At 46.0% G+C, this 134,694-nt stretch overlaps 12 protein-coding genes, 2 long non-coding RNA genes and 8 other non-coding genes across 30 annotated transcripts; 6 read left to right on the plus strand and 16 right to left on the minus strand.

Annotated features, from left to right (window-relative positions):
* Nucleotides 1–1,383: 1,383 nt before the first annotated feature.
* On the minus strand, nt 1,384–13,298 carry Hnrnpul2 (heterogeneous nuclear ribonucleoprotein U like 2). 2 transcript variants are annotated; one of them, XM_032891558.1, is made up of 14 exons: nt 12,418–13,289; nt 10,349–10,484; nt 9,981–10,057; nt 9,471–9,610; nt 8,862–8,952; nt 8,653–8,765; nt 7,996–8,259; nt 7,599–7,721; nt 7,133–7,261; nt 6,381–6,549; nt 3,063–3,263; nt 2,075–2,148; nt 1,702–1,809; nt 1,384–1,580 (listed from the first exon to the last, which is right to left on the minus strand). In XM_032891558.1, the coding sequence occupies exons 1-14, from the start codon at nt 12,947–12,949 to the stop codon at nt 1,500–1,502; spliced, it is 2,238 nt and encodes a 745-aa protein (XP_032747449.1). In that variant the 5' UTR covers nt 12,950–13,289; the 3' UTR covers nt 1,384–1,499. The 2 variants fall into 2 exon arrangements, with proteins under 2 accessions (XP_032747449.1, XP_032747450.1); XM_032891559.1 differs by lacking the exons at nt 1,384–1,580; nt 2,075–2,148 and having other exon boundaries at nt 12,418–13,298.
* Nucleotides 13,299–13,983: 685 nt separating this feature from the next.
* On the plus strand, nt 13,984–23,030 carry Ttc9c (tetratricopeptide repeat domain 9C). 3 transcript variants are annotated; one of them, XM_032891561.1, is made up of 5 exons: nt 13,984–14,158; nt 14,334–14,430; nt 14,515–14,763; nt 17,859–18,041; nt 22,462–23,030. In XM_032891561.1, exons 3-5 carry the CDS (start codon nt 14,526–14,528, stop codon nt 22,554–22,556), a joined length of 516 nt encoding a protein of 171 aa, XP_032747452.1. In that variant the 5' UTR covers nt 13,984–14,158; nt 14,334–14,430; nt 14,515–14,525; the 3' UTR covers nt 22,557–23,030. The 3 variants fall into 3 exon arrangements, with proteins under 3 accessions (XP_032747452.1, XP_032747454.1, XP_032747453.1); XM_032891563.1 differs by having other exon boundaries at nt 13,984–14,093; XM_032891562.1 differs by lacking the exon at nt 14,334–14,430.
* A 5,316-nt stretch (nt 23,031–28,346) lies between these two features.
* Nucleotides 28,347–30,713, minus strand: Zbtb3 (zinc finger and BTB domain containing 3). 2 transcript variants are annotated; one of them, XM_032891564.1, is made up of 2 exons: nt 30,518–30,713; nt 28,347–30,227 (listed from the first exon to the last, which is right to left on the minus strand). In XM_032891564.1, exon 2 carries the CDS (start codon nt 30,174–30,176, stop codon nt 28,623–28,625), a length of 1,554 nt encoding a protein of 517 aa, XP_032747455.1. In that variant the 5' UTR covers nt 30,177–30,227; nt 30,518–30,713; the 3' UTR covers nt 28,347–28,622. The 2 variants fall into 2 exon arrangements, with proteins under 2 accessions (XP_032747455.1, XP_032747456.1); XM_032891565.1 differs by having other exon boundaries at nt 28,354–30,227; nt 30,672–30,698.
* Nucleotides 30,714–34,282: 3,569 nt separating this feature from the next.
* Nucleotides 34,283–37,815, plus strand: Polr2g (RNA polymerase II subunit G). The gene is made up of 8 exons (XM_032891566.1): nt 34,283–34,510; nt 34,626–34,735; nt 35,340–35,499; nt 36,422–36,472; nt 36,581–36,646; nt 36,730–36,801; nt 37,185–37,218; nt 37,530–37,815. Exons 1-8 carry the CDS (start codon nt 34,499–34,501, stop codon nt 37,541–37,543), a joined length of 519 nt encoding a protein of 172 aa, XP_032747457.1. The 5' UTR covers nt 34,283–34,498; the 3' UTR covers nt 37,544–37,815.
* A 4,215-nt stretch (nt 37,816–42,030) lies between these two features.
* On the plus strand, nt 42,031–54,908 carry Taf6l (TATA-box binding protein associated factor 6 like). Of its 3 annotated transcripts, none has more exons than XM_032891568.1 (12): nt 42,031–42,531; nt 43,268–43,324; nt 44,348–44,507; nt 44,907–44,993; nt 45,573–45,723; nt 45,861–45,911; nt 46,420–46,514; nt 49,529–49,603; nt 49,724–49,944; nt 50,239–50,371; nt 53,895–54,023; nt 54,110–54,908. In XM_032891568.1, exons 2-12 carry the CDS (start codon nt 43,317–43,319, stop codon nt 54,869–54,871), a joined length of 1,872 nt encoding a protein of 623 aa, XP_032747459.1. In that variant the 5' UTR covers nt 42,031–42,531; nt 43,268–43,316; the 3' UTR covers nt 54,872–54,908. The 3 variants fall into 3 exon arrangements, with proteins under 3 accessions (XP_032747459.1, XP_032747458.1, XP_032747461.1); XM_032891567.1 differs by having other exon boundaries at nt 42,031–42,278; XM_032891570.1 differs by having other exon boundaries at nt 42,031–42,221.
* On the plus strand, nt 54,583–56,939 carry Tmem179b (transmembrane protein 179B). The gene is made up of 5 exons (XM_032891572.1): nt 54,583–55,065; nt 55,742–55,929; nt 56,008–56,142; nt 56,313–56,391; nt 56,587–56,939. The coding sequence occupies exons 1-5, from the start codon at nt 54,970–54,972 to the stop codon at nt 56,746–56,748; spliced, it is 660 nt and encodes a 219-aa protein (XP_032747463.1). The 5' UTR covers nt 54,583–54,969; the 3' UTR covers nt 56,749–56,939.
* A 54-nt stretch (nt 56,940–56,993) lies between these two features.
* Tmem223 (transmembrane protein 223) lies at nt 56,994–58,405 on the minus strand. The gene is made up of 2 exons (XM_032891573.1): nt 58,084–58,405; nt 56,994–57,420 (listed from the first exon to the last, which is right to left on the minus strand). The coding sequence occupies exons 1-2, from the start codon at nt 58,388–58,390 to the stop codon at nt 57,128–57,130; spliced, it is 600 nt and encodes a 199-aa protein (XP_032747464.1). The 5' UTR covers nt 58,391–58,405; the 3' UTR covers nt 56,994–57,127.
* A 71-nt stretch (nt 58,406–58,476) lies between these two features.
* Nucleotides 58,477–71,479, minus strand: Nxf1 (nuclear RNA export factor 1). The gene is made up of 21 exons (XM_032891571.1): nt 71,322–71,479; nt 66,912–67,095; nt 66,568–66,721; nt 65,779–65,862; nt 65,594–65,698; nt 65,392–65,472; nt 65,242–65,311; nt 65,042–65,130; nt 64,828–64,935; nt 64,381–64,490; nt 62,587–62,623; nt 62,276–62,344; nt 62,141–62,196; nt 61,916–62,023; nt 61,758–61,816; nt 61,549–61,664; nt 61,383–61,425; nt 60,557–60,629; nt 60,103–60,285; nt 59,060–59,120; nt 58,477–58,824 (listed from the first exon to the last, which is right to left on the minus strand). The coding sequence occupies exons 1-21, from the start codon at nt 71,347–71,349 to the stop codon at nt 58,786–58,788; spliced, it is 1,857 nt and encodes a 618-aa protein (XP_032747462.1). The 5' UTR covers nt 71,350–71,479; the 3' UTR covers nt 58,477–58,785.
* Nucleotides 71,480–73,264: 1,785 nt separating this feature from the next.
* Nucleotides 73,265–88,565, minus strand: Stx5 (syntaxin 5). Of its 2 annotated transcripts, XM_032891574.1 has the most exons (11): nt 88,414–88,565; nt 87,500–87,743; nt 87,061–87,131; nt 86,892–86,947; nt 86,617–86,687; nt 81,273–81,389; nt 81,126–81,182; nt 80,949–81,030; nt 80,159–80,268; nt 79,904–80,025; nt 73,265–74,000 (listed from the first exon to the last, which is right to left on the minus strand). In XM_032891574.1, the coding sequence occupies exons 2-11, from the start codon at nt 87,722–87,724 to the stop codon at nt 73,841–73,843; spliced, it is 1,071 nt and encodes a 356-aa protein (XP_032747465.1). In that variant the 5' UTR covers nt 87,725–87,743; nt 88,414–88,565; the 3' UTR covers nt 73,265–73,840. The 2 variants fall into 2 exon arrangements, with proteins under 2 accessions (XP_032747465.1, XP_032747466.1); XM_032891575.1 differs by lacking the exon at nt 88,414–88,565 and having other exon boundaries at nt 87,500–88,387.
* Nucleotides 88,566–88,752: 187 nt separating this feature from the next.
* Nucleotides 88,753–89,248, minus strand: LOC116890935 (testis-expressed protein 54-like). The gene is made up of 2 exons (XM_032891578.1): nt 89,121–89,248; nt 88,753–89,004 (listed from the first exon to the last, which is right to left on the minus strand). The coding sequence occupies exons 1-2, from the start codon at nt 89,191–89,193 to the stop codon at nt 88,823–88,825; spliced, it is 255 nt and encodes an 84-aa protein (XP_032747469.1). The 5' UTR covers nt 89,194–89,248; the 3' UTR covers nt 88,753–88,822.
* A 91-nt stretch (nt 89,249–89,339) lies between these two features.
* On the minus strand, nt 89,340–94,026 carry Wdr74 (WD repeat domain 74). Of its 2 annotated transcripts, none has more exons than XM_032891576.1 (11): nt 93,935–94,026; nt 93,751–93,857; nt 93,544–93,668; nt 92,300–92,375; nt 92,034–92,180; nt 91,797–91,898; nt 90,567–90,667; nt 90,431–90,486; nt 90,011–90,156; nt 89,823–89,879; nt 89,340–89,562 (listed from the first exon to the last, which is right to left on the minus strand). In XM_032891576.1, exons 1-11 carry the CDS (start codon nt 93,996–93,998, stop codon nt 89,386–89,388), a joined length of 1,158 nt encoding a protein of 385 aa, XP_032747467.1. In that variant the 5' UTR covers nt 93,999–94,026; the 3' UTR covers nt 89,340–89,385. The 2 variants fall into 2 exon arrangements, with proteins under 2 accessions (XP_032747467.1, XP_032747468.1); XM_032891577.1 differs by having other exon boundaries at nt 92,166–92,180; nt 93,935–94,012.
* On the plus strand, nt 91,631–94,461 carry LOC116890936. Its single transcript, XR_004386795.1, has 2 exons — nt 91,631–91,802; nt 93,489–94,461. It is a non-coding gene; the product is annotated as an uncharacterized LOC116890936 (long non-coding RNA).
* Nucleotides 94,462–96,739: 2,278 nt separating this feature from the next.
* On the minus strand, nt 96,740–96,939 carry LOC116895105. The gene has a single exon (XR_004387262.1). It is a non-coding gene; the product is annotated as a U2 spliceosomal RNA (small nuclear RNA).
* A 3,761-nt stretch (nt 96,940–100,700) lies between these two features.
* LOC116890937 lies at nt 100,701–101,822 on the minus strand. Its single transcript, XR_004386796.1, has 4 exons — nt 101,615–101,822; nt 101,409–101,444; nt 101,165–101,201; nt 100,701–100,923 (listed from the first exon to the last, which is right to left on the minus strand). It is a non-coding gene; the product is annotated as an uncharacterized LOC116890937 (long non-coding RNA).
* Nucleotides 100,715–100,840, minus strand: LOC116894928. Its single transcript, XR_004387127.1, has one exon. It is a non-coding gene; the product is annotated as a small nucleolar RNA SNORD22 (small nucleolar RNA).
* LOC116894927 lies at nt 101,031–101,097 on the minus strand. Its single transcript, XR_004387126.1, has one exon. It is a non-coding gene; the product is annotated as a small nucleolar RNA SNORD31 (small nucleolar RNA).
* LOC116894926 lies at nt 101,271–101,339 on the minus strand. The gene has a single exon (XR_004387125.1). It is a non-coding gene; the product is annotated as a small nucleolar RNA SNORD30 (small nucleolar RNA).
* Nucleotides 101,510–101,573, minus strand: LOC116894922. The gene has a single exon (XR_004387121.1). It is a non-coding gene; the product is annotated as a small nucleolar RNA SNORD29 (small nucleolar RNA).
* A 260-nt stretch (nt 101,823–102,082) lies between the features above and the next one.
* On the minus strand, nt 102,083–102,157 carry LOC116894923. Its single transcript, XR_004387122.1, has one exon. It is a non-coding gene; the product is annotated as a small nucleolar RNA SNORD28 (small nucleolar RNA).
* Nucleotides 102,158–102,411: 254 nt separating this feature from the next.
* LOC116894924 lies at nt 102,412–102,485 on the minus strand. The gene has a single exon (XR_004387123.1). It is a non-coding gene; the product is annotated as a small nucleolar RNA SNORD27 (small nucleolar RNA).
* Nucleotides 102,486–102,685: 200 nt separating this feature from the next.
* On the minus strand, nt 102,686–102,760 carry LOC116894925. The gene has a single exon (XR_004387124.1). It is a non-coding gene; the product is annotated as a small nucleolar RNA SNORD26 (small nucleolar RNA).
* Nucleotides 102,761–103,616: 856 nt separating this feature from the next.
* On the plus strand, nt 103,617–117,779 carry Slc3a2 (solute carrier family 3 member 2). Its single transcript, XM_032891580.1, has 10 exons — nt 103,617–103,861; nt 111,814–112,224; nt 112,678–112,851; nt 113,672–113,766; nt 115,612–115,680; nt 115,787–115,845; nt 115,963–116,143; nt 116,228–116,371; nt 117,064–117,147; nt 117,243–117,779. The coding sequence occupies exons 1-10, from the start codon at nt 103,750–103,752 to the stop codon at nt 117,612–117,614; spliced, it is 1,701 nt and encodes a 566-aa protein (XP_032747471.1). The 5' UTR covers nt 103,617–103,749; the 3' UTR covers nt 117,615–117,779.
* The last annotated feature ends 16,915 nt before the right edge of the window (nt 117,780–134,694 follow it).

Raw genomic sequence — 134,694 nt, forward strand, 5'->3', positions numbered from 1 at the left:
GAAGTGGAAGTGAAGTATGTCCTAGTAACTCAGCCCCGAGGTTTTCTCACCAGGAAGTGCTGTAGGATGCTGTTGCTGAGTAAGCTTTTAGCTAAGCAAGATAATGATTTAAATTGAAGATCAATATTGAAAGAGCAGTGCTATATCCAGCCCACATTCTTGAACCCAGCGACCTGTAGCTGTTCTGTCAAGAACTGGGAGGGTGCTGTTAAAGTTTACAAACTATATGATCCCAAATGAAGTCTCTTTAGGAGAGGCCTCTCTAGGGACTTGAAGGGAAGCACCCTTGAAGGAATCCTGTTTCAACAAGTTGGGAAAAGGTGTTTCCTTGCACACACCCATACACACATTCACATAGTCTTCCCAAGTTCCTGCAGCCTACTGGAGCTGCCTCCTATCCCCAACCCCTTTCTACTCACTCTCTGCATATCAAAACAAAAACAAAAACAGCAGCAGGGCAGAGCCCCCCACATTGTATAAAATAGTTGCAATTCTCAGCACCTGGGCCTGATAGCCCACACCACAGGATTCACCTATATACATATCCTGATGCAGTAAACAATGTCTTGCTGCATTTCTGTGAGCTGAAACCCTGAGAATCATTCCTTCCCTCACACTTGTAAGAGGCAGGCAATATTAGTAAATGATTCCAGAGATCTCTTGCCTCTATCAACTCCAAAGACAAGAGACTAGGGACTGGCAAATCACCATCTTCAGACTAAGGGCTCTGTTCCCACCCTCCTCCAGACTTTATAGGAATTTACTGAATATAATATGGACAGGGACAAAGTATTCTGCTCTCCAGTGCCCGAGAGCTCCCGTGCCCCCTTGGCCTGGGAATCCTATATAATAGAACCACCCAACTAGCAGTCTCTGTGCCTAAGGCACAACAAAGTGGACAATCTATTGATTCGATAGCCCAAGAGGGAAAGGTTGGTAAAGAAAATACAAGCAGTTAGTTGGTGCAAGTCAATGATAACAGCCAATTGTTTATTTCCACTGCCCTGGTCATAGGCACTCCCTCTGCCCCTGCTCCTGTTGCCTCTGTTCCCATTCCTGACTGCTAGCAGAATTCCCTCATGCTGTTCCCCTTCTCCCCACACCACTCTCCCTTACTGGGCTACCAATCCAGCTGTCTTTGAATGCTGGAGGGTGTCATTTTTAGTTCTTTTCCTATCCAGCTACAGGGTACAGAATAGGCAGCTCTAAGTGCTGCTTTCTGTGCAAATGTTTTTTTGATTACAAATAACCTAACTAGGTTTGAAATGTTTTATAGAATAAGACAATATTTTTTTCAACAAACTTTAAAAAAAATGTACAGTTTTGTTTCCACTCCTCCCTCCCCCACCCCTGCTTGCACACCCTCCCCCCAACCACCCCTCCCTGGCAGCTCAGCCCCACCCCGACAGCCCCTGTTTTCCTTGGTTGTGTTTTGGGGGGTGCCTGGCACCCCCCCAGAGACTCAGCTTCATGGCTGACAGGCGAAAACAGCAGGGGCTTCACCGATACCCTTGGTAACCGTAGTAATTCCTGTAGTATCGGTCTCTGTCCTGTTGGTGGTGGTAGTAGTAATTCTGCCACTAGAAGAGAGGGAAACCCCATCACTTAGAGCCAGAGCTGGCTGAGGATGAAGAGTACTCTTCCACTCATCCAGCTGGTCCCGTCCCCTTCACCCTCAATCTACTCCAAGATAATACTCACATCCCGGTTGTATTGTCTGTAATAGTCTCTGTATCTGTTGTATTCATAATCTCGACTGTAGAATCGTTCATAGTCACCCCTGTATCGATCATAGAAATTACGGTAGCCCTGAGGAAGGAGAGAGAGAGGAGTGGTGACGTATATAGGTCTTCAGAAGCACAACCCCAGTTTCCCACTACTGAACAAGACATATTTCATCTAGACACTATAAGCAGGGTAAATTCTTTTCCCGGGTTAAATTTTTCCAGATGAACATAGTAAGTGGGCAAAACCCTAAAGCCCTAAGAAAACAGCCCAAACCCCTCTGCTCCCCCAAGTCAATAGGAATGGCTTCACAGCCCAGAGGGAGGAGCAGAAGGAGAGCTGCACTCACCCCTCTGTTTCCAGACTGCCCCCAGTACTGCTGCCCGTAGGCCCGGTTGTCGTAGCCTCGGCGCTGCCCGCCCACTGGAAGAGAAATGGAGAGGGCGCTCAGACAGCTGGCATGGGGTCCTGGCTCCACATCTGAGTGGAAATCAAAAAGCTGGAGCCAAAGGCAATACTAGGGGAGGAGGGGCTTGCTCTGGCCAGGCTCACACCCTGTTAATTAAAGTACCAGCCAGGATCCTTTATTAAAAGAGTCTGAGAGGGGAGGGCACAAGAATAGACACAAGAAAACAAAGCCACCCTGCTTCTGAAGCTCCCAAAATCCTGTAAAAACATTTTAGATGATAAAAGGATACATGGCAGAGTTAGAAATATGAATAAAAACTGCCATTCACAAGATTAGACTCTCAGCCCAGAAAGGGATCTGAGGTGTCATATAGCCTATACCCATCACTGTACAGAAAGAAAACAAAATCTGCATTACTCAAAGCTAGCAACCAGTTATTCCTGGTGTCTAAGACACAGCTAGCACTAACCACCCACTGACTTACAGTTGCACACACATAAACACATACTTTAAAAAAAAGAAACAATTATAAATATACACTGGGAATTTAACTAACTAGACAATCTCAGGGAAAATTAATTCCACTAGAAACTAATACTCTAAAATGAGGGAAGAATACATTCACTTTTGTTTGCCCAATTGGATTGATTTGATAAAGCATCAAGAGATCTTAAGATGAGACTTAGACCTCACTGTGCATCATTAAGACTGTACTGAAGTAGGGAATCAACGTGCTGGCTGGCATGGAAGCTAGGCACATGATGAGGCACAGTACTGTTTCAAGGAAACATATTTCTGCCCCACCGTAACTGTCTTCTGGCTGAAAGATTATGGGGAAAGCATACGAAGCAGGGGGTAAGGGCACAAGAAGAAGTAAACTTCACCAGGGAGGCTGCTCACTGTGGGCAGCCAGGTGTCTAGGACTCACCATAGCCTTGGCCTCGGCTTCGGTTCTGCCGGTTTCTCTTGTTGCGGTTGTTCCGGCGGTTTGTCCGCTTCTCAGAGGGGGGCAGCAGCTTCCTTGCTTCCTCCTTGTATTTAGTAACAATGGGCTGAGCTTCCTCTTTTTCCAGCTCCCCATATGTCACCTCATCCATATAGTCGCATTTCTCAGGCAGAGAGAAGTTGGCTATAAGAATAAGAGAGAAGCTTGTGGGCCTAGAAAGTGCACAGACAGGGTAAGAATGCATGAAAATCTACCAGAGGAAGTATACTTTAGTTCTTGGTGGTTTGGGGGATCGCATCAGGGCTTTGTAAATAAATGTCCATCAAGTGAAGTGCTCTCTCACTGAGCTATATCCCATTTTGACACTTAGTTGTAAGGCTAGCTAGCTTTAATTGCCTTAGCTTCTTGCTCCTTCAGGAACAGCATTACAGTTATGAGCCAACACTCACAGTTATTATTTATTTCCTGGGACAGGAGCTTTCTACTGTCTCACTATGTACATCTGGTTTCGAATTCAGGAATAAAAGATGCACCATGCCCACCTTATAATAGTTATTAATAGCATATGTAAATCACACTATTCCTTCCCAGAATCTAGAGTTCACCATTCTTCTGCTGGCACCCTGCTCAGTGTGGGATTTCAGAAGCACACAGGGTTCCTGCCTTGCTATCTGGGTTTGTGAGTATTGGGATCGAAACTCCAGGCTTCATACTTAAGAAGCCCTTGTGAAGGGCTGAGCCAGGTAGCCATTGTGTTTTTTGTAGCCATTGTGTTTTTTGGATATAAGGTCTCATGCATCTCAGGGTGAGTAATGGCCCTTTCTGCTTCTTGCCTTCTGCAAAGTGGGATTACAATTATAGCTGCTGCTACCATACTTTGCTTCTCTATTCAGCCCCGCCTCTGTTATAATAGTTTTAGTATGTATAACTCAGGCTGGACTTTTGCTTGCAAAATTGTGCCCACTTCAAACTCAAGATCCTCCTGCCTTACCCTCCCCACAAGTAATAGAACAACAGGTCTGTTCATCACAGCAACCCAAGCCTAACACTTTCAAATCTTAACTTAGTAATGCTCTGTCTAAAATGTGCTAGGTTCATACCAGCTCACCCTCAAATAATCAAACTAACTGCTTTTTTGGGACATAGTCTCTTGTAAGTCAGGCTGGCCTGGAACTCCCTTATACACTTGAGGATGATCTTGATCCTCCTGCTCCCAATCTCATAAGCACTGAGATTACAGGCAAGTGTCACCATGACTTTTCCTCTTTTGTAAAGGCAGGATCTGTTTATTTAGCCCAGGATGACCTAGACTAGAACTCGCAACAATCTTCTTGCTTCAGCCTTCTGAGTGCTAGACAAGTGCTACTATGCCTAAACACAAACTTCCTTTTCCCTAAATTCATCAGCACAAGATGTGTGAACTAGAGTTACAAGTTCTTAAGTAAGCCATAATAAATTTGCAGTGATTACCAGGACTGAAGGAACACAGGTTAAATGTAACTGAGAGTTTTAGTGTTACTTAGATAAAAACTTAAGTCTCGGGAGAGATAACTCAGTAGTTAAAAGCATCTTCTTGTTCTTGTAGAAGACCCAGGTTCAGTTCCCAGCACCCATACGGTGGCTCATAATCATCTCTAAATGGAGTTCAGAGGCTCTGATGCCGTCGTCCGATTTCCAAGGGTACCACCATGCACACATTTAATACATATACATATATGTAGGCAAAATACAGAAATAAAATAAGTAAACCTAAAGAGAGGGGGGCGAGGGAGAAGAATGTGGTCCTATGTAGCCTGCCTGACCTATAACTTCCTGTCTAGACCAGGGTGATTTCAAGTTCACAAAGACATAACTGTCTCTTCCTCTGCTGGGATCAAAGGCAAGCACCACCCACGCCAGGCCAAGAAGTAACATGATTAGGGTTTCAAGCTGGGGCCGAGGGTATAGGTGGGGGATCACACTTGCCTTGCATGTACAAGGCCAAGTGTACATGTACAATTCCCAGCAAAACCCACTCCATATACACAGATAGTTACCCAAAGAGGCTAAAAGCATCTACTTGCCAGTAAAGGTCTCTTGTTTATCAGTTATACACGATGGCCAAGTACCTCATCTGCCTGTCTCTGGACTGCAAGTTCATAGACTATGCCATAGTGAATTTTATCTCAATTATGACTCTCAGATGAATCCAGTTATCGCTAGTTTACAAAACTGCACTAAATTCCTCCAAGTGCCTGACTATTTGCCAGGGGATGGTATAATTAATTCTATATAAATTCAGATGCTCCAGATCATAGATGTGGGAATTGAGTTTCCAGAGCCAGCAGCAGTTCACAGGGTAAGTGGAGTGCCACAAGCTAAAGATAACATGATGAAAAATGATCTAAGGAGAAGGACACAAAGCAAGACCATCAACATAGTTAACACTGTCTTGAAAGGACAGTACACTCAGGCAAATACCAAATCAAGAAATTAAAGCAAAAATGAGGGGTTGGGGATTTAGGCCTAGTGGTTAGAGCGCTTGCCTAGGAAGTGCAAGGCCTTGGGTTCGGGTCCCCAGCTCCGAAAAAAAAAAAAAAAAAAAAAAAAGAAAAAAAAAAAAAAAAAAAAAAAAAGCAAAAATGAAAACAAAACATAAACCTATTAGCATACCAGAAATCAAGGCATGGGAGAAAGACAACTTCTATCACTACTGCAATTTAATTTGAACCCTAACAATAATCTTTGCCATTTTCATGGAATATCAATCTTAATTTTAACATTTTAGTTATGAGAGTGGTTTCATTCCATATGCTGATATTTCCCAATGACTAGGCAGTGCTGGACAAATAAGTATTTACTTAATAAATAACTGATTCAAGTTCTTCCTTCATTTCAAATATCTTGTTTGGATTTAAACATCTCATTTGTCATCCTTCCATTTTGAGATAGCATCTCATTTAGCTCAGTCGAGCCTCCAACTCCATATCCTCCTGCCTTCATCTCCCAAGTACTGAGATTAGAGGCATGTATCACCCTGCTTTTTTTCCCACCCACGATATGGTGCTACTGTGCCATCCAGGCTGGTCTCTCCTAATTCATAATCTTCTTTCCTGAAAATGTCTCAAGTGCTGGGATTACGAGCATGTACCAGGAACTGATATTTATACCCTTTCATTAGTTTATCCAGTGGTTGAATCCATTAAACTGCTCTTAAATGTCATTTTAGATGTGGAGAGTCAACCTCTTGGTGATAAGAGGTTCTAGCAGGGTTGCACTAACCAAGGAATGGATTCTCTAATCCATGAAATTTTAGCCCACCTTTCATCTCCAGCATTATAGACTCAGGCACATCATCTCCCTCCACTTCTTTCCTCAACTCCAGCCTTTTCTTCCAGTCTTCCTCATTAGGAACAACTACCACCACTTTCCTGGAGAAGGTCTTGAACAGCAATAACTTCCTTCGTTGGCCAGAGTTGTACACATTACACTAGTAATAGGAGTAATAATGTGTTTAAGGATAAAGGTCATAACTCAACTTACAATAGAATACTTTATCTTCTATAACTGAAGCATCGAATTAGAAGTCAATACACAATTTCCTTTAATAATAATCACTCAGTATCATTGCTTTGTGGTAATCAGGATCAAACCTAGGGCTCTGCATATGCTAGAGACTGCTCTACCACTGAGCTATAATCCCAGCTCTCCCTTGATTTTTGAGATACTACTTGGCAAATATCATTTCACATATCAGGAAAACTGAAGTTAGAGAGGTAAAAGTCTTGGCCAAGATTGAAAATATAAGTAAGCCAGGATTGAGGAATTCAATGAAATAAATGAATGAATCCAAATCTCCTTCCCTCCCCCTATCATCTGAGTCCAGACACTTTCAGTAAACCATGTAAGTTCAAATACATTACATAACTCACAAGCAGACAGTCATTAGGTAACCTGAGTCTATTCCATAAATCAGTTCTACATGTGTATCCCAGTCTGACTCTAAAAGAGATACAAAATTTTCATCTCTGGAACTCCTTTAAAACCAGATTCCTCTTGAAATGTCTGCATACCTGATCGAGAATAAAGTTCCTCTTTGACCGTGAAGCAATCTGGACCAGCTTACTAAGGCACTGGGAGGCTTGCTGAACTAAGAGGTCTCGACTCTTGGGGTCCATCTCTGGCTCCTCAAGCCCCTTCATCTGATGAGTGAGAAATACAAAGAGTTACACAGCAAGTTCAGGCATCTAAGTCAACTGTTCAAATTCTACAAGGGTCACATGAACTCATCACATTGTCAATTTCCTGTATCAGTCACTTCCAAAAAACCTGGATTTATTCCAGATTGCATGTTTGCAGAAATTTGACAATCCAGGAAGGGTGGGGCATATCTTAACACACTGGCAGTGTGTGGCGTCTTTGTTCTCACACACTTCAAAGACACCCTCCATCCCTAAGAAAAGGCTATCAGAGATTTGCAGTCTCTACGGCAGACACCACAGCGGACTAACCATCCCTCACTACTCCTCAGCAACTGACCCTCATTTGTGTGAGCACAGTCTCAGCTCCCAGGACGTTGTATCTTTTCTCAGGGTTCTCTTTTGCATATTTCAGTGCCCACTGGGTCTTTCCAGATCCAGGAAGTCCCACCATCAGAATCACCTGCAAGTAAAAGAAACAGAAATAAAATAAAAAATTGATTTTATAAAACCCAATTTTCTTTTTTTTTTTTTTCTTTTTTCTTTTTTTCAGAGCTGGGGACCGAACCCAGGGCCTTGCCAGCAAGCGCTCTGCCACTGAGCTAAATCCCCAACCCCAAAACCCAATTTTCTTTAGAAAATAATTTCCCTATCTAAGTTTGACAGTAATTTTAAAATACACTTGAAAGCACATATCCACCACTCTTCTAAAGCATGAACCCTATACATCTGCATACCTCACACTCCTCTATGGTCTTGGGAGGGACTGCAGTCCGCACACGCTCCTCGACAGGCACAGCATGGATGAACACAAACTCTTCTGGTGGTGGGAAAAAGGGCTCCTCCTTCTGACCAAAGTTTAATTCTATGACACAATTTTTGCAAAGGACATGGGGTAGAAGGGCTCGATCTCCTAGAGATTCCTTGCTGATTCGGAATGCCACACCCAGGTCTTCTCCATTTTTAGAGAAAGAAAGTTCAACTTCTCCTGTCTCAAAATTCTACAAGGACAAAAAGCACAAGAGCACTTACAGGTTGACAGGTTTTAAGGACAATGAAGTCTTACTGCTTTTTTTAATGTTGGGAGGATGGACAGATGGGTCAGGGAGTAAAGACACTTGTCACCATGTATGATATCATAAATTTAGTCCCTAGAGCCCACAAAGTAGGAGAAAACTGTTCTGACCTCCACACATACACTTTGATATGCACCCTTCCCCACAAATAAATGTAGAAATAAGCAAATAAGTGAATGCTGGGGCTATTGCACATCTCAAATAAGCAAGCAACGCATCAAATACATAAAAGACAGCAGTTGGTACGAAGCATAGCTGAATACTCTTAGTCTTTTATCTACCCTTTGCTACAAATCCACAATTTTCAGGAACACTTACAGCAAAACAGCCAATAACATCATTTTCCCCAAAGGTCTGGCCAAATTCCTCAAATTGCCCATTCTCTGCCTTGAGTCCTCTCCCATCAAAACCATAGGAGAATTCATCTTCACCTAGAAGAGGCAACAATCAATTACCAATCTGCAAAGTTTCCACAGAGTAAGCAACATGGTAACAAACACAAACAAGAAGTTACAAAATAACCTTACCAAGCTGAGAACAGGAGAAATCAACAGACCACCCAACTCGAAGGAGGGAGACTTCTGTGCAGCCTTCTTTCATTGGGAGATTCTGCGTTACCTGGTCAAGTCAAAAAATGAACTCTTAGGTTTAAATTCTATAATAAATGCAAGTACAAAGTCTGAGTTACAGAGATAAGATTTGTATACAAAGTGGAAAAGAAAAACAAACAAACAAACAAAAACCAACCACCCACCTCAGCTCAATACTAGAAAAAGAACTTTTACCAAACTTAAACCAAAGTTGTGGGCCTGGGAATATAGCGCAGAGGTACAAGCGCCTAACTGTACAAGGCACCGATCCATTAGATAAAACACATAAAACACACAATAAAACAAAGTCAAAAGGGCCGATTTGTTCAGTGTTAAGGGTGTGTTCAAGCAGGGTACCCTTTTCTGAACTAATGAAATGCTGATAGGAGTCTAATACACAGTTTAAATACATGGTTTTCAAGAATGACTTACCGGGGTTGGGGATTTAGCTCAGTGGTAGAGCACTTGCCTAGCAAGCGCAAGGCCCTGGGTTCAGTCCCCAGCTCCGAAAAAAAGAAAAAAAAAAAAAAAAGAAGAATGACTTACCTTGGCCTCAAAGCATACTTTTCCCTTTGTTACTCCATAAGTACTTCTTGCCCCAGACCAAAGGGTAGGGAATTTTTCTGAGAAAAGTGGCTGGCCTCCATATCGGTCTTTGCTTATTTGAAAATGGAGATCCGAGGTATCTGTTAGGAAAGAAAGATGCAGGGCTGGAGAGATGGCTCAGTGGTTAAGAGCACTGACTGCTCTTCCAGAGGTCCTGAGTTCAAATCCCAGCAACCACATGGTGGCTCACAGTCATCTATTAAAAAAATAAATCTTAAAAAAAAAAAAAAAAAGAAAGATGCAGCTGATTTACTACAATGTTCAATTCTGAAAAGTGCTGAGCAAATGGATACATATACTGTCCAAGTACCCAAGCTATGAAGTTTTACTGTCAAAAATCATTTCTAGATCACTCCAGAGTTAATGCAGGAGGATCACAAGTTGGAAGCCAGCCTGACATACACAACAAAGCCCTAGCTCAGAAACCACAGCAATCTGCTTCATACATACACGTGTCCAGGTTCACAAGCGTCTGATCCTCCTCTTCGTCTTTTGCTTCTTCTTCTGGAGGTGGTGGGGACTTTGAGCTACAGGTAGAGGAGAGTAAATGCAATATAACCAAAGCTACCTTCTCTTTGAGTTATTTGTGTGGCACTGTCCTTTTAAACTATCAGTGAATTATCAAATTCCAGCAGACAGTTTCTTTCAGTCAATGAGAAAAGGGAATAGGATTTTCCATCATAGATTTATTTACTCTAAAACTTATGCCTATAAAGACCTAGTCCAGTCTTCAATCCACCCCTCCTTCCACACTGTAATCAACAACAGGGATACCAAAAGCAGAGCAGACACTCCCATCAAGGGAGTGTTTCCCTCACCGGCTGTGGTAAGCCTCCTCTCGGAATTCATAGTAAGCTCGGCCATGTTCATCCTTCTCATCCCGCTGTCTCTTTACCCCCCGCCGCACACCATCTGAGCCTGCTGGTTTTGACTTTTCACTATCTTGGTCATCTCCTACAAAAGGGAGGGAAAGAAAATCAGTAGTTTTTATTTTGGAGCATAGAATGAGCTCAGAACTAAGAGACTCTGAGTAAACTTAAGGAAAATGAGGCTATATGATTGAGACAGTGTTCCTATTATACCCATGTTTTATTTCCAAAATTATTGGTTAAGATGGGCGGGGGGTGGGGTGGGTGGGATGGAGGGAAGACCACCATGGGCTAATTAAATTGGGCAATTTTTAGATTCTATATTTATCTACTCCAATAGGTGAATTTCAATTCTCATGGCAAGTACTTAAGGACTATTTTCTAGCACTTTTCAGCAGCTACGTGACACAGAACCCTCACATTTTCTTTAAGAGACTACCTTTTCTACGTTAAAATGCACGGCTTTACAATGACAGGTGTATTTTTAATAGGAACTTGAACCCAGAGAAACTCTTAAGTCACAAGCAACCCATAAATAACACTGCATCTTTACTGCATGGAGTTTGGGGCAGGAAGGTGGTGTTGTATATTTAGTAACATTCTTTTTTTTGCTGCTGTTGTTTTTTTTCTAGACAGGGTCTCACCATGTAGTTTCTGCTTGTCCTAAAACTCACTATTTAGATCAGACTGGCCTAAAACAGAGATCTGCCTGCCTCTGCCTTCAAGTGCTGGCATTGAAGGCCTGTGACACCAAACTTGGCAGCAACACTCTTTACAAGGAAACACATGGAGTTTTTTCTTAGGCTTTAATGTTTTGTAGGTTTAAGTGTTTGTAACAATTCCACTAAAACTCTCCCTTATCCTTCAATGCTTTTTATCTGCTATTTGGGATAACACAAATTAAGAGTTACGTAATAGGATTTCGGTCCCAGGACATCAGACACAACAAAAACTCCAAACGTTATACTTTGTGAATACATTTCGACTTTATAGTACTAACAGCCAAAACAAAAAACAAGAAACAACAAAACAGTACAAAAAGCCCTAAGGCAAAACAAACAAACAAACAAATCCCCCTATTTGAAAGTAGACTCAGAAGCAGCTCTCCTTCCTCTGAAAGACACTCTATAGATTAGCTCTAACCATGCACACATTTCAAAAGGATAAAGGTCATTAACTCCTGGGGGAAGTCTCCACAAATCTTGTACCACAAGCATCCCTCAATCATTTCAGCTCAGGAAGTTAGGAGCCTTAAAGGCTCCAGTGTAGAATATGCTTATTTACAGACTGGGTAGGACAATTAAAATAAAAACACAACAGGGATAAAGTAAAAAGCCCCAGTCAAGTAACTAACATGTTACTAAAAATGTTACCAGCCTAAGAGTTTCTCTTTGCTAGTTAATGATTAAACCCAAGAGACTCACACACACACACAGTCTCCTACCGCTTAAGCAGGAAGGGACAAGGTTAGATATACAGAGTCTCTTTGAGGACTAACGTAGGTTTGACAGAGCAGCATTTCACGGACTGTTTATTGCTTAACATTTTTAAGGTAAGGAACGAACTGTCAGGTAGACTGAAGGCTGAGGTCCCTTGTAGATCGCCAAATTTTCCAGCATATTTTCGGCAAAAGGTATTCAGCCAAAGGGGGGGTGGGCACCAGAAGATTGATCTACAGGTAGTCCGAAAGCAATACACCAATACACACCACACACACACACACACACACACACACACACACACACACACACACCCCCACCCACCCATCCACTAACACCAAGGAACCACGTTAGGCAGGAACCTCCCTCCTGCAAACAGCGGAGAGACAAGACGTCCAAACCCTCAAAAAGATGGGCAGTGGATGAAAGCCACCTTCCCGGGAGAATCCCATCAGCCACTAGAACAGTGCACTTTCGGGCAAGTGCAAACAAGGAATCAGATAGCGCGGTGCAGGGTGGGGTGCTAGATCGGAGACGCACCCGGCAGGTTGGAGCCGGGCTCTGCTGCCAGTTCCTCACCTTGTTCCTCTATGGCCTTGTCACCCGGTGCCTCGGATCCGGGAGTCTCGTCTCCGCTCCGTTCCTCCGGCCCGTCTTCCTCCCCCTTGCCGTTGTCATGCTCTTCGCCACCATTTACCCCACCTGACCCGGCCGTGGCCTCCGCCGGTATGTCGGAAGCTTCGGGCTCGGCCTCCATGGCTGACGTCTCCGGGGGTTCCGGAGGCGGCGGCGCGGCCTGGCCCAAAGCCTGAGCAGGTGGTGGCTCCTCGTCTTCGTCCTCAAGCAGCGCCTCCTCGTCCTCCTCCTCCTCCTCGTCGTCCTCCTCCTCGTCCCCGCCCGGGCCTCCGCCCGACGCGGCCACAGGCCGAGGCTCCGCCTTGCAGGCCCCGCCGGGCCCGGCCCCACCAACGCCGGCCTCGTCCTCCAACATCTCAGCATCCAGTGCCTCCTGAAGCCGCTGCGCCAGATCCATTTTGAGGCCGCGCGAATCCAGGCCCCGCCGCTGAAGCTCCGACCGCAGCTCGGTCACTTTCAGCCGCTTCACCTCCATCGCCGCCGCCGCCTCCTCCGCCTCCCGCCGCCTCCTCCCCTGCGAACTGTCGACCGAGCCCGACCGCGCAGGCGCCGCCGCCCGCCTCCGCCTCCCGCGCCAGCACTGAGCCCGCGCTAGCAAGCGCACGCACACAGAGGCAGAGACCGCGCTGTTTTCGCGGCGTGTTTGTGTCGCCTTCCTCCTGCCCTGCCCCTTTCGGCTCACTGAGCCCAAAACAAGACAGCGAGGAGCAGCTTCCGAGACATTCAGTACTCCACTGCCCGGTAGTGCGCGCCGAGGACGACAGAGTTCCTTCACTCCTCCTCCCTCCTCTTAGAGATCCGGGCCAATCAGCGAAGGCGACATAACCGCGCAGCCGCACAGAGGCCTGAGGCTGGCTGTGGCTCAAGTGCCTCGTAGCACGGAAGCGTGCGCGCGCTCCTCTTTCCGTACTTCAGTTGTAGGCTCTGCGCAGTCGCGCCAGGGCCCCGCCCTCCTCACGTCTCTTACTTCCTGCCTGCTCCCAATTGCCGGAGCACCTTAGGTCTTACTCGATGTCCTCCTTTACTTATTCTTTGACTGCTACTTCTGAGACTAGTAACCGAAGACAAGCTGGAGGGATGGGTAGTGCAGGGTTTTCGTAGCTAGTCAGTAAAGACCTTTTCAGCACCGAGGGAGAGAGAGCAATGCCGGGACCTCTTTCTGTGCTTAAACATCTACCCAGCAACAGAGGCGCCAACCTCACCCTTTCCCTCTCTCATTGGCCAGCTTGAATCGTAGTCTGTTGCTCTGATTGGCCATCCGATATCGTGCGGCTTTTTTTCCTATTGGAGAAGTAGCCGGGAATTTTTTTTTTTCCGGGTTGGTCCGCTGGGGAGGCGGGGCCGGTTCTGCGGGATTACTTTTCTAGACTCCTTTCTGATTGGGTGGTATGACGCAATGCGCGCGCCCCATTAGATGCTAAACTGCTGGCCAGTCTGCTCTTTTTCCTCTCAGTGCTCCTGCACTTGGGCCGAATTCCTGGAGGAGTCTTCGGGCTTGGGCCTCTTACGGCCTGTTTTTCTTCACCTGTGGACTGGAGACTCAGGCCTCACTCACTTCGGTTCCTCAATTAACAGCAGAACCATCAGCAAATGTTTGTTGGATAAGGACAAATAAAAAGGTTGGAAAGGAGCGAAGCCTTTTTGACTTGTTTCAGTTGTTCCCGCCTACTCCATCTTCTTCCAGGTCAGGGGGTGTGCCTCAGAGAAAGAAGGAAATGAATTTTGCGGGCGGTCACACAATTCGAACGTTTAGTCCGGGCCTTTGAATATTCCTAGAGTCTGTAATCACGCCGGGATCTCTTCTAATGGAACTCATTTGCTCTATGGCTTCACTACCCTCACATCATTCCTTTTTTTAGTTTGCGGAACTTCTGGAAACTGAAAACTACCACCGTAAGATAGATGGGACTAGTAAAAACAGCAAAGCTCAAATCCTTGCGAGCCTCTTGAAGGAGGGTAATTTTCTGCTTACAAAATCGATGCCCTAATCAAATAATTTGGTCCCAACACTATTCCCTCAGTTTCTCTTTCATTTAACAGTCCCAACAGTCATGGAGAAGCGCCTTCAGGAGGCTCAGCTATACAAGGAGGAAGGAAACCAGCGCTACCGGGAAGGGAAGTACCGAGATGCTGTGAGTAGGTACCATCGAGCTCTTCTTCAGCTGCGGGGTCTGGACCCAAGTCTGCCTTCCCCTATACCCAATCTGGGACCTCAGGGCCCAGCGCTTACACCGGAGCAGGAGAACATACTGCACACCATCCAGACCGACTGCTACAACAACCTAGCTGGTACGTGTGGGACTGGAGGGTGGGCAGAGCATCAGGACAATATCACAATGGTGGCGCTTGCCTTTAATCTCGGTACTCAGGAGGTAGAGGCAGTTCTATTCAGAGCGAGTTCCAGGACAGTCAGGGCTACACAGAGAAACCCTGCCTCAAAAAGCAAAACCAACAAAGAAGATAGAATCGGGAAACCCTGCGAACATCGGAAGATGTTCTTTTTCCGATGCCACCTGGTTATTTAGCAATGAGTTGAAACCTGTTTCCAATCTGTAGAGTACTCTTAAAGCAGGCAGGATTTCTCAAATCTCACCTGGAGAGTTTGTGAAATTACTACTTGCTGGGCTCTAAACCCCAGATGTCTGGATTTAGAGGACCTAAAGGGCGGGGAGGCGGGGGGGGGGGGGGAAGACTACCAGTGGGTTTATCTAGAGAAACGTTGCTAACACCTGGAATTTCAGCACTGGGAAAGTCCAGGTAGAAAAATGGCTTCAAGTTTGAGATCCAGACTAGCCTGTGATGTGTGGTGGTGATACCCTATCTTAAACAAGTAAGAATAAATTGAAAAGTGGAAATAGTCATAGTCCTGGGGATGTTCCATTTAAGAAAGGATGGTTACACAGGACTCGTAGATGTGCCATTTATGACATAGAATGTCAGGTGTTTAGGTCACTACCCAATGATCTAAGTGTCAACAGTTCTTTCAGACTAGTCTAAGGAAACTGTCAATATCTAATAACAAGTAGATTTAAGATTACACCCAAACAGTCTTAATTCCCAGAGCTTCAATGTTTATTGCAAGATTCTGTGCCCTTTAAAAAACAGAAAATGTGGGGTTGGGGATTTAGCTCAGTAGTGGAGCGCTTGCCTAGCAAGCACAAGGCCCTGGGTTCGGTCCCCAGCTCCGAAAAAAAGAAAAGAAAACAAAAACAAAAACAAAAAAACAAACCAGAAAATGTACTAAGGAATTTGCCAAAGATCAACTTTCTTAGAGAAGTCTTCAGTAATCAAGCAACAGTTTAATCTTACTTACTCTGGAGCAGTTATATTTTCTTCACAGTGTAATTTACAATTTCGTTAGTTTGTGTATACTTCCCACTTTGTGGTGCCATGGCCATATTTAATCATTGCTTGATCTCAGTTGCTCGTCAATAGAAATCAGTGAAGCCTTATATCCTAGAGTACTTTCCCTAAGCTGGTAAAATCCTGCCTCAAAGCTGGGGCCCAAAGGTAGGGTAGGACAATAGGATTGAGTGCATTACATCTTATCTAGTGTCATCACTAAGCTGTTAAACCAGATCCCTCCTCTCTAAGCTCAAAGACCTCTTCCTTGTAATGTCAGTGAAAAGAATCTCCTTTGTTTCGTGGGTTGTTGCTGGCTTTCCTACCTCAACCAACACACTGCCCCCTCTAATGGGAGGCATCACTGAGAGATATTTCTCATGAAATTTATCTCAACACGTGACGAGATGTCCCATCAAGCCCTCGCAGACCTTGGATGCTTTAGCAGAGGATCAGAGTTCAATTCCCAGCACCCGCATGGTGACCTACAACTATCTGTAACTTGAGCCCCAAGAGATATGATCCCCCCGCCCCATCCCTTTTTATCTCCTCAGGCTCTAGGCACACATAGTTCACATGCAAAAAGAGAGGCAAAACACTCATACATATATGAGTGAGAGAGAGAGAAAGAGTGAGTGTGCGTGCGTGCATGCGTGTGTGTGTGTGTGTGTGTACAAACATAAAATCAAGATTCCTGCCTTGTTCTCTTTACTCTTTGCTCCTACTTTAGTATCTGATCATACTCTGTGCTTGGTAAACTAGTTATCAGTTGAAATATTGAAGCTAAAGTGCTGGATTAATTGATCTGTGGAGAATCCCCATGTAAAGCCTACTTGGTTAGGGGTGTTGTAGCAGGGATGGAAACATATTTCAGGCTTGTTAATGACTTTGTTATACCTGAATCTCTGCCACCTGTACATGATTTTGTTGTGTCCTTTTGTAAGTGTCTCTGGGTATGTGCACTTGTCAAGGCAGATGCCTATGATGTCCAGAAGAGGGCATCAAATTCCCTGGAGCCACTGTTACAGCAGCCATCCAATGTGGGTGCTAGAGAGCAAACTTGGGTCCTCTGTGAGAGGACCACTGAGTCATCATTGCATCCCCTTTACTTTTATTTTTGGTGGTTGTGGGGATTGAACTCAGAGCTTAAATATGCCAGGCAGTCAGTCTACTGAGTCACAACCCTTCTTTTTAAGGCAGAACATTGTCTTGAATGTTGCTTCCTCCAAGTCCATCCCCAGTGACACACTTCCTCCAACGAGGCACCACGCCTCCTGATCTATCTCAAGTAGGGTTACTCTCTGATGACTAAGAATTCAAACATATGAACCTTGAAGGGCCATTCTCATTCAAACCACCATACCGAGGAGAACCTTGAATTCTTAATCCCCCTGCCTCTACCTCTTAAGAGTTTGGATTATAGGTATGTACCACTGTGCCATGTTAGAGTTTAAAATAATAATAATAATAATAATAATAATAATAATAATAATAATAATGATAATGATAATAGTGAAGTATGGGAACTGCAGAGATGGCTACCAGTTACAGAGTCCTTACTGCTCTTGCGGGGCACTTGAGTCTGATTCAGCACCCACACGGCAGCTCATAGTCATCTGTAACTCCAGTTCCAGGACCCGACACCTGTCATGACCACTTTTGGCTCCTGCGTGCATATGACCCACATTTATATACAGACACACAAAATGAAATAAATAAACTTTGTGTTTATTGTGTATACACACATACTCAAGCATGACATGTTACACACGTTGTGAATGTCAAAAGAAAACTTGTATGAGTCACTTCTCTTTCTCAGGAATCAAATGCAAGTCATCAACCTTGGTAGCAAGAGGCTTTACCCACTGAGCCAGCTTGCCAGCCAAAACTTTTATATCTCTAGTTTCTAGATGAGGGTATGGATATGGGAGACACTTAAGCATTGGTTGAATAAATGAATATTGGGGAATGCCTTGAGCTGGGCAGTGGAACCTCCTATGTAATAAGCCCTCCTTATCTCTCCTTTTACCTTGGCCCATTAGCCTGTCTCCTCCAGATGGAGCCAGTGAACTATGAACGAGTGAGGGAATACAGTCAGAAAGTCTTAGAGCGACAACCCGAGAATGCCAAGGCCTTGTATCGGGCTGGAGTAGCCTTCTTCCATCTGCAAGACTATGACCAGGCTCGACACTACCTGCTGGCTGCTGTCAATAGGCAACCTAAAGGTGAGTGAGTGAAAGGGACGTTAAGGAGATGAGCATATATAAAATTGTCAGTGCAAAGAAGTGATCAGTGATTAAAATGACAGTGCTAATTGCTGTGGTCTGACATTACACACTGTACTCTTGTGTCGCTATATTCACATACCTATCACTACAGCTATTGCAAATCAACAGAAGGGGTCGGGATGGATGGAGATTGTATGTATGTATGTGTGTGTGTACATTTCAATCCTCGGTGTGCATTGCATAAGAAGCAGATGTCGTGGTGTGCACGCCTGTGATCTCAGCAGCACTTGGGAGGTAGAGGCAAGAGGATCAGTGTCCTTTCCTTATACAGGGAGTCTGAAGGTGACCCTGTCTCAAAACAAAACTTTCTCATTCTGGGTAGTGGTGGCATATGTCTTTAATCCCAGCACGTAGAAGGCAGAGGCAGGCAGATCTCTTGAGATTTAGGCCAGCCTGGTCTACAGAGTGAGTTTCAGGACAGCCAGGGCTACACAGAAAAACCCTGTCCCGACAAAACAAAGCAAACCAGAAAAACCTATTGAGGTAGTAGCCCATAAAATGGCAGCTTTAGTTTAACTTTTTCAGTTTATTGGGTTTTCTTTCTTTTTTTAAGACCTATTTTTAAGTATACCAGTGTTTCACCACCTATGTACTCTTTACCGTTTTGTTGGTGGTGTGGACCTGGAAGAGTGGGACCTAAAAACGAGGTCACTGAAATTTCACTCAGTAGCTACCTTCACTAAGAGTGTTAAACAATTTATACTCTGAGGGCTAAGAAGAATCACATGAGTAAGGTGTTCAATTACAAGGACGAGCCACACGTGGCAGAAACCCATGTATTTTCCACTGAGGCACATAAACACAGTAATAGCCTGCTGTAGTGAGTGATTTAAAGTAAACGCTCTCCTGTCCACCAGCCTAGGAGGGTGCAAAAGCACATTCCAAGAGCAATTCCTTGTTTTTGAAGAAACTGAGATCACAATACTCGTCTTATTTTCTTGGAGTTTTCTCACAGCACTCAGAATTCCTCCCCTCACACTTCATTCTTGGACTGTGTTCCAACACTATAGCTGTGCACCATATGTGTGCCTGGTGCCTTTGGGCCGAAAAGGCAGTCATGTAATCTTCTGAAACTGTAATGAGACACCATATGGGTGCCAGAACTGAACCTAGGTCCTCTGTAAGAGCAGCAAGTGTTCTTAATAGCTGAGCCATCTCTCATGCCCTAGTTTTTGTTTGTTTGTTTTGTTGTTGTTATTGTTTTTTAAAAGAATTATTTATATATATGAGTATGCAGTCACTGTCTCCAGACACACCAGAAGAGGATGCCAAATCCCATTACAGATGGTTGAGAGCCACCATGTGGTGCTGGGAATTGAACTCAGGATCTCTAGAAGAGCAGTCAGTGCTCTTCACTGCTGAGCCATCGCTCCAGCCCTCCTGCCCTAGTTTTTAACTGTTTTTAAGATAGATCATAAGTCCCAGGAAGGAGCAGGAAAGGTGGTCGTGAAACTCTCAGCTGAGGAGCTCTTGGCCCTTGATAGCTGTTAGAAGAGGGAGAGTTAGTTTTCCATAGTGAGGTGATCAGCCACACTCCAGGACAGGCCCCATACCCAAGAGTGGTTGGTCAACTCAAACTTGGGAGTAGTTGGAGTTGAGGAAGAAGAAAACTCAAACTTGTATGGGGAGGGTGTCAGGGAGGGTGGAGTCAGCCAGATAGATCTGGGATGAGTTGGAGATTGGGGGCGGGGGGAGGGGCATGGATTAAAATGCATTGTGTAGGGGTTGGGGATTTGGCTCAGTGGTAGAGCGCTTGCCTAGGAAGCGCAAGGTCCTGGGTTCGGTCCCCAGCCCCGGAAGAAAAAAAAAAAAAAAAAATGCATTGTGTAGGGCTGGAGAGATGGCTCAGAGGTTAAGAGCACTGTCTGCTCTTCCAGAGGTCCTGAGTTCAATTCCCAGCAACCACATGATGGCTCACAACCATCTATAATCAGGTCTGGTGCCCTCTTCTGGCCTGCAAGCATACATGCAGGCAGAAAGCTGTATGATGTATACATAATAAATAAATGTTAAAAATAATTCTATAAAAATGCATTGTGTAAAATTCTCAGAATTAATACATTATTTTAAAATTATATTTCCTTTTAAATATATTATTTAGCATTTAGCTCAGTGGTAGAGGCTTGCCTACATAAATTTGGGTCCCAGCTCCGAAAAAAAAAAAAAAAAAAAAAAAAAAAAAAAGAAAATTTAGGTACATAAAGGTGTGCACATGAACAAGTCTTTCGGGGTTGGGGATTTAGCTCAGGAGTTGGGGATTTAGCTCAGTGGTAGAGTGCTTGCCTAGCAAGCGCAAGGCCCTGGGTTCGGTCCCCAGCTCCAGGGGAAAAAAAAAAAAAAAAAAAAAAAAAAAAAAAAGACAAGTCTTTCACTTCTGTGGGAATTTTGAGGGTTTTTTTTTGGTGGTTGTTGTTTTTTACTTACTTTGTATGTGGTGGAGGCTGAGGTGGTCACAGACCACAGCACATGTGGAGGCCAGAGGACAGCCTGTAGGAATTGCTTCTCTCCTTACACTATGTGGGTTCTGGACTCCCTCTGCTCGTAAGCCTGGCTGGACAGCAAATGCCTTTGCATACTGAGACATTTTGCTAGTCCGTGGTTTTGTTGAGACAGGGTTCTCCCTTCGTTGCCCAGGCTAGCCTGCAACTGCATCCCTAGTGCCAGCCTCCCTGAGGAGTGCTAGCTTTACAGGAGTTTATTACCTCATACAGAATACTCCTGTGTTCTTGTTTTCACAGGAAAGCAACTATTAGTCCTGTCTATATCCTTAAGAATATTTAAGTTTAAACAGGCATATTCATTAATATTCCCGGTACCAGCTCTATAGGTCAATGGTTTATATATACACAAGCCTGTTTCTGTTCATTTTGCTGTGTTATAGATCACACTTAGGCCTGGCCTGCAAATATTCTACCCCTGTGACACCCCAGCCGGTTTATTCTGCTTGTGTAAAATATCCACTACCACCCTACCCCCTTTTCTGTTTTGCTGCTGGGAACTATACTCAGAACATTACACTTAGCAGGTACTGCATCCATGTCCTTTTAAGTTAAATTAACTAGTTATCTATTTTGGAGTTTTGTGGGACAGAATTTCACCATACTGCCCAGGCCAGCCTGGAGCCCTATTTATTGCTCAAGCTGGATTGAACTTAGCTGTCTGAGTACTGGAATTGTGTTACTATAATGGGGATTTTAGGAACTTTTCTTTTTGTTCTGTCTGTCTGTCTGTCTGTGTGTGTGTGTGTGTGTGTGTGTCTTTGGAAACAGGATTTCCTGTAACTTGGGCTCATCTCAAATTCAGTTTGTAGCACAGGCCTTGAACGTTTGGTCCTCTTCCCTTCTACTTCCGGGTGCTAGAGTACAGATATGTACCACTATACCACTTAGGAGTTTGCTTTTAAAGCCCCTGCCTTTTCCAGAGTGGGTTAATGGAACCCTGTAAATGAACTTGGTCATCGTGGCTCAGCGTGCTCTCCAGACAGGAGCTGGCCTTTGCTTTAGATAGTTTATCATTTAGACAGGAGCTGGCCTTTGCTTTAGATAGTTTATCATTTAGCTCAGCTAGCTCCAGGTGTGCCCTGAAAAGAGAAGCTCCCGATTGGGAGAATGTCAGATTTGGCACTCAGTTTTCAGTACAGAAAGGAAACTGAAGCAGATGGTAAGATCATTTCTGTGTTGTTGGTTTAACACTGAATATCATATCGTTCTTGCCTGGATCCCATCACTGAATAAAGCCAAGCATGCTCTTGTGTGCCTGTAATTCCAGCACTTGGAGGTAGAAGTTAGTAGACCATGAATTTGAGACCAGGTACAAACAAACCAACCCTAACCCTATACAGGTTTTGTTTGCTTGCTTTTTAAAGATTTATTTACTTATTTTATGTTTGTGAGTACACTGTAGCTGTCTTCAGACAAACCAGAAGAGGGCATCAGATCCCATTACAAATTGTGAGCCACCATGTGGTTGCTGGGAATTGAACTCAGGACCTCTGGAAGAGCAGTCCATGGTCTTAACTGCTGAGCCATCTCTCCAGCCCCTTGTTTGTTTAAGTCACAGTTTTAAGCTGGGTCTGGTGGTAGAAGCAAAAGAATCAAGTGTTCAAGGCCATTTTCTAGTACAGATCAAAATAAAAGCCAACAAGGAAGGGCTACAGGAGTCTCTCAATAAATAAATAAATAAATAAATAAATAAATAATGATAACAACTCACAGTGGCATTGAAAATAGAGTTTACTATTGTATATGATACATTTCGGGTTTAGAGAACTAAAATAACTAGGAGTGTTAACAGTGCTCTCTGGTACATTCTGGTCATTATGGTCTGTCTGTAAATGTCTTCTCCATTGTCTTTGAAGATGCCAATGTCCGGCGGTACCTCCAGTTGACACAGTCAGAACTCAGCAGCTACCATAGGAAAGAGAAACAGCTGTACCTGGGCATGTTTGGTTAGTGAAGAAAAAGGATGCTTCTCAACTTGAACTCAAGTGGACAAGTAAAGACCCCTCCAGGGAATCTGAGCCTCGGCAAGAGAAATTCACTGTTTACCTCTGACCCAGGTGGATTTGCATTGTTTCCTGTTCTGCACAGCTCTTTGCTACTTAGACCATCTGCATCGTTTATTGTCTGTCCCCTAGTATATTTGAATGGCTTTCAATCCATGTGTGCCTGGAGAAGTAGACTAGAGAGCATTCATCAACTTTGGGTGGAATCGACTCTATTTGTGGCGTAGACTTACTGAGATGTTAGACGCTTTCAGACACAGAGCAGAGGCCAGTGAAGGATGCGACAGCAAGGATTGGCAGAAGGAATCTTCTGCTGTTTCCTCAGATGCCTTTGCTTTTCCTACTGGGATATGGATATATGTAAACAAGATAATTATACATTGAGCCCGAGTATATTTATATTAAAGATTTGCAATTAATAATTTTAGGGCTAAGAGTGTAGCTCAGTGTTAGATGGCTTGCCTAGCATATATAAGGCCCTGGGTTTGATTCCCTAGTGCTGCAAAACTAACCAACTAACAAGAAAAAAAAGAATCAAACTTTTGTTATTTAAATTAATCTCTTATACTCCTTTAATATTTCAGACACATTCCGGTTTTTCCCCCCATAAAAGTATCTTCTTTCTAGGCAGGCATGATGGTACATGCCTGCAGTTCAAGCACTAGGAGTCTGGGACAGTCACAAATTCAAGGCCAGCCAGATCTTGTTTAATTCCCCTTTCTGTTTTTTGGTTTGGGGGTTGGGGATTTAGCTCAGTGGTAGGGCGCTTGCCTAGCGAGGGCAAGGCCCTGGGTTCAGTCCCCAGCTCCGGAAAAAAAAAAAAAAAAAAAAAAAAAAAGGCCCAGGGTAAATCCTAGCCAGTGGCTGTTTTTTGGTTTGCTTTGTTCCCTCGTAATTTCTAGTTCTTGCTGTTACTTGAACTCAGATCATGGACATAGTACAACTTGTTTGTCATTAATTTATTCTCTCTTTTTTTTTAAACTTCTGGAATGAATGTCTGGGATACATGAAACCCTGTTTTTAGCACTTCAGTAGTTAAGACTATTTACTAACTCTGTCCTTGTGCCAAGAAGGAACCCCAGTGTTGGTGAGTTTTCCCTGGGTGTGTGTTTATATATGGTGCTGGAGTTTAAACCCACCTTGCACATACTAGGCAAGCATCCTGTCATCAAGCTACACAGCTAGTCCCACAGTATTTGCTTTGTATTTCAGAAAGTATTTCTCTGTGTAGCACTGGCTAGCCATGTCTTAATAGTTACTAGATACATTTCTAAAGTGTGTTCACTTTTCTGAAAGGCATTCCTTTGTCTTCTTGAAAGTGTACCGTAATAAAGCATGGTAGAACTGTTTCCTTCTCGGCTGTCACTCTGTCTTGTAGGAGCTCAGGGCCTCACAGAGGAAAGACATTACAAGGGAAGTTATTACTTAGTGTTTTGGAAGCACCTGATAGAACCCTTGAAGAAGCTGTGTCACTTATGGGTACAAATCTAGGGTTGTCCTGCCTCTGGCATTTCATCTACTGGTGGCTGCTTTGTCATTCTGTTTACTCTGGATTGTGTTTATGTCATGGATGCCAATTAGTAGCTAAGACCACATAATAGGCCTCTACCTTTATAAGTAGAGATAATAAGCATGTGTCTCTAGCCATCATATAATCATAAGCCAAATAAGTTCTTGGGATGGGATCAACTAGTTATTAATAACACCTGAAACACTCCTAATACTCTACACTTCTTTGTTCCTCCCCATAATTTAAATAATACATCCAACAAGATAAAAGGTTTTCTACCAAATCTAAAAAAAAAAATCCAAGGACAGAACTAAGTAAAGTAGACTATTTTATCTTCCAAATGTCTTAAACTGCTAAGGTTAGCATATGTCTGTGATCTCAGCACTCAGGAGGCTGAGGCAGGAGGATTGCCTGGCCAGTCTGGGCTATATACTGAATTCCAGACTAGCCAGAGTTATCTAACAAGATCATGTCTTAAAAACTCAGATGGATTGTGAATCCTGTCACATTGTTAGAAACCCATTTGAAGTTTCTACTCAGTAATTTTCCATGTATAATCTCAACACTACCCCTTGATTATAAATATCCACTCATCTAGCCGAAGTCAATTAGGTCCGCTCTCTGCCCCACTGGACAACCTGGTTGCTGAGGTTCCTGTGCCATGACTGCCTGAATGGTCTGTTTCCCATGCTTTGAAAAATTAGTTAAAATCATTGTCTTCTTGCATGCTTCACTTCTTCAAAGCTGGTTTTGCTTCCTGGTTGTTGTGTAAAAATTTGATGTTAAAGGAAGCTATCCACTACATCATTGAGAAAAAAATAAAGCTGATATTCATAAATGCATCTTAGAAATGTATTTTGTTGATCAATTTCTCAGCCTTCCTCAGAGGTAGCACAGTGTCAGACTTATTTGGCAGCTCTTATTATGAAGCTCAGTTTCCAACAGACACTTTAAGGCACAGAACAATAAAACTAAACCTGACAAAGGTCTTGAAGAGGTCTGATGAGCTTGACATTGTGAATTGGCCTCAGAGGATCCCTAAATATCTATGTTCAGAAGTTTGTGGAGGGAACAGGGTCCTAGCTTTACCAGGCTTTAAGCATTTCCAACAAGATTTGAAAATTTTGAGGGAAGAGAAATTCTATGTGAAGGGACACACATAAAGGGCAGTTTGAGGCCATATTTCCCAAATGAGACCCACTCCCTTCATAGTTTCACCTCAAGTTCTAGATACATATTATCTGTGTTAGTGTTTAGTCAATGTGAGGGTTGGTACAGATTAGCTTTGCAGTAGAGCTAAGCTAACTCTTCTGTTGCCTAACTCGCCCAAAAATTATTTTAATATAAATTTCAGTTTTTAATGTCTCTGTAGTCTTGCCTGCCCTTGATCTCATAGCAGTCCTCCTGTACTGGCCTAGGTGCTAGGATTATAAGCACAAACCTGCACACAAGCTATCTTTTATTTGTGTGCATTAGTGTTTTGTCTGCTTGTGGTATGTCAGTGTGTGAGGGTGTCAGACCTTGGAGTTACAGACAATTGTGAGCTGCCATGTGGGTGCTGCAAATTGAAACTGGGTCCCATGGAAGGAGCAGTCAGTGCTTTTAATCTGCTGAACCATCGCTCCAGCCCCACTAGGCTATCTTTACACACTGGTTCTTCCTAAGTTGCCCAGGCTAGCCCAATCTGTTGAGCTCAAGTGAATCAGCCTGAGCCTTCCAAGAAACTAAAACTACTGGCAAGTTCCAGTCACCTGCCTTTAAAAATGAAGGTGTATTTACTTATTCATGGGTTCCTTTTCTTTCTCCTTCTGTGCTAGGGCCTTATGAATGCTAGGCAAGTACTCTCCCACTGAGTTAGACTCTGGCCCTCTGACTTGTCAACTAAGTACTGGCCAAAGGCTATGACCTGAGTAACCCAGTAGTGACTATTACTCAGGCTGTCTAGAGAAACTACATCCTTTGCATAAGGACACTGCTCTTTACTTTGAGGAAATGATATTCTAAAGACAGCATATTCTTTTCAACCCCACCCTCCACCTTTTAAGTGAGAAATCAATAACTGTAAAGCCTACCCTTTTGAAGGCAGCCGATTCTAACAGGCATTTTGATAATTACTGTAGGAAAGATGGAAAGATGGTGTTGCGCTTGCCTAGAACAGCTTTTACTATTTATACCTATACTTTGCCGTCTTGGGAGGAATTAAGGCAGTAACTCGTTTGCATAAACAAGATTGGAAGATGGTTAATATAAGGAATGTGAGCTGGCCTTGGTTGTCTATCCTGTAGTCACAGTACTGATAAGGCTAAGGCAGATCTTGGGTTTCAGGCTAGCCTGGTGTACATAGTAAGACCCTGTCTCAAAGGACAGGGCCCAAGGAGGTAGGCATAGTAGTATATGCCTAAACTACCAGAACTTGGGGATTTAAAAGCAAATGGATCAGGAAGCAGGGCAGGGTAATCTCAGCTACTTACCAAGTTCAGGACCAGACTGCTCTACACAAGACCTTGTCTCCAGAACCAGAAGGAAGCGGAGAAGGAGTGTTACTGGTATACAGTTCATTTTTCATTCTGGAGAAGATGGGGGTCTTCCTTTTTGCTGCCTCCAACTGCCAAGTAGCTGGGACTAAGGAGGGGCTGCCATTGGACTTGTTTTCGACTTAAGAGTATTCTTAGCAGCAAAACAACAGAAAATACACACAAAAACCCCAAAACCTCTTGCTTCCCACAAGGGAGCTTTCTTTGGCCAAATCCTCGCTGTTCAGCTCAGTCCCCTTCTATGTCAGAAACAGCAGTAGCTCAGTAGCTCTGAGTATGACACCTCCAGAGGAGGGGAAGAGACAGAGGAAGTTTGTCTTACTCTGACCTTTTTGGTTTCCCTTCCTGTCTGATCTGCATTGTGTGCAAGAGAGGACACTGGCTTCTCTATTCTACAGCTCCACCCTTCACAGACTGGAAAGTTGCTTCCATTACACTGAGCTCTTTCCCCTCATCCCATCTCAACACTTCACAAACTCCAGTTTTTGGGTGTTTTTCACTCTCTATTGCCAACAACTGCCTGTATAACTTTACTGAGTTCTTTATGCTTTCTAGGCTGCTGTTATCACACTATTAACTTCCTTTTCTGGAGTACTAGGGACTAAACCTAGGGTCTCAGGCTAGGTAATCAGTCATCTCCAGCCCTGCACATTAGAAGTAAAGGCCTAAGATTAGATGACTGTAAGATCCTTATGGGGTTTCCTGCCTTTGCTTTCTCAAGTAACTGTCATTTCAGTACCTCCACAGGTTCTTCGCTCCTGTCAAAGTCCCTCCCTACAGGATATATTGTTTTCTCTCACCGGTTTCTATCTTCAGATAACTCAATTCAATTCACAAATAAGCAAAAAGTTCTAGTTACCAATACTTGGCACTTTTTGTGACAACAGTGTCTGTTGTCAAAACAGCCAACCAAAGATCTTTCTAGGTGCAATGTAGAGGTGACAAGGTAAGAGAACAAAGCCATACACTCAAGAGATTAAGAACACTACTTGTGGGACTGGAGAAGTCTGATTCCCTCCTGTCCTTCAAGAGGATCCAGGTTCAATCCTCAGCATCTACATGGTGATTAACAACCATCCATAACCTCAGGCCTAGAGGAGTCCATGCCCTCTTCCTGCCTCAGATCACAGGGATGCATGTGGCATACAGACAGGCATGCAGCCAAAGACCCATACACAAAATAAGAATACAAACTGGGCGGAGGCAGGTGGATCATTGTGAGTTCAAGGCCAGCCTGGTCTACAGATCCAAGTTCCAGGACAGCCAGGGGTACACACAGAGAAACCCTGCCTTGAAAAAAAAAAAAACAGCTTCTACCTCCCTTGGATCTTGCTATGGACCAGCATGACAGATATACTGTCTGGAGTCACAAGCCAAGTGCAAATCCTAGTTTTCTCCTTAACCAGCTCTATGACCCTGAAGAAATAAATGAGTCCCAAATCTCAAGTTTTTTTTTTTAAAGGGAGGTGGGGCTAATACTACCCCCATGAAGATGTCAAAAGATTAGAGCATATGGTGCCCAATCCAGCCCAGAATAAAAGTGCAGCTACAGCAGCCCATGTGTAAGATTCCCTCTTTGTACTCTTTCCCTAAGCAATTAGACCCACACGCTTACCCAATACAGGTGTCAGATAAAAGACCTAGAGGGCAGAATGAAGGCATGCAGACTTGAAGAAACCAGCCAACACCAGTTCAAAGGGATAATTTCACTGCCAGTTTTATGTTCCAGAAAGTAGAACGAGAAGCAGTTACACCTCAGGAAAATTCTCAGTGCCCTTGGAGAATTTGGCTGACCTGCTCTGCCCTATAATGTCCTGTTTATCTGGCTGGACAGAGAAAAGGGTAGACACCTTTAGCTTGGGAAGAACCTTCATTCTGCCACTCAGGAGTGATGAGGTGCCTCCAACCTTCTCTGTAGCCATCTAACAATGGTTAGAGCAAGCCTGGCATCAGTTCATGCTCACCAGAGGTTAATTTTTGGGACCAAGTACAAAATCTTTGGGTGGACCTCCACCACCACTATGTCTCTCTGTTGTTTGGGAGCCAGAGAGGGGCTGCACCCCTAAAACGGTGCTAGCCTCTGGGTCTGGTTTGCTGCGTTTGGCCAGGTCCTCATTGTGAGCCTTGCGGATGTGGCGGTAGAGGTCCCCTGACTGTGTGTAACTTCGTAGGCAATAGCGACACTCATAGGGGCGCTCACGTGTGTGTACTGTGGCATGTCGCCGTAGTGTATAAGAACATGAGAAAGTCTTTCCACATGTCTTACAGGTGGGAACATCCTCTGTAAAGCTCCCAAAGCTCCCTTGGGCTGCTTCATACTCAGAAGGAGGGTAAAGTGGTTCATGCAGGGCTGGCGGTGCAGGCAGGGGTGAGGTCACCAGTCCTCGATGATACTGCCCTGGACCTGGCAGCAGATGATACGGTAGATGAGGTTCTGGAGGCAGGAAGTGGTCACTTGGCCCCACCTCTTCTAGTCCTGTTGCCCCTGGCTCCTCAAAAGCCTCTGCCTGTGAAGGCTGTCCCCCATACATTGCTCCTCCAGATGGGAACAGTCCTTCAGATCCCTGAGGCTGTTCCTCTGACAAGTCAGTCTCCTCATCAGAGATCACGATAGCTTCTACTTTTACCTGGACCAGTTCAGCTTCAACTGGGGCTGGAGCCTGGGACAGGACTGGGGCTGGCGCGGGGGGTGGGGCTGGAGCTGGGGGATAGAAGCCTTGCAATGGTCCTCCAGTATCCCTTGGTTCCACCACCCTCAGACTCTCAGGAACCACATCAAGAGGAGTCAAGGGCTCCACTGAAACTGTTGGAAGGCCAGAAGAGAAATAGTTTACAGGAATGGTCTCTGTAGAGCTACTGGGGCTGGCAAGAGAGACAGAGACGTCAGCCACTGATGGAGGAGGTGCCCGAAGATGTGATGAGTCAACTTCCATGCTTGGTTGTGTAGTGTCAGCCCCACCAGAAACTGGTGGCCCATCAGCAGGATGAGCAATGGGTAAGGGAGTGGCTGGACCCTTCCATTCCTCTTTGCTCCAGCGGACTGATGGTTCAACAGATGCCAGTAAAGGCTGTGGGCCTCGAGAACTCCCCGACAAAAACTCCAAACTAGCAGGATTGGTTTCCTCTTCTTTCTTGGTACTGTCTGCCTCTGCCAGAGCTCGTGCTTGCAAGCGTTGCTTACAAACCTTAACAATGTCATTCATGTGCAAGTAGCTGGCAGCTGCCAGCACATCTTCTAGAGGAGTATCTCCCCTAAGGGCCAGCTGGCCAGCATACATAAAGTCCAAAAGCAACCCAAAGGCTGGGGCGGTGACAATCTCATTGTGAATACACACCAGATCCCTCTTGTCCAATTCCCGTTCCTTGTAGAATAGCTGAAAGAATGGGCTGCAGGAGGCCAGCACAGCCCTATGGGCCAAGAACTGGATACTACCAACCATCACAGTGCAGTCACAAAGGAAACCCTGGGACCGTTGCTCCCGCAGGCTCTGAAGCAGCTGCTGACTGTGTTCTGGGAACTCCATAGCACCCCAAGGAGGGAAGGGTGCCCAAGAAAGTTCCCTACCACTGGCTCCCTGGAAGAAAGGACACTGAGTTAGGACAGGTAACTTCCACAGCAACATCCACATCAGGGCTTAAATAGAAGTGGCCACCCAAGGCCTCTGCAACATGCTGACCCCCACCCCCAACCATGTTTCAGTTAACTGCCCTTCTTTTTCCACTATCCCATCCAAAGACCTGTTGGCTCCGCCCCCTAAACCCAACCTTAGGAATCGTCCCCGCCCCTATTCGAAAAAAGCCCTGCCCCCGGAAGTCCCGCCCCATAACCAGCCTGCGCTTCCTGGATGCTCAGCCGGTTCCTTACAGTGAGTCCTCCAACTACGACTGTCTTTTGCGCCCAGGCTTTCTCGGGCGATGCCTTCACGCCCCAGTCTCGGAACTTTCTGCGATCCTCCCTCTCGCATTCCAAGGCTAAGAACTCCCAACGTAGGAACTAGCAGAGAAAGCTGAGCCCTCACCCACGACCTAGCAGCTACCAGAAGAGCTCCGCCCCTTCCCACCTCCGCCGTCTTAATTGGCTCAAGCTTGCCCTCTCTAGTTGTGGATTGGTTCACTGTGTGCTACCAACCCTTCGGTAACCAGCGTTTCCAAATGGGCAGTTCGTGCCATCGCTCAGGCGTCGAGGCTCACGATTGGTTGTTGCTCCTGTCCTAAACTTTTTCTCCTCATCCCGCCTTCTTTCCCCCAGAGACTTCAGGATTGGCTGAACTTCACCTGTTTCCCGTAGGGAAATTACCCGCCTGGGTGGGGCGAGGTTGGCACATGCGCAGTGCATTTGGGAGTAAATCTGTCGCGGAGTGTCAAGGAGAAATATAATAAAATGGTGTGATAGCCTGTAGGCCCGTGTCTAGACCAAGCCCTGCCGAAACAGTGGGCAGTAAGCCACACCTCCCAAAAGTGCATTTCACTCTTGCAGATCCCGTCCTCAAAAATTACAGGGTGCCCCAACTTGTTCGAGGCTCAGTAGTGGTGTTAGGAACTACCTGTAAGTCTTCCAATGAAGACGATGGACTGTTCTGTAGGCAAGTCCTAGTAAGGACAGGAGTGGGACAGAGTCTAATAATATCTTTGTTGTTAAATCTCTTCCCTAAGGGGACTAGGAGGGGGGCTGCGATCGGGATGTAAAGTGAATAGAGGGGGGAAAAAATCTCTTCCTTTAGGGCCCAATGATAAACCAAGGTACTATGTCTCTAAATTTCACCTTTGGGCCCCAGAGAATTTATTGAGCGTACTTACAGAGCCTAAGTGAGGGAAAAAGCTGAAGAAACCTTTTTTTTTTTTTTTTTTTGGTTTTTTTTTTTGGGGCTGGGGACCGAACCCAGGGCCTTGCCCTTCCTAGGCAAGCGCTCTACCGCTGAGCTAAATCCCCAACCCCCCGCCCCCTTTTTTTTTTTTTTGAGATAGGCCTCACTTAGCACCGGTTGTTCTTGTAGCCAAAGATGACCTTACACTCCTGATTTTCTGTCTACTATCTGAGCCCTGGGATTCTGGGTGTTCATCAACAGGAACAACCTGAATAAAATTTTCAGTCTGTAAATGCCCAGAGGAAAGGGTGTAAAGTATAGTGATACCTGTCTCTTATCTACCCTAATTAAATGTAAATTATACAAGGTTTTCAGGAGTGTGTAGGTACCCTGTCACTCCACACCAAACACCACTTCATGACAGTAGTCCCAGTTGTAACTTTACTTTTTTAAAATACATGTTTAACGATGATTCTTAAACACTTTAATCTCCCTTGTAGCCCACCACCCATCAGTAGTACTGGAAAAGAAAAGATATATGGGAAGTGGACCTGTTTAGAAAGTTTCTCTGGAGCAACTCTTGTCTCTGTTGTCTGGAAATAAGCAGTTCAGTCCACAGGTTAGCGGCGGCAGCTGGATCCACTCCCAAGCTCACCAATGCACCAGCAGTCCAGTGTGGAGAGTCAGGAGAGTAAATATGAATCAGCAGCAGTGACGCTGCCTAGCAGAGACAGCCAGGCCTCAACCTCCACATGAGTCAGTAGGAGGGACCAGGAGGAACACCAGAAGTTCTAGGGCTGTGCTTCTCTCAGGGAAGAGATCAGCAGACTTGAGACCCACAAGCAGTGCATAGCTGGCTCTATAAGCAAGCCTAGCTCAGCATCCATCACTGTCCATGGAGTCCTATTTATACGCTCTCCAAACACCACATGTCCTCCACAGGTCTTGCCTCAGCACGTGCATCTGTCTCAGTTGACATCACTCTGCCAATCAGCCTGAGTCCGTGGAAGCAGCAAGAAACTGCAGCACACTACCGAAAGGCTTTTGGTGTGTCTCTTTCTATGGAGTCCTGACAAGTGGAGCTCAACTGTGCAACATTAGGCAGACCAATGCATGCATGCCATTAGCAAAGAATCCTTCATCGCATGTCTTTTCACGTGCTTGCTTTAGCAGAACAGCCTTGCTCCTGTGTCTGCTTCAGCTAAATGTTCCTTCATGAGTCTGCTTAGTCTTTCTCCTGTGTCCACTTCAGGAACACACCGCTTCATGTGTTTGCCCCAGCAAAACAGCATCTGACAACCCCTAAATTTCCACTTTGCCCAGGACTTCAACAGCAAAGGCAAGAGAATTGTTAAAAGTTCAAGGCAGGGGTTGAGGATTTAGCTCAGTGGTAGAGCGCTTGCCTAGCAAGCGCAAGGCCCTGGGTTAGGTCCTCAGCTCCGGGGGAAAAAAAAGTTCAGGGCAAGCTTACTCTACAAAGCAAATCTCAGGTCATCCATGGTCACATAATAAAACCCTGTCCCTCAAATAGAAAAGAAAGTAAGCCTAGTGCATGCCCACATACGTGATCTTTTTGCTTGTTTGTTGTCTTTTTGTTTTGTTTAACAAGACACTTTCATTTTTTTTTCGGAGCTGGGGACCGAACCCAGGGCCTTGCGCTCGCTAGGCAAGCGCTCTACCGCTGAGCTAAATCCCCAACCCCGACACTTTCATTTTTAATGTATCCCTGGCTGTTCTGGAACTCATGCTGTAGACCAGGTTGGCCTTGAACTTGGAGACCCTCCTGCCTTTGGTTCCTGAATATTGGGATTTAAGGCGTGTGCCACACTTCCAAGTGATTTCTTCTTAATTAGGTGTACTCAATGATGTCTGTTATCTGTGTGTGAGTACAAGCCCACAAGTGCTGGTACCTCCTGAGGCTATGAGAAAGTTTCAGATCGGGGTTGAGGATTTGGCCCTAGCAAGCGCAAGGCCCTGGGTTGGGGGCCCAGCTCCAAATTAAAAAAAAAAAAAAAAAAAAAAAAAAAAAAAGGGGAAGGAGAAAGTTTCAGATCCCCTTAGAGCTGGAGTTGTGAGACCTCGGGTACAGTGTTAGTAATTGAACTCAGGTCCTCTTCGAGAGCTTTATTTTTATTTTATGTGTAAAAACCTTTATTTTTATTTTATATGTATGAATGTTCTGGCTGTATCTATGCCTGTTCACCACAAGGGAGAAGTGTCCACGGAGGCCCCAGATGGCACTGGATCCCCTAGGATTGAAATATAGCTAGTTGAGTTACCATGTTTGTTCTAGGAATCAAACCTGGATCCTTCGGAGGAGCAACCATTGATTTTAACTGTTGAGCAATCTCCCCAGCTACCTCATCTTTATTTTATTTTATTTTTTTTCCCTTTTCTTTTTTTCGGAGCTGGGGACCGAACCCAGGGCCTTGCGCTTCCTAGGTAAGCGCTCTACCACTGAGCCAAATCCCCAACCCCTATTTTTATTTTACAAGCATTGGTGTTCTGCCTGCATTATGTCTGTGTACCACTAGCATGCAGTGCTGAATGAAGCCAGAAGAGGGTGTCAGTTCTCTCTGAACTGTAGTTACAGATAAGATTGTGAGCTATCCTGTGGGGGCTGGCAAGTGCTCTTAAGGACTGAGCTAATTCTTCAGCCCCTAAAATAAAATTTAAAAACAAATTTTTTTATAGGGTTTGTATACACAGTCTTGGTTATCCTGGAACTCACTTTGTAGATGTGGCTTAGCCTTGAATTAGCCACGGCTGGGATTAAAGGCATGTGGCGACAAGCCAGACCTCTTAACCATTTTTTTTTTTTTAAGGTTTTTCGAGACCGGGTTTTTCTGTGTAATCCTGGCTGTACTAATGAGCGCTGATGGGAAGGCCTGAGGGGCGGGGCTTCACGTATCCCCGCCCATGGCGTTAAGACTCAAATCTGCGGAAGCGACTGCGGAGACTTGGTGGGACTTCTGCAAGTGCTTCCGGCGAGGTCCCTTCCTGGGGAGTTCTGGCCTCTGCGGTCCAAGCTTCTGCAGAAGATGTTTTATCATGTGAGCTGGACGCGGGGTAGCGGTGAGGGCAGGGACAGGAGGAGCCTGGAGGGCCGACGGGTCGCCTCCTGTTCTCAGTGTGGCTGGCGGAGTCTTCATCTTCCTTTCTCTGCAGATTTCCCTGGAGCACGAGATCCTACTGCACCCACGCTACTTTGGTCCCAACTTGCTCAACACGGTGAAGCAGAAGCTGTTCACCGAGGTGGAGGGGACCTGCACTGGGAAGTAAGTGTCTGATTCACAGTGTCGTCTGCTGAATGCAGGCACAATGACGCTACTCTGTAACCTCTACTTCACTCCTTCAGTCAGGGCTTGTTTACTTACTCTGAGGAACTCTTCACCCTTCCAGGCATCCGAAGCAGCCAGTTTTTGCCTATTTTGGGCCTTCTAAAAGGTTGCTAAACCAAATTTTCTTCGCTTATGCGAGATCAGACCGTTATTATGCAAATGTTTTGGGTTTCGAGATGGCCTCACTATGTGGACCAAGCTGTCCTCTAATTCAGAGAACTGCCTACCACTGAGTGCTGGGATTAAAGGTTTTCGTCACAATTTTCTGTCTGATTTGTGGTTTTCGAAAGACTTGTCTCACCACTGACCTGGCAAGTCCTGGTACTGAGAGAATAGGTGTATGTCAGCATATCTGTGCCTTCTTGGGCATTTACTGTACAACTGTGAGAGCACCATTTAATATTTCAGGTGCTAATCTGAGTCCTGTCTCTTCTTGGTCATCGAGCTGTTCGAGCGGAGGTTCCACCACACACAGACTATTACTGGTGGCCTTTTAGAGGCTCTTCACATACAGTAGCTGTCTTTTTTCATCTTCCTGCAGATATGGCTTTGTGATTGCTGTCACCACCATCGACAATATTGGTGCTGGTGTGATCCAGCCGGGCCGAGGTTTTGTTCTTTATCCAGTGAAATACAAAGCTATTGTTTTTCGGCCCTTTAAAGGGGAAGTGGTGGATGCTGTGGTCACTCAGGTCAACAAGGTAAGAGTATTATTTATAGAAAGGTTATGGGGTTGGGGATTTGGCTCAGTGGTAGAGTGCTTAAGGTCCTGGGTTCGGTCCTCAGCTCTGAAAAAAAAGAAAAAAAAAAGAAAGAAAGGTTATGGGGTATTTCCTAAGGTGAGAGTTCAATTCCCAGTCCACTTACTAGTTGCCTTAAGCCTTTTGTGGTTGTTAAGATCTTATTTTATTTTATCTTAGTTTTGGGTTTTCTTTTTTTTTTTTTTTTTTTTTTTTTTTTTTTTTTTTTTTTTGGAGCTGGGGACCAACCAGGGGCCTTGCGCTTTGCCTAGGCAAGCGCTCTACCACTGAGCTAAATCCCCAACCCAGGTTTTCTTTATTTTTTTAAGGTTTGTTTGTTTATTTTTATTTATATGAGTACACTGTTATTGTCTTCAGACACACCAGAAGAGGGCATCAGATCCCATTACAGATGGTTGTGAGCCACCTTGTGGTTGCTGGGAATTGAACTCAGGACCCATGGAAGAGCAGTCAGTGCTCTTAACCACTGAGCCATCTCTCCAGCCTCAGAAATTAAGTTTCTTAAAGGCTAAGGGGTCTATAGCTCAGTGGTTTAGAGCACCTACTGGTTCTATAAGACCTGGGTTTGACTCCCAGCACCCAGCCAATGGCTCACAATAATCTGTAACTCCTAATTCCGCAGGGTCCCAACACCCTTTTCTGGCTTCCATGGGCACTGCAGGTACATGGTGCACAGGCACATGTGAGGTCAGAATATTCTTACACATAAAAATAATGAAGAACAAAAATGTAAAGAAATGAAAGACTACACAGAAATTAAAACAAATGCTCCAATTTAAACTGTTAAGAAACATGACTAATATGCCTAGAAATTAGATAAAGATGCTTCGGAGCCTTTGAAGCATGGTCATATTCCTTCTAGGTTGGACTTTTCACAGAAATTGGGCCCATGTCTTGCTTCATCTCTCGACACGTAAGTCTGGGCGTGCTGGGTGAGACCGAGGAGGAGAAACCAGCCCCTGACTCTCATCCTTTGATGCAGCTATTTGAAGTGCTAACCTTTGTGTCAATTTCCTTCTAGTCCATCCCTTCAGAGATGGAGTTTGATCCAAATTCGAACCCCCCTTGTTACAAGACCATGGATGAGGTGAGCGAATGAGGAGGAGTTGGTGAGAGGGATGAGGACCAGGCCTGAGTTTGCTTGATGACCCTGCTCTCTCCTTTCCACAGGACATTGTAATTCAGCAGGACGATGAGATACGCTTGAAGATTGTAGGGACACGTGTAGACAAGAATGACATTGTGAGTCTCTTGCTTGACTGGCCTGCCTTAGCCTCCTGGGTAGTAGGATTATAAATAATCCAAGTCATCATTCACAGCTGACAGCTGTGGGCTTCTCGTTTCTTTTGTAGAACATATTTATGTGGATGTGTGGGCATACACACTCGCCACAGTGTGACATTTAGACCGCCTTCAGGTCATCGCATGCTGCTGTGGATTTTGGGGGTGGAGGTCAGGTCATCAGGGTTGGAGCAAGCTCTTTCCCCATCTGCGCTGTTGACCTCTTGCCATCCACAGTTGTTGGGGGCTCTGTGCTCTGTGTCCATGAGCAGGGAATAGATGACAGAAGGCTCGGAATGGGGTGGGGCCCCACCTCACCATCCTTTCTCCCTTTCCTCTCGCAGTTTGCTATTGGCTCTCTGATGGACGACTACTTGGGTGAGTGCCTGACATGGGTGCTAGGACCATTCCCTGGAGAAAGGATGTGCTGGAGAGGGGATGGCTGTAGGATTTAAATGCCAGTCAGAGACATAAATTCTCATTGTGAGGTTGGGGATTTAGCTCAGCGGTAGAGCTTGCTTAGCACGCGCAAGGCCCTGGGTTCGGTCCCCAGCTCCGAAAAAAAAAAAAAAATCTCATTCTGTTCCCTTGGAAGTCCAAGATACCTTGTCTTTGGTGGTGGGAAATCTTTGGTTTTTGGCTGCCTGGGAACTCCGTGTCTAACTGATATTTTTTTCCTGATTTCACAGGACTCGTGAGCTGAGTGAGGGAGCCTCCAGCTTGCTTTGATCCTGATTTAGAAAGTGTGACTTTCCAACTTGAGCTCAGCACCAACTTGACTGTCGTACCAGAGGTTCAATCTGGCCACTGTTACGGGGCCAGGGAAGGCTCCTTGTCCCCAGAACACTTTGACTGTTTCTTCCAGCTGAGCTGTGCTCTTATTCTCTTCTGTGTTCTAACCATAAACATGTTGTCCTTAGTTCTCAAGGAAATGTGTCTTCTCTTGGTAGGAATAAAAGCTGTTTATTTATTTTACTTTTGGTTTGGCTTTGTGCTTTTTTTTTTTAAGATTTATTTATTGGGTTGGAGGGATGGCTTGCAGGCATATAGGCAGGCAGAACATTGTGCACATTATTATTATTTTTAGATTTATTTCATGTATATAAGTACACTGTAGCTGTCTTCAGACACACAGAAGAGGGCATCAGATCTCATTACAGATGGTTGTGAGCCACCATGTGGTTGCTGGGATTTGAACTCAGGACTCTGGAAGAGCAGTCAGTGCTCTTAACCACTGAGCCATCTCTCCAGCCTCACGTTTTGAGACAGGGCTTCTCTGTCCATCCCTGGCTGTTTTGGGGATCTGATCTCTAGACGAGGCTGGCCTTGAACCCAGTGTTCAAGGTCTGCCTCTTCCTCCACAATGTATCACCACCTCCCAGCTGAAACAAGTACTTTATTATCGTTGTTTGCTTTGAGACAGATGCTGGCCTTCAACTACTGGTACTCTAGGCCGGCTTCGAATTCCTGCTCCTCCTGGATCCACCTTCCAAGTGTAAAGATTGAAGGTGTGTGCCACCATTCGTGCCTGTTTTTGGTTTGTTTGGTTCTGGATTTTTTTTCTTTTAGGGCTGTGTGGCCAGTTGCTCGAGGATTAATTACATCGTACATAATATGGCCCCAGTGTTAACGTGTTGACATTCAGAAACTCTTAAAAGCTGATGCTGCTTGGTGAGATGATTCATATATGTCTTCAAGCTTAGCTCGAGGGAGGCAGAAACAATTGGATAAGTTCTGTGAGACCCTGCCTCGGTAGCTAGTGACAGAGACAATAATCTATCAATAATAATAACACAATTTTGAAAAGTAAGTAACAAATGAACAGCTGACACTGAGGCATCCATAATGGTGTCTGGGAAATGAGAGAAGAAACTGACTTGCTTTTCCACCTCCGCTTCTGAGAGCCGAGCTGTGCACTGCCACTGGAAGTGTTGACATCAACACTGCTCTACAAGAGGTGCTGAAGACCGCCCTCATCTACGATAGCCCAGTACGTTGGCAAACACAAAGCTCCCGAAGCCTTAGACAAGCGCCAAGCCCATCTGTGTGCTCGCATCCGACTGTGATGAGCTCGTGTGTGTCGAGCTGGAGGAGGCGCTTTGTGCTGAGCACCAGATCAATCTGATTATACTTGATCATGAGAAACGAGGGGAGTGGGCGTGCCCGTGTAAAAGTCATCAAGAGGGATGTCACAGAAAACAGTTGGTTGCAGTTGGGTAGTGGTTAAGAACTACGTATGGCAAAGAATCTCAGGCTTAGGATGCCACCAAGGAGTACTTCAAATGCAAGACATGAATAAATGAAACTTTTTTGGCTCAAAAGAGAAAAAGAAATGGACTCTACTATGGTTCCATTCCCCTTATCCACACTCCTGGACAAAGGTTATGTCGTTTCTCATCAGCCTCCCTGTTGGATTTTTCTATTTAAAATGTTCTTTTTTATTTAAATGAGGACACTGTAGCTGTCTTCAGACACAAGAGAAGAGGGCATCAGGCCTCATTACAGATGGTTGTGAGCCATCATGTGGTTGCTGGGAATTGAACTTAGGACCTTGGGAAGAGTGGCCAGTGCTCTTAACAGCTGAGCCATCTCTCCAGCCCTTAAAATGTTCTTAATTGGAACTGGGTGTAAGCCCACTCTACATAGTGAGATTCTGCCTCAAAAACAAAACAAAACAAAACATAATGTTCTTAATTGAAATTTTGATAAACTTGTAGGTTCAGGTTACCGCCATGCCTCCCACCTCCATTTGTTAGACAGGGTCTCAACTGTGTGGTGCTAAGTAGCCTGGGAATCACATAGATCTTTCTGGCTTCTGCCTTCCGACCTCGGCCTGTGCTATCGTGCGTGGCTTTGATCTTTTAAAGTCGGTAGTAGGGAAGTCTGGAAGTGAGGATGCTAATTGGAGAGAAAGGGAGGGAAGATATGCTCTTTACCAGGTAAAGTGGAAATTTCTTGGGTGAGCTCTTATTGGTTGCCTAGGTGATATGACATATGCTGAGGACTGACTTCAGTGTGGGAGGCCTGTCCTTGAGCCTGGCCATCTGCCTCAGGCGTGTGCAATCAAGGATCAGACTTCTGAACGTGTAAGTCGGCTCACTTTTTTTAAAGTCTGCTCATTAAAGAGTAGAATTCTTTGTATGTAACAGAATGCCTTAAGATAAAGTGTAGATAGGGCTTGTTAAGGTTACCTGGTTCTACTCACAGGCAGCAGGGCCCTTACCCCTGAGCTCAGGACACTTTAACGATATGGTAGCTTTGTTCTGAGGGTGGGGTGGCTCAGCAGTGATCCATCCCAGAAGGCATCCACAGTAGTCACTTTATTTCCTGTGGTAAGGTCGATCTCGTTACTGCCTTCCTGAGCACCTGCCTCTGCTCCAGTTGGGAGTAAATAAACCCCAGACAGATTATATACAGCTTCACTAGATCCGATAGTACCCAGCCAGGTCTGGGCCTTCCTCCATCCTCTTCTACCTCCTGGCCAATGGTTGTCCAGACATAAATGTAAGCAGTCCAAATGCTACTGACAGAGCAGATAAATTAAGACCTCTGGGAACGGCCTCTCTTTCATAGGTGGACAGACACTTCCGTGTTCAAGCATGGAAACCACACCAAATGTCAACATAACTGGGAGAGACAGCAGGGTCAGTATCCTCAGATGGTGTTGCCATGGCAACCGCAGTTCCATCCATCTGGCTCTTCTAGCTTAGTCCTAGAGGATTTTCTTTTCCAAGCAGCAGGAGCAGCAGCACTATCAAAACCTCAAAGAAAGAGGGGTGGATGTATACGGCCATGTTCTCTTGCAGGAAGCTCCTTTTTGGTATTAAAAAAATGGAGGGGGGGTTGGGCTGGAGAGATGGCTCAGTTGTTAAGAATGCTGACTGCTCTTCTAGAGGTCCTGAGTTCAATTCCCAGCAACCACATGGTGGCTCACAACCATCTGTAATGGTGATCTGATACCCGATGCCCTCTTCTGGTGTGTCTTAAGACAACTACAGTGTACTCCACATACATAAAATAAATAATTAGATCTTAAAAAATAATAAAGGGTTAAGAGCTCTTGTTGCTCTTGCATAGGACCTGAGTTCAATTACCCTCACAACAACCTGTTGTTACTCCATTTTCAGGAGTTCCGGCCACTCTGGCTTCCTTGACTGCTTTTCCAGAGGTCCTGAGTTCAATTCTCAGCAACCACATGGTGGCTCACAACAATGTTTAAAAAAAAATTTATAAAAAAAAAGATAATAAAGAACACTGAGGATGTAGCTTAGTGGTTGAACATTTGTCTATCATATGCAAAGCTGTTGGTTTGATCACCTAAAGCACAGTAAATAAATTTTACTTTCTTAGGGTTTCCTATATCCCAGGTTAGCCTTAAACTTGTTAAGTAGCCGAGGATAATATTGAACTTCTGATCCTCCCGTTTTCACCCAAGTGCTTGCTAGTTTATGTCCTGCAAGTACTAGACAAGCATGTTACAACGTGAGCTGTATGCAGCTTTACACAGGACTGGTGGGCTGGCGAAGACAAGTAAAAGAGCTTGTTGCATAAGTCGGACAACCTGAGTTCAACTGTTGGTCCCTACACGGTAGAACAAGAGTATCAGCTCCTCAAAGTTGTCCTCTTCTTTGCAAGCTCACACTCACACACACACACACACACACACACACACACACACACACACACACACATACACACACGCAATTAAACTTTTTTTTTAAAGACTTATTTATTTCATGTATGTGAGTAGCTGTCTTCACACACCAGAAGAGGGCATCAGATCTCATTACAGATGGTTGTGAGCCACCATGTGGTTGCTGGGACTTGAACTCAGGATCTCTGGAAGAGCAGTCAGTGCTCTTAACCACTGAGCCATCTCTCCAGCCCAGAATTAAACTTTTAAAATCAGAAACTGGAAAGCGGTGTGGTAGCACACACCTTTGATCCCAGCACTCTGGAAGCAGAGGAAGGCCTGAGTTTCATGGCCAGCTTGTTTTATGCGGTGACACACCTGTTAGCTCACCAACAAGAGCTGTTGCTTTAAGAAGCGCCACTCACGTGACCAACGACGCCTTGGTGCCCTTACCGCACATTCACACTGACCAATCTTGAGGTGGAACGCCTCTTTGGTGGGCGGAGAACTCAGTAGACGGCCTCCGATTGGCTCCGCGTATGGAGGGCGGAGCCTGAGCGCGGAGAGAGGGAATTACCGTGAGCCGGTGAGTGGAAGCAACCTTCTCCTCCCCGGCAGGCGCCTTCCCAACGCCGGAGTCCGTAGGTGAGCAGGTCCCGCCCGGACCCAGGGATCGCTTCTCACGGTGGGCTGCTCACCAGCCCCGGAGCCCACGGGGGCCCGCCCCCTCATCGAGCACGTGACACAAGTTCCGTAACCCCTGACCTCCCCACTCGACCCCACGCCCTCTGGATCTGGGTTGGAGGTAGGTGGGTGGGAGGAATGCGCAACCTAGAAGCCCTTGGAAGTCGGTTCCCACGCCTCCTGGTCAGGAGGACTTGGAACTGAGGATGTGCAGGACAGGAGTCTAAAGGAGTGGGAGACCTTGGTCACAGAGTGGATTTTGTGAGGTCTCAGCAGGGGAACATAATAGAGAAACTCCCTTCTGACTTTCCACTTAAGCAAGACTGAATGCTACCATTTTACAGATGGGAAAACTGAAGCATACTCATTCAGTGGTGAGTCTGGTGGTGGGACTTCAAATCTTTGGGCTACAAAGCCAGGCCTAGTTCAAACACAAACCTACCGCTCATGAATATATTACCCTGAGTTGAATTACAGCCAGGGTTTGAGTCCCTGCAATCTAATTACCCAGTGCTTACTGTTTGGTCTTGACAGTTCGGGTAACCTCTCTGAGCTGAAACTTCCTGGACTTTGTGAAATGGACAATTGTATACAACTATACATCTCCGTGTTAGTGAGGGTAGGATGAGGTCATAGAGTGTTACTAGCTGGAAGCCACGGGCTTTTATGTGTTTAGAAAAATAGCTGGGGGGTTGGGGATTTAGCTCAGTGGTAGCAAGCGCAAGGCCCTGGGTTCGGTCCCCAGCTCTGAAAAAAGAAAAAAAAATAGCTGGGCTGGAGAGATGGCTGAGCAGTTGGCTACTCTTCTGGAGGACCCAGGTTCGGTTCTCAGCACCGACATGGCAGGTCACAACTGTCTGTAACTCCAGTTCCAGGGGAAATGGCATCCTTACACAGACATATACGTGCAGGCAGAACACCAGTGCACATAATAGTGAATAAATGTTTAAAAAACAAAGCTGTTCATGGCCAGGAGTCCTGACCTATGTCCATAATTCTAGCACTCGGTGGTGGGGTGGGGGGCAGGGGGCAGAGAGATCTCTGTGAGTTGGAGGTCAGCCTGGTCTAGACGCTGTCTCAGAAACAACAACTATCCTTTCTTTTTTTCAGCAAGTGTGAATGGGGGCATAGTGAGTGCTGATCCTGCTGGAGGCTTGGGATGCACAGGTGAGCATACGGACTGTGGTCTCTGCTGCTGTACAACTTTCAGTCAACTGTGGAACTGCGTGCGCATCCCCCGGTACCCCCTTAAAAAAGAGTGGGGTTGGTTGTAAAGAGCTGTGCTGTGAAGTTACAGACTCTTTGAACCTAAGGCAGCATACCTGTTAAGAAAGCTCTCTGCCGCTGAGCGGTATCTCCAGATTGTTTTTTCTTTCTTTCAGGATAGGGTTTCTCTGTGTATCCCAGGCTGTCCTGGAACTCACTCTGTAGACCGGGCTAGCCTCGAACTCAGAGATCCACCTGTCTTTGCATCCTGAGTTCTGAGATTAAAATGTGAGCCACCACTGCCTAGCTCCAGCCTTCTTTTTACATTTTATCTTGAGATAGTCTGAGTTGTTAGGGTAACCTTCAACTCACTTCATAGTTCAGGTGGACTTTGAACTGTTATCCATCCTCCTGCCTCATAACTGAAGACAGATGACAGGGACAGTCAGTACCATCTGGGAAGACCTCCTTGACATTCGAACAGGGATCTGAAGGATGGAGTAGGTGATGGGTCACCGAGTCTAAGAGATTCGGGGAGGAGAACAAAGGAAGGGCAGTGTCAGACAGAAGGAGCACTGTGGCCTGAAGTAAGGGAATAAAGGTGGCAGTAAGTGTGGGTCTAGAACACAAGACGAGAAACAGTAAGGTTTTGTAGACAGATGCTGGCAAGGCACATGCATAGCCTTCCCCGCATGGACTGGTATCTTTCTGTATTACAACGGCAACCACTGGGAGGATGGCTGTGTGGACGACGTAGGGTGCACATTGGTCCTGGAGATGAAGAGTGATGAACCCTTGCTGGGTCCTGGGAGCATTCCTGGGTGGGTCATCCTGGACCTGGGCTGTGCTGAGTCTTCAGCTCCCTCTTTGTGGCTTATAAGACAAGACGAGCAGATATGGTTGGAATGGTCTTGCTTGCCTCACGCTTGGGGGAAATCTCAGAGATACTGGGCAGCTTTTTCAACCTTCTTTTTCCATTTGCAGTTCCACTGGGGCCATGTCAGAAAGAGAAGAGAGGCGGTTTGTGGAGATCCCTCGGGAGTCAGTCCGGCTCATGGCAGAGAGCACCGGGCTGGAGCTGAGTGACGAAGTGGCCGCTCTGCTCGCTGAAGATGTGTGCTACCGTCTCAGAGAGGCCACCCAGGTGTGCTGCTCTCACTTCCCCTCACTCCTGCTCCCTTTGTCCTTCCCACTGACATCCTCAGCAAACGTATGCCAGGTGTATTGTGCTTTGAGGTCAGAATCTTTCTAGCCAGTTACACATCTAGAAAAGAACACACTTGCTGGGCACTCTCTCATGACACTTTCTCACAGTGCCCTGCTACCTCGGCAGAAGAGATGGATAGTGAGACTGTACACCAGGCACTGAGGCACACCTGGGGACATGGCGTGCGGAAGGTGTGCAAAAGCTGAGCTGGAAATGCAGGCTCTCTGACTGCTGGTGTGGAGTTCTCTTTGTCTTTTCAGTCTAGCCCATTTCCTTTGGGGGTTCCCATATTTGCTCCCTGTCCCCTGATTCTGGATTCTCTCCCTCCCCTCCCAGAACAGCTCTCAGTTCATGAAACACACCAAACGAAGGAAGCTGACAGTGGAGGACTTCAACAGGGCTCTCAGGTGGAGCAGTGTGGAGGTTAGTGGAGTGTGGCCATAGAGGGCCCAGGGGATGCCCAGCCACCTCTCCTGTTCAGATCAGGGATGGCAGGGGTAAGACCTGGGGACAAACACACAATGTAGCAGACCAGGTGCTGGGCCTAAAGAATGGGAAGGCCCATGAGTTCTGGAGGTTGGGGAAGGCCTCACAGAAGAGGTAGAGCTTGAGCCAGGCCTTACTGAGGAACATGAGCTTGAAGAAATAAAGAGGGATGCTGGGTAAGGAAACAGCCCGAAGAAACATGGGGATGCTAACCTGTCTTGGTATAGCTCTGGGGCCGGGAGTTGTGGGAGGAAGGTAATACGTTTTGAGAATCGTTTGGGTGTGAACAGGAGAGACTGGCTCCTTAGCAGTGGGGCACAGAACCCTTACAGTTATGCAAGGAGAGACAACATATGATCTTGACCCAGCGAACCACAGACAGCTCTGATCTCCAGGCACCTTGCTTCTGGGGACGTGTGGCCTACCCTCCAGCGTAGGCTTCCTGCCCCGGTCAGGAGAGCCTGGCTCCTGTTCCTTCCCTGAATTCACCCTGCTTGTCAACTTCTTTCTCCTCAGGCTGTGTGTGGCTATGGGTCCCAGGAGGTGTTGCCCTTGCGCCCCGCAAGGGAGGGGGAACTCTACTTTCCAGAGGATCGAGAAGTGAACCTGGTGGAGCTGGCACTGGCCACTAACATCCCCAAGGGCTGTGCAGAGACAGCCGTCAGAGGTGGCTGCTAGGGTCCTTCTTGGGGTTAGGACACGAACCGGATGGTCTGAGTGGTGCTGATGGGCCAGCTTGGAGGTAGGGCAGAATTTGGAGGGGTAAAATCCCAACTGACATCCATCTGTGTCTCCTGATTCTAGTCCATGTCTCCTATCTGGATGGCAAGGGAAATCTGGCACCTCAGGGATCAGGTAAGGCAGTGTGGAGGATGGGCTGTCTGGAAGAGCTCTATAGGAGTGGGGGCCTCTGTGCCTTTTGGTCTGCATCTCACAAGCATGTGTGGGTGCCTGCTGTGTTCTAAAGGGACACAGGTCCGTGTCCAGAAGGCTTATGGTTACAGTTAGAACCCTGACCTGTTACCGTTCAGTATGTTGGAGGTCAAGACAGAAGTCTGGGTTGCATGCTGAGGTCCCCGAGAAGTGTCTTACCTCCAGGGTATGCTGAGTAGAGCTTGAAGAGCCTGAGGCTTGTCCACTGGAAGCTTGAGAACTGAGCAGGAAACTGTGGGGCAGAGGGTAGGGGGGAGTAGATAGAACCGAGACCCGTGGAACCTACCTGATCAGAGTGCAGCCGGAGCCTGTGCCTGCTTGTTCCGCTTGAATGGGTTCCTTGTGCATGGGGGTAGTGCTGGTTGGAGGGCAGCAGCCTCCGGAAGGTTATCTCTCTATCGGTGACCACTTCCTTCCTATCTCCTCACAGTGCCCAGTGCAGTGTCTTCACTGACAGATGACCTGCTCAAATACTACCAGCAAGTGACACGGGCTGTGCTGGGCGATGATCCACAGCTGATGAAGGTGAAAGACTGAGCCTGACTAGGCCTAAAGTCAAAGCTTTAAATCTTGGGGTATTTTCAGCCATCTAATTCCTATTCTCCGTAGGTGAACTAGTTACTGTGGTGGAACCTGTTCTCCAGTGGTGTGTGTGTTCTGAGTGGTCTCCTACTGTGCAAGTCCTGGCTCCTTTGTGCCTGAGTAGAACCCCTTCTTCCTTGGCAATGGGCAGCACCACAGGTGCTTCTACTGATTGTGTTCCCACACCTTCATTTGGGTTCCCTTTTCTTTTTGGGTATCCATTGATCTGGAACCAATTGAGGCATTAATTTATCTGGACTTGGCAAGGAAAGGAAAAGAAATAGAGATCCAGGTCAGGTCCCCCTAGGTGCCCAGCCTGGCATGCTCTACAGACTGGGCTGGTTCTCTAGCTCCTGGGCTGGTAGCTGCTATTGGTTTAACCTCTGGACACCACCCATGGCCAGATGAAGACTGTGGTTTGCTTAATCATATTACCTTTCTGTGTGCAGTTAGATCCTCCATCTTCACATGTCTAGCTGCTGCTTTTGTGCTTATAAACTAGGAACATTGCCAGCATCCGTTTCTGTCCCCAGAACTTGGCTGGTAGGCTACCCTGCATTGACTAGCATGTGCAGAAGCCTGGATTGGAGTCCCAACACTCAGAGGCAGGCACAGTGGCATGGGCCTGTAATATCAGCACTGGTTGGAAGATGGCAAGTTTGAGGCTGGACTGTGGGCTTCTTTGTAAGACCCTGTCACTGTAGACAACAAAAGCCAAGGAAACAGAAACTTAGCTCTTGTTTCTCTTCTTAGTCACCTGTAGCTAGCAGCTGTGAGGCTGGGAGCTAGGCCCTTCTTCACTCTCACCTCCTTGTCTAGAGGGCTTGGATGGCCCCAAGTTTATGGATGAGGTGGGTTTCTTTGGGTGGTTATGTTTTTTGAGACAGGGTCTTTCTATGTAGGTTGGCCCAATGACCATGAACTCAGTAGATCTGCCTACCTCCTTCCCTGTAGCTCTAGGATTAAAAGGCACCCTGCCCACCTCTTAGCTGTTTTCCAGACGCTGTTTGTTTGTTTGTTTCTTGTTTGTATCTCTGTAGACCATGCTGACTTTGAACTCACAGAGATCCTCCCACCTCTGCCTCCTGAGTGCTGGGATTGATGGCATGTGCCACCGCCACCTAGCTGCTTTTTAATCTTTTTTTTTTTTTTTTTTTTTTTCCTTTTTCTTTTTTTCGGAGCTGGGGACCGAACCCAGGGCCTTGCGTTTGCTAGGCAAGCGTTCTACCACTGAGCTAAATCCCCAACCCCTGCTTTTTAATCTTTTTAAAGAACTGTTCGCTTTTTATTTGCTGTGTATGAGTGTTTTGCCTGCATGCACGAAAGTGCATCGTCTTTGCTCAGTGTCCATGGAGATCAGAAGAGGCTGTGTGTCCCCTACAATGGAGTTACAGAGTTGTAAACTGTTCCGTGAGAGCTGGGAACTGAACCCTGGTCCTCTGTAAGAACAGCAGTTACTCTCAACGCTCTCGACTGTGGAGCCATCTTTCCAGCCCCGGATGTAGTTTTGTTTTTGCTGTAATAAATGTCTTCTGCCTATAAAAGTAACACCAGTATGCATTTAGGACAGAGCTATCTTCAGTAGAAAGCACACGGTCTGCAGCTCACTCCCCCGGGTTAGCTCCTAGTGCAAGTTACTGTTGCTATCATATAAGCATAATCTGCTTTCACAGCTTACCTTTTTTTTTTTTTTTTTTTTTTTTTTTTTTTTCGGAGCTGGGGACCGAACCCAGGGCCTTGCACTTCCTAGGCAAGCGCTCTACCACTGAGCTAAATCCCCAACCCCACAGCTTACCTTTTTTAGCTGGGGTTTGGTTTTGTTTGAGCAGGGGTTAGTCTTAGTCTTGCTGTGTAACCTGTGGCCTGGAACTCACTGTGGCGGCTCGGGCCATTTGCAGTGATCCTTTATGTCTCCGCCTCCCATAGGCAGAGCTATACAGGCTCCAGCCACCAAGGGAAACCTACAGCTTCATTTTTTTAGTTAACATGATGTTGAATAACTAGACATGGCAGCAAACACCAGTAATCCTAGCACTTAGGAAATGGGAAGTGGGGTGATCAGAAGTTCAAGGTGTCCTCAGCTACATAATTAAAGGGCCGTCTACATCAGACCCTGTCTCAAAAAAAACAAACAAAAAACAAAAACAAATGAAAAAACCAGAACAAACAAGCTGTGGTACCTGTGTGAAGGTTAAAAAAAAAAAACCACGGGGTTGGGGATTTAGCTCAGTGGTAGAGCGCTTGCCTAGCAAGCGCAAGGCCCTGGGTTCGGTCCCCAGCTCAAAAACAAAAAAAAACAAACAAAAAAAACCACTCTGAGCATGGTGGTGGTGGCATATGCCCTTAGTTACAGCACTTGGGAGGCAGAGGCAGGAGCATCTCTGTGGGTTCAAAGCCAGCCTGGTCTACAGAGTGAGTTCCAGAACAGCCAGGGCTGTTACATATAGAAACCCCGTCTCCAGAAAACACTTGTTAGCTTTCTTCTACTTTTACGTGGTTTCTGAGATTTGAACTTAGGTTGATGGCCTTGTGCAACATGTGCTTTTACCAGACTGAACAGTCTCACTGTCCCCACCTTTTTTTCTTTTGGAAAGAGGGTCATGCTGGCTTTACACTGGCCCCCACCTGCTTCCTGTGCCACACTTAGCCTTTTATTTTTTTGTAAACAGACAGTACTGTTCTTGTCTATGTCAGTGGGTTTCTTTTTTTTTTTTTTTAAAGATTTATTCATTTATAATAAGTACACTGTCGCTGTCTCCAGAAGAGGGTATCGGACCCCACTACAGATGGTTGTGAGCTACCATGTGGTTGCTGGGAATTGAACTCAGGACCTTTGGAAGAGCAGCCGGGGCTCTTAACCGCTGAGCCATCTCTCCAGCCCATGCTATGCTAACACATGGGTCCTAACCCAGGCTCCAGAGTGGTGGCTTTCCTTTTATTGAGGTGGTTTCTTTCAGGTTGCCCTCCAGGACCTGCAGACAAACTCCAAGATTGCAGCACTCCTGCCTTACTTTGTTTATGTGGTCAGTGGGGTAAGTGATCAATTCTCTAGCGAAGATGACCCTTCTGGGTTTAGGGCTCATAGAAGATGCTGTCAGAATTGCAAGCTCCTGTCTCTCCATGTCTCTTTAAGCCACCCACTCCTACCACAGGTAAAATCTGTAAGCCACGACCTGGAGCAGCTGCACCGACTACTGCAGGTAGCACGGAGCCTGATACGGAACCCACACCTCTGCTTGGGGCCCTATGTCCGATCTCTGGTGGGCAGCGTGCTTTACTGTGTCTTGGAGCCACTGGCTGCCTCCATCAACCCTTTGAATGACCACTGGACTCTGCGAGATGGGGCTGCCCTTCTACTCAGCCACATCTTCTGGTAGCCATTGGGCTCAAGCTGAACAGAGGGTGGGATAGCTTACAGAGTTGATTGGGTTGTGATAGGGGGCTGTATGATGCCTCTGGCTCTTAGATTAAATGTTAAATGTGGAGCCTCTCCTTAGAGCCCCCTAGCTGGCAGGCCATGGTACAGTTACAAATATACTAAGATATAGAAGTCTTGTCCCTTGGACCCTGGGCCAGTCACACCTGGCAGCCTGTCTCAGAGAGGCCTACAGATGTTACACACCTTATGTGTGGTATCTCATTCTCTTTCCTCCTGTTACTTCCACAGGACTCATGGAGACCTTGTAAGTGGCCTCTACCAGCAGATTCTGCTCTCCCTGCAGAAGGTCCTGACAGACCCTGTACGGCCTCTCTGTTCTCACTATGGGGCAGTGGTAGGGCTGCATGCTCTAGGCTGGAAGGTGAGGACTCTGGCTTTCTCACAGATCTTGGCGAGTGGCTGGCTATAAGTGTTGGAAAAATGTCATTGGTGTGTATTTTATTGTGAAAGTGGTGTGTGTTTGATGCTGCCACGTTGAAACCTTGCCTTAGGCCAGGTTTTATTGTAAGTTCTCATCCCTTTAGAACTTGATTTGTTAAAATTCCTGTCCGTTTCACAGCACCATGTTAGGAAATACCCTCAGGTTTGGTTTGGTTTTTTTTTTTTAAAGATTTATTTATTTTATGTGAGTACACTGTAGCTGTCTTCAGACACACCAGAAGAGGGCATCAGATCCCATTACAGATGGTTGTGAGCCACCATGTGGTTGCTGGGAATTGAACTCAGGACCTCTGGAAGAGCAGTCAGTGATCTTAACTGGTGAGCCATCTCTCCATCCCCCAATTAATGTGTCTTAATTCTGTTAATATGACTATGTCCACTGAGCCACTCTTTTGATACTTGGAATAATTCTATTTGTTTCATTTTGAATTTATATTTTTTTTAAAAAAGGTTTTAGGGAAATATTATATCAAGTGATCTTGATGGTGTCATGAATCATCTCTCACTCACTCACACACACACACACACACCCGGAGCTGAGGACCAAACCCAGGGCCTTGCACTTGCTAGCTCTACCACTGAGCTAAATACCCAACCCCGAGTCCTCACAATCTTATGGTGATTGCCCTAAGGAGAACCAACACACTTCATCACTTCATTTCTGCAGTGTTGGCTGTCAAAGGATGGATCTTCTTGACCTTGGCCAGTGGTCTGCACCATTCCCCCACCTCCCACCCCATCCCTTTTGTTATGTTTCTTCCTAAATTCTGCTAGAGTGGTGTCTTCTTGGGATTGACCTTTGTTGGTATGCGGAAATACTGTTGGTGTCTGTGTGTTTTAAGCTTAGTAGAGTGTAAAGCATCTTAGGTCCGTAAACTGTAAATCTAAGAAGCTGCCTAGAGGTGGAGGTTGAAGGAAAGAGGAAATAGCCATGTCATTTGAGCTAAACAGATGAGGGGTAGGGAGCCACAAGGTGGGTGGGTGGGGAGAGGGCTTTTAAAGAAGGAGAAAAAGCACCTAAATATAAAAGACAAAACAAAATACAAATTACTCGCCCCCCCCAAGAAAATTGTTTTTGCCATACGCCTTTAATCCAGCAGAAGCAGGCAGATCTCTGAGGTTGAGGCTGTAAGTTCTACAGAGTGAGTTCCACTATAGCCAGGGTTACACAGAGAAACCTTCCTCAGCCTCTGACCCCTATCTCCACTGTTGGGATAAAAGGCTTGTGCCATCATGCCTGGCTTTTTTAAACAAACAAACAAAAACCAAGGACTTTAAATGAAACCTAGACTGGTTTCAAATTTGTAATTAAAGTTGGAAAAAAACAAAAAAAGAAAAACAAACGTTCTGTTGGCTTAGACTTTTATGTGCTGATTTATCCCAATCTGGCCTTGGGTTTGCCTTGTATCTGAAGGTGACCTTGAACCTGCTGCAGCCTCCTGAGAGCTGGCATGCTAGGGTTAAAAACAGGATCACCACATCCATTTTATGCAGTGCTGGGATCACATCTAGGCTTAGAGCTTGTTAGTCAAACACTCAACACACTGAGCGACATCTCACCTCCTCTTTAAAACAAAGGTCATTACTGTTATTATTGTATAAGTGTATGATGTGTGTGCATAGGCATGTTTGCCACAGTACATGTGTGGTCATTACTGTTATTATTATAGAAGTGTATGATATGTGTGCATAGGTCATTGCTGTTATTATAGAAGTTACGATGTGTGTGCATAGGCATGTTTGCCACAGTACATGTGTAGTCATTACTGTTATTATAGAAGTGTATGATATGTGTGCATAGGTCATTGCTGTTATTATAGAAGTTACGATGTGTGTGCATAGGCATGTTTGCCACAGTACATGTGTGGCGAGTGAATTCTCTCTCAGGTCACAAGGCCTGTACAGCAAGTGTGTTTACACAGTGACCCATTTTGTTGGGCCCCCTCAAATTCCTTTTGTTGTTTTATTTTAGTAGCAGCTTTTTGAAAAGAAAATGGTTTTTTTTTTATGTGCATTGGTGTTTTGCGTACATACATGTTTATGTGAGGCTTCAGTCCCTTTTAAAACTGGAGTTACAGTTGTTAGGTGCTTCATAATTCCTGGGAATTGAACCCAAGTCCTCTGCAAGAGCAGCCAGTGCTCTTACCACTGAGCCATCTCTCCAGCCCTCTTTCTTTCTTTTCTTCCTTCCTTTTTGCTACCAAGTGCACTTTATTGAATCCACTGTGGACAGATAGGTGAAGGTAACATTTGCATATGCGTAGGGTAAAGGGTCAAAGCCTCAGCCTTAAGGGAGGGCCAGATGTGGATAGTAGACCCTGCGCAGCCAGAATCCAAATGTGGCGTTCTTTGTGAATACAACTGAAAGACTACCACAGAGGCAGTAGAGAAAATAATGATGCAGAGAATCACCATGAGCATGCTGAAGATCAGGGAGCTGATGTCCAGGCACTTGTCAGTGGAGGCATAGGTAGGCTCCTATCACATTGCCCACCATCTTCCTGTCCCTGGACTTCACAGAGTAGGCATAGGCAATGAAATCCAGGCAGCAGGTGTTGAACAGGCACCAGACCACATGGTTAGGCAGAGACCTCTCTAGGCATGTCGATCTCGGTGGTCCTCACACTGAGCTGTTGAGTTCCCCAGGTCAGTCACACAGCTTGATTGTCTCATAGCATTGGTGGGCATGAAGGCTTGGGAATTGTGGCTCATAGTACTGACTCTGGAACAATCACCCTGTCTGGGGGATGGCTGCTGGTAAGAGAGCTTTTCTGGGTGTACATTAATGTCTGTAAATTTTAGCAGGGTGTTTTGCTGTTTTTTTTCTATTTCAATATTTTTCCTAGGAGTGTGACGGTTGGTTAGCATTTTCAAATGTTCATGCTCTGGATGAGTGATCCAAGTCTACTTTATATGTCAAAGCCCCATCTCTAATGTCCTCGTCTTTGTTTAGACATGCTTTGCCCCCAGATGATTACACAATTTAAAACTGTACAAAGTCATGTGTAGTAGTACACTGCCTATAATCCCAGAGTTTGGGAAGCTAAAGAAGGGGAATTCTCATGAATTCAAGGCCCAGTGTGGGCTCCCAGTATTGTTTTTACATGTGTGGTCTGAACTCAGCTCTAGTTTTTCTAGTCAGAACACCACTTCCTTTCGGATTGTATTTAATAGCAGTCTGCAAACAATTTCTGTGTCGTAATGATTTAATCATGCTTTATTACCCCTTAATGTCAGTAATGGGGCATTTTTATATTGCCTATGTTTGTATGTTTTTATCCCTTATGCTTACCAAAAGCTTATGCATACAGTATCCAGAGACAAGGGATATCTTCTCAGTAAAGGAATAGAGAACTGAGCCCAGTCAAAAATCGAGTGGATCTTTTGTGGGAAAGGGCATATGGAACAAGGTTACTTTACTGCATCCCTTCTTTCCATTCTAGGCAGTGGAGCGAGTCCTCTACCCACATCTGCCTACTTACTGGACAAACTTGCAGGCTGTGCTGGATGACTATTCCGTATCTAATGCCCAGGTCAAAGCAGATGGGCACAAAGTGTATGGAGCTATTCTGGTGAGTTACCAGTCCTAGCTTCTCCTTCTTGCAGGAGCTCAGCAGCTTTACTTTGAGAGAGCTCTCCTAGCTCTTTTGTTTTACAGGTAGCCGTAGAGCGACTACTTAAGATGAAAGCTCAGGCAGCAGAACCCAACCGCGGTGGCCTTGGCGGGAGAGGGTACCGTCCTGCGGAGGACCTGCCTTGGGACAGCCTTCTCTTACAAGAGTCTCCCCCTGGGGGCGGTTCCGAACCAGGTTTTGGGTCTGGTCTCCTGCTGCCGTCAGGGGTTGCGGGATCAGAGGACCCTTCTTCCTTGACCCTAGCAGACATCTACCGTGAACTATACTCCTTCTTTGGTGACAGCCTGGCCACCCGCTTTGGCACTGGCCAGCCTGCTCCCACGGCCCCACGACCGCCCGGAGACAAGAAGGAGCCTGCAACTACCCCGGATTCAGTGCGGAAAATGCCGCAGCTGACTGCCAGCGCCGTGGTCAGCCCTCAGGGTGACGAAAGCCCGTGCGGTGGAACCCTCGCCGCCGCCAACGCCACCTCGGAGAGCAGGCCGCTACCTCGTGTACACCGGGCGCGGGGCGCTCCTCGTCAGCAGGGTCCCGGCGCGGGAACGCGAGACGTCTTCCAGAAGAGCCGCTTCGCACCCCGCGGCGCCCCTCACTTCCGGTTTATAATCGCAGGGCGTCAGGCCGGGCGGCGCTGCCGCGGGCGCCTCTTTCAAACTGCTTTCCCTGCACCGTATGGGCCCAGTCCCGCGTCCCGCTACGTGCAGAAGTTGCCCATGATCGGCCGTACTGGCCGCCCGGCCCGCCGCTGGGCGCTCTCAGATTATTCGCTGTACCTGCCGCTGTGAGGCTGCTAAGCCTCCGAGAATAAACCCGCACCTGGAAGTGACGTGTCTGTGCTCGTGGGCGGGGCTTGGGCGGTTGGCTTCCTGGTGGCCTGGGCGCCATGGCGCTGCCCTGGTTGCAGCGACTTGAGCTCGTGCTCTTCACGGCCGCCTTCCTGTGCGGGGCTCTGGCGGTCGCGGCGCTGACCCGGACCCAGGTGCGGCTGCGGGGGCGGGCCGGCCTTGGGGTCTAGCAGGACTGCGTAGGGGGCTGGCCGCATTGTCTACATCCGGCTAGGGGCTAGACGTTCCAAAGTTGTTTCCTCCCCAAAGGAACTGGACATGCAGAGCGCCTTCCAGTCCAGCTTCATAAGCTACTAGTGTTTTGAGACACACGGGCCGTCTCTGCATCCATCCAATAATAGAAACATTTGTGCAAAAAAAAGAAATAAACAACCAAAAGCAAAATGTAGTGTAGTAGTAGAGAAGATCATGGTGCCGCACGATGGTAACACGATGTGTGAAATGAGGAAACATACAGCTATGTGCATTTGAATCTTAACTACTGCTGGGTAGTCCTGGTGAGAGGATACTTTGAATCACTATAGGAGTCTAGGACGCCTCCTTTTACAGATTAAGAGAGCTTCTTGTTTAAGGACGAATGAAGTAGGGTTTACTGTGGAATTTCTGCTTGATGGAAAGGGCAACACTTGTGATTTCTCTTGGGTTTCCTACATTTATAACCCACTGAATTTGGATCTTCTGGGACCTGAGATTTTGTTCCCAGCACATTACTCTCCATTTCACCTAAACTTGTGAACTAGTCCTTACATCTGACAGGAACCTGCATCTTGCGTATTGAACTGAAATGGACTTAACAGCTTCTTTCCACAGGCCTCCTTCGGTGGTAGCTGTCCCTTGTATGGTGCGGTTGCACTCAATGGCACCTATCTGGCCTTGTCACATCCCTCAGCCTCTTCCCTCTGCTACTTTGTGGCAGGGGCTTCAGGCATCCTGGCGCTCTACTGCCTTCTCCTCCTCTTCTTCTGGGTCTACAGCAGCTGCATCGAGGACTCCCAGAGGTGATTGCCCTACTGATAATGAGAGGCCTAGGTGAATGAGTCCCACCTCAGCCATTAAACTTGTTTTCTCTTCCTCAGAGGTTCTATAGGGCTCCGAATTGCTTTGGTCATCTCAGCTATAGCCATCTTCCTGATTTTAGTGTCTGCCTGTATACTTCGATTTGGCACCAATTCTTTCTGCAATTCCATCATCTCCTTGAATCGTACAATTAGGTAATGGGAGAGGGAGGGAAGCCTGATAGGGACTATCTTCCCTCTGTAGGGGACAGGTCATTTGAGTTCCCACTGTGTCGCCTTCCTCTGGCCCTTATCGCTAAGGACATAAATGTGCTCAAGAGCATGTCCCTTCTTTCTCACAAGTTTTTTTTTTTTTAACCTCACAGCTGCTCTGAAGCCCAGAAAATCTCATGGAAACCTCCAGGAACTGCTGTGCAGTTTTACTCCAACCTACACAATGCTGAAGTGAGACAAAGGGATATGTTAAGATTAAGCAATTGTAGTTTGAGTGTTCACCATGTAATATGTGCTTGGCTGTACTTCAGTCACAAGCTCAAAGTAGCTATGGGACTTGTCACCTTAATCTGATCAGACAATGTTGTGTGGGTAGGACTGGATTGGAGATGGCTTCCCTCCTCATACTCCTGTTCTCTCTCACAGACCTCTTCTTGGGTGAATCTGATATTGTGGTGTCTGGCCTTGATGCTCCAGGTCATGCAGTGCAAGTTTCAGGCGACACCATACCAGCCCCAGGAGAGGGGTGACCCAGAGTGGAGCTCTGAGACTGATGCTCTTGTTGGGCAACGCCAGTCTCACTCCTGAAGAATATCAAGAGTGCTTTCTGCAACCAGAACCTCCAAGCCCAACTGCTTTTAATCTTCTTGTCTCTGTACAGCCCTGTTTATATTGGAAACCTCAGTTTTCCCTCCAGGAGGGAAACATTCGAATAGGCCACTTCTGCTTTTTCTCCTTAACTTTTTTGTACCAAAATAATATATTACTTTTCTTCATCATGGTATGGATTTCTTGATGTTAAGTAAATAAATGGGAAAGGACAGAACGATAGCTTAAGTAGGCATGTATCAAGCCTTTTGGAAGCTATTTATTAGCTGTTAGTGGATTCTGGGCAGCTTTGCATTGCCCTGGTGGGTCTCCTCATCCCTAAGAGTTTTGCATCACCTGAGAATGGTAAGCCATTTTTTCACAGGCTCCGGTAGGTACCCACAGTGTTATCAAAGAGTAGAGTGTTGGGAAAGTGTCCAGCTTTGTCCAAAAGGAAGTAGAAGCGCCGGCCTTTGACCTTCAGAGGCAGCATAGCAGGAACTTCACCTCTGTGGGCCATGCAGGAAATCTGGTTCAAGGGAACTGTGAAATGGGTACCCAAGCCAAAGGGGGCATAAGTGGTCAATGTCACCTGCTGCCCTCCTGCAAGGAGCATGACTGACCGCACAGATCGGAGCGAGTAGAGGAGACCAGCACCAGGGACCAAGGCTCCTGCAGGAAAGCCAAGTGGGGTAAAAGGTTATAAAGATCCTCCTTACAGCTGAGTCAAATTATTGTAATGGAAATAACAGTTTTGAGCAATTATACGCTAAAACTTTTGTGTTCCTAAGCCCTTTTTTCTTTTTTAAAGGGAGGATGACAAGGCAGTGGTGCCGCACTCCATCACTAAGGGGGGCAGAAGCAGGCGGGTCTCTGAGCCAGCCTGACCTACTGAATGAGTTCCAGGGCAGCCAGAGCTACCCAGAAAAATCATAAAAGACAAGGTCCATTATTCCATGCTGGCTACAAGCTTGCTAAATATTCAATAACTTTTAATTTGTTATCTTCTACTGTCCAAATGCGGTGTTGGGGGCTAAACCCTAGGCCTCATGCATACTAGGCATGCACTCTTAGAAACCAAACCGAGCCATGTCACCAACCTATCGGCATTTTTTATACTGTTAAGGGGAGAAAAATGCGTCTGTGGCCTCAAAAGCCTGCTCATGGCCAGTGTGAGGGGCAGACCTTGGCCTGCGGTTTGCAGAGTGGGGGTGCAAGGCATTCAGAGACTGTTACACCACACCACACCCATACCGGGTGGTCCCACCTACTTTTTTGGAAACCCCTTTTTGCTGAGTGAGCGTTGTGCACACGGCCCCACAGCAATGTGCTTACCCATCATGCCGCAACCAACAGCTAACCCGTATCGCCAGAGTGCGGAGCGCAGGTCCAGGGAGCCCCGGTTGGGAGCCTCCGCGGGTACTCGAATCAGAGGTCTGGGCAAGGCTGCAACAGCCAGGGAAGTCCAGAAGATGCTCTGACCCGCACAAAACAGTCCAAGGATGGCAAAGAAGCGGCTACGTTCGTGCTGGAAAAGCAGCACATCCCGTGGGACCCCGCTTTGCAAAGACCGGTGCACATTTCCGGACCGCAGCATAGACAAAAGCTGGCTAACCGACCGCGGCAGCAGAGTCGCCGCCATGGCGGAGCACTTCCGTCTCCGGGGCGGGACTTCCTATAACGACGCACCTTCCCACCCCTCCCACATTGAGGGAAACAAGCCAGTAATGGGACACACACTACAATATCACTCTTTATCTTAAAAAGTAAAGGGAATCCTGGGGTTAAGTACACAGAGCACCTAAGTCCTTCGGTAATTTAGTGTCAGCTCTACAAAGTAAGCTTTGGCTTCCTGGCACCATGAGGCTCAATCTTCCAGAAGTCTTCTCTAAGTCTTCCAGAAGGTAGGTGAGGAGGATGAAGCAGCCCTTCCTCCTCTGTCACAGTTACAGGGTGGCCTCGGGCTGGACAGGAGTCCGCAGATGACAGCCAGACAATATTATCCAAGGGCTATTTACAAGGGGACTTTTCTTGAGATCATTTCATAAACGCTACTTCTGGAATCTCTCCCTTGGCCTGCAGAAAGATAAAATATAAGTAGAGCCAGGTGACCTCTCTCCCACCTTCCCTGCCCAGCTCCTGTGACTCACCGGCTGTCCTGGCACTCTCTATGTAGACCAGGCTAGCCTCAAACCCAGAGATCTGCCTCCCAAATGCCGATTAAAGGCAGCCATCACCACACCCAGCCTTCATCTGACCCTTTTTAAAGGCGCAGAGATCCGTTTTTAACCACAAAATTCCTATACTTTACCTTGAGATGAGTGAAGGCCTGGGCAGATCTGGTGTAGTCCCAGTTATTGTCTTGAAGGCACCTGCAGTATGATTAAAATAGGAAGCCACATGAGAACCAAATGCAGTCAGTCACTGACCACTGAATGTCACCCCAGAATCCAACCCGTGGAGAACGTCACCAATGTTTTCATTAAGTTCACACACCATCGCACTACTTGTACAAATGTTAAATGGTCAAAATGTCTACCAAAAATGACCAATGTAGTTTACACTGGTAGGGAAAGGGCTACACAGTTTAAAAACTACATTCCAGCTGGGCAAGGCAGCTCAGGCCTTTAATCCTATCACTGGAGAGGCTGAAGCAGCTGGGGAACTCAGTAAGGCTGAGGCAAACCTAGGCTACACAGTGGCTTCCAAGCAGCCAAGGCACAAAGTGAGACCCTGTCTCAAAACAAAAGGTGCAGAACCATACATAAAGACTCGGAACTAGGCATCTGCTGTACCTACAGCCCTAGCTCCCTGGAGTGCTGAGGCCCACTGGAATTTAGGACTGGGTAAAGAGTTGAAGCCCAGGTTTGACAGCTTAGTGAGTTCCTGTTTAAAAATGGACAACAAAACAAACAAAAAATAAATCAAAAATACCAAACCAAACAAAAACAAAAAAACTTGGCTCATGCCTTTAATCACAGCACTTTGGAGGGAGAAGCAAGCAGAGCTCTGTGCATTCAAGGCCAGACAAGTACATAGTGAGACCCTGTTTCAAAACAACCACCTGAAAAGAGCTCGGTGGTAGAGTGACTACTGCATTTGTGAAGTCAGCTTTAATCTGTAATTCTGCTTGGGGAAGAGGGAGGCCATAGGTAGCTGGGAGGGGGACAGAAAACGAATTCTTCATTTGCGCTTTAAATTTTAAAAAATAATTTATACAGAATTCTTAGTAGGAATCTTTTTTTTTTTTTTTTAAAGCAAAGTATCCCTTTTAAGGAATCTTTTTATTAAAGCACTCTAATTCACTGTCAGGCTAACTGTTTCCCCTTGGTCCTATCCATGCTCAACACTCACTTCTGAGACCACTCGAGGTTCATGCCAGACTGGGTAGAAAATGCTTGTAACATATCCTGCTGTTCTTGGGAGAGTGTGGGTACTGGGCTGGAGGAAGGTGTGGGTGCAGGCATGGCGAAGGCTCTTTGGATTTCTTCAGGGCTGGCGTTCCGCACAAATAATTCGTCATTTACAATACATAGCCTTGGGGACAAAAAAACATCTTAAATAAACGGACAAATGACCTCATCTTTCTACACTGTCTTTGTTCTCAGATCTGGTTAACATCCACATGCCCCTCCCTCCCATGTTCCCTTTCATTCCCTAACACACCAAGAGTTGTTATTCACTTCATAAACTTCTATTGCTTTTCTACGATTCTGAAAACTACCTAAGGAATATCTCTACCTTCCAGCTATCACACTGCTACCCTGGGACTGAAAATAATACCCAAACTGATAAGCTGAGTACTTACCCTGAATTGCTGGCAGGAACAGCAATGAACGTTCTCGTGAAAGCACGTAAAGAATCTCGAGACTTCCCGTCCACTGCAATGAGAAGTGTGGCAATGGCTCCTTAAGCCATTCAGGCTTGATCTTACAATTATCACTCACACCGCAGTGTCTGACACAGAGACTCCTAACTTGGTCAGGTAAGGAGGGTTATTTGGTCATAAGGAAACAGAGGTGGGATAAAGGGACAGATCAAATAATAACAGAATTTGCTGTGTGCGATAGGAAGTAAAACAATTTAAAAGTGTTAGCCTAGCTTGGCAAAGTGCCTGAAATCATTCCTGAAGTACAACTGTGCAAAAGTATTATGAAATCATCTAACAAAACAGAAAAAAGAACTCAAGATTCAAAGGTATTGCAACTTTCCCAGACCCACAGCATTAACACAGGGACAGAAATGGAGACCTGGGCTGGGGAGATGGCTCAGCAGTTAAGAACACTGACTGCTCTTCCAGAAGTCATGAGTTCAATTCCCAGCAACCACATGGTGGCTATCGACTATAATGGGATCTGATGCCCTCTGAAGACAGCTACAGTGTACTCATATACATAAAATAAATAATTCTTTAAAAAAAAAAAAAAAAGAAATGGAGACCTGCCTGACTCTTACGCTTACACTGTTTGGGGCCCCAGGTTTTTGTCATACTGCAGGTAAGACAGGTGGAAGAGTTTTAAGGCCAAACCAAGATGTACTGGGCAAAATAGGACGGAGGTCGGAGAAGAAAAGGGATGAGAAGACAGCTAGGAAACTAAAGATACTGAGAAAGGTTCAGAACTCAAAATTCTTACCTTCCTTGAAGACTCCATTGACAGAAAAACACAACAATGTGCTCTGAAAGAGAAAAAGCACCCGAAGTAATGGAGGTTCCCAACCGGAGCCTGAGCCTCCTTACCCAGTGAATGCTGAACTCATGACCCCACTTCTGAGCTTCATTAGGAGAACATATGTACTTACTGTTTGGGCACTTATATCTACCACAAAGGAGTTAACGTCATGGTGAGTTTTAGGTAACTCATTGAGGAAGGCAACGACATTAAGACGTGTATGCTTTAATAGCCGGAACCGCGTGGCTACAAGCAGAAGGAAGGGAAACCACGGTTAGGGCACACCACACTGGCTAGCTCTACTGATTCCCATTTTGACTGCACACACAATAAACTTACTGGTATCTTTAATCTTCTTCACATTTCTGCTGTCATTGAAGTATTTGGCTAAGTTGTGTCTGGAAAATAAGAGGGAATGATGGTGGTGGTCAGATCAGTGGCCTGTATCTCCCAAAGAATCTTTTGGTTCTGGATAGGTTCTGACATGTGATACTTACCGGACAGGGTTCTGAGGGTTGGAAGGAGTGCTTAGCGAGCAACAGGCGCCATCATGGTAGGCATCCAGAAGACCCTGGCGGTCTCCTGAGTCATAAATTGCATAGTACCTGTAAGGAAAGTTAAAGAGTCTGAATTCTGTGTCTGGAACCAAAAGGACACATACAGCAGTGAGTACGCACAGACCAGCCATTATCCCCAGCACTAAGGGCTCCTGGGAAACTTACTGCTGCAAGAAGTGCAGGACCAGACTCTTTAGGTTCTCTGTTCCAAAATAGCTTCCCTGAAATCAAACAAGACGTTAGGTTCATAGGACCAGTATGTATCCGACACACAACTCTAATTCTAAGCCCAATTCTGACCTTGCAGGGTGGTAACATAGTAGGGGCTTCGACATCAAAGGCAATTGGAGGGGGTAGCTCATGGCCATCCTGTAAAAAGAAGTGAATGTAACATGAGAAACAGAACAAAGAAGGGATTTGTAAGCTTACAGAAAAGCTAAAGCATGGAGAGTATACAGGGATCCTATATAAACTTTGTCAACAAGCGTTTCTAGGATGATGATTTCCACTGTTAGCAGATTCTCAAAGAAATCTCCACACCCACATGGGTGGTCACAAAATAGAGACAAGACCTTGGCTGTCCTTGCTATTGAGAACAGTATTAAACTTACCAGGCGTAATAACTTGGGAAATCGTTCGCGAATGGTGCTGTCAAGAACGGGACAGAAGTGAGAGACGCTTCAGAGCCATCATGCCTCCTGGGCTGCTCTAGGAGCAAATACACCAAAAACCCGAGGAACAGCCCATCCCATCCTGTACATCGCCCCCTCCTCCCCAGCTTAAACTTGGGGACAAAAACACCCATTCCCCTCCTCACCAGGGGCACCCCTTCTGAATTGCCTTGAAGGCTGGCTTTGTTGTCTCACTGCCTGATCCCAAGTGCCACAGAAGGACACTCTCAGCCCAGGCTTTAAGCCTAGGGCTGCCTTCCCCACCTTTCCCCCCTTACCTTCCACCTACTCACCTGTGCAGCCCCGGGAGGAGGGAATGGGGTGGGAGCCCAGGGGCTCTGCTGCCTCACCAGGTATCCACCAGTTCTGCCAGGTCTGGCCTTCGCCAAGACCAGAACACACCACAAGTATGGCACGGGATGTTGGGGCAAGGAGATGAACAAGACAGGGCTCAAGAAGAAAGGAGGAAAGAAAAGAGACCAAGGGAAAGAAGAGAAATGGAGAAAGGTAGGGCAGGGACAAAAGAGAGATGGAGAAACAAAGAGGAAGTAAAGCAACAGGGACAGACCTGAAGGCAGAGGCATTCAGAAAAGAATGGCAGAAAGAAAGACCTCCTGATACAGCCCTTTCCTTCAGCTGCCCCTTTCCTGTGGTCCCAAGGTAGAAATGGAGAATAAGTCCTATAATGGTTTGCAGTTGCTGTTGGCCAGGTCTCTGTCTGCTCCATGGGTCCCGGTCTGAGCTGGGCGTGGGAGGTAAAGCAGCCATGGGGTCAGGAGACCTCCCTCAGAAGGGTTCAGGCCTCTGCCGAGTTGGGGGGGTGAGGGTCTGTGCCCCACCTCAGTTGGCCCCCAAGTTTTCTCCTGATGGCCCCTATGCGACTGTGCCTGTCTTAGGTTGTTCCTTCCCTGAGGAATCTTACCCGTCTCTGGCTAACCAGCCATCTCCGGGGCCAAGCAGGGTGACGTGAGGTGTGCGAGTGAGGGAGGAGCCATGCCCCTGACAGGGTCATTTCTCTGTCTCCTTGGTAGCAGATGCCCCTATGGCCTCCACGCCCAGCATTTGCCTTGGGATCCCCTCACCTGCTGGCGGGGTCCCTGGCTTTGGTCACATCTTAGGGAACCCAGGTTTCTTCTCCAGGAAGGGCCCAGTTCACAGCACTGGGCAAGAGAGACCACTAGCATGGTAGCAGCCTGCAAGAGGCATCAACCTCGTCATGGGCAGGAAGGACCAGGCAACAGCCTTGGCTAAGTGAGTCATGAAAACAGAGTCCCTCTTGGTACAATGGCAAGAGGGACCATCGAAGGGCAAAGGAAGGAAGGCCCATCTCAGTAAGAGAGGGCTTTCTCAGTCTGAGTACTCTAGGCTTTTGGCTGAAGACAAACACACAGGTAGGACATATATAAGACACCTCCACATCAGAACAGAAAAGAGGAGGTATCCTTCCTGGAATAACAGGTAGGGAGATTCTAGAAAAGGCTGTGTTCAGGAAGGAAGGAGAAAGGCAAGAGAATCAGAATATAGTAGTCAGGTGAGAAGAAAGGAGAGGAGATCTAGGACAAAGCTAGGAGACATTGACAGGCAGAAAGGAGTACGGGATCCTCCTCCCAAAGGACAGGTGGTTCCAGCTCAGGGCTGCATGTTCTCCTGTAGACGGGTACTGGTCAGGGTGCATTAGCTCAGCCTCCCAGGGGGTGAATGTCCCCAGGAGGGGAGACAGAGGCTACAACTGACCTGATATAGGTGGACTGGTCTAGGAAGGTGTCACACATGGGGTTTCTGTCAAGCCACAGCTCTTCCAGCTTCAGCCCTTTTATCTTGTCTAATTCCCACTCGGACTTCAACTGTGAAGGATGAGGGAAGAAAAAAGGCAGGAAACAGACTTTACTAAGGATAGCAGCTGGATCCCCATGTTTCCAAATACAACCTAAGTTTTCTTTCTTGCTTCCCACCATGGCCAGCCAAACTGTTCTTGCTCTCCACCACCACAGAAATACAGCCAAGGGTCAGTGTGATGGCTCAGTGGGCAGAAGCTCCTGCCTTGTGAGCATCTCACAACCCAAGTTCCAGTCCAAGAACTCACAGTGGGAGGAAGGGAAGAACCAACTCCCATACAGTCTGCCTCCACCCATTCATAACCAGTAACCATTAAACCAAAGTAGCACCAGGGATCCGTCTTACTTCGTTTCCAGAGAGATTCAGAATCTTTAAGTTTGGTGCCTTCTGTACAATGCTGGACATATCATCAAGCTTGTACAGCCTGTTGTTACTCAAGTTCAAAGACAATAGCTGTGAACAGAACAAAGTTTAGATGTGTTACAACAAGGCAAATTTGTCCCTCATCCTATCCTACCCATCTCACTCTGCTTTCTAATGCAAAAAAAAGAAGCTTCACCTCAGGAATGTTCTCTTCAATGATCCTCAGGGCGGCTGCCATACAGCCTCTACGGTTTAGAACAACATCGATGTTCTGGGCCACCAAATCTTTAGCAAGCAGGAAAAAAAAGGAAGTCTGAGAGGGCTTGCCCATACCAGTGTTATAAAGACCAATTGTCCCCCTCTCCATTTAGTCAGGATCATTGCTGTCAGTCATACCTGGGTCTGAGCGGAGGCCCTTGAGGTCAAGTGCTTGCTGGGAGCCATCATATCGTTTGCTCATGATCAGCTAAAGGAAGACAAAGGGTTTAGTGGTCACCGATGGAGATTTAAAGTCTGCTGGACCATTGTCACTTGAGCCAGCCTTACCTTGAGCTGCTCTACTTGTTCAGGCTTCAGTTCATTCTGTACAATATAGGGTGGAGCAGAAGAGTTGATGATGATAGATATCTGAAGAGAAGACAGAAAGGCAAGAGTGTATTTGAGGGAAGCCTAATCACCAGCACTAAGACTTAGTCCCTTTTAGCGCATCAGCGCCAACGGTGCCATGCCAGGCCCTTTGTTGACATACCCTTCTGTTTTCTCGATCCTGAATCTTATAGTTGACAGCCTTTAATGCAGAAGCGGTAGTGGCATCTTCCACAAAAAACTGGGCCCGTGTATTTTCATAGTGAAACTGGAAGAAGGAAAACAAAGAACATTAGATCTGTAGTCCACAGGCCCTTCCACAGCCTCTCAGGTCTGACTTTGCCTTACCTCAATGGGGTTGAAGGGGACACTGCACTTGCTCTGAATCATGCTCAGAAGCCACATTTTGTCATACTTTTTGCCATAAGGAATCTGAAAGTGAGAGAGAAGGGTACAGATGTAACCAAGCCAGCATATTTCAGTTCTCTTTTTGTATTTTCTGCCAAGATTGAAAATATTTCTAGTGCTTTGTCAGAAAGCATGTTAACCTGGCATCCATGAGGCTGACAGAAGGCACTTAGCATGCATGAGGTCTCAGCGATAGGAAGCATGCTTACATGCATGAGGCTGGTAGTGCCCTTCTATCCTAAAATAGCTGGGTTTTTTTTTCTCCTAAAGAAAGGAACAGATCTATGGTTTCCACTTGAGATACAAAGATTCCTTAAACTCCTTTCCATATACTTATTACTCCTGGCAAGATGGCTCAAACATGGGCACATATCAAATGTATTAATTCAAAAAGTCCTAAGGTATTATGTATGTATGCCTTACTTGGTTCCCAGAGACTCCACGGTCTCCTAGAGTCACTCTTAGCTTAAGTGTTACTCTACATCCTGACCACACTTACCAGATTCCCCTTCCATGTGTCGCCTTGCCTATCCTCCTGAACTCCCTTCCTTAACTCTGTTCTTAGATGTTCTAAGATATTCATTTGAGGAAAGGATAGATTAGTATACTTCACTGTTGAGTGAGTAAACATTAGAGAAAATGCATTTGAGGAGCTAGAGGCAGATGTCAAAACACTCTAACTGAGTCCAGTCCTGTTTTCTGAACCACCTTACTCATCCAAGTACTCACTGTAATCTTGAACCAGTTCTTGGTGGTCCCATCTTGACTGGTGCCAGCACCTCCTCTTTCTTGAGGAGCTCTGTCTCTCCGTACAGTAACATGAATTCGATCTCGATCATGCCAAGTATCTCTCCGACGGTTAGGTCGGTTGGTATAGGGGTTGCTGTTGGGAAGCAGAATTAAATTTCCATAAACACTAGGGAAGATGAACCAGTCCTGCTAGTGAAACTACAGCTACTAAATTGATTCTGTCAAGTATCACTTTACAAGGTGAGACGAGAAACGACAAAGACAATAACAGGTCTACATAATTCAGTGGGTCACTATTCAAAGCAGACCAATTATTCACTTACTATCTCACTCGGGGGCCATCCTGGGGATCATTCATTGCCACATCTCCATCATCTTCCTCAAACCGGGAAGACCGTATACCAGAACCACCTCTTCCAGACCTACGATTCCCCTCACCACACTTCCATCGGAAAGGCCCCCGACCTTTCTTTCTTCTTTGAGGGAAACTAACACGGTCATCATGTTCTGGAGATGGAAACAGACACAGAAATTAGTAAATGTATGAGGAGTCCTAGTTACCTTGGTGTAACCACCAGTTTCTAGTACTCTGTACTCTTAGAAAAAACAGATTTCAACTACAAAGGCTTCCTCCATAGAGATGCCTATGCCCTAGCCAGAGCAAAGAACTTTCTCTAGGACATCAATATCATGAACAAGTTATTGGAAACTATAGGGATGTTGGAAAAGGGTCAAGAATGTACCTCAGGGCACTGGAGAAATAACTTACCACACTGCCATCACAGGGTTTCTCTGTGTAGCTCTGGCTATCCTAGAACTAACTGTAGACCAAGTTGGCCTTGTAGATTCACCTGCCTCTGCCTCCCCAGGTGCTGGGATTAAATGAGCCACTACCCCCTGTAAGATGACTTTTTTTTTATTTATCCCTTTAAAAAAAAAAGACTTATTTATTTTATATATGTGAATATACTGTTGCTGTCTTCAGATACACCAGAAGAGGACATCAGATGCCCATTACAGATGGTTGTGAGCCACCATGTTGGTGCTGGGAATTGAACTCAGGACCTCTGAAAGAGCAATCATTGCCCTTAACTTTTGAGCTATCTCTCGAGCCCTAGTCCATGGTTTTAATATCAGCAGTTGGGGAATAAATAGCAGGAGAATCAGGATTTTAAGGTCATTTACAGCTACACCTTGAATTTAAGATCAACCCAAGCTACATGAGCTCTTGTCTTAAAAGTTTAAAAGGCAGGGGGTTGGGGATTTAGCTCAGTGGTAGAGTGCTTGCCTAGCAAGCACAAGGTCCTGGGTTCGGTCTCCAGCTCTGGGAAAAAAAAAAAGGCAGAAGGGAAGAGCCTCCCCAGAAGTTCATATGAACAACCTTAACTAAACTCAGTAGGTTAGAGGCTGGGGGGGAAAAAAAAATCACTCAATGATTAGAGCACTAGCTGCTCTTCTAAAGGACCCAGAATGGGCTTCCAGCACCCGCACGGTAGCCAACAACTGTGCACTGTAGTGTAAGTGCTGAGAATCAAAGCTAGTATTCTGGAAAGTGTTCTTAAGCAATGAGTCTCCGTGAGTATATGCTTGATCCTTTTATTTTTCAATATTCCTAGGTTTTCCAATAACTTGTTCCTGATGTTGATGTCCTATAGAGATCTTTCCTTTGTCCAGGGCTCTGATGTCTGCATGGAAATGGCCTCTGTAGTTAACTCTAGGGAAGCCAATGTCCTCTTCCAGCCTCTGCAGGCACCAGACATACACATGATAGAAAAATAAACATATAGGCAAAATACTCAGACACAGAAAAAAAATAAACCCTTAAAAACAAAGAGTAGGGAGCTGAGAGATGGCTCAGGGCTTAAGAGCACTGGCTGCTTTCCCAGAGGTCCTGAGTTCAATTCCCAGCAACCACATGGTGGCTCACAACCACCCTTAATTGGATCCAATGACCTCTTCTGGTGTGTCAGCAACAGTGTGCTCATGTACATAAAATAAATAAATCTTTAAAAAAAAAAAAAAAAAAAAAGTAGGCTAGAGAGATGGCTCAACGGTTTAGAGCACTGGCTGCTCTTACAGAGGTCCTGAGTTCAAATCCCAGCATCCACAGTGGTTCAAGATTATCTATAAAGGAATCTGATGCCCCCTTCTGGCATGCAGGTGTACATGCAGCAGAGCACTTATACATTAAATAAAGTAAGTAAACAAAGTAAATAAGTAAAAACAAAAGAGTAATGAAAGGGGCACACAATCACAATACATTGTGTATTATATGTATAAAATTGCCAGAAAATTTAGAATTTAAAGAAAAAAGAAGGGGTTGGGGATTTAGCTCAGTGGTAGAGCGCTTGCCTAGCAAGCGCAAGGCCCTGGGTTCGGTCCCCAGTTCTGAAAAAAAGAAAAGAAAAGAAAAGAAAAGAAAAGAAAAGAAAAGAAAAGAAAAGAAAAAAAAAAAAGAAAGAAAGAAAGAAAAAAGAAAAACAAAAATACCCAGAAACCAGTTCCTACAGAGAGTAGAATGTGGAAGTGTGAGCAACCCCAAAATCTAACCAGACCCCTGAAAAACCACGTGAAATCTGCCACTTGCTGTACAATTGATGGTTACAGAGCCAGATGTTGTGGCCAACACCTGTAATCCTGGCAATTGGGAAGGGGAGGCTTCAATTACACAAAGTTTTCAAAGCCATCCTGGGCTACATGAGATTCTCGAAAAATAAAGAATTCTTACAAATATGACATAAAAGGCTCTTAAAACAACTACCATCTTCTGCACTCTGAATTTAGGAAATGTTAGTTTCTTTGGGGAAAAAAAAAAAAAAAACACCTCGAGGAACTTCTAGATTCAGGGTCTGGTGCAGGTTCCACATTAGAGTCCTCCAATATAACTAGTGTTTGAAGCAGGAGGAATCCAAGTTCCAGATCAGCTAAGAGTATACCTTAAAAAGGGAAAGAAGCCAAACATTGTGACCCACAACTTAATTCCAGACAGTGGCAGACAGAAAACTTTTGAGTTCTGAAAGCCAGCCTGGTCTTCTCAGTGTGTTCTAGATCATTCAGAACTACACTTTGAGACACTGTTTCAGTAAACAAATACATAAATAAATAAATAGAACCAAGTGTAGTAGTACACCGTTTAAGGGAAGAGGATCTGAGCTACATAGTTTAAGGCCAGACTGGGATTGAAACCCTGTTTCTCTTAGTGTTTGGTCTGCCTATATATAGACAAAACGAATAAAAGGAGGGCTAAGGATACTAATTAGTTGATAAAGTGCTTGTCTATCCTTCCACACACAAAAAGATCACCCAGACTGAGGCTGAGGCAGAATTCAAAACTTCAAGTCAGTCTGGGCAACTTGGCAAACCATCTCAAAAAAATAACAAGGGATGGGAATATAGCTCTGTGGGAGAACAGAAAGCCTGGCACACTATGTATGTAGTGGAGGATGACCTTGAACCTCTGATCCTCTTACCTTAAACAATGTACTACTACACTTGGTTCTATTTATTTACCTTTTGTCAGACCTTAAGTTCAACCCTAGGACCAAAAAAAAAAGTAAACCGTAAACATCTGTGAGGCAGGCATGGTGGGTGGCACATGCCTGCCTGCAATGCTGAGAGCTTGGGAAGCTGACACAGTAAGACTGACTGAGGCCAGCCTGGGCTGACCCTATAAGGGAGAATTAGCCTTTCCAAGGGACGAACTCCCTAAATGGCTAGCCAATCCCAAATGGTATGCTTTACAAACTAATACATAACACTAAATGAACTCAGCAAGTTGCATGAATTTGGCGAGAGGGGTGGGTGACATGGGAGAGGCTGGAGGAAGGAGATCAATTATATTTGAATTAAAATAAAAGGTCCTTGGGTAGAGATTTTTCAGGCATAGATAAGTCATCAGCACCACACAAGCACAAAAAAAGATTCATAACTTTCAAAGAAATCTACCTAATTTCTAGTACCTAATACCTAATATCAAGTGACCCTAGTAAAAAGGAATACATTAAAGAGACAGTCCAAGTACGGTTCACTGAAAAATCCCCACTCCAGTCACTGTGTTTGAGGCACTTAATAAAATAATCTCTCTCTCTCTCTCTCTCTCTCTCTCTCTCTCTCTCTCTCTCTCTCTCTCTCACACACACACACACACACACACACACACACACACACACACACACACGGGAGACTGGTACCCACATGAAAGAGATGGAAAACAAGGCCTCAAAGTTTAACTCACTCGGAGTTAGCACACCCAACTTCAGATTCAAACCTCAGCTGTCATACTGTCCTAACCACCACAATGAATTAACAAGTCAGGGTAGGTGTGCGGGCTAGAAAACTGGGTAAACAATAAGCAGCAAGCTGCAAGAACAGACTGATCGTATTTAAAAAAAAAAAAAAAATAGGGCACCAGGGTAACCCACGACCAAGTGACTACTGACTCACATTTAAAGGAAGAGTCCGGCTGCCAAACTGAACTGACAGGCATCAACCACCCTCAAAGTTGAAAGGAAATCTTGTCACCCCACCCCTGAGCCACAGGTCCTCCAACGCCAGAATCCGGGCGACTCTGGAGTCCCCGGGTCCCGCGGCGCCCCGCGCCCCCTGCCCGCGCGGCCACCGCTACCTACGGACGTAGGGCTCCTCGCGGCCTCCCGCCCCCGGGCTGAGGCCTAGGCCGGGGCCGCCCACCCTGACCCACCGCGTCGCCTCCCGGCCCGAGGCCCCGCACTAACCGTTGTATGACTTCCCTTCGTCCGCCATGGCACAGGCAGGTACAGGGGCGGGCTCAGGCGCAGAACCTGACGCCACCAAACACCCGGACGCCTTGGCGCTCAGGACAGAAGCTCTCCTACGACCGGCGCCACCGCATTTATCCGGCGAAGCACGTCGCGCGCAGCCGACGTCCCCAGGATGTGGGCGGTGCCGCGGGGCAGGAACGCGCTCTCTGAGCCTGCGCAGAAGCAGGGCGGCCGCTCGGAGGCGTGGCCAGGCCCTCCGAGGCCCGCCCACGGCCGGAGCTCGGGGCGCGATGGCTTGTAGGTCGGCCCCGCCTTCCTACTTCTCCGCTGGCCCGCAGCGCTGAGGTTTGCGCTGGAGCTGAGCGGTCTGCTTTAGCCCTGAACTCAGGAGCAGGGACGAGAGCTACACAGAAGAATGGAGACCTGGCCTCTGAACGGGAGTAACGGATCACAGTCCACGCAGGTGGGATCCCGGCAGCGTGTAAGTCGCAGCGCAGTTCCTTGCCAGCCGCCGGCTTATGCCCTCCCAGCTTTTCTCGCCTCTACGACGGATTATGACGAAATAGAAAATTGGAATGTAAGCCCCACTGGAACAGGAACCTTAACTTATGCGCAACTTTTCTTCCTCCAGCGTGCCTGGCACAGTATCATGCCCATTGTGAAACCCAAGTGTGAATTAAGCGAAATCCTGTCCTGTTCCCTTGTAGGTCTTCTACAAATTGCCTAATTAAAGCGTCAGGCGAGCTGTAGTGGCGCAGGTCTTTAAACCCGTACTTGGAAGGCAGAGGCAGGTGGATCTTTAAATTTGAGGCCAGTCTCAGCTCTCTAGAAATTTCTAGAATAGCCAGAGCTTGTAGAGGCCCTGCCTCAAAAAAAAAAAAAAAAAAAAAAGCTTTAGTCTTAGTACCAGTATTTTTGTCTACATTGCCAGTACAGAGATAGCGAAGGCTACATAGTGAGACGGTCTCAAAACAAAATCAGTAATCTAGTGAGCTATGATCTTCACCCCAAGGCCCTGGCCATCATGCTGAAGCCTAATTGGTAAAACCCAGGTTAGCTAGGTAGGTAGGGAAAGTTGCTAGTAGTGAGTGGTTTTGTTTGAGACAGGGTTTCTGTATAATTCTGGCTGTCCTGAAACTTGCTTTGTAGACCAAGTTGGCCTCAAACTCAAGAGATCCACTTTCGAGGTTGGGGATTTAGCTCAGTGGTAGAGTGCTTGCCTAGCAAGCACAAGGCCCTGGGTTCGGTCCCCAGCTCCGGAATAAAAAAAAGAGATCCACTTGCTTCTAACTCCCAAGTGCTGGTTGAAATTTTTAGATGGTAAACCCAAGAGCTCTTCTAGTAAACCTTTGGTGTGACTAGGACTCTCCTCCATTCCTTGGACTCAGATGCTGCTGTAGGAGGGGAATCAGATGGGGCACTGGTAGGCACGGAGCATGACTTTAACACAGATCAGAAAGACAAAACAACTCATTAATCTCCCTTGAGGGTCTGTGTTAGGTGGGTCACCTCCATTTTGCAGTGGTTTTGCTCAGGATCTTAGAAGGTGCCAAAGAGCAGGGTACAAATTGGAGCTGGGCACAAATGCTCTTCACCCAGCAGCAGAGCTCTTGCTTCGCTCAGTTCAAAAATCAGGACCAAGTGATTTGAAGATACAGGTTAAACAGGCTCAAACTGTTTGGGACAGCCCTAGAAGTTGACACCCAATAATGAATCCACTTAGCTCCAGTTCAAAGGAAAATTCTAATGAAGTGCTGTTGTTACTTGGCCACTCCCTTTTAAGAGGGAGTTGTGGGTACAGAGCTCCAAAGCTGCTCTGCCTATCAGTGGGGGCTGTCAAAGCCACCAACTTAACCCTTTTGGTTCTGGTATTGAGCAGTGGTTTGCTGGCTGCGGAAGCCCATGACGATCCCACCCAGAAACGACAACATCACTAGTGAGGCTGACAGTCTTGCTGTAATTGGGAGGAAACAGGCTGCAGCATGTTTGGCAGATTGAGAGTCACCAGTAGCCAAAGTCAGGTTTGTGCAACTGTAGGGCTCAGAGCCCCCCCCCACCTCACATGGTGAGGAGAAGGTGGCAGTCAAGTTCTAGATGACCCAGATGATTAAGTTGGTCCCTGGGATAGTTTTACTTCCTCACCTCACTCTCCAGAAGGCGAGGAAGGGCATTCTCTCCTCTTGCTGCCAGTTACCTTTAGGGGAGGCTGGCATGGGTTTATAAAAATCTCATGGTGGAGACAGCCTCCCCACTGGCCCCCAGCTGGCTTCTGTTCCCAGCCACTTCACAGCAGAGGCCAAATCCAGAACCAGTGTGTTTCATGGGCCTGAGGGTAGGACAGAGTGGCCAGAGACAAGGGTGGGGAATCAGGGACACTGGCCATTCTTAGCAGTTCCAAGGAAATGGCCTTTCTCCCAACTACCTTGCACAGGCTCAGTGGCAATAGTGGCCACCTGTCCTCCCAGGAGGGTTCCAGGCCCTCCATGGAGTGGCTCAGAATGAGGGAGGAGGGTTCAGGCAAGGAAGACCACAAAGATGATGAAGAAGACAATGAGGATGAGGAAGATTTTGACCATGAGCCACCGATTGGAGGTGACTGACTGGAAGTACTTGAGGATCTCTGAATGGGCGGCCTCAACATCCAGCTGGGCTCCAAGCACATTCTCGTCAATCCTGGAAACAGGAGATAAAACAGAGAGGAACACTGGGTTGAAGAAGGTTAAAGACATCCATTTATTGATATGGGAAGGTGATCACAATATGTAGAAGTAAAAAGTATTTGATACTACGTTAACTCTCTGTGTGTGTGTATACACATACATACATACATATACACATCAAGTTTTTTGAGGGTAGTAGATCATGTTTGATTCTAGCTTTAAAGTGTCCTGCCAGTTATTAGCTTATGATTGAATTATTTAACCAGTCTTATTTTCCACATCTAAAAAATGAGATAATTGATATAAACCCTACTCCTTTCATGAGATTTCTTATTTATCTGGTTTTTTTTTTTTTTATTTAAAGACTTATTTATTTTATGTATGTGAGTACACTGTCACTGTCTTCAGACACACCAGAAGAGGGTAGGAGATCCCATTACAGATGGTTGTGAGCCACCATGTGGTTGCTGGGAATTGAACTCAGGACCTCTGGAAGAGTAGTCAGTGCTCTTAACCACTGAGCCATCTCTCCAGCTCCTCATGAGGTTTTAATTTTCAGTGAGTTAAATGAGCCTCCAATCTATATGAGTACCCCAAATGCTGTAAGTTTTACTCATAAACATTTCCTGCTTTTTTTTTCCAATAATGAATATGTATTGCATGTGATTAATGGGGAGAGAAGTTCAAACCATTATAGTCAGAAAATCCTTGTTGGGTGATAGGAACATCTTAATATAGACAGGAACTCAAAGAATAATACAACTCGGGGTTGGGGATTTAGCTCAGTGGTAGAGCGCTTGCCTAGGAAGCACAAGGCCCTGGGTTCGGTCCCAGCTCTAAAAAAAAAAAAAAAAAAAAAAAAAAGAATAATACAACTCTTACATCCAGGGAACATTATCTTGGGGGAACAACTCCTCAGAGGAAGGACAATTTTGAAAACTCACTGGGGCAAACAAAACTTCCAGCCAATCTACATATACAACCCTTCTCCTTTTGGTTGTGAGCCTAGCATTTAATGGCTGAGCCATCTCTCTAGCCCTACATATATAGTCCTAAAACCCAAATATTGTGGCTGGGTAGATAACTCAGTATTAAAGTGCTTACTTGACAACCAAGAGGACCTGAATTTGGATTCTAGCACCCACACAGCAAGCTGGCCACAGTCTTAACTGTGCCCATAACCAGAGCACAGCAAGTAAGTGTAGAAAGAAAAGAGCTGGGTTTTGCTGGTTGAAAAAAACTAACTAACTAACTAACCAACCAACCAAACCAACAAAAGTCAAGTTTTAGGCTAAGGGAGGCCCTATTTCAAGGAGAATAAAATAGTCAGACATGGTGGCATACATCTTTAATTCCAGCCCTTGGGAGGCAGAGGCAGGCTAATTTGAGTTTGAGGCCAGTCCGGTCTCCAGAGTGAGTTCCAGGGCTACACATAGAAACCCTGTCTCAAAAAATTTTTTTAAATTAGATAAAAATAATTTAAAAAAAAAAGAAGGGGTTGGGGATTTAGCTCAGTGGTAGAGCACTTGCCTAGCAAAGCGCAAGGCCCTGGGTTGGTCCCCAGCTCAAAAAAAAAAAAAAAAAAAAAAAAGGACATCTGATGCCTCCTCTGGTCTACACATGCTCATACAACATAACACACATGCCTTGAAAGTAATTTAAAACCCAAATACCATCCTATGTAACAAGATGTTTCAGACAAGGTAGTCTACACATAAAGCAGGACAGTCCACTAGGATTGTATTGCCTACTGACATAAAAGTCATTTGAGCTCACATAACTCTACTCTGTGAATGGTAAAGTCATCTAAGGACAAATTTCAGACCCAGCCCTATCAGTAAGTGATGCATGATACCATACATCTTTTTTTTTTTTTTTTCCTTTTCTTTTTTTCAGAGCTGGGGACCGAACCCAGGGCCTTGTGCTTGCTAGGCAAGCGCTCTACCACTGAGCCAAATCCCCAACCCGATGCCATACATCTTGACTTTTAAAAATGGATCTGTGGGGGTTGGGGATTTAGCTCAGTGGTTAGAGCGCTTGCCTAGGAAGCGCAAGGCCCTGGGTTCGGTCCTCAGCTCCGAAAAAAAGAACCAAAAAAAAAAAAAAATGGATCTGTGACACAGAGCCCTATAGGGGCTGAGTATGGCCTATGTGGGGCCTAGAAATAGAGAGGAAGGGCTGGACAAAGGGCTGCAAGATTAAGGTCCTGTGAAGACAAACATGAGGACTGAGTTCATCTCAGTGTCATAAATTCAGAAGCCTGAATTGTAGTTTTTTGTTTTGTTTTTGTTTTTTGTTTTTTTCTTTTTCTACATTGGAGAGGTCAAAGTATCAGGTTCATAGCTTTTGGCCATAACTACTTTGTTTCGTTGTTTGAGATGGTTCTGTGTAGTTCTGGGTCTTGGAACTGATTGGCTAGACCTAGTCTGGTCTCAAACTCAGAGGCTCACCTTTGAGTGCTTGGAATTAAAGTCATATGCTACCAGGCCCAGCCCTTTACATTTTTTAGTGGAAGTTATTTGGTTTTGTTTTTTAAAGAATTATTTAAGGTATATGAGTACACTATAGTTGTCTTCAGACACACCAGAAGAAGGCATCAGATCCCATTACAGATGGCTGAGAGCCACCATGTGGTTGCTGGGAATTGAACTCAGGACCTCTGGAAGAGCAGTCAGTGCTCTTAACCGCCGAGCCATCACTCCATCCCTGTGAGTACATTTGTTATCTCACAATGAATAAAGCTCACTATGGCAATTATAAATAGCTTTGCTTAACAAAAATAGATAAACCTGATAAATGCAACCTGGTATATAAAAGATTACAGAGGAGCTGGGGAAGACGGCACAGCAGGTAGGGTACTTGTCTGACTGAGATCCCTGGGAGCCATATGGTAGGAGAGAAACATCTCCACAGCTGCTGTGTTACTTGTGCACCAACACACACCTGCAGACAACACTAATTCTGCTGGTTGTCTTTTATTTTTCTGAGACAAGGTCCTACTGTGTATCCTTGGCTGACCTGGAACTTACTATGCCTGGCTGGCTTGGAACACACAGAGATAACCTGTCTTCAACTTCTGGTATTGAAGGTAATGTGCCACCATGACTGGTGGGGAAAAAAAAAAATCCTTTTTCAGTTAAAGTGTCAAGAGTTTAAGGCCAGCCTGGCCTACAGAGAGAGAGTTCCAGGACAGCCAAGGCTACACAGAGAAACCCTGTCTTTAAGAAAAAAAAAAAAAAGGGCTGGAGAGATGGCTCAGTGATTAAGAGCACTGACTGCTCTTCCAATTTAATTCCCAGCAACCACATGGTGGCTCACAACTATCTGTAATGGAATCCGATGCCCTCTTCTGGTGTGTCTGACAGCTACAGTGTACTCACATATAAAAAAAATGAATCTTAAAAAAAAAAAAAAAAAAAAAAAAGTCACAAATAAGGCCAGGCAAGGATGGTGGTGCAGGGCTTTTAATCTCAGTATTTGGGAGGCAGGAGTCACTCACACTCAGAGTTCCATGCCAGAACTACAGAACAGACTGGAAAAACCTTCATAATCAAGTATATGTAATTTTTGTCTAGATGGAGCTTTAAAATTTTTTTTTACATTTATTTTGTGTGTCTATGTGTACATATATAAGTATGCATGTACCATGGCCCTCATGTGGAGGTCAAAGAACATGTGAAAATTGGTTTTCTGTCACTATGTATGTCCTAGGGATCAAACTCAGGCCATCAGGCTTTATATAAAGCAAGCAACCTTATCTGCTGAGCTTTGCTTGAGGTTTTCACTCAAGAGGGAAAAAAGCTAAAAACAGGGACTGAGTGTTTAACTGAGTGGTAGAACACTGTCCAGCATGTACAATGTCCTGGGATTGATCCTGGGGTGGAAGACTATATCTGATAGCTGTACTCCTTGAGATAAAGAGTCTGACATTAAAGGCTTCCTAATGAGATACAAGTTACACAGCATCTTCTTTCAAGCTATTCCATACAAAGTAATATGAGCAGAGCTACTGAAGCCTGTATTTGGTTTTTCCAAATAACATATTAGAGAACCAGGCTTTTGTGTTCTGAAGAATAGTAAATAGTGACAAGGCCAGCAAACAACTTCAAGCTATAAGAACTGCAAGGCATGCGGCCTTTCCTCTTGACAAGGCAGAAGAGTCAGGAAATAAAAAGACCATCAATCAGGAAACTCCTACACCTCATTCTGACGCTGGCTGACACCTCAGTTTTCAACATAATGACCAGACCTTGGTAAGAACTGCAGTTCCCCTTCTCAGGTTCACTGTCTTTCTGCTTCGTCCTGAGATTCTTTCCTGAACGGAGCACCCATATCCCTCAGGTTCTACATACTTCTCAGGCTGCTATATCACTAACAACACTGCCATTTTCTGCTGCTGACATTTTAAATCCAGTGAGCTGCTGCACTGGTCTTAGCTCCTGCCTTTGCTCACACTGGGGTTTCAAGTATTTGAGGCCATACCTAGCTTTTGTGTGGGGTGCTTGGGATTTTAACTCCGGCCCTTACGTTTGTGCAACAAGCACTCTCCCCCGCCAAGCCATCTCCTCCAGCCCTCTCCAGATCATTTATTCTTAATTTTTGAAGTAAGAGCTTACTAATTGCTAAGGGTGGTCTTACCTGGCTCCCAAATTGTGATTTTTTTTTTAAAAAAACTGACAGGATGGTGTGTCACCTGTCTATTATCTAACTCTTGGGAGATAAAGGCAGGAGATTAGGCTACTCTTTTTTTTTTTTTTTTTGGAGCTGGGGATCGAACCCAGGGCCTTGTGCTTCCTAGGCAAGCGCTCTACCACTGAGCTAAATCCCCAACCCCTAGGCTACTCTTATAAAGTGAATTTAAAGCTAGTCTGAGACAAGACAGGAGAGCCTAACAACAGAATGAAGGTAACACTGAAAACATGTTTGTTTAGTTGGTTGTTTTGAAACAAGACTTCACCAGTAGACCTGACTAGTCTGCAACTTGCTATATAAACCAGGCTGGCCTCAAATTCAAGACATCTCAGTATTGGAGAGATAGCTTAGCAATTAAAATTAAGAGCACTTGCTACTTTTGCAGAGGACCTACCTGGGTTCAATTCCTAGTACCCACATGGCATTTCACAATCATCTGTTAACTCTAGTTCCCAGGAATCTGAGCCCTCTCTTGAGCTCTGTGGACACCAATGCGTAAACATTGTTCCATACACACAAATGCAGATAAGACTAAGACACATAGATAGACAGATAGATGACAGACAGATAGACACACACACACAATCTAAAAACACTAAATTAAAAAAAAATAAACCTTCAGATCTGTCTGACTCTACTTCTGGAGTACTAGGAATAAAGGCATATGCCACAATACCCAGTTTTAAAAATTAGACTTATGGGCTGGAGAGATGGCTCAGGGGTTAAAAGCTCTAACTGTGCTCTTCCAGAGGTCCTGAGTTCCATTCCCAGCAACCACATGGTGGCTTCAACCATCTGTAATGGGATCTGATGCCCTGTTCTGGTGTGTTCTGGTCGGTGCTGGACTGTCGCCTTTACCTGGCTGCAGTTGCCAAGCTCGTGCTACTAGGCTTGTGCAGAAAATGCCTTTACCCAACAAGGCCACTGGCTATCCCTGAACTCACTATGTAGACCAGGCTGGCCTCAAACTTACAGAGTTCTGCCTGTTTCTGTCTCCAGAGTGCTGGAATCAAAGGCATACGTGCATCACCACACCAGCCCCTCAGTAAGTTCTTACTGAAGGAGTAGAATAGAAGCAGGGAGTAGAAGCAGGTGAATTAGGACTGGTGGGTAGGCAGGATTCACTCCACTCTTCCAAAGAACACCAAGCTGTGACACCTGAGGACTTCAGGATATCAGTGCATGGAGAAGAGTAGGCTGCACTGTATATCGTGAGTGTCTCACCTCTGAATTGTTTCCTCCTGTTCTTTAACCATGTGTGCCAATTGTTGAAAAATGGAGCCCAGCTCAACGATTGTAGACTCAATGTTCTGCATGGTGTCTGCCCGACTCTGGATGTAGGAATCCTTCAGAAGAAGAAAGCACCATGAACTGGGGCTGAAGTATTTAAGACATTTTCACCATGACACATTCCAAACACTATGGGGAGCACACAAGACAACAGAGAAACTGATCCTCTGGACTTCAGAGCTTGAGTACCTGCTCATCAATGAGCTGAAGCTGCTGGCTTGTTCTAGGGTCCATCATGTCGATGGCCACATCCCTGGAGGCTCCTCGGGACTCTCCTCCCAAAACTATGGGACCACCTCCTGGAAAGGAAAACAGGACATGGTATATTTTAATGGTTAAAAGCAGTTGGCACACACCTTTAATCCCAGCATTCCTGAGGCTGAGGCAAGAGGATCTCTATTGAGTTTGAAGCCAATCTAATCTGCCAGCCACGATAACATAGAGAGACCCTGTCTGTCTGTCTGTCTGTCTGTCTGTCTCTCTCTCTCTCTCTCTCTCTTACACACACACACACACACACACACACAGAGCACACAAGTGCAGTTCAAGCTTAGAATGGTGGTGCATGCCTTTTATACTAGCAACAGGGAGGCAGAGGCAGTTCAGTCCTCAGCTAACAAGCTAGAGGCCAGCCCAAGCTACATGAGACACTAGCTTTAAAAATAAAAACACATTGAAAATCCACTGGCACTAGATTTAAATCCAGCTCTGAATGGATTATTTGATCTGAGTCTCAGTTTCCTCATCTGTTAAATGGAACTAACAATAGTTGCTTTTCCAAAGGATGGTTGTGAAAATTAAATGAGAGAATGTGACTAAGTACAGAAAGTCAACACTCATTTTTCTGATAAAATGCACAGTACCATTCTGGCCGTTCCAATCTCCTACTCTACTGCTGTGTTTACACTCTAAAGTTTACAGGATGCTACTAAACCCAGAAGAACTTAGCCCTAGGTTTCCCACAGTACCTCCGACTTACCAAGGTTGTTGGGGGCCAGAGGCAGTGCCGACACTGGCGCCCTGGAGAACTGTTCCCGACGGTTCCTCTGCTGTTTCAGATTCTGATGTTGTGAAGAAACAAAAAGATCCTGAGTCTCTGGACAGTAGGGAGGTCAGCCCCAAACCAGAGTGCTACCCACCTACAGATCCCACTTACTTCAGTCCTCACTTCCAAAACAGACTTGAAGTCATTGGACATGGAAGCCAGTTTTGACTAAAAGGCAAGGACAATTGGGTTATTCAAAGAAGATACTTTCTGTTCGTTCTCTCCCTCTCCTCCCTCCCCCTATCCCCAAAGTCCCACCTGCAATGAAACTACAATGGTGTTGGAATGGGTCTGCAGATGCCGGCCACTCTGGCTGCCCTTGGCCCTCACAAAATCTTGAAGCTGAGCAATTTGTTTGTTGAGGCTATTGATGTCCTGGAAGAGACCAGAAGAGTATTAAGCAGTCTTCAGTCACTGCTGCAACTATGGCTGTCTCCGGCAGGGAAGACAGAGAAAACCCACTAGTGGTGTGAGTGTCTAGTCAGGTTAGAAGGTAGCACTAGGGTGTTCAGGCTCTGTTCATTCCTTACAGAAGAGGGAAACTGGATTCAGCATTTGTAAATGAACGATTTGTCTGCCCACTACCTTTCTGCTCTACCCATGAGGCCACATAGCCCTTTCACAGGCAAAGCTTTGTACCTACAAGATGCTGACAGAGTACCTGAATATTACTCAGGAAAAGACAAAACAGCAAATCTTTACACAGAATTTCTAATGTTGCAAAAGATTAGCTATGACTTATTTCTTCAAATATACAGTGACTTCCTATCACAGCCTATGTGTCACCTGCATTCTGTTCTCCCATGAGGGCAAAAAAAAAACTTGTCTTGATATACTATGACCCAGGAAAGTACCAGAATGGAAGTCATCAAGAATCATGAGTCGAGGGGCTGGAGAGATGGCTCAGAGGTTAAAAGCACTGTCTGTTCTTCCAGAGGTCCTGAGATCCCAGCAACCACATGGTGGCTCACAACCATCTGTAATGAGAACTGATGCCCTCTTCTGGTGTGTCTGAAGAGAGTGACAGTGTACTCACATACATTGAAATAAATAAATCTTTAAAAAAAAAATAGTATAAGAGCTGGAGCAATGGCTCAGGGGTTAAGAGCACTGTCTGCTCTTCCAGAGGTCCTGAGTTCAATTCCCAGCAACCACATGGTGGCTCACAACCATCTGTAATGGAAGCTGATTCCTTCTTCTGGTGTGTCTGAAGACAGCTACAGTGTACTTATATACAATAAAGAAATCTTTTTAAAAATTCTTTAAATAGTCTGAGAAATATATTTAAGATAAAATGTAAGCATCTCTATAGACTTTCTAAGTACACCAAACCTCCCTCCTCTCCAGAACCCTGGACTTACTTTCACTGATGACATGTCTACCTTCCTTGAGTTTCTGACCCAAACGCATTTCTAGGTCTGTATGCCATAATAGCTCCTTCCCTTGGGGTCTAGCTTAAGAAAAGTACTATTCCCACACGGGAACTCAAGATGAAAGCTTCTAATCTCTCACTATCTCCTTAGCATACCTACATGAGACTGTAAACTATAATCTATGATAATGGCTGTACAGGTAAAATCTCCTGATAATCTATTAAGCACTTACTGTATACGCAGTACTGTATCAAATATAGTAAAAGGTCTGGGGTATAGGGCAGCAAATGCAGGCCCTGGCTTTCTTTCCTTGCACCCAAACAAAGCCCATTGACTGCTTTTTCTGTATTTACCATTTAAGCTTTTGCATTTAAAACCCCCTCTTCTACTTAACTCTTCATCTATTATCTCCAGGCCACAGATCCTTTGCTGCTCTCTCCATTTTAGTGACTGCACCGTCTGGTGAAAGATGCCTAGTTAGTCATGGTGGCTTACACTTAAACCCCACCTGCGGCAGGCAGACTGTTTTAGTGTAAGCCAGTCTATACTGAGTTATGGAATGAGACTCTACTTTGTTTTAAAGATTTATTTTTGTGTGAATTGATGTTTTGCCTGTATGCATGTCTATGTAAGGATACCGGATCCCTTACACTTGGAATTACAGGCAGTTGTGAGCTGCCATGTGGGTGCTGGGAATTAAACTCAGGACCTCTGGAAGAACAGCCAGTGCTCTTAACTGCTGAGCCATCTCTCAGGCACAGAGACCCTCCCTTAAAATACAAACAAAGAGGCTGGAGATCTGGCACTTATTACTCTTGTAGAAGACACAGGTTTACTATCAACAACTATACGGTAGTTCAAAACCAACTGCTACGGTAGTTCTAGGGTACCCAATGCCCTTTTCTGGTCTCACAAGCATCAGGCACATATGTGGTACAAACAGATACACAAAACACTCATACATATTTTTAAAAAATGTTTTTAAGCAGATGTGGTGATGCAATACCTTTAATCTCAACACTTGGGAAGCAGAAGCATGAATGCAGAGCAAGCCTGGTCTATATTGCGAGACCCTGTCTTCAAAAACAAACAAACAAATCCGCAACTCAAAATTCTCCTTTTCGTCATAGCATTTTTGGCCTTGTCTTCCAGTATATATTCTAAATCTATCCATACCATGTCCTTTTCTACCTCATGTACCCTAACCACCTTGTTTACTCTCAAAACATCTCCAAGAGCCTCCTAAGTGACTACCCTCTGTCTAGTCTGCTTTTCTAAGATCTGCTGCCTAAATAATGCCCAGTGTGATCAAAACCAAAACCAGGGTACTGTCATCACTCTGCTTGAAAGTCAAGAGCTTAGAGCTGGAGAGATGGCTCAGTGGTTAAGAGCACCGACTGCTCTTCCAGAGGTCCTGAGTTCAAATCCCAGCAACCACATGGTGACTCACAACCATCTGTAATGAGATCTGATGGCCTCTTCTGGTGTGGCTAAAGACAGTGACAGTGTAGTTATATATAGTAAATAAATCATTTTAAAAAAATCAAGAGTTTATCACACAATTTAGAATACAACCTAAATGTAAGTTGATATCTTTATGCGGGAAGACAGGTACAGGATAGAACGAGGCCTGTCACTGGACGAGAAGGAAGGATGGAGAAAAGTTTTAGAAAGGAGATAAGGAGCCGGAGCCAGAAAGAGAAGGAGCTGGGAGAACATGGCGGCAGATGTTAAGATTCTTCTCTGCCCATAGATACAGGTTGTTATGACCATTTTTAAGGGATGGGTGTGTACAGGATCTTGTATGTCCAGATGGGCAAATTATATCTTAGCAATTGGATCAGAGGCTATTGTGTGTGTGTTCTTTCATGTGGTGACTTAACTGAGTCCACAGTAAGAGAGTAGAGAGATAGGTGGTCTCTGTATGAAACTGGTGTGGCAGCGGCCCGCCTTGGGTAGAGATGGGTAGAGAGATTGCTGTGGGGCTGAGAAAGTAGCCGTCGGCAGTGTGAGATGGGATGGCGCTTAGCAGGTGAGACACTTTACTAACAGAAATGAAAATATCCCGCAGATGCCATGTGGCCCTACGGCGCCAGCACTAGCTCGGATAAAAGAAATCTCTATTTTACTGCAACACCTAAATGCCTAAGCTGCTTTATACAGGACCCGTCTGGCCACTGCCTACTTCTACCGTATTCTGCTCCTGGGCTTTCCTAACCTGTTGCACGCTGCCCACACTTGAGGCCTTTCCTCTGGCTATGCCCACTTTTGAAATGGGCATTCCCACTTTTTGAAATGCATGTATTCAGATGAATTACTTTTTCTCACTATTCAAACATAGCTCAAATATCACGTCTTCAGCCAAACCAGCTTGGATCAACCAATCCAGTAGTCTTGGCCTTGAAAAAGCCAGTGTCATGGATTGACAGAAACAAACAAAAGATCCTCACAAGATCTGCCTTACTGATAAGACAGTGGCAACTCAGAAGTTAGGAGTTCACACAAGGTCACAACCTAAGTGGGTGACAAAGCCACTTCAAGTTCTTCAGAATGCAGTGGGATAGTTTTTAAGTGGTAAGTAGTAATATCCCAGTAGTAATCTAATATTCTCTTCCATCACCACAGCACACCTTAAATGGGGCCTGCTCTTGGAAGACCAGCATATTTGTACTAGAGCCACACAAGCTGCCTTTTTAGCCTCTAGCCCGTCCCATCCACATTCCTGACCAAACTCTGTGCCCTGAAGACCAGTCAGGACGATTTTACATGTGTTATCAAAGCCCACAATGCTCTTTACAACTAGCCACTCAGTTAACAACCAACTTCTTGCCAGTCACTCATGTCAGTAACCAACAGTCAGGTCAGGCCAGACACTATTATCAGCATTTCTAATGTACATGTGACCAAGCAGAAAGGAAGATCCTGGTGACACATGGTATAATCCCTGTGTTTTGGATGCTGAAGTAGGAGAATCAAAAACACCAGGATGGAGCTATGCATGGTAGCATTTGCCTTTAATCTCAGTACTCGGGAAGTAGAGGCAGGCACAGCTCTGGCTTTGAGGCTAATCTGGTCTACAAATGAAGTTCCGGGATAGCCATGGATACGTAGGGAAACAGGTCTTAAAACATACAAAAACACGGGCCTGGGCTATTTATGTAGACAGTCTCAAAACTGAAGCAAAGCAGCTGCTCCCAGGGCATCTGTGCACCTTTTGTTCCCACTCCTTTTCTTCTTTTTGGAAAAGTAGAAGGGATGGAGGGAAGAAACAAACATAGGTAATCACAGAGAATGTAACACCTGATACTTGAACCTTCCCTTTGCTTTTGTTTGTTTGTTTGGGAAAATTTCTCTGCAACCCTAACTGTCCTGGAACTTCACTATGTAGACCAGGTTGGCCTCAAACTCAGAGATCTGTAGCGTGCCTTTGCTGCTTTGTGGACCTCCTTTTCCCACTCTTCCTCACCCACCCCACAACATATACACACTCTGTGCTCCCCTATCAACTAAATAGGAGAGAAAGAAGAGGAAGGGAAAAGAGATAGAGATCGGTGAATCTAGTTTCTTTCTTAGTTCTTCTTTGAGCATGACTACTAACTCTCCTTGAAATAACCACCAACCCTACCTCTTGGGGGTGGGGGGGCTTCTAGCATTTATATACCCTGTGAACAATTCCCAGCATTCCAAACATCACACAATCATAGACTATCTGCAGCTGGCCAAGTTCGAAGCAGCCCCACAGACCTACACGTGTGAATACAACAAAAACATTCTCCTCACTACAGAGGTCTGTCTGCCTCTGCTTCCTGAGGGCTGAGACTAAAGACATAGGCACCACCTGGTTGAACTGCTGCATATAGCCTCCCCAGCCTACCTCCCAGCTCAGATTTCACATACTTGGTCAACCTTCCCAGAATCCTGCTTCATTCATCACTTTGTAAACCTTTTCTATGCTAACACCTACTCATTTTAAGCCAAGGCTTTTGATGCCAGGTAACTCTCAAGGAAAACAAGCCTTTGAAGACAATCATCTTGCTTCACAGTTCTCTCACCAGCATCTAGAACAGTGCTTTATAAACACTAGACGATCCTAAGTGTCTACTGACTCAATGGAGGAGCAGGGTGTTTGGACACGGGTCTAGATACTTACCCTGGGGATTCATGGCGATGGAAAATGATGGAAGTAATCTAATTAGAATGCTGGGCTCTCCTGATGGCTAGCGGCTCACCTGTTTGATGATGTATGTTAGCTCCTCAATTTCTACTGCTTTATCATCAAAGAGGGACTTGCGCTTTGCCACTGCAGAGACGGATGAAACATTACAACATGTGAGGGTAATAGCAAGGCTCACAGAGCTAGGATAGCAGTTCCGTAGTAGAGAAACTTGCCTTAAGGTAGAAATCCCCAGCACCGTAGGAAAAAATAAAACAAAACCTCCATGAGCCTCACCTCCTAGTACTATGTTTCACTGTCCCACCTAGGAAAGGCCTCCCAAACACTCACGGATTGTTAGCTTCTCCAGCTTGGCAAATGTATTGCTGAGATCTTTCCCAATGCGCCTGCAAATGATCATCAGTGAGAAAGTTGTGGACCAATTCCACTCAGCCAATCCCAGGCAGATCTACTTCTTAAAACACTGTGTCACCCCACCACAAAGCCCCTCTTAACTCACCTGGCCATGAGGGTAAACTCGCTGCACTGCCGGGCAGCGTGCAGAGCTGGTTTATTTGTTTGGATTCCATTCTGAAAAGGAGTATCAAAAATTTGCTACTTTAATTCCCTTCGCTATTTATGCTCAGCTTTTCACTGCTCCCTCACATAAACCACTAAACACTCTAGTGCTGCTGGTGTCAGACAATCTAAATTTATCAGTGGTTTGTAGCTAAGAAAACAATGAGATGCAGGTTTAAATCCTACATCTAGGATTAGGTTTGTGGTATTTAGGACAAGTTACTTAAAGTATTCTTAATTTCTCCTGAAGACAATTCTTCCTCTCCTATTGGTAAGATTCGACTACTTAAGAATTGTTAAGCAAGTTTAGACGACTAGCAAACAAAACCTAAGCATTAACTAAATGGGCTCACGCCGATCTTTCCACTCCAGGTCCTTACCTGACGGCTCTGCAGCGACTTGCAGGCAGACAGGAACTCCTGGGTCCGATCCCGGCAGGACATAGTGTCGGGAGGGGAGGGCACCAGGGCCACCGGGGTGGGCAAAGGAGCGATGTCACTGCTGCTATTGATAGCAGTTGCAGGGGACAGAACCTGTGTCTTTGAGAGACCCAGGTAGACACCCTGATCCGTGTTCTTAGATCCGTAGCGTTTCCGCGGGATCATCGAGTCGCATAACCTCGGACTGTTGCGGAGAGGAGAATGTCATTCTCCAAACGGCCTGTTTCCCCAAACTTTACCCTCAACTAGCAAATCCTCAGTCCCTTTCCCGTATTTGACAGACTTTCGAGCCCAAGGCCACCCGCAGATCCTGCACCCGGGACACGGCGAGAATGGTCAGCTTCCTCCAGGCCCAAGGCGAAGCCTCCTCAGATTCTCCTTCCAACTTGGCTGACTACAAGAACACCGGCCGGGAGCCCTAAAGTCGAGAAAACAGCCACAGCCTGGTCCTGCGGCCCTGAACTTCCAGCCAGACCTTTGCAGTTGGCCCAGGTCTTAATCGTGCCTTCTGGTATACGTGATTTCCTTCACCCTTTCATAGAAAACGGCAACGGACCTCCAGAGGTGGGCACACTCCAGAGGGCGGAGGGGGGGAAAAAAAAAACCTCTTAAGTGTTTATTTGAAACAGGAAGTCCCACCTCCGTCAAAGTTCCGCCTGTTGGAAGACTGCAGCCACTGATTGGACAGGGCCGAAGTTTTTCTCAACAAGACCTTTCCTGATTGGACACCGGGATATTCGCTTCGCGGAGCCGCCAGCAGGACTTGCCCCTGGCTCCCTTCCCCCCCAGTCAAGCCGCTGCCCCGAACTGAGCCGACCAACCGAGGCTGGACTCCTACTGGAGCGAATGCCTACCTCTTCTGTTGCCTACCGCCACCGCTACTCTCCTCAGGTCGTTGCCGCCTCCTCGCCGGACTTGTAAGCAGTGGAAGCCGGACCAAAGAACTGGAGCCGCCACGTCACCTACACGTACCCCTAACCCCGTGACGTGGCTACTGCGCCACGCCTCTTTTTTAGCCCAGTGACAGAAGGAACACACCCCTGCTCATGCAAACTCGACTCCGCTCTTATTGGTTAGACTGCCGCTGCGGCCCCGCCCCTAAAGAGCAGAACAGATCTCGAGGGGCTGGGCTACAGGAGCCTTAAAGAGCCTGAGGCTGTGGAGCTTACAAAGCTGGAAGCCTAAGCATTAAGTGTTCTCAGCCGATTCGCAATATCAACTTTATTCTCTGGATGTTGGGGAGGACTGAGACCAGGGTTGTAGTCAGCCCTTTTCTGGTTCCTTGTGGCTGCCCTCACGTTTGCGCTCCTGCATCTGATTGTCTTGCTTGCCTGACCGTGAAGACCCCCGACGGCTGAACATGGATAGCCTGCGCCACAGCACGGTGATCAGAAGACTTTCGTTAGATCTTTGTTTACGGCGGCCTAGGTTGTCCCCTTCATTGCCTACAAGGACCACAGGATCCACTTAATTCAGTTCTGCTCCCTTCTCTGGGCAGTCCCTTTGGGGCACCTCCCACTCCCATTCCCGGTCTTGAGACCTTTTTTGTGTCTAGTCCTACCTTCCCTGCCTTCCTCTGTTACTTCTTCCCGTCCTTGCTCATCCGGATGGTCCTTGTCCTGACAGCAGCCCATGGCCCCGAAAGGCGAAGGACTCCGCCACCCTCCCCAGCCAGCTTAGCTCTGGGCCTAGCTTTTATGACGTCAGGTCTCCCACGGCCAGGTGAGGGAACCCCTCCCACCTACAAGATTTCCTTTCTCCCATCACAAAAGGTCCAGGATCTCAGTATGTGTTGGGCTGTTTATTAACAAAGTGAGCAAGGGGCTTTAAGGACTGGTGGATCCAGGACGCTTCTTTTTCTTCCTTCTTTGGAGAGCACCTTGTTTCTGGTCCAAATCAGGGAGCTTTCGCTTGGCAGCTGCCTCCAAAGACGCCCAAAGTTCATCTGTCTCTGTGTCTTCTGGGGGCACTAGGTTGGGCTCTTGAGGTTCTTGGGGCTCATCCTGATGATCAAGAAGGACATTCAGGAATCAGGGACAGGGAAACAGACTGGCTGAAAAATAATTCCTCTGGGTACCAAAAAACCAATGCCCTTGTGTTCTGAAGGACCTCACCCTTGGCAATTGCCTATAAAGGCTTGAGCACTCCTCAAGGAAATTAAGTTACAGTAAGGAGAAAGCCCTGGCCTCCTGTTCTCTCCACAGAGAATTCCTTGCCATCATGACTTTGGCTCCCAAATTCTCACACCTAACTAGTTGCTCACCTCCCAGTTATCCCGGCCTGACAGGAGAAGGCAGTTCAGTTGAGACTTGAGATAAACCTGTAAAATAAAGGGGTTTTTGAGCCCAGACAAGCTGAGACAGAAACGTTTTTATGTGGGGCACAGGAGAGGGGAGAAGCTTCAGAAAAAAGGTAAGTTAGAGTGGGAGAATGACATTTTAACTCTCTCACCTTATGCTCTAGCCCTCGTGGATTGCGGATCCTGTGTATCCTCAGGACTCTGTCTAAGCCACAAGATGCTAACAGGGGCTTCGAAGGATGACACTGCAGCCCACGTACACTGCCTGCAAGCCCCTTCAGACAGCCCAGTAGACGCCCTGGAGAAGGGTATTTATTTAGTTACTGTTGAAATCACTTACATTTCAGTATTTAATCCTCAGAATAACCTAGAAACAGGAGTTACCAATGACATTTCAATTTTACAGGCAAAGAAAAACACAGGAATCAAATAACTAGTCCAAGGTTACAGAGTTTTTGGTGAAATCAGAACTTGAACCCAAAGAATGAATGTGACACTAACAAGGATAGGTGACTCAGTAGTGACCTGACTTTCTCTTTGCCCTCTCCTCAAGCAACCCATGGTCCACTCACCTTGCCGAAAATCAATTTCTGCCAGCTGCCCATGAGTGTTCCCCACGATGACAGAACTAAGGAGGATACCAAAGAAGGGGCTCAGTACAACTTCTGGAGCCTTTCCAGAGCAGTTTCCCTTTCCCTCAACACTCACTTGCCCTCAGGAGTCAGGGTCATGGCTGTCAGTGGGTATTCTCCATAGGTGGCCTCTAGGACTGGCCGGCGCTGGGGGGAGGCTGGATCATAGATTCTGACCTAGAAGAAGACTGAAATTTCACAAGAGTATCCTTACCCACTCTGGTCCCTAATATCTTATCATCATCCTTCTGTAGACTAATATTTGTTGTTGTTTTGAGATAGGATCTTTCTACATAGCCCTGCTTGCCCTGGAACTTGTTCTGTAGACCAGATTGGCCTCAAACTCACAGATCCACCTGCTTCCCGAGTGCTGGGATTAAAAGGGGTACTACCACGCCTGGCAAGACTGCTTTCTCATTTAAGGTATGTACTTAATCTCATCTCAGAATACTCGGAGAAGGGCAAGAGCCCTCATGAACATAGTCTAAGGGCAGTGGAGGAATAAAAAGTGAGGAACAAAAAAGCTTAATCTTACTGAGGGAGCAATGGGGAGCTTTTCATATGTTGTGAGCAAAAGCCTGGCACCTATATCAGACTTTAATGTGCAAGACTATACAAATGACAGTAGTGACCCAACCCTGCCCAAGTCTCAGAACTTCAAACGAAATAAGCCACAAAGATTCCTCGGGCTGGAGGGATGGCTCAGTGGTTAAGAGCACTGACTGCTCTTCCAGAGGTCCTGAGTTCAAACCCCAGCAACCACATGGTGGCTCACAACCATCTGTAATGAGATCTGATGCCCTCTTCTGGTGTGCCTGAAGACAGCTACGGTGTACTTATAGATAATAAATAAATTAAAAAAAAAAAAAAAGATTCCTCGCCAAGCCCTCACACAAGACTGGTAGAGCTGAGACATTAAAGGGGTCCCCAAAGCAAATCAGACTTTACAAGGCCTACAAAGTTCTCAGATAGACTATGCCTAATATTGTCAGATCCCATGAGCCTGGTTAGTACTACATGGAAGGATTATAAAATTGTTTTGACAGCCAACCTGATGTTCACCCATGGTATCTGTTGCCTGTGGAACTAATGTAAAAGGAATACTCCTTGCTTTCCCTTCTACGCGTAGAATGCCAGAGTTCAAGAATTCCACTCTAGAATGCAGTAAGGGGAAAGTAGTAGGCTCAGCCACGGGCATGGTCACTGGAGAAAGTATGCACTGCTTTGAGAACCCGCTCTGTCAGGAGACACTTTTCTTCTTCCGGAATTCAAGCTACTTCAATTCGGGAGTAGCAAAGAACCTCACCTGGTGGTATCCTGTACATGTGACAAGTTTCTGTGACCCAGGGAGGAACTGTATATCTTGGTCCCAAATCGGAACCCGCAGATCAAGCCAATCATTCCGCACCTGGTGTGGAAGGTAAATATGGGACACAAGGTGATGGTAGGCTTGACCTGTTTCCTCCAGTCCCTCGAGTTCATCTAGGTTATGCTCACTTCCCCCAACCTCAGACATAGCCTCTCCCCACCCCTTATCACTTACATTCTTCGCCCTGAACACAGGCTCCTCAGACCCCTGTAGGTCCCATACTTTCAAAGCATTCTCTTTCCCACATGTTGCAACCACATGTGTGTGTGTGGGATCTTGGCGCATCCTACACACCCCAGGACCCACCTTCAGTTCCAAGAGCTGAAAAGAACCAGAGATGAGTCAGTCTCAAAGTCCTTAATCTTTTCTTTACCAAATTCCCCATCAGACCCCTACCCTCGCTCCCATCTTCTTCAATCACTGGGACAGTTGAACCTTACTGGGTCAGAGGATGCCTCCTTGTCATTTTCACACCAGACTCTGAGGATCCCAGAATCCACACATGTGATAAGAGTGCTGCAAGCAATTGAGGGAATATTGGGATTTTAAAAAGTGTAAGCCAGGTTCTGTGGCGCAAACCTGCCTCTAACAATATGGGAAGTAAAGAGGGAACCAGGAATTCAAAGTCAGTCTGAGCTACACAGTGAGTTCAGGGCCATCCTGGCTAAATGAGACATCCATAGTGTTTGTCCCAAAACAAACAACAAAACATCCCCTCCCTCTCCCCTCTCACACACACACAAAATGAGCAACCCAACCCAAACAGTAGCATACATCTCTTCCCTGGAAGCCCAAGCTTTTCCCAGGCTCTGGACAACCTGTGCCTATGTTCTTCCTCACATCTCTCTACCTAGGCTCAAGCTCCAGATTGCTTGCCTGGGCTGTGGCACAGCATTTGTGATACTCTTCACTCCTACAGGTTCAGAGCTCTGTCCACGACACTTCCCATTCAAACCCAAAATACTCTCCATTATCTATGAAATGAAACCCCAGCTTAGTACAAAAGCCCTTTCCATTTAATCTCAACCAAACACAAAGCCAAACGTACATGTACAATGATGTTTCCTTGACTTCAAACTCCGAATGGTACTTGTCCTATGTATGTGGTAGCATTTTAGTATTTTAACTCCTCCTTAGTCTCTGCTCAGTTAGTATCTGCTTTTCAGAACGTCTTTATCTCTTCTGTCAAGATTATACTTGTACTTCAAGACCCAGGTCAAAACTCCATCCTCTGCATATCTGTGTGGAGCTCACCTGTTGATTTACCAAAGCAGCGGTCTTTCTTCATGGATCTAGAAAAGCTGCTCCCAGGTTACTAACCTTGGTGATCCTTCCTAACCGTCATTTTGGAAGCTTCATTATCTTGTATTTTTGTCAATCACTACTTAATCGCATGTTCAAAAGCATTAAACTATGTGCATAGAACCTTATAAAGGAGACAGGATAAGATTCTATCTCAGATGCAAACTCTATAAAGGCAAATGTCTTACCCAAAAATCCTTATACTCTTCCTTCATGCCTTCAGTAGCTATCCGATAAATGCACATTATAGGGATGAAGACAAGAACCTTGCTTGCAGTCACCTATCCCAGGGGCTGTATTACCTAAGAGTTTGACTTAAGTATTCAGTTCATCCATGAGGGCCCCAAACGCTCTGTGACCTGGCCTAGAATGTGGTCCTTACCCATCATCGGCCTGGGCGAGACCTCGGAACGTGCCTTCCCCGCCTGGGCAGTATCTCTGGCTCTGGAATGTACCCTCCTCCGCATTAAAGTGCCTCACGGTCCTGTCCGCACATCCCACCAAAATCTGCCAACAGAGAAAGGAATGATGGGAGAAGAGCAAGACTGCAGGGCACCAGTTAGCTCCGGCCTGGCCAGTGGCTACTCACCTGGGTCTCGCCGCCTGTGCCCCAGCACAGAGCATTCACTGCCTCCTCCCGCCGTGGCTGTCCCGACGGAGTAAAATTTGCCGCAAGTTTCCGCTGAAGGTTCACCCCTGAGGGACGAGGACGTCAGTCACGCTGGGGTGACAAGTAAATCCTGCACTTTCCCACAAACAACTCAGATTCTCACCTTTCAGGATTCCAGTCTCAGTGCCGACCCACACATGGTTCCAGCGAGCCGAGGTAGCGGCCATCGCAGACCAGCCTGTGGCTTGCACTTCCGGCGCGCCAGCACTACATCATCAGCGAGCGCCAGATTCAGTTTGACAAGGCGGGTCTTTTCCTCTGTACCTGCACTAACCTGTCGTTTCCCTCTCTCCCTTCTTTCCTCCCCTCTTACTGCCAACCCTCAAAAAAGGCACACATTTTTAATGTGCACTCTGGCAGTAGAGGAAAGAGGATCTATGTAGGCTTCAGGATGGCCAGGGCTGCGCTGCACAGAGAAACCCTGTCTTGAAAATACAAAACACACACACACACACACACACACACACACACACACACCACACACCACACACCACACACCACACACACACACGCGCGTGTTTATGGAGAACTGAAAAGGATCATCTCTCACTGTCTGTGAAAAGCATAATTTCTGAACTGCAGTGCTGTGTGGAGCCAGGACTCCATCACTATTAAAAGAATTTCAGAAGTTATTCTCTATTTTCTAATCATTGGTAAGTGTGTCTGCATATGGGTACAGAGGTCCAAGGAGGTCAGAGGCGTAGGATCACCTGGATGGAACCAGAGATACAGATGGTTATGAATTGTCTTATGGGTGCTGGGAATGGAACCAAGGTCCTATGGAGGAGCAGCAAGTGCTCTTAACCACTGAACCATCTCTTCTTGAAAAGTAGAGACCTGGTTATCATTTTTATTTGCTCAAATTGAGTCTATAGTCAGAATTTTTGTTTCTTAAAGACCCCAGTCATGTGAATATATATATATTCCCAGGTGTAGAATAAGGTGGTGCTTCAGTTTGTCCATAGCTGTTAACTACGATGTCTCATAATCTAGGAGGACTATGATTTTTTTTTTTTGCCAGCTGCAGATAGTTTACATTTGGAATTATGGGGACTCTGGAGAGGGTTAAATGCCAGAGACCCAAGAGGGGTGGAGGCGCTGTGAAGAAGACAAGGCAGCTGCTGTTTCCTACTGATGCTTCTGGTTCCTGTTGTTGAAGTTTGAAAAGAAGCTGGAGAAATCCTGACTATGATGATAGGGCTGGCCCCAAGTAACACCATGTCCCTAATCAGCAGGGAGTAGCCTGTAAAAGTCTTCTCCTTCCCCCTTTCCCTCTAACTTTTTTTCTCTCCTACCTAGTGTTGGGGAATTGGAAGGAATTAGGGTGGAATAAGGGTTGGAATAACCCAATAAAGTAGTTTATAAAACCACCAACAATGTTCTAACTTGGAAAATACAAGTTCACAAAATTAATTTAAAAAACATGTACCTAGGGCTGGAGAGATGGCTCAGTGGTTAAGAGCACTGACTGCTCTTCCAGAGGTCCTGAGTTCAATTCCTAGCAACCATATGGTGGCTCACAACCATCTGTAATGAGCTCTGACGCCCTCTTCTGGTGTGTCTGAAGATGGCAACAGTGTACTCACATACATTAAATAAATAATCTTTTTTTTTAATTTTTTTTTCTTTTTTTTTTTTTTTTCAGAGCTGGGGACCAAACCCAGGGCCTTGTGCTTGCTAGGCAAGCGCTCTACCACTGAGCTAAATCCCCAACCCCATAAATAATCTTAAAAAACGTATCTAAGTCAACTGTGGTGGCACACACCTGTAATTCTAACACTCAGAAGGGTGAGGCAGTCTGGACTACATAGGACTAAAATTAAGAGATAGCCTCTCAAAAAGTGTGTATGTCAGACCTTCTCCCAATATATGGTACAAACCTTTAAACTGAAAGGGGAGGGAGGAAGGGAGGGAGGAGGGAAGGAGGGAGGGAGGAGGGGATCTGCTCTAACAAGCTCTCCAAACATGAAACTTGTTCTGGGGATCACAGACCCTCAAACATTTGGTTTGAGATTATCAGTGGAAACACTGTGTTCTTGCTTCTGACAAATCAGGTTTTCCCAGCTTAGGGCCCCACAATAGTAGTTATTAAGAAAACAGCATTCTGAGTCCTGGGATAAAACTGAATCTGCCGAGTTTTGCAGCCCCTCCGGTCCAGGCTGAAGGCAAGCTCTCCACACAAAGCTACACCTGCCTGCACTGTCCAAAGAACCACTGTAAACCAGAGGGACTCCCTGCCCTGCAAGACTTCAGAGAATTCATGAAGGTTTCGACCTCTTTTGAAAAAATACGGACAAAACATTTGAAGTGTTTGAGGTGACTTTCAGGCTGGGAAGATGGTTTATATTTAAAGGTACGGGGTTCGGTCCTCAGCTCCGGAAAAAAAAAAAAAAAAAGAGCCCAGGGGGGGGGGATTTAGCTCAGTGGTAGAGCGCTTGCCTAGCAAGCGCAAGGCCCTGGGTTCCGCCCCCAGCTCTAAAAAAAAAAAAAGAAAAAAAAAAAAAAAAAAGAAAAAAAAAAAAAAAAAAAAAAAAAAAGTAGGGGCTGGAGAGATGGCTCAGCGGTTAAGAGCACCTGACTGCTCTCTTCCAGAGGTCATGAGTTCAATTCCCAGCAACCACATGATGGCTCACAACCATCTGTAAAGAGATCCGATGCCCTCTTCTGGTGTATCTGAAGACAGCTACAGTGTACTTATATATAATAAATAAATAAATCTTTAAAAAAAAAAAAAAAAAGATACGGGCTGCTCTTACAGAAGCACCCTCATGGGGGTTGGGGATTTAGCTCAGTGGTAGAGCGCTTGCCTAGCAAGCACAAGGCCCTGGGTTCGGTCCTCGGCTCAAAAAAATAAAGAAGAAGCACCCTCGTCGAGGATTACAACTGGCTGCCATGCTGCCATGGGTCCTGAACTTTGCATCCAGGCAGCCAATACACCCATACACATAAAAGAAACCACTGTAAAGAGCAAGTTTCACTCCTTGAGAACTCTGAAATAAAACTGATAGTAAGCTCTGGAAACCTAAGCCTGCCAAGAGATAATGGCAGACTGACAACTAATAAGAACAGACACTACACTTGATTTTAGTCAAAAGACTGAGAAACGTTACTTTTTTTCTTTCTAATTGCTCAGAGCTTTTGTTTTCCTGATTTTGATGTAGGCCTGATGTTGTAAATATTCTCCGATATATAAATTTGTTTAAATCAGTGTTTCACAATTTATACTACACAATAGTTTTTTTTTGTTTTTGTTTTTGTTTTAAATAGTGCTCTGAAACTGTTACCATCTGCCTCCTTGGCACAGTCATTTGCATAATCCTGCCCATCCCATTTTAACATTATCCTGATTGGTCCACCTACTTTAGAATCTCAATGTCCAGTGGGAGAGGGAGAGAAAGAGAGAATCCCTGAATATAATTTCTTGTTTCTTCTTTGAAAACTGCAAATAAGCCCTCTAAGGATCAATAACCACCAACCCTGCCTCGTGGGGGCCCTAGCATTTATCTACTCCATGAAAAGTTCCCAGAGTGTCAATCGTCAAACACTCGCAGAAACTATCTGCAGTAAAACCACACTTAAAGAGCACAAGAAAAATCATGGTCAGCTGCTGTGGACAGTCTGAAGCAGCACCATATCTGCACACCTGGAATTAAAATAGAAACACTTTTTAAAAAAAGTTTTATTTATTTTACTTATATAAGTACACTGTTGCTATCGCCAGACACACCAGAAGAGGGCATCAGATCCTGTTACAGATGGTTGTAAGCACCATGTGTTGCTGGGAATTGAACTCAGGACCTCTGGAAGAGCAGTCAGTGCTCTTAACCACTGAGCCATCGCTGCTCCAGCCCATAAAAACACTATACGTTTCTGTTGTTTTTTTTTTTTAATATTTATTTATTATTATACACCATACAGCTTTCTGTCTGCATGTGTGCCTGCAGGCCAGAAGATGACCCCAGATCTCATTACAGATGGTTGTGAGCCACCATGTGGTTGCTGGGAATTGATCTCAGGACCTTTGGAAGAGCAGTCAGTGCTCTTAACCGCTGAGCCATCTCTCCAGCCCACGTTTCTGTTTTTAAAGAAACCAAAATTCCAGAATTTTCATTATAGATGAGTGAGTGAAGTCCTGAGTGTATGACGTGACAAAGGCCAAGGCTTTAGACCTAGGAGAAAGTGACAAGTATGGTCTCCATATGGCTTAGGCTAGAAGTCAAAGTTGCCTTCTGACCCAAGTACGAGTGTTTAACTGGTGATTGTGTAAAACAAAACCAAATGAACGAAAAACTAACAACTGCAGCCAGCACCATCCTCCCGAATGTTCACAGCCTGAGACTACCTGGCTATAGAGACGTCTTGGAGAGACTACCAACCCTTACCCCTGTCCCGTGTGCCTAATAAGCTACGTTCTAATAATGAGGCTGAGCTTCAGTTAGGAGGCAGTAGGCTCCATTCCACCTTAGTGAGCACACAGACCTGTAAGTACGTTATGTTTTCCCTTCATTCCCTTCCACCTCTAATCAGGTTTATAGCCCAAGACTTGCAGAACTGCATACAACTCCTCCTCCGGAAGAGAAGCAGTGCTTTTAACCTGTATGCCACCTTTCCACCCACCTCCACCATGTCTCACTGGAGTACAGCCACTGATTTCAGCTGGACGGACCGGCCAGCAAGCACCAGGGATCCTCTGGTCTTTGTCTTCCTAGAGGTGGAAGTACAGATAGGTCCTGTCAATGCTCTTTGTATTCTGGATTTTTTTTGTAGACGTTTCTCTGTGTAGCCCTGACTGTCCTAGTGCTCTGTAAATCAGGCTAGCCTTGAACTCAGAGATCACCTCTTGAGCACTGGGACTAATAAAGGTGTGCACCACCACCACTTGGCTTTTGTTATTTTAATACTTGGATGTTAGGGATGGGTGTTGGGGATCGAACTAAGGTCTTCAAACTATTGTGGCTCTTTTACCATCTTCCCAGGCTGTGTTTGGTTTTAGTTTTCAGACTTGCCATGTAACTCTGGGTGACGGGGAACTCGCCTCTCAGCTTCCAAAGTGCTGGAGTTAGGGTGGTGAACTGGGATGCCAGGCTGAAATGTTTCTTTTCTGTGCTTGAGTGTGAGCTTACGGGTTTTTGAAGTGTTTTCCTTGGTGACTTGAGGTCAGAAGAGGGTGTGAGATCCCCTGGACATGGTGCTGTAGCTCGTTGTGAGCCTCCTGCTGTGAGTGCTAGGAACTGACTTTCCTGCCAGACATCGATAGGATCCTTAGTGGGAATTTCTCCCCATGATGGACTAGAAAAGTACACAGAACAGGAATGAATCAAGAACACAAAGGGAATTATATTGAGGGTAGGGTGCTTTTGAAGTGCACTGTTCTGAGTATACCTGTGGGGAATGTGCCCTGGCACTTCAGTTAGTGGGAACCACCTACTGAATTCTGTGTGCCCATACCATCTCCTGGTTCGACCTTTCTATGTAGCCAAGAACAAACTTGATTGGAATTGCAGGACACTAGAACCCACCAATTAAAACCTCAAATCTAACTCCTTGCCTACTAGAAACCAAGCATCCTTGCCCTATCCCAATTACTGTTTTCGACAGGGTTTTTGTATTTCTTGCGGTCCTGGAACTTTCTGTAGACCAGGCTAGTTTGGAACATCCCAAGTGCTGGAATTAAAGAAATGTGCCATCTCCACCCGGTGTTCTCTGTTGTGGAGAACAGTGGCTCCCATACTAGTCTTGCCTAATTTTTTTTCCCCGGAGCTGGGGACCGAACCCAAGGCCTTGCACTTGCTAGGCAAGCTCTCTACCACTGAGCTAAATCCCCAACCCTGCTTGTGGCATTTTTTTTTTCCGGAGCTGGGGACGGAACCCAGGGCCTTGTGCATGCTAGGCAAGTGCTCTACTGTGGAGCTAAATCCCCAACTGCTTGTGGTATTTTTAATAACTTACTGGTCCTTATATGCTTAAATACTTCAACATGCTTAGGTGGTCTTCTCAGGACCAACCTTTTGTCTAATCCTGGCAACTCTATAGAGGGAACATCCTTTGTTTGGCAAAACTATTCAGAGGACATAGAAACTTGACATCCTCTGCTTCCCCCCTCACTCCTGACATGTGCAACCTGGGCAGGATAGTTACTGCTTTGCAAAGCCTGGCTTCAACCTCCCAGTACCCATGTGACAACCACAAGACCTCACTCCCAGGGTATCACTCACTATGGTACCAGCCAGTCATTGATGCAAATACATTAACACACCTGCATAAAACCCAAATTCTCAGGACCCACCCAAACCAAATGTAAACTGTCAATGATTAATGATTATTCATTGACATTTGGCATTCCAAATAGATGAATCACACAATAGCATAAAAAGCATTTATTACTAGGACCAAAAAGAACACAGCACAAATAACTATGGAAGGGATAAGATTAACAATGGTAAGCAAGGAAGATAAATTTAGAATTGCAAATATTTCAATTTTAAAAAGTAGTCTAAGGAGAAGAGGAAAAGGGTATGGGGGGGGCAGAGAAATAAGTATTAATCTGCTCCAGCGGTACTGAAGAGATCAACCATTTCACTTGAAATGCCACTAATACTGCTCAGATGCTAAAAACCCACAAGGAATCAGGCTATATTCCATGAATTCTGAAGTTTGCTGTGCCACTGGCCTAGGTAATCAGATCTTTGATTTCAGTTCCTGTAAGATAAAAGTTTTAATTAGCAGAAAGCAAAATCTACCCTGCCCACCTAATTACAATGACTTGAAGGGCTACCTACCTCTAACACACACCTCATTCCTTTCCTCAGACCTGAAAAACAGATAAACCACCTTGTTTCCTTTTTAATCAAAGTGTAATTCTTCCTTTCTACGCATACAAGTGATCCCTCAGACAGTTCCTTCTGGAACAAAACTTCCTCTTTTCCCCCAGCCAGCCCCAGTGGGTTCACCTTTTCAGGCTCTGGAGCTAGGACAGGAAGTAAGACGTGTGAATGTTTCTTCATAGGGAAGTTATTAACTTGGTACACTTTACATCTTAGTTTTCTCACCTTACTTTATCCTGGACTTTATGAAGATGTGCTCTTAGTTTTCCTGCAAAACAGCAAATAAATTTGGGTCATTATCCTTATTGCCTAAACTTATCCTACAGAGATCATATACTAACTAGCATAAGACCCTTCCTGTTTGATCCAGGTGAGCTCAACTCAGAAAATACCTTTCTCCACAGCTATCAGACTGGGGCGGTATTCAGTTCATCAGGGTGAGCAGGAAAGCACTGGATCAAGCCATTACATATCTACCTAATAAACAATAATATTGCTAGAACATTTACCTAGCATGGCTCCTTTGCGCTCGGCCAGTCACCATATCTGAAACACACAAGATCGGCAATGTTAAAAATCCTGGCAGATCGTTCCCATCCAACCCATCATCCTCAGAAAAATCAGATTTCCAAGTCTCAACAGCAATCATCAGCCGAACGAGATTCTATGAAAGTCATCATATATATGAAGTACTTAGGACCTCTGAGAGTCCAGCAGTGTGCACACCACTGCACGCTGGATGCAATTACTTACCTCTGAAGCACCAAGTAACAGCACTGCTAACAGAACCTGGAGAAAAACAAACTATTGAAAAGGCTTGATATAACACCCTTGCCCCAACACGCCACCCTTCAGTTTCTCAGGTGTTCCAGTGTTTTCATTAGCAGTCATAGTGAGCTAGTTGATTCATCACAGAAACAGTCAACTTGGGTGAACAAGAAACACCCCAACAATCTAACCTTCGAACGCTGGAGATGGATGGCGTGCAGGAACGACCTCCTCCTAAATTAACAAAGTTAATTAGTCAAAGTATCCACATTGGTTAAGACCTGTCTTAGCATTATCTTTTGGTTTTTCAACACGGTTGTCCTCAAACCCTGCCAGTTATAAATTGTTTGCCACTCCTAAAGTGTTAAAGCAAAATACTCCACACTCAGTTTGATCTGGAGTTGTCAGTACTTAAGTATCCAGGAAAAATAAGGAGGAAAAGGGAACATGCTAAGGAAGGCTTTAGTGACAAAGCCCACTAGCTATACTATACAGTCAGACCCAGCCTTCATCAGTATCAGGGAAAAAAAAAAAACTCCCTTACCTTTAAGGAAATCACCACCAAAAAAACCTGGGGAAGAGTAAAAAATAAAAAAAAACAACAAACTTGTCACTTTCAATGGTCAGGACAGAACAGATACCTATTCCTTCCCATCAACTGCCATCAGAACTCTAACATGCTATAAATTCACACCTTCACGGAGTTATCAGTGTATCAATTCAAATCATCTGACAGTGAGTTGAGTGAGCAAAGCCTAAATAGATACGCAGAACCCATAAGCAGCAAAGATAGTGTGCCACTTCAGTGTTTCCCAACTATTTACCCTAAGAGAATGCCCAAGTTCCATCTGGACTATTACCTGCATTCATCCCGGCTGTGATTCTGGTAGTTTCAAGTCACGTTGTCACAGTACACTTAACATAGAAAAACAATGTCACTTTTTAATGCAATCACAGCTACTACCTAAGCCTCTTCTTTTTTCAGCCCACTTTTCAGCAGTAAGATGACATCACCTAAGCTCAGCCATATGCTTGTCATTTATAATACATTCATCATCAAGTGGACACCTAAATGTGCTCCCAAGGAAAGCACAAGTCGCGATACCCACCTGACTGTAAGAAAAACTTGCTATTTGTAAAATTGAACAGGCCTGGCTCCAAAGTGCAAACGGCTTCGACATTAGCCATATCTGGAACAGAAATAAAAACCCAACTCCAATATCAGAATTTACTCAACTGCCCAAATACTTGCTACAGACTGTGCTACTCAGAGAATTTTTGATTTCTCCACTAAACCATCAGAAAGAGAGAGTTCAGCTTCTAAATCATCCCCGTAGCACGTTCATAACTTATACTCAACTAAAAAAAATAAAGAAAAAAGAAACCCCTAGTAGTTATTAACACTTACTTTGAAATGAGAGCGTGCTATTCTTTCGCATGTAAACGAGTACCTTAAACCTGTAAGAGCAAACAGTTAGCATCGGGTTATTCCTACACCGCTTTTACATTACAACCTCTGCAGGGTCAGAAGGCCGTAGGTCCGGGGCCAGCCTCCTCAGAGTTACTTATCCTCACAGAGATCAGTACAGGTCTGTGAAAAGGTCCTCATCATAGGGCATGGCCTCGCACTGCCGCCACCATTTTGTCCTTCACATAACCCTGCCGTCTCTAGATCCTGAACGCCCCAACATGGCCTCCCCACTATGACTATGGAGCACATTACTGAAGTCCACGTCTACGAACGCTATATCCACGGGCGTCTCTTAAACCACCAGAAACAAACATCTCATAAGAAATATACAAGCGGTGGTTCACAACAGAGGCAGGTAGATCCTTTTGATAGAAGCCAGCCATAGTTAAAGCTAGGCTGGCTAAGGGGGGGGAGGTTAAAAAGAAAAATCACAGGCCACAAAGAACACTTACCCAGAGCAAAGGAAAATGAGACCGAAAAGAACAATGTGTGGCCTATAAATAGCGTGTCGCAGAGGCCCACGGGATTTGGAGGTGGGACTAGGAGGGACGCAGGCGCTAAGGTAAGCGTTGGGCGAGCCGGAGGAATTGTGGGTAGAGGATTCCGCCCAAAGGCGCGTGTGGAGTGCTCCGCCTCCGATTTTGCAGCGCGGAAAAAGAGGCGCAGGCGCTCTAGGGGAGTGCGGCGGCTGCTACCAGGCGGTTCCTACCCACTGCGGATGAGACGTCATCGTCGGAGGTTTGGCTTCCCTACCGCTACATCTCGACAGTCTGGGTCACAACCACCAAATATATTCACACGTTGACGTGATTTCTTGCCCTTACTCACACTAAGCCCGCGTGTCGATCCATCTCTATGGATCCCGAACCTACTGAACACTCCACCGGCGGCGGCTCGGTTCCCCGCCAGCCGCCCAGCGCGCAGACGGGGCTTGATGTCCAGGTTGTCAGCGCAGCTGGCGACTCAGGTACTGGGCCCTGGGTTGAGCTCGGTTAGATTTTCGCTTCCTTGCATGGAGCCTTTTAGGGAAACACAGTCAGGACTAGATGTCCTGCGTCATTCTGGAGACCGATTTTTTTTGTTGTTGTTTGTTTTGCTTTATGGTCTATTTTCGCCATGATTTTGGCCCGGATTGAATGAAGTAGGGCCAGCATTATATATCACGTATGGAGCATGTTGCATGTTTTTGATTTTAGCAGTGCTATAGTTTAAACCTGCTATGTGCATGTGTAGACAAGTGCTATACTACTGAGTCTGATACCTCTCCACACAGCTGGGCTTACCATTTAAAGCACCCAATATGAGTTAATATTCCACACTACTAAGAGTTAGGGACAACCCTCATTTTATAAATGGGTGATCTTAGATATAAAGAACTCTAGAGGAAGCAATTCGTAGAAATTACCAGTTGTCTAGGTCGCAGCTATAGACTGGTTATTGAGACTCTGCAGCAGCATCACTTCATTAGTCATACGCATATAATAAACATTTATATGCATAAGCTCGCCTTGTAAGTGATAATTACTACTCTTATTAGTTGCTCTCCTGCATGACCTCATTTAATAATCCTACTATTCAAGTTGGAAGGTGTTAATGTAAAGTAATGGGTGAGAAACCCAAGGCCCAAAGAGGTTAAGTAATTTGCCGAATGTTATCCAGATTGAACAATATCAGATCCAAGGTGTAAATCCAGGCAGCCTAATTCCAAAGTCAGCACTGGTTACTCTTTCAGAAGACCCTGGTTCAGTTCATAGGTCATAGCCATCTGCAATTCCAGTTCCAGGGGACCAATCCACACTTCTGGCCTCCAAGGGCACCTGGCACATATGTGGTACTCACTTACACACCTAAGTAAATAAACTTAATTAAAAAAAACAACGCTGGGCATGTTGATACATGCCTGAAGTCCCAGCACTAGGGAGGTAGGGTCCACCAGAGTTTGAGCTCTAATCCAGCCAGGGCTCCATAGTTGAAACCCTGTCTCAAAAAAAGAAAAAAAAATTGTACTTTAGTCTTCGTTTTTGGTTTTTTGAGGCAGGGTTTTCCTGTGTACCCCTCGCTGTCCTGGAGCTTGCTTTATAGAGCAGGCTGGCCTCAACCTCACAGAGATCCACCTGCCCTCTTCCCCGAGTGCTGGGATTGAAGGTGCGCAACGTCACGTCCCACCTTTATTCTTTTTAAAAGGTGGATTCTGTAGCGTTTACAGTAGGGATTGAAGTGATGATTCGGCAATTCGGATCAAATGGCGCTCTTGTAGAAGACCGAAATTTAGTTCCTAGCACCCATGTTGTGTGGCTTCTAGCCAGCCACCTGTAACTCCCGCTCAGGGAATCTAACTCTTTTCTGGTCTTCTTGGCCACCTGTACACAAATATTTGTGAAGACACAAACATAGACATAAATAAAAATTAAAAAGAAAACAAAAGCAAGCCAAAACAAAATAATTTCATTTTCCAAATGAGAATGATACATATACTTATGTGTGTGTATGTGTGTGTATATCTGTATGTTTGTGTGTGTGTGTGTGTGTGTGTGTGTGTGCGCGTGCGTGTGTATGTGTATGTGTGTGTATCCGGCAAGACCTGGAGCCAATGGAGTTATTTGTTCTTTAATATGTTGAATAAAATCACGTTTCATCTTGTATTTGTATTGAGTTGTATTTCAACCTTTAAAAATTATACTTTAACAGCTCATTGGTTCTTTTCTTGTGTGTGTGTGTGTGTGTGTGTGTGTGTGTGTGTGGGTTCAGTAGTGTGCATGCTCTAGCATATCTGGAAGTCACAGGTCGACTTTGAGGAGGAGTCCGTTCTGTCCTTACAGTTTGGATTCCAGGGGTTGAACTCAGGCCATCAGGGTTGTGCAGCAAGTATTTTTACCCAATGAGCCTTCACACCAGCCCTTGGTTTTTTGTTTGTTTGTTTGTTTGTTGTTGTTGTTTATTATTTTATGTGAGTACACTGTCATTGTCTTCAGACACACCAGAAGAGGGCACCAGATCTCATTACAGATGGCTGTGAGCCACCATGTGGTTGCTGGGGATTGAACTTCCAGGACCTCTGGAAGAGCAGTCAGTGCTCTTCACCACTGAGCCATCTCTCCCGCCTATATTTTTGAGTCACGTTCTTATGTACCCCAGGTTGGCCTGGAAGTCCGTATCTAGCCAAGGATGAGTTGACTTTGAACTTTGGATCCTCTTGCCTCTACGCTTTGAGTACTGGGATTGCAGGTATGTGCTGGGATGCCAGGTTTTAAGAGGCAGTGAAGTTCAAACCCAGGACTTTTGTATGCTAGCAAACCCTCTACTAACTGAGCTACATCCCTAGTCTTCCCCCGAGTTTGGTTTTGTTTTGTAGGCTTTTGTTTTTGTTTCCCACAAACTATCACACTCCAGGGTTTGTTCCCTTCTAGTCCATTCTGTACGCTGTAGCTAGAATGTTCAATTCACAGCATCCACAGGCAGCTGACAGCCATTTGTAACTTCAGTTCCAGGGAGTCCGATGCCCTCTACTGGTCTCTAAGGGCACCAGACGGGCACATAGTACACAGACATCTATGTAAACAAAACACCCTTACACATAAATTAAACACAACCGTCCAGTTCACTTCTCCCCTTACAGTGTTTCAGTGCCCCTTTGCTATTAAGGCTACAATCCAGTTTGACTAATACTGCTGTAAAGAAACATTGCTCCTTGCCAATTTGTTTCTGTTCCACTTTTCTTTCTGTTGCTGTGATAAAATAACCCTGACAAAAAGCAACTTAGTGGAGAGGGAGGTTTATTGTAGCTTACACTTTCCAGCTACAGTCCATCACTGTCAGGGAGTCAGCACAAGCGTCTAAAAGCCACGTTACATCCATAGCCAAGAACAAAACAATGACTGCATCCACGCCCACCTGCTTGTTTACTTGTCCTTAGCTCAAGTTCTCTACTCCTAGCTCAGGACCCACTGTGGAATGAATGACGCCGTATACTTTGTCTTCCTATATCAAATAAGCCTGTGAACCACAGACATGGCTACAGGTCAGCCCAGGGCAGACAGTCCCTCACTGGGACTCTCTTCCCAGGTGATTTAGGTCATGTCCAGTTGGTAGTTAAAGCTGACCATCTGAGTCTTTTTTCAAACATGTAGAGGTCAGAGGGCAACTTTCAGGAGTTGTTTCTCTCTTACTGTGGGTCCCAGAGACAGCACACAGGTCATCACAACATCACGACCAAGTGAGTCTCAGGGACTGACTTAACACACTTGAAGGCAAGTACCTTTAATTGCTGAGCGGTCTCACCAGTTTGCTCCCTGATCCTGATCCACCACTCTTACCAGCCACGAAAGGCTTGAGATTCAGCCTTATGCAGAATTGTCTCCCCATTATCTAGGAGGATGTAAGACACTAATAGAATACAGTATGTAGTTATTAATTTATTACTTCAGCTGCACGGATGATAGATGGGGATCTGGACGATGCCAGACATATAGGCCCATGCGTGCTAGGTGGTGCTCACTAAGCAGAGATGTGCACGTACTTTGTTCTTGAGAGCTTGGGCTGGTTTTGAGCTCTGACTCCTCCTGCCTCAACCTCCCTTTATATTTTTGACTGATTTTTTTTTCTTCAGTCTCCTTTGATTCTCTGGCTAGAGTGCTGATGAATGTTTGGTCAAAGAACAACCCTGCCCCCACCTGGTGGCAACAGGAAATGACTAGAGCGTATTTGGAACTGGGAGACCCAAGTGGAGAAGTTCCGTCTGTTCGTCTTTGTTTTAGGGACTTGAACGTGTTAAACACACACCATACCACTAAGCCGTAACCCTAACACTATATATTTATCTATTCAATAATATTTTTCTTTTTTTTTTTTTCAGAGCTGGGGACCGAACCCAGGGCCTTGCGCTTGCCCATAATTTATTTTTTAATTTATTTACGTATTCATGTGAGTGGGTGCTATGTAGCAAGGATGGAGTTCAGGAGGCCATTTTTGAGGGTTGGTTCTCTCCCCACCATGTGAGTCCCAGGGATTAAACTCAGGTCATCATACTTGACAGCAGAGGCCGTTATCTGTTTAGCCATCTCACTGGGCCCTAAGTTAAGGTTTTCTGTCTTTTATTGATCCCTGGGGCCTTGTGTGTGCCTGGCAAGTGCGCCTACCACTACTGAACCACACCCTGGTCTAACGAATAGAGTCATTAATTGATTCTAAAGGTCTATTTTATGTGTGTGGGTGGCTTTGCCTGCATCAGTGTCGGCACTCCATGTGTGTGCTGTGTCCCTGAGACCAGGAGAGGGCATAGGAACTTCTGGGACTGGAATTCTAAGTGGTTGTTGGCTGCCCTGTGAGTGCTGGGAATTGAACCCTGGTTCTATGGAATAGCAGCCAGTCCTCTTTTTTTTTTTTTTTAAATATTTTATTTATAGGGGTTGGGGATTTAGCTCAGTGGTAGAGCGCTTGCCTAGAAAGCGCAAGGCCCTGGGTTCGGTGCCCAGCTCCAAAAAAAAAAAAAAATATTTTATTTATTTAATGGATATGAATAATTGTAGCTGTCTTGAGATACACCAGAATCTGTTACAGATGGTTGTGAGCCACCATGTGGTTGCTGGGAATTGAACTCAGGATCTCTGGAAGAGCAGTCAGTGCTCTTAACCACTGAGCCATCCCTCCAGCCCCAGCAGCCGGTCCTCTTAAACCCCGAGCCATCTCTTCTCCCCACCTCCTACTATTTATTTATTTCTGAGATCATGTTTCCCTCTGTACCCTAGGCTGGCTTAGAACTTGTAATCTCCCTTCCAAAGTGTTGGATGGCAGATGCTCCTCACACCTAGTTCCCTTCTACTTAGTTTTCTGAGGCTGTTTAAGAACATGGCTATCCTCTATTAATAGCTGGACCCACACATTCTGCCTTTCTTTTTAAAGATTTATTTTATGTATGTAAGTACACTGTAGCTGTCCTCAGACACACCAGAAGAGGGCATCAGATCCCATTACAGATGGTTGTGAGCCACCATGTGGTTGCTGGGAATTGAACTCTGGAAGAGCAGTCAATGCTCTTAACCACTGAGCCATCTCTCCAGCCCAAATCCTGCCTTTCATTTCTTCCTTTGTGTGGTCTGTTCAAGACACCCTATGTTACACGGGTGCTTTTTTGCAGGATGCATAAATGATGGTGGTTCTAATGTGGGTCTAGGCTACTGGCTTTTAATACTTCCAGTTCTTTTGGTTTTGCTTCAGCCTGGAAGAACTGTTTCAAGGTTATCAAAGACACTAGACACTGGGTTGGTGTGATGTTAGGACGTGGTAGACAGTGTTCACCATATGACAGGATGTTCTGGATGTGCTGTACTCAGTGTTTCCAAGTCACTTTGTACTTTGGTTACTTGTGATAAATGTGTTGGTTCATACCTACGGTCTTTGCATCCTCAGTGGCTCAGCTGTGTCCCTCCCTTTCGCACTGTCAGCGCTACACAGTCATGGTGCCACCGCTTAGCTTCTACATGATGTAAATGCTCCTCTCACCGATATATACTTGCTGACTTCGGTAACTGTCTCCTCTGCGCCTTTTCTTGGGCTTCTGTTCTCGCTATGGCCTCACACAATCTACACATCCCAGCACATCTACTGTATTTACCTCATTTTTGTCTTGAGTGATGTTTGTTTCTGAGTCAGGGTCTTACGTAGCCCAGGCTGGCCTCAAACTTGTAGTGTAGTTGAGGGTTACTTTGAACTTTTCATGCCTCCACTTCTTGAGTGCTGGGATTTTAGGCCTGTGCCTCCTCTGTGCTTGGTTTATGTGGTACTAGGGATAGAACTCAGGGCTTTCAAATGCTAAGCAAACAGTCTAGTGACTGTGCTATATCCCACTTCTTCAATGCCTGTGGTGCTGCAGATTGAACCCTGGGCCTTGCACACGGTAGGCAAGTACCTATCCTCTGAACTCCAGCCCTTTAAGTTTATATTAGTCAGCTGGGTTAGTCGTTGTTTTATATCCTGGATAAGGGAAAGCAGTCTCCTCTAGAGCACTGAGGAATGCTGTCACTTGAGTTAGAGCTTGAATGAGGAAGAGTAACTTAGCAGGAAGAGCCAAACAGCAGAACAGCAGCTCATAAGGCATCAAGACTGGAAACACACTATGCTGTGCAATTGGCAGGTGCTGGGAAGCTGCTGTGTCCGGACAGCAGTGGTCAGGAAGGTGTGCTAGGTGGAGACTGCCGGGAGATCTCTAAGATGCTTAGGAATAGATCTCTGCCACTTACATGTGGGGGCTGGGAGATACCGTGCTACCTTAAATTTTATTTATTTTGTGGAGGGCAGTGAGCATGTGTGGAGGTCAGAAGAGAGCTTTTGGGAGTCAGTTCTCTTCATTGAGGAGTGAGCTCAGGCTGTCAGTCTTGGTGGGTAAGCAACTTTACCAGATGAACATTTTGTTGGTTTGATCCAATAAGCCATCTGGTTTCTAGGGAGCGTTTCATTGAACCCTCTCAAAGAGTGCTTCTGCTTCACAGTCCACAAACCTTGAGCTTTCTGGCTGGGTAGAAAGTCCATCTTGGACTTTTCTTATCTGGCATGCCCAGGGCAAGGTAGGACTCTTATCAACTGTGAACACTGGCATGACCCTTAACCTCTACCCACTTTGCTCTTCCTAGGAGCTGGCATGTACCCTTTTCTCTAGTGAGGCTGGGGAGGATCTTTGGGAATTCCAAAGGACAGTGGCAGGTGATGAGACTTTTCATATCCCTTCCTCTCTACTGTCCAGACCTTGGCTTCTGCTTTCTTCCAAATACATAGCAACCTTGGCTGCTGGCCTAGGTGGGGAGAGGGAGAAAGGACCCGTTGTTTTCTTCTGCTTCTCTCTGAAAATAACCAAATTGGCTGTGGTAAAGAACACGAAGTTCCTGAGATTGTTGGCACCACCAAGAGTTGCTGTCCACTGGTCCCTGCTGCGAGCCCAGTCTGCCCCATTTACCCTCCTGGCCAAGGGCCTCTGTGGGTGGGAACTGGAGAATCTTTCAAAATGTGAGGGATCTAAGCTGCCTCCAGGGCCTAGCATAGTCAACTGATGTAGCCCGGCACACCAGAGGGTTTGAGAATTACTGCAAAGTGGCTAAGAGTCACAACAGCTTGTATATTAAAAGGGTAGATGCCTCATTACCTTTGGAATGTTTATTACAGCCCCATTAGTCTCTTCTGGATGCCTGACTCCCAGTAATCCAACATTCTCACTAGTAACTAGGATAGGATGAGAAGGGTAGTGTCCACTTCAACTCTGCAGTTGAATTTTAAAATCAAGAAGAAAGGATTAGAGTTGATTCTATGCAATTTATGAAGGAAAGGATTAAAGTGGGTGCCCAATAAATAATTGCTGCCTGAGGAATTAAATTCAAGGAGTCTTAAAGGTGAGTTCGGGTAAGCCTCGAGGGGAGTCCTGGAGCTCAGCTAAGTCCAGAGTCTGAGGAGATGTGGGTAAAGCAGAAGTGGGAATGTAGTGCCAAGGTCTGTGTGAAGTTGGGGAGATCAGATGTTAGCCTGAGCCCGGACTGAGGCGAAGGGATGATGACGCAGATGGAGGCTGGTGTCAACTTGCAGAGAGAACAGAGGCTTCCTCCCGGAAAGGGCCCGGAGGAGGGCTTTGGGACCTGGTCAGGACACACTCACCTTTGTTATTCTAAGGGTTACTGACTACAAGCTCAGCTTCCCAGACTCTGGCTGCATTAAGCGTTAGGGATAGACTGGCTCACGTAGTGAGGCTGGGGGTGCGAAAGACTTCTCTGCATCCCTTTAAGAGGTGGATCGGGGCGGAGTCCTGAGTCACTTCCCGGCCGCCACGCCCGCCTGGCGGCAGAAGCAGTTAGGGAAGCTAAGCTAACTAGCCTCACGGAACACCTCTCCAAACTAGGCGACCCACTGACTACAGGCCGTGTCCTGTCACCGTTTCTGCAGGTACCATGAGCCAGGACACCGAAGTGGACATGAAAGATGTGGAGCTGAACGAGCTGGAACCGGAGAAGCAGCCTATGAATGCAGCGGACGGGGCTGCTGCCGGCGAGAAGAACGGTCTGGTGAAGATTAAGGTGGCCGAAGACGAGGCGGAAGCCGGGGTCAAGTTCACCGGCTTATCCAAGGAGGAGCTATTGAAGGTAGCTGGCAGCCCGGGCTGGGTGCGCACCCGCTGGGCGCTGCTGCTGCTCTTCTGGCTCGGTTGGCTGGGTATGCTGGCGGGCGCCGTGGTTATCATCGTTCGGGCGCCACGCTGCCGTGAGCTGCCGGTACAGAGATGGTGGCACAAGGGCGCCCTCTACCGCATCGGCGACCTTCAGGCCTTCGTAGGCCCGGAAGCGAGAGGCATAGCTGGTGAGTGTGGGGTGCGCACTCTCACCCCTCGCCCCCACAAAACCCCCCTTGTTTAAGCGGGCATTCTGCTGCTCCCCTCCTCCCATCCCCAGGACTCTGATGGTTCTTCACCGAACCCTATTTTCTGGGACGACCCCCTGGCAAACAATCCTCTCCACTCTTAAAATTAAAAAAAAAAAAAAAAAAAAAAAAAGAAAAAAAACAAAAGCCCTGCTAACCCGACCCCTACTTCTTCCTAAGGGTGCCTGACTCAGCACATCCCCTTTCTCCTCCCCCAACCACGCGGCCCCTGAGCCAGTTCAAACCAGTTTCTGGAGTAATGTGTGAGGTGCCTTGCGTCAGCTACTTTGTCTCGTGATCCAGCCCCCTTCAGAGGGAGTTGGCGAAAGTGGTGGAGAGAATGTGGAGGCTTTTCATGCCCTACTTGTTAACCCAACTCTCTCCTTATCATAGGTCTGAAGAACCATCTGGAGTACTTGAGCAGCCTGAAGGTGAAGGGCCTAGTTTTGGGCCCAATTCACAAGAACCAGAAGGATGAAGTCAATGAAACCGACTTGAAACAGATTGATCCCGATTTAGGCTCCCAGGAAGATTTTAAAGACCTTCTACAAAGTGCCAAGAAAAAGAGTAGGTCTTAAGGAAGCAGAAAGGGCTTGGCATTCTGGCCAAGAAACAGGATAGGGCTTTTGTCTGCTAACTGGCTTTGTTTTTTTAGGGCAGGCACAGGGGAGATATGCTATGATTCACACTAAACAGTGTGGTTCATTTGTAAGAGTAATTCTTATTTATTTTGGTTTTGAGGCAGGGTCTTACCTTGTAACTGGTTGGTTGGCCTGTACCTTACTTACTGCCATGACCAGGCTGGATGAGAGTTTACAGGGCTCCACTGGTCCCAAGTGCTAGGCTTAAGTGTGTCACCATGGCTTGATCAAATAAGTGGCTTTTAAATTTATAAAGTAGTTCCTATATGTGTAAGAGATTCAAATATTGCTTTAACCCAATATAGAGTGCTGAAAGTGTAGCTCAGTTTGTAAGAGTGCTTGCCTAGTGCCCGTGAAGTCCTGAGTTTGAGTCCTCAGTACAGCATAAACAGATGTGGGAGCATGTGCCTGTAGTCCCACACTTGGGAAGTAGATGTAGGAGGCTGTTTATCCTCAGGCAGCCAGCCCACATACACAAAACCCTGACTTAAAGGGGGGAAAAACAAGAAAGAAACCAAAACCTCACTATGGAAACATGTTGCAAGACCATACCTTGTTGGGGAGATAACCCCTGGCCCAATAGCACAAAGTTATTTGTTCTACTATAAAAACCTCCTGAGGGGTTTTGTGGGTTTCATTCAGATTTTGTACAAACTATACATAGGTACACTTAGTAACTGTGTGTTGGAGTTCCTTGTTCCCTCTTCTTCCCCTAAAGAATTTCTCTCACCTGGTTATTTTCCTAGGCATTCACATCATTTTGGACCTCACTCCCAACTACAAGGGCCAGAATGCATGGTTCCTCCCTCCTCAGGCTGACATTGTAGCCACCAAAATGAAGGTGAGGTTTTATGGCTGGTGGCATATAGATGCTGGGGATTTATTGTGTGGATTTATTCATAGCAAGCCGCGTGCACTCAGCGTGGTTCTCTTCTCATAGCCTCTTCCCATAGCCAGAGGGATATTGTTTCTTTTCTGACTGTTCTGTTCTTTGTGTTTCCGTTACTCTGGAAGCAAGGCTGTGCCAGGAAGGGAATTTCTCAGATGTCAGTTTGGAAGTTTAATTTTTCTTTTTGTGATAGGAAGTCTTTTCTTTCTCTGTGGGAATCCTGACCTGACTGGTTTCCCAGTTTTTGTTTGATGTGTTTGGAACGGAGCCCAGTCTGAAATTATAAGTACTAGAGTCTTATTATGTATCTGGGCTTTTTATCTTGCCCCATATTTTATTATTTTTTAAAGAGTTAACTCCACTATGAATGCTTTGTAAGGTCTGATTTTGTGTGTGTGAGTGTTTGCCTGCATATGTGTTTGTGCATCATGTGCATGCCTGGTGCCCCAGGAAGCCAGAGAGGCTGTTGGGTCCCTTGGAGCTGAAGTCACAGACAGTTGTGAGCTGCTGTGTAGGTGCTGGGAACTGAACCTGGGTCCTATGTAAAAGTTGCAAGTTTTTAACTCTGCAAAAGCTCTTAACCACTAAGCTTTCTCTCTCGCCCCTGTTCCAAGTATTTTATAGCTATTTCCAAATTTGTTTTGTAAACCCACAAAATACCTGTCATTGCCAGTCTGTTTGTGAGGAGACTGATGCAGTCACTTCATGAAGTCTCAAGGGGTCTTCTCTGCTCTTCCTTTCTCTTGAGGTGGTAGCTTAAACTTCATAGCCACCATAACAGGGTAAACCTGATGTCATCCTAGCCTCTGGTACCTACGTTTTAGGACACTGGCAGGTCCAGGATGGACATAACAAAGTAGAGGCAGATGCTGACCCTTTTGGATTCTTAAGTATGTGGGTGAGACGCTCTTGCTAGTTGCTGGGAGATTTGTGTTCTAGAAGTAAGTTGCTGAGGATAACCTTAAACTCCCAGGTGCTGGGATCCTGTGCTTGATAGGAAGTTTGTTCAAAGTAGAGAAAGCCCATAGTCCTAGCACTTGAGAGTTGGAGGAGGCAGGAGGATGAGAAGTTAAAGGACAGCCTGTTATGTAGTGAGTTGGAGACTGGTCTGAAGTCAGAAAGAAAAGTTACTTGTGTTATTTTTAGGTGGTAGCCTCAGGTGAAGTTGGGAGAGCATGTGAGACAGGAAGAAAGGGGGTTTGGGGCAGGGTTCTGTGCTTAGTGCCAGTTGAAGTCAGGGCTTAAACCTTCAGGCCTGGGCCTGTTTTACATAGCTGGCCTCTTTTCAGGTGTCTCAGCAGCCCTCAGGCTGTGTTTTGAATTTCAAACTTTTCATTCTTGGCCTTGCTCCCACCAGCTCTTGTGGGAGAACATGCTCTCCAAACCTCAGGAAACAGAGAGGAGCAAGTACATTTGCCTTAGGGTCTTGAGTGGTGTTTTGGTCCGATTTCTGCTGTACCCCAGTTACAATCCTGGCCATGTCGTCTTCTCTGAGTCTGTTTCTTCGTCTCCAGCCTGAAGGCGTTTTCACTCCACACACTTAAGTGTTAAGGCTTAGAGCTGTGTGTGCTTTTTTTCTCTTGGGTCATTTCTGTAGCTGTTAAAAGTGAAGGTATGTGATTTGCCAAAGGCAAGACAGAATAGAAAAATGCTATTACACAGTTGGACGGGGAGCCAAGGGCTAACCTTTGAAACTGGGAGACCGAAACCCTATTTCCTATAGGTCAGAGGGAAATTTGAGGTAAGTGAGGGCTTGCTTGTATGTTGATCTTTCTTCTGTTCTTTTGTCCCCTGTAGGAGGCTCTGAGTTCTTGGTTGCAGGACGGTGTGGATGGGTTCCAAGTTCGGGATGTGGGAAAGCTGGCGGTAAGTGCTTTTTCTGTGTTGAGAGGCAAAAGGCTTTGGTGAGAAGAGTGGGTCTCAGCCAGGGCTAAGTGATGTCCCCTGTTCTGACTCTGCTTTTTTCTACTAGAATGCATCCTTGTACTTGGCTGAGTGGCAGAATATCACCAAGAACTTCAGTGAGGACAGGTAGGTGCCCAACACCCCTGCCTGTCTGAGCCCATTGTGAGAGCCTCGAGAACCCTTCTCTTTTATTCTTTCTCTCCTGACATTTTCTAATGATCCTCCTATCCTTGCTTTCTGCAGGCTTTTGATTGCAGGGACCGAGTCCTCTGACCTGCAACAAATTGTCAACATACTTGAATCCACCAGCGATCTGCTGCTGACCAGCTCATACCTGTCACAGCCCGTTTTCACTGGGGAGCATGCAGAACTCCTAGTGATTAAGTATTTGAATGCCACTGGCAGCCGCTGGTGCAGCTGGAGTGTAAGTAGCATGCTGGTGGGTTTAAGGGAAGGGGGAAGGTGGTAGATGTATGGTGGACATGCTCAACCTTGTGTCTTCCTCCAGGTATCGCAGGCAGGACTCCTGACATCCTTTATACCGGCTCAGTTTCTCCGACTCTACCAGCTGCTGCTCTTCACTCTCCCAGGAACTCCTGTTTTCAGCTATGGGGATGAGCTTGGCCTTCAGGCAGTTGCCCTTCCTGGACAGGTACCACTTGTCCTTGCCCAGCCCAGTGTGGGAAACAGTGTATCACATTACGGCATCTGTGAGTGGTGACAGACAGACAGTAACCTTGGGGTGGAACTTTGTCGGTCATCTTGTGAGCTATATGGCAAGTGTATATCTTTTAGGCAGGGTTTTCCTGTTGTTAGCCTCATTTTATAGCCTGGGCTGGCCTCAGACACCATGCAGCCCATTCTGGAATGGAACTCAACTGGGAATACTTGCGTTTCTGGGTGCGGGGTGTGAGGGTAGCTGCATACACAGAGATCGGAGTACAGGTTTATGGATTAACTTGTTGCCTTGACCCTCTCTGTGGGTTCTGGGGACCAGACTCAGGTTGTCAGCCTGCATGGTGCTTTTACCCATTGAGCCATCTCCCAGACCCCAGGGCCTATTTCTAAAGGTAATGTCTGGTGTCTGATAAGATGTCCACACCAGTAGACAACATTACTTGATTGGACAGTGGTATTTTGCACTCATTGGCCAGACTTGGAGCCCTCTGGGAACTGAAGCTTAATGAGAGTCTGAACAAGCAGAGGGTGTGTGCCGTGGTGAGGCGCTGCCACAAGGGTATCCACCAGCAGAAAAAACACAAAATGATGAAATGAATCGAGAACGGCAGGAAGGGCAGTGGACCCACCCTTTGTTTTTAAAGTCCCACATTCTCTGTTTGTTAGCCTATGGAGGCTCCATTCATGCTGTGGAATGAGTCTAGCAACTCCCAAACCTCAAGTCCTGTAAGCCTCAACATGACAGTGAAGGTAAGCAGTTCAGGCCTGGCCCTCATGGTGGGCAGGTGCCTTACAGATGTCCAGGGACCCCTCATTCCTTCCCTCTGTGTGTCTGTCGTTTTCAGGGCCAGAATGAAGACCCTGGCTCCCTCCTCACCCTGTTCCGGCGACTGAGTGACCTCCGTGGTAAGGAGCGCTCTCTGTTACACGGTGACTTCGATGCACTGTCTTCCTCATCTGGCCTCTTCTCCTACGTCCGCCACTGGGACCAGAATGAGCGTTACCTGGTGGTGCTCAACTTCCAGGATGTGGGCCTGTCAGCCGGGGTAGGAGCCTCCAACCTCCCTGCTGGCATAAGCCTGCCAGCCAGTGCTAACCTTTTGCTTAGTACTGACAGCACCAGGCTAAGCAGTGAGGAGGGCACCTCCCTGAACCTGGAAAACCTGAGCCTGAATCCTTATGAGGGCTTGTTGTTGCAGTTCCCTTTTGTGGCCTGATCCCTCTACACAGCACCTGCCACCCTTCTTTCCTCTCTCAGGCCTTTGGAATTCTGGTCTTTCTCTCCTTATTTTGTTTTTGTTTTTAAACTTTTGCAGATTACATATGAATTCTTACACTGGGTGTTTTTGTCTTCAAAATAAAAAAAATCACCCCTGCCTCATGAGGTCGTGTCTTTCCTTCTTCCTTTATCATAGAAGGACTTTCTCTTCTTCTTGTTTTATTTTGCTCCCCCTACCCCCGCCATAGTCTCAACCACTTCTATGTAGCTATTCCAGCTTTTAAAGTAATCATTTTGAGACCAAGGCTAGAGAAGGGTCCTTCCGAGGTTAACAAGCAAGGTGTCTGGCCTCACTCTGACCCCAGACTCTTGGGAATTGCCAGCTCTTCTTATCTCTCTTAGCACAGGTCGCCAGCCCATGTGGTCAATTCTCTCATTTTTTGAAGTTTTATTTTGTTTTTTACCAGTGTGTCTCTTCAAGGAAAGGGGGTGGGATGAGTTGACTGCATACTGCCAGGGTTTGGGGCTTCCCTTCTTTACTCTTTGGTGAAGCACTTACCAAATGTACGGGACTTGGATCCCCAGCACCATACCCCAACTCCAGAAAAAGCCAACAAGACAAACCCTTTGCTTCCTTAGTATATGTAATCTCTTGTGTGGAAATGGAGAAGAAATAAGGAATAAATATTTCTGTATGATGGATATGGATAAGTGATCAAAAAGGAACAGGGTATAGAGAGATGACTCAGAGGTTAAGAACATTGGCTGTTCTTGTAGAGGACCCAGGTTCTGTTCCCAGCATCCACATGGTGGCTCACAACCATCATTTACTCCTATTTTTGGGATCAACACCCACTTCTAGTTTTTCAGGCACCAGGCTTGCATGAGGCGCAGGCAAGGCACACATAAATAAGAAGGAAAAACAAAACTAGAAGGATGATTCTGAGAGAGGAGGTTTGGGCGTGAGTTTCGAGGAGGTCTAACGAGAGAGGCGAGTTAACTAGTGCATGTGGCCCAGCGCAAAGTCAAACGATAGGTTATACCGTTACAATGCCAAAAGTTAGACATGCGGTGGGTCTGGGGTGGATTTTGGTTTTATGAATGGGAACGTGGTTGGTGCTCATGAAGAGGGAATAAGTGAGTAAGAAGTGTCAGCAAGGGGTGGGCAGATGACAAAGGGCTTCTTTATAAGGCAGTCAGAGGGTACACAGTTTGGTAGGCCATGCAGGGGTTGTGGGACTGCCCTACCAATAGCAACTGTTTTATTAGTAAAAGGACAGACAACTAGCTGAAGGAAGGGGTACATGGGCAGAGCCTAAGAGGGTAGGAAGGTTTCCCTTATCCCAGGACTGACTACCTTTAGCCATAAATGGTACCAAGGAAGCAGGAAATCCACTTGAGCCTTAGGAGGCCAGAGTTTTGGATTATCTCAGAGTTTCAATAAAGCCAAGAATGGGGAATGATGAACTTAGTCTCCTGCCTCTACCTGTTAGAATTACAGGCATGCCTCAATCTGCCCGCCTTGTTTCTGCGTTGTTTGGTTTTTTTGAGGGAGTATCTAGCAATGTAGACTGAACTGTCTTCAAATTCATAGAAGTCCTGGCTCAGTCCTCTGAGTATTGGGATTACAGACCGGCATCATCAAGCCCTGTTTTCCTGGCGCTTAATCATATCAGCTATGCGGGTAACCTAGTGTCCAGCCTGTCTGGAGGCTCTGGGGCAACCCTTCAGAGCCATTTCCCCAAGAGGCTGCACACCTCGTGTCTCGCTTTGGCAGCCTAGCTGATACCCCCCAAAACAACTCCTAAGACAAAACCAGCAGCCTAGAAATTACTGTGAAGCTAAGGACAAAGGCCAGATTTATAAGCCAGAGTCTTTCGGACTGTACATAGGGTCAGAGGGAGTGCAGTAGGTGTTGAGGGCCTGGAGCAGAGTGACTTCCGACTGGTTTCCGCAGACTTGATGTATGATTAGTGGAGAAGGGACGTTGTTGAGGCTGGTTTGGGACTGTAATCAAGGATATGTCCTAGAGTGGCAATGGATTGGGTAGGTGGTTGTATCATGCATTGATTTTTGCAGGCCAGTCGCAGGACGTTTTTGTCCTTTTGTTGGCCGGTGATTTTTTTTTTTTTCAGGTGGACCCCATGGGCCTTGGTGTTAGCTTTGGCCTTCAAAACCTTAGGAACAAGAACATGGTGGATATGTTGTCTTTCCTAGCCTTGGGGAAAGAACATGTTGGACCCTGTGTGTAGGCATCCTCTACAACAGGCTGGAGCTTGATACAGCCTGGGCCTCTGAGGGTATTCTGGTGTAGAGGACAGAGCCAAGATATTTAAAGACCTAACTAAGACCCAGCCCTTGTTTCTTCATCTTGCTCAGTGACAGAACCTGAGTCTTTGAGAGGAGCCCATACTGACTCCTGCTCTTAAAATATGCACCACCTTTCCTCCGGGCCCCATTTGCCCCTGACTTTTGTCCATTCGGGACCTCTTCCTGAGACTTCCCACCCCTCCCTCTGTTTACTTTCCCAGATCCCTCCTGATCTTCCCTTTCTCCTCTTTGCTGCTTAGTTGTTTTGTTTTTCCTGGGGTAAGGCCTAACTCTGTAGCCCTGGCTGGAACTCACACAGATCCTCCTGCTCCCCTTTCCCTCGTGGAACCACCAAGCCTAGCACGCATGGGTTCAGTTTTGACTCCGATTTTACCGTCAAGTCTTAGGGTGTTCTCCTCTGTGTAATTTTAAAGTTTTTCTTTTTATGTGTGTACTTTATGGATTGAAGAGGTATCTTCAGCGAGTGAGGGCACTTTCTGCTCTTGCACAAGACTTGGGTTCAGTGTCCAGCATCCTAATGGTGGCTTCACCCACAGCTCCAGGTCCAGGCGATCCAGTGTTCTCTTCTGACCTCTACAGGCACCAGGCACATATGCAGTACACGACACATAAAAGTAGGTAGACAGTCAGACACATAACAAAAATAAATAAATCTTAAAAGTCTATGTTCTTCGGGGTTGGCGCGATGGCTCATCGGTTAAAAGTACGAGCTACTAGTCTAGATGACCAGGTTTGATTCCCAGCGCCCACATGGCCACTCATAATCATCTGTAATTCTAATTTCAGGAGATCCAATGCCTCTCCCAGCTTCCAGGGGCAGCAGCCACACGTGTGACGCATAGGTATACATGCAGTCAAAGCATCACACACATAAAAAGTAATAAAAATTTAAACAACAGATAATAGATATTAAGCAAAACAAGGTGAGACCTAGTTTTGCTCCTTACAGCTACCATGGTGCAGGGAAACTTCAGAAACTGAGTTTGTCTGGCAGGGTCCTGGCAACAGTCTGCCTCCAGGTCTTTGTGTTGTGGGAATATAAGTGGGAACTCACTCCCCGTTCCCGAAATCTGCCAGTTCTGAACCCTGCCATATGCAATCATCTTGAAAGCCAAGCACAGCCTGGTCTGCTTAGTCTTTAGCTAGGAGACCACGTGGAATACCAAGTTCTGTAAGATTGAGCATCAAAAGTGAAAAAAGTCGCTGCATGAGGTGGTTCAAGGCTTTGAAGCCAGCATTCCAGAGGTAGGGGCAGGTGGATCTATATAGGTCAGAGGACAACTTTCAAGAGCCAATTCTCTTTCTACCACATGGGTTTCAGGGATTGAACTCAGATCAGTAGGATGGTCAAGCAAGCACCTTTGCCTGCTGTGCCATCTTCTTGGCCTCAGTAAATTACTTAGCGGTGCTAGGGATTGGATGTAGGGCCTTGTGTATAGCAGGCCAATGCCGTAGCACTGGGCTACATTCTCAGTCCTTGGATAGACTAAGTGGGGTGGGCTGGCTATAAGGGGAGCTGGGCAGGCTGGGCCATTAGTCGATTAGGGGAGGCAAGGGAATGAACGGCAGGAAGGGGATCAGCTCCTTGGTGGTATTCTAGGTTTAGGTTCTCTAGGACCTGCAGATGGAGGTTTCGAGCAGGAAAGAATACAGCTCAGTATGGGGCAAGATCTAAGATCACTTGAGGTGTAGATGAGGTGTGTAGGAAGGTATTGCTGAAAGAATAGAAGAAGGGAAGAGAAAGGCAGGAGGGGTAGGTTGGAGCCAAAGGTTGAGCATATTTACAGGATGAACAGCGGAAGAGACTCTAACAAAGGAAGAGCAGGAGCAAACTGAGCCCCAGGCACGAAGATAAGGCGGTGCCGGGTAGATGTCAGAGAGAGACAGTGTCTTTCAGATTGGTGAATAAGGTATTACTGGTGGTCTATAGGGGAACTTCTGTGGAGCTTCCTCGAGAGAGTGGGAAAGTAGAGCTTTCTCATTGCACAGGTTTCTAGATAGTTTCAAGTTGTGCCCATGGTCATCTAAAGTACCAAAGGAACTTATCGGAAGGCTCTCCGGAAATGCCAGAAGAAAGCAGGATCAGACTCAGGAAATGGGCAGGAAGCAAGCGCCAAGAAAGCAGGAAGTTCGATTGTCTTTTAACTGGAACTGCCTGGGATGCTGCCACAGGGGACATACTGCCAAGATCGTGTGGTTGGGCACAAAAAGCACAATGCACAAAAGCATAGTCTCCCTGGGTGGGGTGTGGGTGGTGTTGGAATTTACAATGTGTTCTACTTGAATGGCCCTGGTATGTCCTGAGTCTCAGGACTAAGAGGGTTATTATGTTTTAAGTGCTCTTTATTTTAAAAAAATTTTTTTTAAAATAGGGCCGGGAGAGATGACTTAGCCATGAAACAAGCCAGGCATTTTGCTCTCCAGCTTCAAGGAGAGAGGGAAGAGGAGTGCTGGGCTTTGCTGGCTTCCCCCAGGCAAGAAAGCCCGAGCCCCGGGTTCAGGGCGGGACTGTGATAGAGGAGAGTGCTCAAAGCCCTCTTTCAGTCTGCACTCACAGCATCCAGCACCTACCCTCCCACACAGATGCACAAGTAAGTAAATATCTTAAAGAATGAGGTCAAGGCCTGGGAGCAGGCTCAGTAGGTGAATGGCCCTCCTGCTGAGCCTGTTGTCCTGCGTTTGACCCCCGGAGACCCACAGGCTGACTCCTCCACTTTGTTTGGTGATCCCCATAAGTAAATGTAACAAGAAGTAAAAGAAACTTTTTCTTTCTTTTTTAAAAAGACATGGTTTCTCTGTGTAGCCCTGGCTCTATTGGAACTCACTCTAGACTATGTGGGCCTCAAACTCAGAGGCTACCAGCCGCTGCCTCCTGAGTGCTGGGATTAAAGGTGTGTACTGCACTGTTCAGCAAGAAGTAAAAAACGTGAATTAGTATACATTGTACTAGGTTTCATTATGTATTTTCAAACAAAATTTGTTTTTAATCTAGTCTCCTCCTGTTTTCTCCTGTCATCTCTGTGACCCAGTCTTTGCCCTTCTACCCCTGCATGGCCTCCTTTGTCACGAGTCCTCGATGTTTGCTTGCCTGCTTCCTTCCTTCCTCCTCCCTCCCTCCCTCCCTCCCGCCCTCCGCCCTCCGCCCTTCCTTCCTTCCTTCCTTCCTTCCTTTCTTTCTCTCTTTTGTTTGTTTTTTAGGACAAAGTCTCTGAGTGGCCCAGATTGTCCTGGAACTCACTCTATTGTGTAGAGCAGACCAGGCCGATCTTAAACTCACAGAGAGCTGCCTGTCTCTGCTTCCATAATGCTAGGATTAAAGCTGTGCTGGCGGGCCTAGCTCCTTTTTCTTAAAACATATGATTGTGGGGCTGGAGAGATGGCTCAGTGGTTAAGAGCACTGCCTGCTCTTCCAGAGGTCCTGAGTTCAAATCCCAGCACCCACATGGTGGCTCCCAACCATCTGTAATGGGATCTTGTGTGTCTGAAGACAACTACAGTGCACTCATATACATAAAATAAATAAATCTTTCATTAAAAACATATGGTTGTGTATGTGTATGATGCGTGTGTGTGCTCCACACCACAGTTTGCACTTGGAGTCAGAGAACAACTTTGTGGGGGTTGGGATTTAGCTCAGTGGTAGAGCGCTTGCCTAGCAAGCGCAAGGCCCTGGGTTGGTCCCCAGCTCGAAAAAAAAAAAAAAAAAAAAAAAGAAAAAAAAAAAAAGAGAACAACTCTGTGTGGTCCTCTCCCTATGGGGGTCTGGGGATAGAACTCAGGTCTTCAGGTTTATACAGTAGGCACCTCTACTCCTGAGCAATCTTTCTGGTCTCTCAACAGTCTTTCCTCCTACTCTGTGGTCTCCATTCCAATATTATAGCCCGTGACCACACTCATTCTCAAAAATACATCTCTATAAACACGGCAAGCTAGGGTCTACATATTGAAAAGAACATGCAGTTTTTATCTTCCAGAATCTGGATTAAAGAGCGTGTATTAGTCAGGGTTCTCTAAAGGAACAGAACAGATAGAATGAATTTAAATATATTAAAAGTGTTTGTCAGCGTGACTAGGGGCTGGGCTTTGGCTGGTTCCATGTCTGGGAAGACCCTGGGAAGCCAGGAATCTGATAGTTGGCTGGTTCTTGAGGCTGGATGTCTCGCTGGTTTTCGCTATACATTGAAATCAGGAGAAATAGGCTCTCATACCATGGAAATAATATGTCCACTGAAAGACTGATGAATTTATGATGAGGGTGAGGACAAACTAGCAAAACTCCATACTTCACTTGTCCATTTACAAAGGCTGCCACCAGTAGTTGTACCCTAGATTTAGGGTGAGTCTTCCCACCTCAAATGATCCAGATTTAGGGTGAGTCTTCCCACCTCAAATGATTCAAATCGGGGGGGAAAAAAAAAAAAAGGAAAAGAAGAAGAAAAACAATCCTTCGCAGGCGTGTTCCCACAGGTGTGCTTGTGTTTTAGTTAATCCTGTATGTGGTCAAGTTGACAACCATTATTAACCGTCACCCATCACAGAGAGGATTTTTTTTTCTGCTTAAATCATACATTTGGGGTACTGTCCCTGAACTTAAAGGACAATATCCTGTTCTGGTTCGAGCAATGGTGTCAGTTTCTGATGGAAGACGCAGACAGGGACAAGGCAGCTGGCCTTGGCCTTTAATCCCAGCACTCAGGAGTCAGAGGCTCAGATCACCATGATCCAAGACAGCCACAGTGAGTTCCAGGACAGTCAGGGTTATTGAGAGACCCTTTCTTAAAAAACAAGACACACACACACACACACATACAGAGAGAGAGACAGACAGACAGACACAGAAGGAAAGGAAGAATAAGGCTTTTGGTTGGAAAAGAGAGAAAGTGGATTTGCCACCTAACAAGAGGAAGGCTGCAGATGGACCTGGTGTGAAGGGGGGAGACAGTGTAAGTGGAAACATGATGTGTGAATTGGAGGGACAGGGGTTGGAGACCTGAAACTGTGGTCATGTGTCTCGTTGGTATTCAGGGCAGAAGAGGCCAGGGAAGGGAAGAGAGCCATGTGTAAGCTTGTTTGGAGACCAGGAAGGAGGGGCAGTGACTTAGGTGGGTTGGTGTGATCCTATGGACCAAGAGAGCAGAAGTGATGTTCCGAGGAGCCAATAAGAAGAGAGGGCATTGCTCATGGGTTTATCAGGATAGAGGTCTTTGGTGACCTTGACAAGAGCAGTTTTTATTTTCACTTATTTATGTGTACCTCTGGCTAGCCTGGAACTTACTGTATAGCCCAAGCCTGCCTCCTTCTCTTGAGTGCTGAGATCAAAGCCACAGGAAGACAAGCCCTGCCCTGTATGCAAGGGTTGCTTTCATTGCAGTGGGGCAAAAGTGGTCCAGGAGGGGATGTGAGGGGAACATTTGGAGTTAGTGGCTAAAATGGTGCTGTAAAGGAAGAGAGAGAAACAAAGTAGCAAGATAGGGAACAACAAATTGACCTTTTGTCTTTTTTAAATTGTTTTTGTAAAAATGTATTTTTAGATGTATTTTATATGTATGAGTATTTTACGTGCATGTATGTCTGTGTAATATGTGTGTGTGCGGTGCCTGTGGAGGTCAGAAGAGGGTGTCAGTATTACATGGTAATTCCACAAGAGAACATGTGGACTCTCTTACAGCTGAATAGGAAGTCTGTATTGCTGGCTGCCAACTGCGTGAGGAACTTGCCCAAATCATGCAGCCCCAAGCTTTTCCATTCGTTGTGTCGTCGACACACTTTGGTTAGCAAGAACGGTTAGTAAGAAGCAATACTACAGCAGTCAAAAAGCAAGATGAATATGTTAGAGACTTTCCTGAACGTAGGAACTACAGACTCGATCTTTGACGGACTGGGTATTTGTTTTGTTTTGATAGGTGTTCAGGCCTCTCTGCTGGGCTCTAAGGTCAGAATGGTGCCTCTAAAATGGTGTCAGTGGTGCTAAGATCTTGGGGGCTGTTACATTCCTGACTGGTTCTATGGGGAAGACGTTATATAGCTCCCCTCAGCATTAACAACAGAATTTAGGCAGTTGAACAGCAGGGTCTTATAGTGAGAGCTAAGAGCAAGAGGATTAATGGCCCAGCCATGGCCATAAATAGAGTAGTTAACAAGGCAGACTAGGAGAACACATTTTGATGCTAGTTGTTAGATCTTTGACTTTTTTTTTTTTTCTTTTTCTTTTTTTCGGAGCTGGGGACCGAACCCAGGGCCTTGCGCTTGCTAGGCAAGCGCTCTACCACTGAGCTAAATCCCCAACCCCTAGATCTTTGACTTTTATTTTAAGGTCATTTTTGACCATGGCTAAACTTTCTCTAATTATCTCTGGACTGGCTGGCCTGGAAGCAGCAAGTTTCTCTCACTGCTATATAGAGAGCTGCTTGTTTCATGAACCCGCATCAGTAGAACTTCTGGGGAGTATCTTGGTGACATTAAGCAGGCACCATTGCCTTGGAAGTCCCCCAACGCTAACTTGGTTTGGTCTCATTTACAGCTTAATGTTTGAAGTGAAGCTTATTGCTTGATTAGTTCCAGTTCCAGTGAGTATTTGGGGTTCAGGCATAGCCAGCTGTCCTGACCTATGCCTGGTTAAGAATGGCTAAGGAAGGTTGGGGATTTAGCTCAGTGGTAGAGCGCTTGCCTAGGAAGCGCAAGGCCCTGGGTTCGGTCCCCAGCTCAGGAAAAAAAAAAAAAAAAAAAAAAAAAAAAAAAAAGAATGGCTAAGGATCTGATAAACTCTTTTTAGCATTCCACATTGAGGGGTTGGCTTCCTGGGGTTTGCTGCCTTAGTAGACTGACTATGAGTTCACTGGCTCTGTTCTTTTTTATAATAATACCAAAGGTTCTTGCTCAGGGGGTTGGGAACTTTCCCATGGGAGACAAAGAAGACAAAATTGGACAGTTATAATCACAGGGCCTGTGTCAGTCTTATCTTTAGGGGAGGAGTTTCAATAACTCATCTGTTAATGTCTCCTGAAGTCTCCTTCAGCTGGGATCAGTGGATCCGTGGGTAACACTGGTGACTTTCATTGCTATGGAGATGGTGAATACCACAGGGTCTGGATCTTTCCACACTGGCTCCAGTTTCTGGTTGGGATCCCCTTTACCCACACAAGATCACCAAGCTGGAACGTGTGGGCAGGCTCAGACATGGGCAAGGGTGTAGCCTTACAAATAGTCTTCTGAATCTGATGCAGGGCCTGTATGGACTTGGGGAGGGAGTGGCCAGTAATTTCTGTCTTATGAACATCTCTGAGTTTAGGGAAGAGTGGGAGGTCCCCCAAGCATAATTTCAAGTGCCATGAAGCCTTCCTGGTATGGGGTGAACCTGGCCTTAAGGAGGGCAAAAAGTAGAATCGGCTCAATTTTTGCCGGTCACAAGGACATATTAAAGTCTCCTTCAAGGTCTTATTCATCGTTTTCTACTTATCTTGAGCTTTGTGGCATATAGGCACAATGTAGTTTTTTGATCAACATTTAAAACTTTTGCCAGATTTGGGGAAACTTTGGCCATGAAGCCTGGACTGTTGTCGAACCCCAGGGAAAGGGGCAACTAAAATATAGGAATTAACTCTCGGAGAAGTTTCTTGATGACCACTGAAGCTATCTCCATTTGGATGGGATGGGCTTCCATCCTTCCAGGGATGGAATCTATGAAAACTACCAAATTATCCAATACTTATACTCCAGGGGTTTTATCTCTGTAAAGTTCATTTTCCCGTGTTCTCTGGGGGTGTTTCTTTGGGTGTGGATTCCTTCTGGAACCTTTTTTTTCTCCTTGAGGGTTTATTTGTACACAAGTGGTATCTGGAAACAATGTCTTTGGTAAGATTGTCTAGTTGAAGGATGTAATATCTAGGCCTGAGTAATGCATTAGCATTAGTTGTCCCCAGATGGATGGTCTGATGGAGTTTGGTGACGGTGTCTTCTGACAGTGGCAGGGAATAGGAGTTTCTTGTACAGTAAGAACCATCACCCATTTGCCTCCTGTTTCATAGCTTCCCCTTTTGTCCACTTTGTTTTTTCCTGTGCGCAGGTTGAGTACTGGAGCAAGTCAGGTTCAGGCAGGGTGACCCAGATCTGGAGAGGCCCTACTGGTTCCCAAGTCTGCTCCATTTCTTTGAGCTTCTGGGGAATCCCCTTCTTGATGGCCTTTGCAATGGACAGTGGCTACATTTTTAGCAGCCATATGCCCTTAGTCCCCTTTCTTGATAGACGTGGGCTATGGCAAATGCATACTGATTCTACACAGTGACGACTTTGCCATTCTCCCAGTGAAGTACCTGACATAACATCAGTAACTCAGCCCTTGTGTTGAAGTCCCTTAGCTGGAGGTCTGGGCCCACACTGTCCTGTATGTCCAAGGTGATAACTGTGGCTCCAGCATACTTGATTTCAACTGAAACAAAGCTGTCCACGTCAGCGTAGTGGGACATCTGTAGGCCAGGTCTGGATTGAACTGCACCCTTCTCCTCCAGGCAGTCATGGAGAGGCTGTCTTGTGTTGGGTTATTGTCTGGCAGCATGCTGGCTGGGTTGGTGGCTGAAGTTTTACAGAACTAGATGAGAGGCTGTTTCAGGAGAAGTGCTTGACATTCACCTCTCGGGGGTCCCCCTCAGGAGGGCCACTACACAGTTCCTGGCCCTTTGTCAGTTTGTCAGCTCCTTTTACAGGCATGGCTGTCGTGACAACTGCATGCATACAAGCTGGCCAAACTGGCAGAAGCAGGGTCACCCCCTTTGGATAGGTAGGCCACTGGATTCTCCCAGGGTCCCAGTGCCTAGGCAAGGACCCCCCTTTCCAATTCTTTACAGAGGGCAGGGCAATCTTCCCTCCGCTTTCCCCAGTGTCTCTGCTTCACCCTCTGGCATCTCTTTTATTAGTTTCCCTGAGTGCAGCCATATGCTCAGGTCAATCTTTTGCTTTGCTTCGCTTCTTCAGAGTCATGGTTATTGTAAACTTTTGGAGCAGCCTCCAACTATTGGGATCTATTCATACCCTCAAACCCTTCTAACATCTGAAGTTTCTTTCTAATATCTGAGGCCGAGTGCATAACAAAACCAATAATGATTGATGCTCGCTGTTTTTGTTGCTTTGTTTTGTTTTGCTTTGTTTTGGCACATCTGGGTCCATAAGGACAAATACCCAGTAAACCTTGCAGAGGTGCTCCAGGAACCCAGCAGGCAATTCTTGGGGCTCTTGTATTACCTTGTTCACCTAAGACAGACTGGTATGTTTTCTAGCAGCTCTCTCCAATCATCCTAACAGCCTGGAGAAGAGCTCCTTGTCCAGAGCCTCCTTACCTTGGTCAGTGTTAGGGTCTCAGTCAGGTTGTGTGTGTGTGTGTGTGTGTGTGTGTGTGTGTGTGTGTGTGGTGTGTGTGTGTGTGTGTGTGTGTGTGTGTGTGTGTGTGTGTGTGTGTGTGTGTGTGTGTGTGTGGTGTGTGTGATGTGTGTGTATGTGTGGTGTGGTATATATGTGCTATGCGTGTGGTGTGTGGTATGTGTGTGTATGTGTGATGTATATGTGTGGTGTGGTGTGTAGTATGTGGTGTGTGTGTGATATGTATGTGTGTGATGTGTGTGGTGTGTGTGTGTGTGTGTGTGGTGTGTGTGTGTGTGTGGTGTGTGTGTGTGTGGTGTGTGTGTGGTGTGTGTGTGTGTGTGTGTGTGGTGTGTGTGTGTGTGTGTGTGTGTGTGTGTGGTGTGTGTGTGTGTGTGTGTGTGTGTATGTGTGTGTGTGTGTGTGTGTGTGTGTGTGTGTGTGTGTGTGGTGTGTGTGTGTGGTGTGTGTGGTGTGTGTGTGTGTGTGTGTGTGTGTGTGTGTGGTGTGTGTGTGTGTGGTGTGTGTGTGTGGTGTGTGTGTGTGTGTGTGGAATGTGTGTGTGGTGTGGTGTGGTGTGTGTGGTGTGTGTGTGTGTGTGTCGCTGTGTGTGTCGGAGTTGGGGTGTGTGTTGTGTGGGGGTGTGTGGGTGTGTTGGGGTTAGTTGGGTGTGTGTGTGGTGTGTGTGTGTGTGGGTGTGTGTGTGTGTGTGTGTGGTGTGTGTGTGTGTGTGTGTGATGTGTGTGTGTGTGTGGTGTGTGTGTGTGTGTATGTGTGTGTGTGTGTGTGTGTGTGTGTGTGTGTGTGTGTGTGTGTGTGGTATGTGGTGTGTGTGGTGTGTGGTGGTGTGTGTGTGGTGTGGTGTGTGTGTGTGTGTGTGTGTGTGAATATGTGTGTGTGTGTGTGTGTGTGTGTGTGTGTGTGTGTGGTGTGTGTGTGTGTGTGTGTGGTGTGTGGTGTCTCTTATACATATCTAGGTGTGTATGAGAGAGAGGTGCGTGTGTGTGTGCGTTTGTATGTGTGTGTGTGTGTGTGTGATGTGTGTGGTGTGGTGTGGTGTGGTGTGTGTGTGTGTGTGTGGTGTGAGGTATGTGCATGTTGTGTGTGTGATGTGTGTGTGTGGTGTGTGTATGTGTGGTGTGTGTGTATGGTGTGTGTAGTGTGTGTGTATGGTGGTGTGTGGTGTGGTGTGGTGTGTGTGTATGTGTGTGTGTGGTGTGGTGTGTGTGTGGTATGTGTGTGTGTGTGGTGTGTGTGTGTGTGGTGTGTGAATATGTGTGTGTGTGTGTGTGTGTGTGTGTGTGTGGTGTGGTGTGTGTGTGTGTGTGTGTGTGTGTGTGTGTGTGTGTGTGTTCTGCTTTATTTGGGTCTACTGTCCAGCAGCCATTCCCCACCAGGCCTGAGGGAGGGTGGCCCTCCTACTTTCAAGCTTGTTAATTCTACCTCAGCTTGCAGCTAGGAGCTGTTGACAGTCATCCCAGGTTGGTGTGAAAGATTTTCTCAAAAGGTTAATGAGAGCCTGAGGTTTTTCAGAGAATGGTGGTTTCCGAGTTTTCCAATGATACATATCACAGGTTGAGAAGGAGACATAACCTATGCGAGGGGAAGGAGATGAACCTCTGGGATGGAGATGGTGTTTGCCTCCATTTATAAGCACACCAGTGGTAAGAAGATAGATGGTGGGAGGGTCTTTCTGGGTGCTGTGAATGGCTGGAGGCCTGAGGTGAGAGGCTGGGCCCCTTCCCACTTCCACATAGGGAGTTGGACTGTGGGGTGGAGAGACAAGGGAAGAGAACAGTGTCAGTCTCACTCTTGGGACTGGAGGAGTGCCCCCAGGGTAGAGGCAAGGCTGACCAGAGCAGTTCTAGGAAGCAGAGCAAGGACAAGGACCAAGACAGCAAGCAATGAAGCAGTTAGAGAGCAGGAAAGGAAGATGGAGCTCTCTGGTGGAGGGGAGAGGGAGCTCAAGGTGAAAGAGACTACCTCACCCCACCCCCAACACAGCCTGGGGAACTATTTCCTCCTCCTGAAGAAAGACCTGGGACGACACTGAAACATATGGAGGGGGACCGTCAGAAATTGGACAGGATAGCCTGGGTCTCCAGTCACCACATACCAGATGTCCTGAACTGCCTGGGGACCCAGAGACCTGTCAGTGGCCTACCCAATCCAAAAGAGGGCCAATCTACTTCACAGAAGGTCTGGACTTTCCTGGGTGAGAGATGGGGACTGTAGTCATTGTCCACAAAGCCTTCATTGGCATAATTTAATATTCTTCAGCGGTGTCTTTGGACTGTTCATTCCCCTTCCTATTGAAGTTGCCTTTCGTCCTGCCAACAGAATTGACAAAAACACATAGAGAGACACACAACAATAAAGATGACCAGGTGGCCACCACACAGACTTAATCCAGGAGATCTGATGATGTCTCATACCGATCCCTGGACATTTGAACTGGGGCCAAATCCAGCCTTTCCTAATCCTCTTTCCTAATCCTATGCAGAAGGCACCATAAACATATTTGCCACCAGAGGGGATAGATAGACCTGGGCAACTTTTTGTAGTTTCCAATTTAGGGCAGAGGCCTCGGGAGCTTTTGGTTGACTGGGGCAGATTCTGAAGAGGTTCCTGGGGCTTTGGAAGCTCTCAGGATGTGCACCTGCTAGGACATGTTCATTTATCAGTCTAGGGCGATCTGAGGCCCTGTGTCCCTACATCTTAGTTTCTGGGAATCTCTGGGGCCTCCAGAATTGCATTAATTCCACCAGAGAATACACGGACACTTAAAAAAAAAGATTTATTTTATTTATATGAGTACACTGTAGCTGTCTTCAGACACACCAGAAGAGGGCATCAGATCCCATTACAGATGTTGTGAGCCACCATGTGGTTGCTGGGATTTGAACTCAGGACCTCTGGAAGAGCAGTCAGTGCTCTTAACCACTGAGCCATCTCTCCAGCCCTACATGGACACTCTTAAAGCTGAATAAGTGTCAGCTGGTGACTGCATGGGGAACTTGCCTAAATCATGTAGCTCTAAGCTTTAATTCTTCGTCTTTTATGCACAAAACCCACATCCTGGTTGGCATACTTTGGTTAGCAAGAACAGGTAGGGAGAAGCAAAACTACAAAAGCCAAAAAGCAAGATTAGTTAAGTACATTTAGGAACTTTCCTGGACCCAGGAACTAAGGAGAGTAGGTCTTTCATGGATTGGGTCTTTGATTCTGTTTTTGCAGGTGTTGGGGGCTCCATGCTGGGTTCTAAGATCAGAACGGTGCCTCTAACATGGCGTCAGTGATGCTAAGATGTTAGGCCTGTTACATTAGATTCCCGGGAACTTGCTTTGCAGACCCAGCTGGCCTTGAACTCAGAGATCCACCTCCTTGGACCTCATAAGTGTTGAGATTACAGACATGCTATCACTGCAACCCAGCTTTACAAAATACTCCTATCCACTGAGCCATCTTTCTATCCCCATGTTTTTTTGGAACAAGATCTCATGTGACTTAGGCTGGTTGACCTCAGATTTTCTATAAAACCTAGGCTGGATTGGATCTTTTTTTCCTTTTGGCCTGTGTTTGGGTGAGGCAGATGTTGGTCAGGTTATCAAACTTGGCACCAAGCACCTTGACCTGACAGGCCATCTTGTTACCTGTCCTCCCCACAAGAACATTCACGTAAGGGATGACGGCATGGCTCAGCAGTTAAGAGCTCTTGCAGGGGACCTGGGTTGGGTTCTCAGCACCTGTATGGTGGCTCACAACCATTGGTTACTCCAGTTCCAGGGACCTAACACTTTTCCTAGATCTGTTGGCATGCGACATGGGCTGGGCTTGCTTCCCTCCCCTCCTATTCTCTCCTCTCCTCTTCCCTTTTCTCCTCTCACCCCCTCCTTCCCTCTTTGAGGTCAGTCTTCCAGACCTTGATTCCTTCCTCATCCTCCCTCTGTTGTGGTTAATATTGTTCTGGGGGTTGCTACACTCACTTGTTGTCTTTAAATATCTACTTCAGACCATATTGTTCCCAGATAAGACAGAAGCCTTTAGACATAGTAAGTTTAGAAACACTAGAGTTGGGCAGATATCTCTGCTATTTTGTCTGCTTCCCCGTGGTGATTCCCGAGGTATCACTTGCCATGTCTCGTTTGGGCTGTTCCTGCTCCATCAGGCCAGCCCTCATGGCCATGCTCTCATAATATACACTACTCCATGGCAACCTCTTCCTTCTCCTCTCTCCTCAGGAGGTCTCATGGTCTCTACCTCTGACCCCAAGCCAGAGGAGGGGGGTGGGGAGACCTTTGTTCTGTCCCCTCTCTCTAGGCTGTAGGCACCTTTATTTTATTTTTTTAAAGAAGTATTTATTTATTTTATGTATGTGAGTACATGGCTGCTGTCTTCAGACACACCAGAAGAGGGCATCGGATCCCATTACAGATGGCTGTGAGCCACCATGTGGTTATTGAACTCAGGACCTCTGGAAGAGCAGTCAGTGCTCTTAGCCACTGAGCCATCTCTCCAACCTGTAGGCATCTTTATTAATCAATCAGGAATGACTTGGGGGGCATGGTTTGCATAACAAAAGCTGGTGTACTCAAGAATTCACTGTCTTGGGGTAACCAGGTCTTGGGACACAGAATTTAGCATTCAAATACATAGCAGAACCAGACTTCTCCCTACATCCCTCCTCCTCTTGCTTATCTTCCTCCTTTCCTTTCTAGCTCTGAGGATCAAATCTAGGCTCAGTCTGTGGTGGGCTGGTGCTCTACTGCTAAGCTGTGCCCACAGCCCTGCCCTGGCTCTGCCTTGAAAACTTAAGGTTTCTTTAACTGTTGGTAACAAACAAAAACTAAAACCAAAACACCAATAAACCCCAAGCAAGCAATGAAACCTCATAGCTGCACCCCCACACAAACAAAAACCCAAATAACCAAAACCTGTCATTGTATAATCTTTGTACTTGGGGGACAGACAGACGGATTACCACAAGTTCTAGTCCAGTCTGGCTTACACAGTGAGACTCTGTCTCAGAAAATGCAAACCTCGAACTGAAATAGAACCAAACAAAACACCTCGGCCCGAGGAGGAAGACATTCTCTTTTGTTCTGTGGCAGAAGTAAAAGCAGGCTCTTTTCCGCATCCCGCAGCCATCCTTGTGGAAGTTTTTTCTAACAGGAGTCTTGTCGAGCAGCCAGATTTAAGAGCTAGGCTTGTCCCGACTGAGAAAGTAACCTTTAACTTAAAAAGCTGTGATTCTGACTGCCTGTCTTCTTTAATAATGTGTTGCCTTGGCAATACTATTTAAATTCTCAGCTCTGTTTTCCAGAAGGTATAAATACCTGTGAATTTTCTTTGTTAAGCCAGAAGAAGAAAGAGGAATATCGACACATCCTCCTTTCCAA

Source organism: Rattus rattus, chromosome 2 (genome assembly GCF_011064425.1).
Source record: "Rattus rattus isolate New Zealand chromosome 2, Rrattus_CSIRO_v1, whole genome shotgun sequence".
In the NCBI taxonomy this organism is placed as follows: domain Eukaryota; kingdom Metazoa; phylum Chordata; class Mammalia; order Rodentia; family Muridae; genus Rattus; species Rattus rattus.

Bases quoted from the DNA above. Each gene is read 5' to 3' on its own strand.
- Nxf1 (XM_032891571.1), bottom strand. From the start codon at position 71,349: ATGGCGGACGAAGGGAAGTCATACAACG. The intron at 60,630-61,382 runs GTAAGAATTTTG...TTCTCATTGCAG, and splicing joins CAATGGAGTCTTCAAGGAAG to TGGACGGGAAGTCTCGAGAT. The intron at 58,825-59,059 runs GTAAAGTATAGG...ATCTTTCTGCAG, and splicing joins AGGCCTTCACTCATCTCAAG to GCCAAGGGAGAGATTCCAGA.
- Slc3a2 (XM_032891580.1), top strand. From the start codon at position 103,750: ATGGATCCCGAACCTACTGAACACTCCACCGGCGGCGGCTCGGTTCCC. The intron at 116,144-116,227 runs GTAAGTAGCATG...GTCTTCCTCCAG, and splicing joins GCCGCTGGTGCAGCTGGAGT to GTATCGCAGGCAGGACTCCT. The intron at 117,148-117,242 runs GTAAGCAGTTCA...TGTCGTTTTCAG, and splicing joins GCCTCAACATGACAGTGAAG to GGCCAGAATGAAGACCCTGG.
- Polr2g (XM_032891566.1), top strand. The intron at 36,647-36,729 runs GTGAGCGAATGA...TCCTTTCCACAG, and splicing joins GTTACAAGACCATGGATGAG to GACATTGTAATTCAGCAGGA. The intron at 36,802-37,184 runs GTGAGTCTCTTG...TTCCTCTCGCAG, and splicing joins GTGTAGACAAGAATGACATT to TTTGCTATTGGCTCTCTGAT.
- Wdr74 (XM_032891576.1), bottom strand. From the start codon at position 93,998: ATGGCCGCTACCTCGGCTCGCTGGAACCATGTGTGGGTCGGCACTGAG. The intron at 90,487-90,566 runs GTGAGTGTTGAG...TATCCTCCTTAG, and splicing joins ACCCTGACTCCTGAGGGCAA to TTCTGTCATCGTGGGGAACA. The intron at 89,880-90,010 runs GTGAGAGAGTTA...TTTATTTTACAG, and splicing joins CACGAGGGCTAGAGCATAAG to GTTTATCTCAAGTCTCAACT.
- Ttc9c (XM_032891561.1), top strand. From the start codon at position 14,526: ATGGAGAAGCGCCTTCAGGAGGCTCAGCTATACAAGGAGGAAGGAAAC. The intron at 14,764-17,858 runs GTACGTGTGGGA...TTGGCCCATTAG, and splicing joins CTGCTACAACAACCTAGCTG to CCTGTCTCCTCCAGATGGAG. The intron at 18,042-22,461 runs GTGAGTGAGTGA...TTGTCTTTGAAG, and splicing joins TGTCAATAGGCAACCTAAAG to ATGCCAATGTCCGGCGGTAC.
- Tmem179b (XM_032891572.1), top strand. From the start codon at position 54,970: ATGGCGCTGCCCTGGTTGCAGCGACTTGAGCTCGTGCTCTTCACGGCC. The intron at 56,143-56,312 runs GTAATGGGAGAG...TTAACCTCACAG, and splicing joins TCCTTGAATCGTACAATTAG to CTGCTCTGAAGCCCAGAAAA. The intron at 56,392-56,586 runs GTGAGACAAAGG...TCTCTCTCACAG, and splicing joins CCAACCTACACAATGCTGAA to ACCTCTTCTTGGGTGAATCT.
- LOC116890935 (XM_032891578.1), bottom strand. From the start codon at position 89,193: ATGGGCTGCTGTCAGGACAAGGACCATCCGGATGAGCAAGGACGGGAA. The intron at 89,005-89,120 runs GTAGGACTAGAC...TGGTCCTTGTAG, and splicing joins AACAGAGGAAGGCAGGGAAG to GCAATGAAGGGGACAACCTA.
- Zbtb3 (XM_032891564.1), bottom strand. From the start codon at position 30,176: ATGGAGTTCCCAGAACACAGTCAGCAGCTGCTTCAGAGCCTGCGGGAG.
- Hnrnpul2 (XM_032891558.1), bottom strand. From the start codon at position 12,949: ATGGAGGTGAAGCGGCTGAAAGTGACCGAGCTGCGGTCGGAGCTTCAG. The intron at 6,550-7,132 runs GTATGCAGACAT...TCCTATTACTAG, and splicing joins GGAACTTTATTCTCGATCAG to TGTAATGTGTACAACTCTGG. The intron at 1,810-2,074 runs GTGAGTGCAGCT...CTCCTTCCTCAG, and splicing joins GGCAGTCTGGAAACAGAGGG to GGCTACCGTAATTTCTATGA.
- Stx5 (XM_032891574.1), bottom strand. From the start codon at position 87,724: ATGATCCCGCGGAAACGCTACGGATCTAAGAACACGGATCAGGGTGTC. The intron at 86,948-87,060 runs GTGAGTTAAGAG...GATCATTTGCAG, and splicing joins GAGTTTACCCTCATGGCCAG to GCGCATTGGGAAAGATCTCA. The intron at 80,026-80,158 runs GTACTCAAGCTC...CTTCTTCTGAAG, and splicing joins TTCAGCTCATTGATGAGCAG to GATTCCTACATCCAGAGTCG.
- Taf6l (XM_032891568.1), top strand. The intron at 49,604-49,723 runs GTAAGTGATCAA...CTCCTACCACAG, and splicing joins TTGTTTATGTGGTCAGTGGG to GTAAAATCTGTAAGCCACGA. The intron at 50,372-53,894 runs GTGAGGACTCTG...TTTCCATTCTAG, and splicing joins TGCATGCTCTAGGCTGGAAG to GCAGTGGAGCGAGTCCTCTA.
- Tmem223 (XM_032891573.1), bottom strand. From the start codon at position 58,390: ATGGCGGCGACTCTGCTGCCGCGGTCGGTTAGCCAGCTTTTGTCTATG. The intron at 57,421-58,083 runs GTAAGCACATTG...GCTTTCCTGCAG, and splicing joins TGTTGGTTGCGGCATGATGG to GAGCCTTGGTCCCTGGTGCT.